The sequence below is a fragment of the Cryptomeria japonica genome, chromosome 5 (genome assembly GCF_030272615.1).
Source record: "Cryptomeria japonica chromosome 5, Sugi_1.0, whole genome shotgun sequence".
Lineage (NCBI taxonomy): Eukaryota > Viridiplantae > Streptophyta > Pinopsida > Cupressales > Cupressaceae > Cryptomeria > Cryptomeria japonica.
This window is the reverse complement of record NC_081409.1, coordinates 295702991-295847169: the sequence shown is the minus strand read 5'-3', so window position 1 is coordinate 295847169 and position 144179 is coordinate 295702991.

Sequence of the window (144179 nt, the reverse complement as noted above, 5' to 3'; positions counted from 1 at the left end):
TTGGCCAATAAGTGAATACTGTGGGTTACAAATCCCACTGAGGTTTTTCCCACACCGTGTTTCCTTGTTAAACTATTGTGTTATGGTGTGTTTTTCATGTGGTTGTTGTTATCTTTGTTTATTGCATTATTTCTTGTTTACCTATATATAGTATTAATATGCTTTACATGTTTTAAGTTAAGAAAATCTTATAACTGGTTAGATACTGATTCACCCCCCCTCTCAGTATCTGTGGGATTCCTAACACATTTTACCTTTATGTCTTTCAACATTTGCTTAAGCCATAGTACCTGTGTACAGTTAGTTGCTATTGCAACATATTCTGATTCTGCTGTTGATAAAGATGTACAACTTTGTTTCTTACTCAACCAAGAAACTATTCTGTTTCCAAGAAAGAATGCTCTGTCGGTGGTGCTTTTTCTATCATCCACATCTCCTGCCCAATTTGTATCTGTGTATGCACATAATTCAAAGTTTTCATCTCTAGGATACCATAGTCCAAGATTTATGGTGCCTTGTAAGTACCGGAAAATCCTTTTTACTGTTGATTCATGATTTTCTCTAGGATTACTCTAAAATCTTGAAACAATACATACTGCATTCATAATATCAGGTCTGGTTTGTGTCAAATACAGTAAACCTCCTATCATAGATTTTTATCTAGTTGGATTTACAGGTGTAGATTCATCCCTTAGTGATAGTTTGTCATTTGTAGTCATAGGTGTGCTTACTGGTTTAGAGTTCTCCATCCCAAATTTATTTAGTAACTCTTTTAAGTACTTGGATTGACCCAAGAATATACCTTTATTAGTCTATGAAATCTGCAATCCTAAAAAGAATTTTATTTCTCCAATCATAGATATTTCAAATTCTTGTTGCGTTTTAATAAAAAATTCTTTACATAATCCATCTTCTCCCCTAAAGATTATATCAACAAAAAATTCTATAACCAAGATGTCATCATTAGTCACTTTATAATATAGATTTTTGTCTGCATTACCATTAGAAAAACCAATCTTTAAAAGATACTTATCCAATCTTGCATACCAAGCTCTTGGAGCTTGCTTCAATCCATACAAAGCTTTTCTTAACCTGCAAACCATATCTTTGTTATGTGTCAAAGAAAATCCATCAGGTTGTTCAATGTAAACTTCTTCTTCAAGATCTCCATTCAAAAATGTACATTTAATATCCATTTGATATACTTTGTAGTTCTTATGTGCTGCAAAAGTCAAAAACAATCTAACTACCTCAATTCTTGCTACCAGTGCAAAGGTTTCATTGTTATCAATTCCTTCTTTCTAAGAATATCCCTTACACACTAGTCTTGCTTTATTTCTAATAACATTACCATCTTCATTAATTTTGTTTCTGAATACCCATTTGGTTCCAATTACATTTTTATCTTTAGGCTGGGGAACTAATGTCCAAGTGTTATTTTTCTCAATTTGTTCCAATTCTTCTTCCATAGCTTTAATCCAATATTTATCTTCACATGCCTCATTAATAGATGATGGTTCAATTTGAGAAATGAGACATACCTTTTCATTTGCCGATCTTCCTCATGTAATAACTCCTTTATACTTGTTTCCAATTATCTGATCTTTAGAATGATTCAGTCTTACATACCGGGGTGTCTTTATTTGCTGTTGTTCTTCAGTTACTATGTAATTTTCAGATGATACCGGTGTAACTGGATCTTCATTCTGTACTGGTGGATTCAGTGTAGGTTCATTTGTCAAAATTTCTGTTGCCGGTTCAGAGTCTATATACCTTGAAGTTCCTCTGAATTGTTCATCAATCTTTACATTTGTACTTTGAACAATTTTCTGCAATCTTTTGTTAAAACATCTATATGCCTTGCTCTTAGATGAATAACCAATAAATATTCCTTCATCACTTCTAGGATCAAATTTTCCAATATACTCATCTCTTCTGATATAACATTTACTTCAAAAAATTCTAAAATATTTAAGAGTAGGAGTAATACCAAATGATAGTTCATCAGGGGTCTTATCGGTTTCACTTTTGATGTGAACTTTGTTGAATGTATAGACCACTGTAATGACTACCTCTCTCCAATATACATGTGGTAGGTTTTCTTCGGATAACATACTTCTTGCTACATCCAAGATAGTTTTGTTTTTCCTTTCAACAAATCCTTTCTATTGTGGTGTCCAAGGTGATGATAGCTATCTTCTGATTCCATTTACTTCACATAATGTATTAAATTCCTTAGATGTGAATTCTCCTCCTTGATTTGATCTTAGACATTTGATTTTCTTACCAGTTTCATTTTCTACCATAGATTTAAACAGTTTGAACTTTCCAAGTGCTTCTAATTTTTCTCTGAGAAAAGTAACCCAACACATTCTAGAATAGTCATCAATGATTAACATGAAGTATCTATCACCTTATAATCTTTTAGTTCTAGCTGGACCACATAAATCAGTATGAATTAAATCAAGAGCATTATTGGATTTTTTTGGAATACTTTTGAAACTAGCTCTAACTTGTTTTCCAAATTGACATTCCTTACATACTATATTGTGAGGTTTAACAATTTTGGGTAAATCTCTAACTGCCTTAGTAGTACTGATTTTCGCCATGCAATCAAAGTTTACATGATAGAGTCTCTTATGCCATAGCCAACTTTCATCAATATGTGCAATCAAGCATGTCTTTTCACTATTATTCAAATGAAAGATATTAGCTCTAGTCTGATTACCGGTTGCAATTTTCAAACCAATTCTATTCATGATTTTGCATGTTCCATTTTTGAATTGTAGCTGAAATCCTTTCTCAACTAATTGATCAACACTCAAAAGATTATGCTTTAATCCTTCAACATAGTAAACATTTTCAGTGTTATGCTTACCATCAAGAGATAGTGTACCCTTACCTTTGATCAAACAAGCTTTATCATCTCCAAATCTTACTAAGCCTCCATTGTATTCTTGAAAGTTCAAGAATTTACCTTTATCCCCTATCATATGATGTGAGCATCCTGAATCAATGATCCATTCATCCTTTACTTCAACTTTAGCTGTCAAGGCCTATTCTACTAGTTGATCTTCTGTTATAGCAACAAAAACCCATCCATTGTCTGTCAGATCCTCATTAGAATTATCAGTCACTCCTTCATCAACAATGTAACAAGATTTGTATTTATTTTTCTTAAATCTGTATCTTTGATATTCAGGGTTAGGCTTGTATGTTCTTCTAGCTTCTTCTCATAGTCTAGCATGTCTATCAGGGCATCTTGAAGCTATATGACCAATCTTATTGCAGTTAAAACATTTAAAGTGTGCTTTACCTTCATACTTACTTCCAACTGAACCTTTAGGCATTTTCCCTACAAATAGTGCTTCAAGTTCTTCAAGTTCTTCATTTTCTTTCCTGCTTTCTTGAAGTTCTCTTGCATAAAAGGCTTTCCAATCTGATTTATCAAATGATGGTGCAGATGATGTTGATGCTTTAAAGGCTAAATCTATCTTTATAGTAGCAAAATGACCAAATTCTTCAATTTCAAAAGCTGAAAGTTTTCCAATCAATGTATCCCTAGTTACTGATGTATTAGGCATTGTTCTTAACTCATTTATAGCAGTGACTTTCATTTTATATGTTGGTGCCAATCCTCTTAAGACTTTTGAAAAAATTTCATCCTCACTTAAGGTTCCTCCACAACATTCAATACCCAAAACAATCTCATTTACTCTTTCCATAAAAGCAGAAATCCTTTCATCTTCTTCCATTTTCAGATGTTCATACCTGACCCAGAAGCTTTCAAGTTTTGCAATTTTGACTACGGAATCTCCTTTATTCAGTGTTTCCAAATGATCCCAAATAGCTTTAGCAGTGGACCTATCTGATAATCCCATTGATTTTTTGATCTAATAATGTGCTCAAAAGTGCTTCTCTTGCTTTGCAATCATTTTCTTCATCCTTTCCCAAGGTAGGTGGATTAGTTTGACCTAGAGTAGGAGTAGTATAACCATTCTTTGTAACATCCCAGATATCCTTTCCGATGCAATTTAAATGTGTCTCCATTCTGATCTTCAATATGCCATAGTTGGTTCCATCAAGTTTAGGACTGTCCTTCCTAAAATAGTTAGTAGACATTGGATCTCCTCAGGTTGTTAAACTTCTACAAAAGAGGACTAAGTTTTGATACCAATTGTTAGGTCCCAGAGACAACTGAGAGTGGGGGGGTGAATTAGTTGTCTAATAAATTTAAATAAAAAACAACTTAATCAACTTTCTTCTTAATACCGGTGAAATAGTCTGTTATACCGGTGGATAGTTTTATTAGATAATTGCAATACCGGTAAGATTAATGTAAGAAAAAAGGACAAAGTCATCCATAACACATAACACCAATATTTGTACATGGAAACCCTTTAAGGGGAAAAACCACGGAGGGAAACCTTACCCACAATCAGATGATACTACTGCAGATAGTAAGTGTATACAAATGGGGTCTGCACATGCAAAAAGGCCAAGCACCTAGAGCTCACTGCTCAATCACAAAATAGGAGTCACACTGACTACAATTAGATGGTTAAATCCAATAAGAATGTACTGTTCAAAATAGCATCTTCATATGCTAGATTCACCACCAGTGTAGTTCTGATTGTCTTCACAAAAAACCCTCCTTCAATCTTCAAATGATGTTTGTGTGTATAGCTCTTCTTATTCTTGCATATACCTTCACACAATCCTTTTTTCGCTTCCTCATTCGATCTTACAAATAAGATCTTACATTTATACCATAACCTAGGACCAATTTTAGTAGGCCAGCTCTACAAGATATATTACAATAAAATCATTTTATAAACAAAACAATATCTGATGCAATAACTAATTTAACATGTCGGCTCAATGCATTTACAACAATAATAAGTCATCTCCATAGCATGCCATGCTGATCTGGAGAAGATAAACCTATCAGTGTAACCTGGACCTATTTGCCAGTAATAGCAAATATGTAAATACGAATATGCCATTTGACAAAACTCCAAGATAAGGTGTCCACACAATGTCTTCAACATAACCAAGTGTTTTCCATATCATTCCAAGTGTCGTTGATCATTATATCCTATCAGTGTACCAGATATCGGTGACTGTGCATAAGTCACTTGCTTGCTGGTGAATGTTGCTGATAGTCCAAAGTGCCAGAGTTGATAAGTGTTTAGTAGGTGTTGACATCAATGACAAAACCATACCAAAATACCAACAAAAAGAATAAGGATCTGGTCAACTACTGAGAGGGGGGGGGTGAATCAGTAGATATAAAAACTGATAATAAATTCTCACCAATCTCAAAATCAACCTCTCAAAGTAACCTTAGAACTGACAAGTTAAACCATTGAACTATAAATGCAATATCACTATCAGAATAAACCGGTTGACTATTACGAAAGATTAATAGTAAACAACTTGAAACTCATAAACATCCAAATACTTTAACTGACATAAGTAAAACTTCATTTCATATTGTTGTCGGTTATCATGACTTATCAAAGTGGATTAAGTAGTTAAGAAAATCAACCATAGAAAAAATAACCATAAAAACATTTACCACTTGACACAATATTTTGACATGGAAACCCAAATGGGAAAAACCACGGTGAGATGAGACTCACAAGATAACTATCTAAACTCTTCTATAGTTCACCCTATTAGGAACCAAGCCTGTTAAAGCTTTACAAAAAGTCTTGTTAAGAACAGATCCTGTTAGGGACCACCTATTAAAGGGATTGACTATAATGCCTTGTTAGAAGCAATACCCTATGAGGAGTAACCTTGATAGAGGATTTAAAATTCAAGCTAATGGACCACCTAGTTAGAGGATTTAAATAACACCAAGCTTGTTAGAGCTTACCTAGTTAGGGGATTTCAAAAGCTATTGTAATTGTTAGAGAACAATAGGAGTTTATTGATCTGTTTGAATAGCACTACACTTGCTTGTTCAAATCCTTTTTATTCTCCTATCTGCCTCTACACAAATTGCAGATACATCATCCGGTTCGACAACCACACACTCAATGGAAACTTTGCCAACACTGAAACAAAACAACTCATCGACCTTATAAACAAATCAATTAGGTCAGTAACACAACAAAAACCTAATTCTCTCATAGAGATTACAAACAAGTCAGTTCAACTATGACCATTGGATTGCATAACAATCTCTGCACATCATTCAAGAAAGCCTCGATCGCTCCTTGATCATCGAACTCAATAACTCATCATGTGCTTTGCATTACATGTAGTATACTTTCTCATTCCCTAGACAAAAAAAATTACCTCAATGCTCCAAAAACACTTTGAAACTCTCTTCATACAATAAGCATACGTGTCATAATCATTACCACTCATCATTAGATCATAAACCAATACAACCAATTCATCAAACTTAATTGGTTAGGGTTTATCAAATCAATAGGTAGGGTTTACCGGTTGAACTCTCCAATACTTAGCAATACCGGTTCACTCCATAAACTTACATACTAGTTATAGTTACCTTCACTGGCTCTTCCTACCAGTTACAAAATAACATTATAACAATATCATTATCGATTAATTGACATCAATGACAACATAACATTTCATTAATACAATCTTCATACAAATTCCAATAATTGGTACCAACATGGTCTCGACTTTTTCTCCCCGAATTTCAGGATGAAAAAATATTTTGGCAGTATTTTAATATTTAAATCCAAGAGATTGGTAAAATTTATTATTTCTAAGTCAGCCTATGACTCAAAACAAAGCTAGGGTCTCCTACATAAAGCCTTCCTTTCTTCATTTGAATAATATAAGATCTAGCGATTGAAGGAGCCTCTTATAAAGTGAAAGTGCATCTTATTTAAAGTCTATAATAGCAAATCAAGTATTCACCAAGTCTACATCAATCATTTTCAACATCACTTAGGAGCTTTGAAGATATTGGATAATAATAGGAGATCATCGACTGATGATTGGCTTGTAGCTATCACTTAGGGTTTGGTATGGTTTCATGTTATTTTCATATCTTTGCATGAGATTCATTTTTTAGATTTAAATTCATTCTTTAGATATCTAGATCATTTGTAATTTGAAGCATTTTCATCTACATTTACAATCATTTAGGGTTTGCTCTCCAAAGCATAGGGTAGACCTCTAGATTCTTTATTACTCCCATTTAGGATCTTGCACACACATTTTCAATACATTATCAGCTATTTGTGGAGGTGTAAATCACCAAAACAAAGGGTTTGACTAAGGAAAAACCCTATATAGCCACCCAGACACCATTTTTCAAGTGGCGGGTGTAGGTACAAGAATCTGGTGAATGCATGAATTTCAAGACTGACGGGACACACAAGTGTAGACATAAGGACAGAGCTAGGTCTCAATTTTTTGAGACCAGGGCATGGAGCCCTAGTCCAGGACTAGGGTGTGGCACCCTGGTCTCCTTCATTTTTTAGTTTCTATTTATAGTCCAACATCTCAGACCTTTAGGACTTGATTCCCAGAAGCACAACGAGCTACAGTATCAAGGACCAAGGCACCCAACACCCTAGTCGTGCCCAGTCAGCTTCAAATTTTAGTCATAGGTGCACATTTAGATTTCCCTCCCTACTCTTTACTCAATCTCTTAGTTGCAGTTTAGTTAGATTCCTCATTTTCATTTTGTTAGGACCTGGAGGCAACTGAGAAGGGGGGTGAATCAGTTGTCAATTAATTTCAACCCAAATATAACTTAATCAAACTTGATACTCAATACCGGTAAACCAAACTTAATGCCAGTTGACATATTAGCAGTTAATATTAATACTAGTGAAACTTAATGCATATAACAGAAAGAGAAACAACATCCACAGCACATAACACAGAGATTTGTAAGTGGAAACCTTGTAAGAGGAAAAACCACGGTGGGAAACCTTACCCACAATCATATGATACTACTATAGATAGTATGTGTATAAGAATGGGGTCTGCACATGTAGAAAGGCCAACCGCCTAGAGCTCACTGCTCAATCACAAAATAGGAGTCATAATGACTACAATTGGATGATTAAATCCAATGATAATGTACTACTGAAAGTAGCATCTCCAATGCTGGATTCAGTACCAGTTAAGCTCTGATAATCTCCTTCAAATCTTCCTTGAACCTTCTCTATGGTCTGCTCATATGATCTTCAATATTCGCACATAATGTGGGTATTATGGATATGTTGCATTGGTTTTGTCATTGATGTCAACACTTATCAACACTTATCCTTCTGGAGATCTTTGGTTATATTCACCAGCAAGTTCAATGACTTATGTAAAATCACCAATATTTGGTTCACCAACAGGTTATATTGTTCACCAACACTGAGGATGGCTTGTTATCATCTAGAGATCACTTAGTTATGTCGAAGATATGGTTTGGACACTTGGTTTTGATGATTTGGTTATTGGTCTAAATAGGTTGACATATTTGTTGTTACCAACAAATTGTTCTAGGTTATGGACTGGCATACATTATCTATTCCAGATCAGCATGACACATTATGGAGATGATTTAATCAATTAGTATTATTGTTGAGCCGACATGATGCATCGCATCTTGACTTGTAATTGATTTTATTATAATATTCGTAGCGAGCCGACCTAAAAATTTGGTCTTAGGTTTTGGTATATATGTAAGATCTCAATTGTGAGATTAATGTAAAGGAATGTAATATGGTATGGTAAGGTTGTGATATTCGATATATGTGAATATAAGCAGAGCTACTCACATAGACATCATTCAAGATTCAAGGAAGGTTTGAAGGAGATAATTAGAGCTTAACCAGTATTGAATCTAGCACTGGAGATGCTACTTTGAGCAGTACATTATCATTGGATTTAATCATCCAATTGTAGTCAGTGAGACTCCCATTTTGTGATTGAGTAGTGAGCTCTAGGTAGCTGGCCTTTCTACATGTGCAGACCCCATTTGTACACACATACAATCTGTAGTAGTATCATCTGATTGTGGGTAAGGTTTCCCAACATGGTTTTTCCCTTTACAAGGTTTCCACATACAAATCTCTGTGTTATGTGTTGTGGATGTTATTTGTCTTTCGGTTTCATGCATTAAGTTTCACCAGCATTGATATTAACTGTTAATCTATTTACCAACATTAAGTTTGGTTTACCGGTACTAAGTATCAAGTTTGATTAAATTATATTTGGGTTGAAATTAATAGACAACTAATTCACCCCCTCTCAGTTGCTTCCAGGTCCTAATAATGGGTATCAGAGCCTAGTCCTCTTTTTGTAGAAGTTTAACAACTTGAGGAGATTCTATGGAAACTAACTATTTCAGGAAGGACAGTCCAAAACTTGATGGAACTAACTATGGTATATGGAATATCAGAATGGAGACACATCTGAATTGCATCAGAAAATACATATGGGATATTATATAGAATGGTTATGTTGTTCCTACACCAGGTCAACCTAATCCACCTACATTGGCTAAGGATCAAGAGAATGATTGCAAAGCAAGAGAAGCACTTTTGAGTGTCTTGTCAAATCAGCAAATCATGGGATTATCAGACCAATCTACTGCTAAAGCTATTTGGGATAAATTGGAGACATTGAATGAAGGTGATTCCACTGTCAAAATTGCAAAACTGGAATGCTTCTGGGTCAGGTATGAAAATTTGAAAATGGAAGAAGATGAAATAATTTTTTCTTTTATGGAAAGGGTTAATGAAATTGTTTTGGGAATACAATGCTGTTGAGGTTCCTTAAGTGAAGATGAAATTGTTTCTAAAGTTTTAAGAGCATTGCCACCAGCATTCAAAATTAAAGTAACTACTCTTAATGAGCTAAGAACTATGCCTAATACATCAGTATCTAGAGATACCTTGGTTGGAAAACTTTCAACATTTGAGCTTGAGGAATTTGGTCCTGATACTACAATTAAGATAGATTTAGCCTTCAAAGCATCATCATCTGCAACATCTTCATCATCAGCTAATAAATCTGATTGGAAAGCACTTTATGCAAGAGAACTTGAAGACATCAGGAAGGAAAATGAAGAACTGGAAGAACTCGAAGCACTATTTGCAAGGAAAATGCCTAAAGGTCCTATTGGAAGTAAGTATGAAGTAAAGCACCCTTTAAATGTTTTAACTGCAATAAAATTGGTCATATGGCATCTAAATGTCTGGACAGACATGCAAGATTAAGAGAAGAAGCTAAAAGAACATATAAGCCTAACCCTGAATATCAGAGATATAGATTTAAGAAGAATAGAGACAAATCTTGTTACTATGTTGATGAAGGAGTTACTGATGATTCTGATGAAGAACTAGGAGACAATGGATGGGATTTTGTTGCAATAACAAAAGATCAACTGACACCTACTGTTCCACCAGTAGAGCAGGCCCTGATAGCTAAAATTGAAGAAAAGGATGATTGGATTATAGATTTCAAATGTTCACATCATATGACTGGTGATAAAAGTAAATTTTTATCTTTTTAGGAATACAATGGAGGTCTTCCCAATCATAGACAGTTCAAATTCTTCTTGCATCTTATTAGCAAAGTCTTTACACAATCCATCTTCTCCTCCAAAAATGATGTCATCAACAAAAACTTCAATAACCAAGATGTCTTCATTAGTCACTTTGAAATATAAGTTACTATCAGCATTACCTTTAGTGTAACCAAGCTTTAAAAGATATTTGTCCAATCTAGCATACCAAGCTCTAGGAGCTTACTTCAATCCATATAAGGCTTTCCTTAATCTGTAAACCATATCTTTATCATTTGTTAATGAAAATCCATCAGGTTGTTCAATATAAACTTCCTCTTCAAGATCACCATTCAAAAATGCACATTTTACATCCATTTGATATACTTTATAGTTCTTGTGTGCTGCAAATGCAAGAAATAATCTAATTGCCTCAATTATAGCTAGTGGTGCAAAGGTTTCATTGTAGTCAATTCCCTCTTTCTATGACTATCCCTTACACACTAATCTTGCTTTGTTTATGATTACCTTACCATCTTCATTAAGTTTATTTCTGAATACCCATTTAGTTCCAATTACATTTTTGTCCTTAGGCTAGGGAACCAATGTCCATGTATTGTTCTTTTCAATTTGTTCTAATTCATCTTCCATAGCTTTAATCCAATGTTTATCTTCACATGCCTCTATAATAGATGTTGGTTCAATTTGAGAAATTAAACATACCTCTGCATGTTCTAGTCTTCCTCTTGTCATAACACCTTGATATTTATTTCCAATTATCTGACTTTCAAAGTGATTTAGTCTTACATACCTAGGTGTGTTCACTTGTTGTTGTTCTTTAGTCACTATGGAATTCTCTAATGATGCCGGTGTGACTGGATCTACATTTTGTACCGGTGCACTCTGTATAGTCATAGGGAGGATAGTGCTGGGTGGTTGTTAAGTGGCTAGTATGTTTGCTTGGCAAAAGTTCCTTACTATTTTCAAGGTTTAAACACCAAGGTTAGAGTGCAAATAGATCAAAGGTAGTCTAACAACTCACCTTGCTCCACCTCCCTATGTCAAACTCTTCTTGGCTACTCAAAAGCTCCAACTCCCTAGTTTGATGACATCCTTCCAAGGGCTCCAAAACCATCTTATGAAGCCAAACTCACCAAATAGGTTGAATTCATGTTAGATTGACCTATTTCAACTTGTTTTTTGGATTTCATGCTTTGTAACCTTCACTTGCTTACCCGATTTGACAAAAACCTTGGTTTTAGGCCTAAAACGGGCTACTAGGCAATTAGCCCTCTATTAGGGGTTTTGTGCTCACCCTGTTCAACCGATGGACTTCCAAAACAAAAGATTTACATTTTTAGATACCCTTTTGGTAATAATTGAAGATTCATAAAGTTTTAGGGTCTCTCAGGGCTTCTCCATGACTGTCCCAAAAATGGGTGAAAAAGGAGGGCTTTGAAGGGTTCTGATGGTGAAAAACCAAGATTCAACCTATAAACCTCCAATATGGACAAGAGACCTTAGTGCCATCATATTACTGAATATTTAAGCCACAAATAAGAATATTTACACTTCAAGTTTGAAGAACAAGATTTTTTCAAAAAGTTGCTTATGAGGAAAATGCAACATTTTACAACTTTTCCAATTTTGCCTCTTTCAAACACTTCATTTGCAAACAAAACCAATTACATTCAACATGTAAGCATGCCTATCATTTAGAAACAAAGGGAATCTTGTTATCCCTACATACAAGCATTAGGCAATTACAAAAAATGGTTTATTTCACTGTCAAGCTGACTGTTGCTGCCCCTTTGTCTTTCACTGTTTTTTTTGTAGTTCACTGTGACCTGCACTTTCACTTTTAGAACTCTTCACAAAAAGTCTATTTTTGTGTTCCTTAATAAGACTTAGTCTTCAATGGCTCTTTCCTTCATACCTATCATTTAGAAGGAGATTACAAATATAACTTCAAGAAAATGTAAAACTTAGTCCTAGTTGACTGGGACAGCAAATGGGCATTCCAAAATCTTGCCTCAAAGATCATTGATTGATCTTGGAAACTTCAAACTCATAGATGACATAAAGAACACTCCTTGTGCTTTTTTTCAAGCCATTAGAAGGACGTACAACAACCTTACAAGCTCCAATGCATGATGGAGAGTAGGCTAATGAAAGGAAATTGCCTCTAAAACAATGACTCACTATTTTTTACAATATTTTCCAAAACTAAACATGAAAACATTCTCCTCATGGCTTAGAAATCCTCTTTTCCTTGTCATACAAACTTCAACATCAAGGCAAGTCTGTACAAATTTTAAATGCACTTGCTATAGAAGAGCAAAGCATTAAATTTCTTGAAGACCCTAGCCAAATGACACACTTGCCTAGGGCTTAATGGCCACCAAAACTCTTTACACCTGCATTCTTGGAAACAAAACATGTATTTACATAGTCTAAAAGTTGACCAACTAGTTCTTGGGAAGACATGAGCATTTTAGGACTCCAAGTAGCCAAGTTGGTCAAGCATCCTTGCCAATTCCTAGACAAGGCAATGAAATTGTCAAATCAAACTAATTTTGCCACAAACTCAAAACTTGATAAAATCAAATGCCACCAAAGGGAAAATTTTAAGGAAACATATTAGAATCAGAAAATGAAAGAATAGTATGGCCAAGTATAGCTAGTGTAGGGACTGTTGTTCACATGGAGCCAAAAACTAGAGAAAACCAAAAAAAACTAGTGTAAATTTGCAAATTGCTTCTTCACTTCGAATGATCAACCCTTAAAATAGTTAAAATAGGAGATTAAATACCTCTCCAAGTTGGTTAACCTCTTGTATGGATAGGTACATGTCCAAGGGAACTTAATTTTGACATTTTGATGCATAAATGACAACTTTTGGTGCCTAGAAAATGCAAGATTGACCTCCAAAACCCACCATCACCTAAAAATACTTCTCAAACCTAAAACCCAAACAAGAAACATTTCTAAAACCTTTTCAAAACAAAAACCACAAAAAAAACTCATTTTTCCATCATTTTGCTAGGCAACACCAAACTGACAACTTTGAGCAAAAAGATGAAAACAAGAAACCAAAACCCTATAATGAGTTCAAAACTCATCAAAACAACCTAGAACAACTTCAAAAACATCCTAAACAACTTTCCAACTTAAAACAACAAAAATCAAACCTGAGATGAAAATGAAGTTGAGAATGAAGCTAGGTGCTCCTGCACCATACTCCCCTAGTGACAAAGAAGTCATGTGACTCCTTTGGGTAGAATAGAGAGAGGAATACCAGCCTTAGTGAAGTCACTTTCAGGTATCCAAGTGGCTTCAGAAGTTGGTTGATCTTTCCATTTGATCAAATTCTCAAGGTAGTCATGTCTTCTAGTCTTTTTGATGATCCTGGAATCAAGTACCTGTTTAGGAATGGGAGAAGAAGAAGAGGGGATAGATAGATCAGAAAGGGAAGTTGAAATGTTTGAAGTTCTCCGAGTCTCTTCTAGAGGCTGTTCCTTGAAAGGTACCAAATCTGCAACATTAAAGATAGGAGACAAAGAAACATCAGTAGGTAAATCAATTTTATAAGCATTTGGACCATACTTAGCCAAAATCCTACAAGGTCCAATTCTTCTCATTTGTAACTTGGTAGGAACTCCCTTTTGTAATCTAGACTTGTTGAGATGTACCATCACAAAATCTCCAATTGTGAATTGGACATCCCTCTTTGAAGCATCCACCCTTGCCTTGACTCTTGTTGTAGTGTCCTACAAAGACTGCTTAACCTGTTCATGTATCTCTTTGAGAGATTGTGCCATGTTTTCTACTATCCCACTGTCATTGTAGGCAAACTCTGCCTGTAGGATGAGCTGATCCCAACTTTGTCCATACTCCTTGGTCAGACATCTGAGTAGATTACCCAATGTTCTATTCACCACCTCTATTTGGCCATCTATATGTGGATGGTAAGCTGAGCCAAAAGATAAGTTAGCACCCAATTTCTTCCACAAAGTCTTCCAAAAATGACCCAAAAACTTAACATCTCTATCTAATACAATGCTAGATGGCAAACCATGTATTCTAACAACTTCTTTAAAGAAAAGAAAAGCAATATGACTAGCATCATTACTAGTTTTGCAAGGTATAAAGTGAGCCATTTTACTAAATCTATCCATAACCACAAAGATACTGTCATGCCCTATTTTTGTCCTTGGTAAACCTACAACAAAATCCATACTGATGCACTCCCATGGCCTAGAAGGAATGGGAAGTGGCGGATATAAACCAGCATTAGTGCTATGACCTTTTGCCTTCTGACATACCATGCACTGTTCAACATACCTCCGGACATCTCTCTACATCTTAGGCCAGTAATAAAAGCGTTGAACCAACTCTAAGGTCTTATTGAGACCAAAATGGCCACTCAAAAACCCATTATGTTTCTCTTGAATGAGATTTTCTCTCATGGAACCTTTAGGAACACATAGCTATCCTCCCCTGAATAACAAACCATTCTGCAATGTATAGTCAGCATCCTCACTATTAAAATGATTCTCAAAAGCAAGACAAACTTTATAAGTAGTAGCAAAATCATCATCATTAGGATATAAATCTTGAAAGCAATCAATCCCAATACTCTTTACTTGGATCTCCTGAATAGTCAACAATCTCCTACTTAAAGCATCAGCTACTTTGTTACATTGGCCTTTCTTGTGCTTAAGAGTAAATGTATATGCTTGTAGGTACTCTACCCATTTCACATGTCTATGGTTGAGTTTATCCTAAGAATTCAAGAAACTGACTGCTTGGTTGTTTGTATACACAACAAATTCCTTAGGAAGCAAATAATGCCTCCACTTCCTGAGTGCCTACACCAATGCATATAACTCTAAATCATAAGATGAATACTTTTTCTTTGCATCATTCAGTTTTTCACTAAAGAAAGGAACTGGTCTATTATCTTGACTCAAGACTGCACCTACTGCAAGATGACTGGCATCACATTCTATGGTAAAGAGTTTATCAAAACTAGGAAGGATTAGCACTGGCTGTGTAGCAACTCTAGTTTTGAGTAACTCAAACCCCTTATTGGCTACTTTCCATTGAAACTTGACTTTATGACCACCTTTTATTGTATCCAACATGGGTGCACAAATCTCACTAAAACCTCTGATAAACTTCCTATAAAATTGGGCTAGACCATGAAAACTCCTAACTTCACTGGCTGATTGTGGGGTTGGCCAAGTTGTTATGGCTGCAAATTTAGATTGATCCATCTTAAAATCTCCACTGGACACAACAAAACCAAGATAGACTAGCTCTTGCTGCATAAAATCACATTTTTCAAGATTTATGGTTAACTGCTCATTAGATAATCTTTGCAAAACAATAGCTAAGTGTTTCAAATTCTCCTCTTTAGTCTTACTAAAAATGAGAATATCATCTAAGTAGAATACCACAAACTTACTGAGAAAATCCTATAATACTTCATTCATTAACCTCATAAAGGTACTAGGAGCATTAGAGAGTCCAAAAGGCATAACCAACCATTCATAAAGACCCTCATTTGTTTTGAAAGCATTTTTCCACTCATCACCCTCTTTTATTCTTATCTGATGGTAACCACTTTTTAAGTCTATCTTGGAGAAATACCTCGCACCCCCTAAACATTCCATCAAATCTTCTATCCTAGGAATAGGGAATCTGTATCTTATTGTGATCTTGTTGATAGCTCTGGAGTCTGTGCATAGTCTCCATGTGCCCCCTTTCTTAGGTGCTAACACAGTGGGTACTGCACAAGGACTTATACTCTTTCTTATTAATCCTTGATCCAATAACTCTTGAATCTGTCTAGCTACCTCTTTGTTCTTCTTAGAAGTTATCTTGTATGCTACTTTGTTTGGAAAAGAAGCTCCTGGTATAAAGTCAATTTGATGACTAATGGCTCTAGGAGGAGGTAATGTTGCTGGTTGTCCATCACTGATGATGCCCTTAAAGTTATCAAGAAGTTGGTGCACTTCTTGTGGGATCTCAACTTGTTTTTCTTTCTTATCCTCCTTAGGTTTCACTACAAGTGCATAACCAATCCCATCTCCCTCTTTCATGGTTTGGATGAACTCTTTTTCATTGACTAATAGCACTTTAGGTGCTTGTGGTTTGCTATTCTCTGTCTCTCCACTAAGGGATTGAATTTTGTAGACAATGCCATTCTTTTGAAAGGAATATGTTTTTTTTTCACCATCATGGTGTGCCCTTTTGTCAAATTGCCAAGGTCTACCCAATAGTAGATGGAAAGCATCCATGGGAAGGATGTCACATAGTATCCTATCCTTGTATTCACCTATATTGAAGTCTACCCATGCTTGTTCATTCACTAGGACATGTTGCCCCTTGTTTAACAAGGTTACCTTGTAGGGTTCACTATGCTTCATTCTAGGTAGGTTCAATTTGCTAACTGCCTCCTCTGAGATAATATTATCTATGGAGCCTGAATCAATAATCACCTTACATACCTTGCCCAAGATTTTGCACTTGATCCTGAACAATGCTCTTCTCTGAGACACTTCACACTTATGAGGTTCTTGCATCAATACTCTCCTCATCATTAGACTTTCACCATCTTTGGATGCTAGGTGCATTGCTGGAGTTCTTGTACTACTCCCTTCCTCTTGAACATAGTTCACTTTTTTTTCACCTCCATGGGAAGAACTAGGCTTTTCAAGACACCTATAAGCAAGATGACCCAATTTCTGACAATTGTAGCACTTCATTGTGGAGAAATAAGACCCTCTACCTGGGCCACTAGACCTACCCCTTCTTGGGTTGCTTGATCCCCTTCCCCTATAATTAGGTTTGCTCTGAGAATCCCCGCTTTACTCTATAAGCTTAGATTCCCCCTGGGACCTTTGGTCTATGTGTCTTCCCCCAAAACTGCCTTGATGGCCTCGACCATCTCTGCCTCTTCCTCTACCTTGAGTACAAGTTGATAGCACTTCTGGACTATTGTAGGACACAACAAACTTAACTCTTCCTATATGTTCCATCTCAAACCATTGAGATACCTAGCACCCTTGACATTCTCATCCTCTTGGATCTTTGACCTAAGGCATAGCTTCTGAAACTCCTCGGTTTAGGTGTTGACATCTAATTCTTTTTGCCTAAGGTTTTGCCTTCTCCTATGGAGCCGTATTTCATAGTCCTTTGGAATGTAAGCCTCTCTGATCTTGGACAAAATTCCCTTCCAAGTTGCTATGGGCCTTTTGCCCTCTTTCTCATGTTCATCCTGAATGAACTTCCACCATGTTAAGGCAGCTCCTCTCAACCTGGACTTAGCCACCTTCACTTTTTGGGCCTCTATCACACCATCACACTCAAAATGGTTCTCAAGCCCCTCAATCCACTCCATGACAACTTCTAGGTCCATTTTACCACTGAATAGTGGGACTCCTTCTAGTGTTCTCCCACTCATATCCTTCAAGGCTTTCAAAAAGGGTTCATTCTCTATCACAGGGTCTATTATAGGGGTCTCATCCTCTGTAGCTAATAGCTTACCCTTACCTCCTATTCCCTCTATCTTATTGTTGGCTTCATCTGCCTTCACTTCTACTTCACCCAACTTCTACTCTAAGAGGTCTAGCTTCACTCTAAGTAACCTATTTTCTTCTTCCTAGTCTTCCACTTTCTTTGCTAATTCTGCATTTGTCACCATGGTTGCCAAATTGCTACTTCTTCCCAAGTGTAGTTGTGCTCTGATACCACTATGATAGGGAGGATAGTGTTAGGTGGTTGTTAAGCGGCTAGTATGTTTGCTTGGAAAAAGTTCCTTACTGTTTTCAAGGTTTAAACACCAAGGTCAGAGTGCAAATAGATCAAAGGCAGTCTAACAACTCACCTTGCTCCACCTCCCTATGTCAAACTCTTCTTGGTTACTCAAAAGCTCCAACTCCCTAGTTTGATGACATCCTTCCAAGGGCTCCAAAACCATCTTATGAAGCCAAACTCACCAAATAGGTTGAATTCATGTTATATTGACCTATTTCAACTTGTTTTATTGGATTTCATGCTTTGTAACCTTCACTTGCTTACCCGATTTGACAAAAACTTGGTTTTAGGCCTAAAACGGGCTACTAGGCAATTAGCCCCCCATTAGGGGTTTTGTTCTCACCCTGTTCAACCGATGGACTTCCAAAACAAAAGTTTTACATTTTCGGATACCCTTTTGGGAATACTTGAAGATTCATAAAGTTTTAGGGTCTCTCAGAGCTTCTCCATGACTGTCCCAAAAATGGGTGAAAAGGGAGGGCTTTGAAGGGTTTTGATGGTGAAAAACCAAGATTCAACCTATAAACCTCCAATATGGACAAGAGACCTTAGTTCCATCATAGTATTGACTATTTAAGCCACAAATAAGAAGATTTACACTTCAAGTTTGAAGAACAAGTTTTTTTCAAAAAGTTGCTTATGAGGAAAATGCAACATTTTACAACTTTTCCAATTTTGCCTCTTTCAAACACTTCATTTCCAAAAAAAACCAATTACATTCAACATGTAAGCATGCCTATCATTTAGAAACAAAGGGAATCTTGTTAGCCCTACATACAAGCATTAGGCAATTACAAAAAATGGTTTGTTTCACTGTCAAGCTGACTGTTGCTGCCCCTTTGTCTTTCACTGTTTTTTTTGTAGTTCACTGTGACCTGCACTTTCACTTTTAGAACTCTTCAAAAAAAGTTTGTTTTTGTGTTCCTTAATAATACTTAGTCTTCAATGGCTCTTTGTCCTTCATACCTGTCATTTAGAAGAAGGAGATTACAAATATAACTTCAAGAAAATGTAAAACTCAGTCCTAGTTGACTGGGACAACAAATGGGAATTCCAAAATCTTACCCCAAAGATCATTGATTGATCTTGGAAACTTCAAACTCATAGATGACATAAAGAACACTCCTTGTTCTTGTTTACAAGACATTAGAAGGAGGTACAACAACCTTACAAGATCCAATGCATGATGGAGAGTAGGCTAATGAAAGGAAATTGCCTCGAAAATAGTGACTCACTATTTTTTACAATATTTTCCAAAACTAAACATGAAAACATTCTCCTCATGGCTTAGAAAGCCTCTTTTCCTTGGAATACAAACTTCAACATCAAGGAAAGTCTGTACAAATTTTAAATGCACTTGTTATAGAAGAGCAAAGCATTAAATTTCTTCAAGACCTTAGCCAAATGGCACACTTGCCTAGGGCTTAATGGCCACCAAAACTCCTTACACCTACATTATTGAAAACAAAACATGTATTTACATAGTCTAAAAGTTGACCAACTAGTTCTTGGGAATACATGAGCATTTTAGGACTCCAAGAAGCCAAGTTGGTCAAGCATCCTTGCCAATTCCTAGACAAGGCAGTGAAACTGTCAAATCAAACTAATTTTGCCACAAACTCAAAACTTGATAATATCAAATTTCACCAAAGGGAAAAGTTTAATGAAACATATTAGAATCAGAAAATGCAAGAATAGTATGGCCAAGTATAGCTGGTGTACGGACTGCTGTTCACATGCAGCCAAAAACTAGAGAAAACCAAAAAAAACTAGTGTAAATTTGCAAATTGCTTCTTCATTTCGAATGATCAACCCTTACAATAGTTAAAATAGGAGATTAAATACCTCTCCAAGTTGGTTAACCTCCTATATGGATAGGTACATGTCCAAGGGCACTTAATTTTGACATTTTGATGCCTGAATGACAACTTTTGGTGCCTAGAAAATGGAAGATTGACCTCCAAAACTCACCATCACCTAAAAATACTTCTCAAACCTACAAAACCAAACAAGAAACATTTCTAAAACCTTTTCAAAACAAAAACCACAAAAAAAACTCATTTTCCCATCATTTTGCCAGGCAACACCAAACTTGCAACTTTGAGCAAAAGGATGAAAACAAGAAACCAAAACCCCATAATGAGTTCAAAACTCATTAAAACAACCTAGAACAACTTCAAAAACATACTAAACAACTTTCCAACTTAAAACAACAAAAATCAAACCTGAGATGAAAATGAAGCTGAGAATGAAGCTAGGTGCTCCTACACCATATAGGTTCATTTGTGATCATCTCAACTGTCAGTTCAAAATCCATAGACCTTGAATTTCCTCTAAAGTGTTCATCTATCTTCACATTTGCAGTCTCAATGATTTTCTACAATCTTTTATTAAAACATCTATATGATTTTCTCTTAGATGAATAACCAAGAAATATTCCTTCATCACTTCTAGTATCAAATTTACCAATATACTCATCTCTCCTAATGTAGCATTTGCTTCCAAATATTTTGAAGTATTTAAGAGTAGGAATATTACCAAACCATAATTTATAAGGTGTTTTAGTAGCTTTACCTTTGATGTGAACTCTATTAAAAGTGTAAACTGTTGCATTCACTGCTTCTCTCCAGTACACATGAGGTAGATTTGCTTCTGATATCATGCTTCTAGCTGCATCCATAATAGTTTTGTTCTTCCTTTCCATAACTCCATTTTGTTGAGTTGTTCTGGGTGCTGATAGTTGTCTTCTAATTCCATTCACTTCACAAAATGTATTAAACTCCTTAGATGTAAATTCACCTCCTTTATCTGATCTTAAACATTTGATTTTCTTACTAGTTTCATTCTCTACCAATGCCTTGAATAATTTGAATTTCCCAAAAGCTTTTGATTTCTCCCTAAGAAAAGTAACCCAACACATTCTAGAATAATCATCAATGATTAGCATAACGTATCTATCTCCCTATAGACTTCTTGTTCTTGTCGGATCACACAAGTCAATATCAATTAAATAAAGAACATTATTGGATTTCTTAGAAATACTCTTAAAAGTTGTTCTAACTTGCTTTCCCATTTGACATTACTTACATACTGGATTATGAGGTTTTACAATCTTAGGTAAATTCCTTACTACCTTAGATGAAATAATCTTTATAATGCAATCAAAATTCACATGACAGTCTTTTATGCCATAACCAACTTTCATCAATATGTGCAATCAAGCATGTCTTTTCATTGTTGTTCAAATGAAAGATATTACCTCTAGTCTGATTACCAGTTGCAATCTCCAAACTAGTTATATTCATGATTTTGCATTTACCATTCTTGAATTGTAACTCAAATCCCTTTTTCACTAATTGACCAACACTCAGAATATTATGCTTCAAACCTTCAACATAATAAACATTGTCAGTATTGAGCTTACCATCAAAAGATATAGTGCATTTTCCTCTTATCAAACAAGCTTTATCATCCCCAAATCTTACTAGACCTCCATTGTATTTTTGAAAAGATAAGAATTTACTTTTATCACCAGTCATATGATGTGAACATCCGGAGTCTATAATCCATTCATCCTTTTCTTCAATTTTAGCTATCAGGGCCTACTCTACTAGTGGAATAGTAGGTGCCGGTTGATCTTCTTCTATTGCAACAAAAGCCCATCCATTGTCTATCGGTTCTTCATCGGAACCATTAGTAACTCCTTCATTAGCATAGTAACATGATTTGTCTCTATTCTTCTTAAATTTGTATCTCTGATATTCAGAGTTAGGCTTATATGTTCTTTTATCTTCTTCTCTTAATCTTGCATGTCTATCAAGACATCTAGATGCCATATGACCAACTTTATTATAGTTAAAACATTTAAATGGTGTTTTACCCTCATATTTACTACAAATAGGACCTTTAGGTATTTTCCTTGCAAATAAAGCTTCAAGTTCTTCTAGTTCTTCATTTTCCCTCCCGATATCTTCAATTTCTCTTGCATAAAGTTCTTTCCAATCAGATTTTATCAGATGATGATGATGATGATGCAGATGATGATGCTTTGAAGGCCAAATCTGTCTTAATTGTAGCAACAAGACCAAATTCCTCAAGCTCAAATGCTGAAAGTTTTCCAACCAAGGTATCTATAGATACTGATGTATTAGGCATTGTTCTCAACTTATTAATAGCAGCTACTTTCATTTTGTATGCCAGTGGCAATGCTCTCAAAACTTTAGAAACAATTTCATCTTCACTTAAGGAACCTCCATAACATTGTATTCCCAAAACAATTTCATTAACCCTTTCCATAAAAGCAAAAATTCTTTCATATTCGTCCATTTTCAGATTTTCATACCTGACCCGGAAGCATTCCAATTTTGCAATTTTGATAGTGGTATCTCCTTCATTCGATGTCTCCAATTTATCCCAAATAGCTTTAGTAGTAGATCGGTCTAATAATCCCATGTTTTGCTGATCTGACAAGGCACTCAAGAGTGCTTCTCTTGCTTTGCAATCATTCTCTTGATCCTTACAAAATGTTGGTGGATTAGGTTGATTTGGTGTAGGACCAACATAGCCATTCTTTGTAACATCCCATAATGCAATTCAAATGTGTCTCCATTATGATCTTCCATAAACCATAGTTAGATCCATCAAGTTTCGGACTATCCTTCCTGAAAAAGTTAGTTGCCATAGAATCTCCTCAAGCTGTTAAACTCACACAAAAAGAGGACTTAGCTCTGATACCAATTGTTAGGACCCAGAGGCAACTAAGAGGGGGGGGGATGAATCAGTTGTCAATTAATTTCAACCCAATTATAACTTAATCAAACTTGATACTTAATATTGGTAAACCAAACTTAATGTCAGTTGAAACATTAGCAGTAAATATTAATACCGGTGAAACTTAATGCATATAACCGAAAGAGAAACAACATCCACAACACATAACATGAAGATTTGTATGTGGAAACCCTGTAAGGGGAAAAACCATGGTGGGAAACCTTACCCACAATCAGATGATATTACTGTAGATAGTATGTGTATACAAATGGGGTCTGCACATGTAGAAAGGCCAAACGCTTAGAGCTCACTGCTCAATCACAAAATAGGAGTCATACTAACTACAATTGGATGATTAAATCCAATGATAATGTACTGCTCAAAGTAGCATCTCCAATGCTAGATTCAATATCGGTTAAGCTCTGATAATCTCCTTCAAAACTTCCTTGAACCTTCTCTATGGCCTGCTCATATGATCTTCAATATTCACACATACCATGTTACAATACCATACAATATACCATCTCTCTGTTCTATTTCTTCCTTACTTTCATCATCTGACAAATGAGATCTTACATATATACCAAGACCTAAGACCAAATGTGTAGGTCGGCTAATTAAGAATATTACAATTAAAGCAATTACAGATAATTCAAGATGAGATGCATCATGTCGGCTCAATACATTTACAATAATATCCAATTGATTAAATCATCTCCATAACATGTCATGCTGATCTGGAATAGATAATGCATGTCGGTCCATAACCTAGACCAATTTGCCGGTAACAACAAATATGTCAACCCGATTAGACCAATAACCAAAATACCAAAACCAAGTGTCCAAACCATGTCTTCAACATAAACCAAGTGATCTCCAAATTATAACAAGTCATCCTTAGTGTTGGTGAACAGTATAACCTACCGATGAACGATATATCGGTGACTGTGCATAAGTCACTAAACTTGCCGGTGAACATAATGTGTCGGTTCAACATAATCAAAGATCTCTAGAAGGATAAGTGTTGATAAGTGTTGACATCAATGACAAAACCAATGCAACACATCCATAATACCAACACATTTTATACTTGCTTCCTTGTTCATCTCCTAACATAGTTGATTTTATCATCATATTTTGCACATCTCCTCTTCATTTACAACAAAGGAATACAAACACTAAGAGATATTTTGTGTCTCTCTCTTTCTCATAAGAAGTAGCCAAAGTGAACTATCTCCCTAGGCTCTTTCATATTCCATTGTATGTACATGAGAGTGGGATTAGGTCTTAGTCACCCGATTCCATTTTTATGCATCACATTTTGGCGAACCAAATGTAAATCCCCCTTTAATTCTAATTTTTGTTCTCAGATCTGAGTATTTATGCTATTTCAAATACAAATTTTTATTTACAAGTTTGATTGCCTTGCAAATTTAAAAAATTTAGAGGTTAATTTCACTAAAACCCTAATTTTTAGATTCAAAATTGGACTTGTGGATTGCTTAATTTGGATAAATAATATTAGATTTGATTTGGGAATACTTTTCACTTATAGATCTCACTTTCTAGTATTTGCAATGGTAAAAATTGAATATTTCTTTTTATTTTGCATATGCTATCATTTGAAAAAGGAAAATTGTTGTCATAATGCATTCATTTTATAGATGTGGTAATGGGTTGGCCTCCCTTGTTTCAATTTACCCCTCTTAAAGATCCTCCTATCCATAAGGATATTTTAGTGCAAGAAAGAGTTGTTACCAATTCCTTCAAGAATCTCCCATGTTCAGAAGATGAAGATTTGAAGAATAATGTTGATAATTCTCCTAAAATGTGCCTCTCCCATAAGGCTATCCTAACGGAAGAGGATGATATCATAAACACCTTTCTTAATGTCAACTTACCTTCCTTACATGATGCTTATCTTAGAGAAATAGTATTGATGGATATTGACTTATCTTCTCCTAAATTTAGTCTTACCAATGGGGGCACATTAGTACAATAAGAGGTTATGAACACTTATTTTATAGATCTCCTTCCTAAGTATGAATCTCTAAAGAGTGATATTTATTTTCCTCTGAAGAAGCACTTTCCTGATGAGGATCATTTAGTGCAAGAAGATGATAATATCTCTACTTTTCCTAGTGATATCAGACCCTCTTTTGATTTTAATAAAATTCCCACTAAAGATGAAGCATTAATGAGATATGATTGTCCTTCTCCTAAACCTTGTCTTACCCATAAAGATGCCTTAAAGAAAGAAAATGAAATTATAAGTGATTTTCTTGACGCTCTCCCTCCTAAAGATCCCATTGAAGACATTTTGAGGCAAGAGGATGATTTCAACAATAGATGTATTGATGCTCTCCCTTATAAGGATGGAGAATTAATAAATTATGTTATTCCCTCTCCTTAAATTGGACTTAACAATGGAGACATCATAGTGCAAAAAGAAATTTTTAACACCTCTCTCAATGATCTCCCTCTTTGGGGTAAACCTTTGGAGAATGATATGGTTAGAAAATCCATTAATATCACTTCACCTTCTTTTCATTTCAATAACCTTCCCTCCAAGGATGAATCATTAAAACATAATGCTCTCCCCTCTCCAAAACTTGGTTTTTCTCATGAGGATGCTCTAGTTCAAGAAGAGATTGTTAATATCTCTTTCAAGGATTTTCCTCTCAAGGATGAAACTGTGAAGAGTAATGTTAATCCTTCTCCTAGAGAGCCCTTGATGTAGTCAAGGTAGGGAGATCCAATGAAGGACAGTCCATCCTTGCATCCTAACATATACACAATGCACAATATACTAGTAATCGGTCAGACAATCCCAGAATTAACAGAAAGAACAACCCGTACAACACAAAATACATAACCAATGAATAATATAAATAATTCTTATAACAAATTGAATAATTACACATGCCACATGCTGGATTGTAGTCCAAGATACAAACAATGCTTACAAAATAATTATAAGATCCGCATATCATCTACACAACAAATCAGCCTCTAGAAATAATCTGTCGATTCAACCCTAATCCTGACCTCAACTCTTCCATCTTCAGTCCATCAGACCAGAATCTTTCCAGTTCTACATCTTTGCTCAATCTCTAAACTCTATCTTCTATATTATGTTTTCTATCCTCTAATGATTTGCAAACTTCTATTTATATCGTCCACAAATAATAATAACTTGATCAAGTCATCCCAAAGACCAACCGGTTCATGAAATGTGCTAATGGTAACATGTCAACTCAAATCACTAAGAACATCTCCAAAAAGTATAAAGCAATGTACGGTCCTCTGTGAACATTGGAAAAGACATAAGAAAAATAAATCAATGATCTGCAAGTCAGGAAGATAAACCGTAACCCGATCCAACTTCTCCCAACACACTACTAGACTAACTGGTAAGAACATATTAGTCGAGCCAATACCAGAACTAATATCTCACCGGAATTAAATCCAAATTCCATGAAACTCAAAAATGACAAAGTTAATGAACTCAAGGGAATAAATCCCAATCCACAATGCTAAACTCTCAAACAAGAAGAAATGCCACGATCTCCAAGCGATTCCAGTGCTAACTTCTCAACTGGTAATAACTACACCAATGTTCCTCCATCAGCCCCTTGTTAGTTCTAATACTTAATGTAAAGTACAGATGCCAATAGCTAACAAGATGAGAGGGGGGGTGAATCATACAAACTTAAACTTCCATAAAATCAACAAATTCAACCAAGGTAACTTATACTTCAACAACTTAACCAAAAACTATTAAACATGCAAACTTATGAACACAAAATCATAATAACACTCATAAGACCAGATTTAATGTGGAAACCCAAATAGGGAAAAACCACTATGGGATTTCAGACCCACTAAGAAATATACTCTTCTAGAGTATGCTCGGTTAAAACAAAATCCTATTAAAGATTACAAACACATTGCTAGATGTGACCCGGTTAAGGGATTTCCCTCAGATTTGTGTTAATCTACACTTTGTTAGAAGTGACCTTGTTAAAGGATTTCAAACACTCACTTAGAATGTTACCTTGCTAGAGGGTTTACATATAAGATTGTTAAGTCCACTCGGTTAAGAGATTTTTTGTCACTTACAAAATAACAGTAATAAAATCTATCTGCAACTTCACATCTAAAATGCTAAAGCAGATTCTTATTTGCTCAAAACAATCTAGTCATAAGACTTATCTTGTCCCTCTGTTGAGCTCTCTACTCTATTATTCAAACAGGTCTTCAAGCTTCTATGCTCGGTAATCACTATGTAGCATCCCTATGCATACACTTGCCTGCATACATTGTTTATTAACAATTCCTTATTTATAAACAATTGCTAACCGCTAAATCTCCTTTATCACATTTCCCATGATCAATCTTAGCCATCAGATCTTCAAACTTGACTAGGTTCAATGTATCCTTCTGATCTGAAAATGTTTTACCTTACCTCGGGACTTGCATTCCTATCTTGGAACTTGCATAAGGTTATTGCGGTTCAATCTGCATTGTAGATCTTCCCTCCGATTTTCCTTTGCCATAGATCCTTAACAAACTTCATACATGGCATACTAAACATTTATACATCTCTAGCTAATCATTGTCCTTCATTAAATAATGCTTTTATCCATCTCATGCACACTATCATAACTCGATTGCAACTCGGTAAATTTGAAACTTTACTCGGTAGACATTTCACCTTCATTAACCAATATCGATAACCTTAGGGTTTACCAACTAGGTTCATTACTCAATTGCATAGTATAGTATTAACCTTACAATCAACAACATATGTAGGATATCAAAACAATCTAAACATCATGATCTCATCATTGTCTAACTCGGTAATAGTTGCCCATTGAATAACTTATTCCTCCCTTTATTCATCACATTCTTTATGTGTCTTTTACCGACATCTTAATTCTCTTCTAATCAATCTTCTCAAGATATGGCAACATCATACTAAATCAGATAATCAATTTCTTGACATCAATGACAAAATAATGTTATAAAGATAGTTACCATCCTTCTTCAGTTATATCAATAATCTTCAACAACCTTCTCAATATCCTTATTGAATATCAACAATTTTTCTTACTATAATGCTAACAATCTCCCCCTTTGGCATTGATGGCAAAACCAATAATTAAATGGTAATACCAACAAGATATTCAAATTGATTCAGATTCAGATTGCTGTTAGACTTCTCCTGTTATCCTTGATCTGTTGTCTTCTAAAGTCTTCTCATTTTTCATTAGGCTTCTAAGTTGTTGACTTGCATTTAGTCTTCTCCATTTTTGCAATCTACTCCCCCTATCATTAGTCTTCTGTTATTTCCATCATTCAGGGCTTATCATGCAGTCAACCATTTAGTCTTCTCCCCCTTTGACAACAATGCCAAAAAGTAAAAGAACTAAATCATGATTTCTTCCTCTATGAAGTGATTTGCCTTGTTGTGTAACATCTCAATCTCGGTCAGATCAACTTGTCTCTATTCATTTTTCCTTGCACAACTTTAGGTGACCTCCTAAAGTGCATAAATTAGCATCAATCCACACATAATATTATGTAGATTCATTGAATTGATGCTTTCACCGAGCTCGGTCAGTGAGTAGAAGATAGGGGTAGGACCCCTAACTTGCTTCTGAGATACTCAAAATTGTCCCTTGGCAGTGGCTTTGTGAAGATGTCTACTAATTGCTCCTTTGAACTGACATATTCCAGCACAACTTTCTTCTCTTGAACTTATTCTCTGAGATAATGATACTTTATAGATATATGCTTTGTCTTAGAGTGCATCACTGGATTCTTTGAAATGTTAATGGCACTAGTATTATCATAGAATATAGTTACTAGCTCGGTAACTTTCTCATTTATACCTTCCAACAGTTGTTTGATCCATGCTATATTGGTACAATTCAATGTTGTAGCAACATATTCAGCTTCTGCTGTAGATTGAGAAATACATCCTTGTTTCTTGCTAAGCCAACTTACTAGTCTTTCTCCCAAAAAGAAAGCTCCACCACTTGTGCTTTTCCTATCATCTATGTTGCCTGCCCAATCAGCATCAGTATAAACTTTTAAATCAAAATTATTTCTCTTTTCATATACTAAGCCATAATCTTTAGTGCCTCTCAAGTATCTAAAAATTCTCTTGATTGCTATCATATGAGTTTCCTTGGGATCTGTAGAGAATCTTGCTACAATTCCTACTGCATGTGCTATATCCAGTCTACTATGCACAACATATTGCAATTTTCCAATCATAGATCAATAAAGTGTCTCATCAACAGATGCAGATTCATCATTCTTTGATAATTTACAGTTAGTAGTCATAGGAGTACTTACTGGTTTAGAATCCTCCATTCCAATTTTCTTCAAGATTTCCTTTATGTACTTGGATTGAGTAATGAAAATCTCATCTTTCATTTGCAATATCTGTAAACCTATAAAATACTTTATCTCACTGATAAGTGACATCTCAAATTCTTTTCACATTTCATTTCCAAAGTTCTTGCATAAGGATTCATTTCCACAAAATATAATGTCATCAACAAATATGGTTGAGATCAATATTCCATTGTCCTCATCTTTCTTCATGTACATATTGTTGTTTTCACTTGTCCTTATAAAACCAATCTTGATTAAATAAGAGTGCAATCTTTCATACCATGCTCTAGGTGCTTGTTTCAGACCATATAAGGCTTTGTTCAGTTTGCATACCTGATCTTTACTCTTGTCTTCAACAAATCCTTCAGGTTGTTCAATGAAAACTTCTTCTTCTAGTATACCATTCAAAAATGCAAATTTAACATCCATTTGATATACCTTGAAATTCTTGAAAGTAGCATATGCCAACAATGTTCTTACTCCCTCAAGTCTAGCCACAGGTGCAAAAGTCTCACCATAATCTATTCCTTCTTCTTGAGCATAACCTTTGCAAACTAGTCTTGCTTTGTTGTGAATGACCTCACCTTTTTCATTTATCTTTTTTCTAAAAATCCACTTAGTACCGATTACATTTTTGTCCTTTGGTCTTGGGATTAGTGTCCATGTGTCATTCTTCTTGATTTGATCAATTTCTTCTGTCATAGCATTTACCCAATCTTCACTATTAAATGCCTCTTTCACTATTCTCGGTTCAAATTCAGAAATCAGACATGTGTTCTGCCTTAGTTTGTTTCTTGTCATCACTGGATCATCTTTATCTCCTATAATCTGACTTGATGCATGATGTCTTCTGACATATTTGGCTAATATAGGCTTAGTAGGTTCTGTATGATCTTCATCATTACTCGGTAACTGGACATTATCTTCATTTTCTTCAGCTGCTTTCTCGGTAGGACTTCTTAGTTGAACATAAACAAATTCTTCATAATCTTGTAGTTCTTTGGAATTTCCTTCATCATTTCTTTCTGCAAATTCATCAATTTTCACATTTGCACTTTCCACTATTTTGTTAGATGATTTGATCAGACATTTAAATGCTTTACTTCTAGAAGAATAACCAAGAAATGTTGCTTCTTCACTTTTCTGATCAAACTTTCCATTTCTGTCATCTTTGTGAACATAGCACCTACTTCCAGAGATTTTAAAGTAACATTAGGTTTCTTGTCATACTAGATCTCATATGGTGTCTTCATAGTTCCTTTCTTCAGTTGAACTCGGTTCAGGGTGTAAACTATAGTGCTGATTGCTTCTCTCCAAAATGTTTGAGGTGCCCTCTTTTCTATCATCAGGGTTCTTGCACAATCCACAATTGATCTGTTCCTTCTCTCGGCTATCCAATTTTGCTGAGGTGTTCTTACTGCAGATACTTGCCTCTTTATACCATGATCATTGCAGTATAGGTTAAATTCATCAAAAGTGAATTCTCCTCCTCTATCAGATCTAAGACATTTCAGTTGTCTTCCTGTTTCATTTTCAACTCTTGCCTTGTACCATTTGAACATTTGAAAAGCTTCTGATTTTTCTTTTAAAAACATAACTTACATCATCCTTGAGTAATCATCCACAAATAATATGAAATATTTATCACCATAATAACTTTGAACTTTCATAGGACCACAAAGATCAGTGTGTACTAGATCTAAAATTGCTTTAGAAGTGTAGGACCTACTTGTAAAGCTTGATCTTGTCATCTTACCCATCTGGCATCCTTAGTACATAGCATTCTCAGGTTTTTCAAGACTCGGTAGACCTCTTACTCGGTGCTTCTTACTTATTATCAAAATTTACATGACAAAACCTTTTATGCCATAACCAGGTATCATCTATCTTTGCATAAAGACACTTGTCCCAAGTTGAGTCAAGATGAAATGTATTACCTTTTGTTTGTGTCCCGATAGCAGCTAACTTTCCATGTTTGTCATGAACTTTGACAATTCCTTTCTGAAATTCTATTCGGTATCCTATATTGTTTAGTTGTGCTATACTCAACAAATTGTATTTCAAACCTTCAACCCTGTATACATCATCACATTTAGCATTGTCAAGAAGTGTTATAGATCCTTTACCTTTTACCGGACATGGTGCATCATTACCAAATCTTACATAGCCTCCATCATAGTCTTCTAATTTAACAAACTTGTGTTTATCACCTATCATATTATGTGAGCATCCACTGTGTATGATCCAAGAATCATTATTATTTATGTGAGATATTAGGGCTTTTTCTTCATACCTTTCCTCATCAGATCCATCTTTAATAGCCACATAAACAACTTCCTCGGTATCAATTTCATCAGATTCGTCATCGTTGGATTCCTCATCTACTACTAGACATGTCTTTCTATCTCTCCTTCTAAAGTCTCAGTGTCCACTATATTAGTTATCTTTCTGCTTGTTATCTTAGTATTCTCTCTTTTCACTAGATTCTTTACCAGGGCAGTTAGAAGCCATATGTCCTATTTTATCACAATTGAAACATTTTAAAGGTAGCTTTCCTTTATACTTACCTTTTCCTCTCAGTAACCTTCTAGCTAATAATGCTTTAAATTCTTCTTGCTTCTTAATTTCCTCATACAGTTTGTGCACTTTTTCCATGTTCTTGCAAAATCTTTCACTTGCTCCACTATGATCTCCTTCAGAGTATTTACTCATTCTATCATTGTAATCATCAAATTCACCAATATGAAAAGAACTGAATGTAGATTCTACTTTATTTATCGAAGACCCACTGTTATCAAAATTACTTAACTCAAATACATGTAGCTTACCAATAGTAGCATCCAAAGAAACTGGCATGTTAGGTACAGATCTCAATTCATTTATTGCAGAGACTCAAATAGCATAAGCTGGTAGAAGGGTTCTCAACAACTTACTTGTTATATCCTTTTCTTCAATAGTTCCACCTGCTCCTTTAATTTGATTGACAATCTCCTTTAGTCTTGTACTATATTGGGATATGAGCTTAGTCCACATTGCTTTTGCATCATTGCAGCCTTCTAGATCATTAAACTCTGAGTCGATCAATGTTGATGTTATTTCAATCATAGCTTGAATATGTTCTTGCTTTTCTTTAATCTCTTCCAAGGTCATAGGGTTGGTGCTCGGTGCAATGCAATCATTCTCTAGATAATATGTTGCATATTCTCCAATTCCTGACAAATGTAGCTTCATAATTTTCTACCATGTGGAGAAACTTGACTTGTTCAGCTTCGGTGCATCCCTTTTATACATCTTTGGATCTTTGCCTCAAGTACCTTTAAAATTTTTCTTCTGGAGTCCTTAGCTCTGATACCAATTGTTATTTTTGATACTTAATGTAAAGTATAGATGCCAATAGCTAACAAGATGAGAGGGGGGGTGAATCATACAAACTTAAACTTTCATAAAATCAATAGATTGAACCTCGGTAACTTATACTTCAACAACTTAACCAAAAACTATTAAACATGCAAACTTATGAACATAAAATCATAATAACACTCATAACACCAGATTAACATGGAAAACCAAATAGGGAAAAACCACTGTGGGATTTCAGACCCACTAAGAAATATACTCTTCTAGAGTATGCTCGGCTAAAAGCAAACCATGTTAAAGATTACAAACACATTGCTAGATGTGACCCGGTTAAGGGATTTCCCTCAGATCTATTAAGATCTTCACTTTGTTAGAAGTGACCTTGTTAAAGGATTTCAAACACTCACTTAGAATGTTACCTTGCTAGAGGGTTTACATATAAGACTGTTAAGTCCACTCGGTTAAGAGATTTTCTGTCACTTACAAAATAACAGTAATAAAATCTATGTGCAACTTCACATCTAAAATGCTAAAGAAAATTCTTATTTACTCAAAACAATCTAGTCATAGGACTTATCTTGTCCCTCTCCTGGGCTCTCTACTCTATTATTCAAATAGGTCTTGAAGCTTTTGTGCTCGGTAATCACTATGTAGCATCCCTATGCATACACTTGCCTGCATACATTGTTTATTAACAATTCCTTATTTATAAACAATTGCTAACCTCTAAATCTCCTTTATCACATTTCCCATGATAAATCTTAGCCATCAGATCTTCAAACTTGACTAGGTCCAATGTATCCTTCCGATCTGAAAACATTTTACCTTACCTTGGGACTTGCATTCCTATCTTGGAACTTGCATGAGGTTATTGTGGTTCAATCTTTTCTGTAGTTCTTCCTGCCGATTTTCCTTTGCCATAGATCCTTAACAAACTTCATACACGACATACCAATCATCTATACATCTCCAGCTAATCATTGTCCTTCATTAAATAATTCTTTTATCCATCCCACATGCACTATCATAACGTGGTTGCAACTCGGTAAATACTAAACTTTACTCGGTAGACATTTTGCCTTCATTAACCGATATCGATAACCTTAGGGTTTACCGACTAGGTTCCCTAGGGTTTACTGACTAGGTTCATTGCTCGGTTGCATAGTATAGTATTAACCTTACAATCAACAACATATGTAGTATATTAAAACAATCTAAACATCATGATCTCATCATTTTCTAACTCTGTAATAGTTGCTCATTGAATAACTTATTCCTCCCTTTATTCATCACATTCTTTCTGTGTCTTTTATCAACATCTTAATTTTTTTCTAATCAATCTTCTCAAGATATGGCAACATCATACTGAATCAGATAATCAATTTCTTGACATCAATGACAAAATAATGTTATAAAGGTAGTTATCATCCTTCTTCTGTTATATCAATAATCTTCAACAACCTTCTCAATATCCTTATTGAATATCAACAATCTTTCTTACTATAATGCCAACACCCCTCTCACATATAAATCCTTTGGTGATAGAGGATGATATGATATTTCCTACTAACACTATACCCTCTTTCAATAACTTTACCTTTAGGGATGAAACATCAATGCCTACTTCTAGTCTATCTCCCAAAATTGATCCTATCCATGGTAACATTTTGGTGCAAGAAGAGACTATCAACACTTCTTTCAATAATCATATGAGTGATGTTCATCCTTCTTCTAAAATTCATAAGGACACCTTGGAGCAAGTGTATGATCTTAGGTCACAAGGGTTTGATATTCCTAAACCATCTTGAATTAATATAATACATGTGAATGGTTATGAAACACCTAACAAACCCCTCTTTACAGTTCAAGGTACTAGTCCTTCTCCAAATTCTCAACCTCTAAAAAATCCTCTCTTTGTGGTTCAAGGTGCTTATAGTAATTATTCCTTTCACACTCCTAACAAACTAGTTATTATTGTGCAAGGAGGTTATCCTACTAAGAGCCCTTATGAGTATGCTAAACAATTCACTCGAGAGAGTTACAATGTGATTGCTCACACATATAATACATAAAACAATAGGCAACCTAACTCTCCTCTGATTTTTTCTTCTTCACTTGCTCCCTCTCAACCTATTCTTCCACAAGCATCTCTTATATCACAAACTCTTAGTAAGGAGTATGATCTTATTGAACAACTTAAAGCTACTCATGTAAAGATATCTCTTTGGGATTCAATTCAAACTTCATCAACTCATCATGGAATGTTACAAGATGCTTTAAAGAATTTAGATGTCCCACCCGCAGTGACACCTAATAATATGGCTTCTTTGATTGATCCTATAAGAACTCCTAAAGCTCAAATTGTATTCACACAATATGATCTACCCTCCCATGAGATCCAACACCATTATGATCCTCTTATGATTTTTGTGATTATCAATGATAATGCTATAATAAGAACCCTTGTTGACAATGGATCTAGCCTTAATATTTGTAGCATGGATTTATTGCATAAGATCAATGTGGATACATCTCTCATTCAACCCAATTCTCTTACTATTCATGGCTTTGACAATATTGCTAAACAATATTTAGGTACTATAGCCTTTCCTAATAAGGTGGGACCTATTACTTTTCCTACACTTATACATGGCATGCCCGATAAGCTCACCTACACTCTTCTATTAGGACGACCTTGGCTTCATAATATGCAAGTTGTCCCTTCTACTCTTCATCATAGCATCAAGTTCATTTACAACAACAAGATGCATACTTTGTATGTTGATACTAATTTACATGTCCCATTACAAACCAAATCTTGTTTAACTACTTCTAATCCTTCTTCCAACTCTCCTACATCTTCAAATATATCTATTTCCTTGAATACCCTTGTTTCCTCTAGTGATTCTAAGACTCCTGAAAATGATTCTACTCAATCTGAATCTTCTCCCAAAGATATATTTTCTCCTAAAGGGGTACTCTCAGATGACGATTGGGAATCTCTAGACTTTAACCCTACTTTTATGGGAGAATATAGGCTCTCCTGGAAAGGATCTAAGATTGGGAAAGAGAAAACTAAGGAGGAACCTAAAAAGCAACCCACTTTGTGTAAAGAACTAAGAAACAATTTTGTGGTTACTTCTAATTCAAACAATTCCTTAGAATCTTCTTATAATTCATATAGCACTGAGACCTATGAGGCCCCACCATCTCTTTCTAATTTGGCATCCCTTTATGGTCCAAGTTTTCACATTTTAGCTAAGATTGGATATAATGGTAATGGTTATGGTGCAAATGAACAAGGGATTAAGGTTCCTTTATAAAATAACACACATGAAGCTCCATTTGGACTTGGATATAATCCTTCAAATCCCACCAAAGTGTCTAAAAGACCATCTCTCACTATGAATGCTATATTTAGTTGTGATGATGACCTCATCTCTATTAGATCATCCTCTATGTCTCTCAACACTCATCCCTCTCATAAGGAAATTTGGGTGATGAATAGATCTCTTTATGAATCTCCTCAAGAGATTTCCAATCCCGCTTATGAGGTTTTATTTTCTATTAACTTTAATATCCTCTTTTCTAGAAATAAGACCCTAATGAATATACCTATCCTTCTCCTAAGGTTTCTTGTGTGCAAGAGGAACAATAATTTGTGGCTTATTCTTGTTAGGATAACCGATGGATAACTGAGAGGGGGGGGTGAATTAGTTGTCAACAGATTATAAAACTTTAAGCTCACATAACCTTCTACCGAAATGCATAAACCAAATACCAGAATAGCAGATGTAACAGTTAAGCATAAATATAAATTACAGAATAATGAACCAACCATCCATAACATATGACACCAAGATAAGTACATGGAAAACCCGGTAAAGGAAAAGCCATGGTGGGAAGCCTGCCCACAATCAGATAATACTTCTGCAACAAGTATGTGATTACAATAATAGGGGCCTGCACATGCATGAAGTCACACTACCTAGAGCACACTGCTCATCACAAAAGGAGCCTCACTAACTACAAATAAATCCAGACTACAATCCAGAAATAAAAATGAACTGCAAGAATAGCATCTCCTATGCCTGAGTACAATTTTGGTTAAGCTCAATACGGGAGGTCTTAAACCTCTTTAACAAACCCAATTTGATCACCTATGATGAACCAAAACCTCTGCATATGATTATAACATTATTCACACACAGATAATCATATATCCCATAAAACCACAATCTACAAAGAGATCTTATATCATATTTATACCAACCCAAGACCTAAACAATTAGGTCGGCCACCTAAAAGATAATGCAATAGATTTGTTACATAATTTCGTAAATCAATGATAAACCAAGTCAGCCTAAGATCAAAATAACATAATCGAAACAATAAATCCAATCGGTAACGCATCAAGAGCATCAACCAACACATTACACAAACTGGTCCATAACCTAGCATAATAAGACCGAACCTATAATAGGTCACCATAAGCCAAATGAAACACCACTGATCAACTAGAATATGAACAACATAACCATTAGCATCCTAATAACCTTCTAGAAGCCACACAAAACCACTGATTAGATTCATCAAAAGATCTTCATTAAAGCGCTATTGGTAAAACCCTTACTGGTGATCAAAAGGCTTACTAGAACAAATGATAGCATCCAGATCATCGAATCCTGAACCAACTAAATGTGATATACATCAGGAACACATGAATAACCAATCCAAGCCAATATCATAAGCCTGACCAAATCAGAGAATACCAAAGAAGGTCTCTAGATCAATATTATAATCCAACCACTCTACTAGAAGTCGGTAGACAACAAAACAACTAGTGTTGACATCAATGACAGAACATCAATGTAGCACATAATCAATTCCTCCAAATTGCCAACAATCTCCCCCTTTGGCATTGATGGCAACACTAGATGTGAAAAACATCCAAGTGCCAATAAAATGCCAAGCAAGTCTCCCCTAATGGAAGATAACCAGCAAACTCTCCAAGAAGATATGCCAATTAAGTTCTGAATCAAAAACCAAACTCCACCTAAGAATGATATCAAAGTAAAGCTCTATTTTTCACATATATCTCTCCCCATTTGACATCAATTCTAGAAATCTAACATAAACATCAAAGAAAAATCATAAAACCTCTAAACCACATAGCTGACTACTCCCCCTGAGTAGTAGCATCAACACATCGATCCAGAATAAATGATAGCATTGATAAATGCATATCAGACTGATGCCAATCAACATCACTCAAGTCTCTATCGGAGGGGTAGAAACTCCCAATTTGTCTATGTAGTAATCAAATGATTCCTTAGGCAAAGGTTTAGTGAAAATATCTACAATCTTCTCTTTAGTATTCCCATGAACCAGTCTGACTTTATTCGCTTCCACCTTCTCCTTACAAAAATTATACTTGATAGAAATGTGCTTAGTCTTAGAATGAAATACCAGATTCTTTGATATATTAATAGCAACAGAGTTATCACAGTGCATAACTACCAATTCATTACAATCAACCCTTCTATCCTTCAACATTTTCTTCATCCATAAAACTTGTGTATAGTTAGTAGCAGCAACAACATACTCATATTTAACAGTAGATAAAGAAGTACATGATTGCTTCTTGTTGATCCATGAAACAAGTTTCTTTCCAAGAAAGAAATCTCTACCAGATGTGCTCTTCCAGTCATCAACATCTCCATCCCAATCAATATTTATATATACACATAGTGTAAAGTCATCATTATTAGGATACCACAAACCATACTTAGTTGTTCCTTGCAAATACCCGAAAATCCTTTTCATTGCACACTCATGATTCTCTCTAGGATCATTCTGATATCTTGATACAATATAAACAATGTTCATTATATCCGGTCTAGTCTGAGTTAGATATAACAAACCTCCAATCATATATTTGTACCTTGTAGGATTTACCGGAACTGATACATCTTTCTTTGTCAATTTCTCACTTGTAACCATAGCGGTACCGATCAGTTTAGAATTTTCCATACCAAATTTCTTCAACAACTCTCTAGCATACTTAGTTTGACAGATGAAAATACCTTTAACATTCTGAGTAATATGAAAACCTAAGAAAAATTTCATCTCCCCAATCATAGACATCTCAAATTCACTCTTCATATTTTCAGAGAATTCCATACATAATTTATCCTCACCTCCAAAAATGATATCATTAAAAAATACTTCAACAATCAACATGTCATCATTAGTGATCTTATAATATAAGTTATTGTTAGCATTACCTTTAGTGAAACCAAACTTCAAAAGATATTTATCCAATCTGGGATACCAAGCTCTAGGGGCTTGTTTCAATCCATATAATGCTTTCCTTAACCTGTAAACCGTATTTTTATCATCTGAAAGTGAAAACCCATCAGGTCGCTCAATATAAACTTTCTCTTCAATATCTCCATTAAAAAATGCACATTTAACATCCATCTGATAAACCTTGTATTTCTTATGGGTAGTATAAGAAAGAAATAATCTCACTTCAATCCTATCTACCAGAGCAAAAGTCTCATCATAATAAATTACTTCCTTCTAAGAATATCATTTACATACCAATCTAGCCTTATCCCTCACAACTTTTCCATTATCATTCAATTTGTTTCTAAAAACCCATTTAGTTCCAATAACATTCTTATTTTTAGGCTGGGGAACTAAAGTCCATGTGTTGTTCTATTCAATCTGATCTAATTCCTCTTCCATAGCTTTCATCCAACATTCATATTTATAGGCTTCAATAACTGATGTCGGTTCAACTTTAGAAATTAAACATACCTCATCAGTTGCCAACCTTCTTCTTGTCATTACTCCTTTATTCTTGTCTCCAATGATCTGATCTTCTGAATGATTTAACCTTACATACCAAGGAGTCTTTTGACTTTCTGTTTTCCTACTTTGATCTTCAGTCCCTTTTGAATTTTTTGATACTGTCAGAGTAATTGGTTCAACATTATGTTCTGGTACAGGTGCTACCAGTTCAGTTATGATCATCTCCACTTCCGGTTCTCTCTCATAAGTTTTGATTTGACCTTTGTACAACTCATCCACCTTGACATTAGCGCTCTTCACAATTCTTTGCAATCTCTTTTTATAACATCTATATGCTATTCTTTCATTAAAATAACCAATAAATGTCCCTTCATCACATCTAGGATCAAACTTTCCAATGGAATCATCTCTCTTGATATAGCATTTACTACCAAAGATTCTAAAATACTTAACTAAAGGTGTATGACCAAACCATAACTCATAAGGTGTCTTATTGATGTCTCCTCTAATATGAACCCTATTGAATGTTTATACCATCGTGCTCACATCTTCTCTGCAATAGATATAAGCCAGATTAGCTTCCATCATCATAGTTCTAGCCGACTCCAAGATAGTTCTGATCTTTCTTTCTACAACAACATTTTGCTGAGGTGTCTGGGGGGTAGACAACTGTCTCCTTATCTCATGCTTCTCACAATAACTATTAAATTCACCACCCTCATCTAACCTTAAGCATTTAATCTTCAACCTTGTCTTTGTCTCAACTTTAGCTTTAAAGATCTTAAATTTTTCAAAAGCTTCAGATTTCTCCCTTAGAAAAGTAACCCACATCATTCTAGAATAGTCATCAATGATTAGAATAAAATATCTATCACCCTAAAAATTCTTTATTCTAGCTGGACCACATAAATCAGTATGAATAAGATCAAGAACATCATTAGATTCATCTTGAATACTCTTGAAAGAAGTTCTAACCTACTTTCCCAATTGACATTCCTTACATACCATATTATAGGGCTTCACAATCTTAGGTATATCTCTAACAACCTTAGTCGAATTGATCTTTACAATGCAATCAAAATTCACATGACACAACCTCTTATACCATAGCCAACTCTCATCAATTTGTGCAATCAAACATGTCTTCTCACCGGATTTCAAATGAAAGATGTTGTTACCTTTAGTTTGTGTCCCGGTTGCAATCTCCAAACCAGATTTGTTAATGATTTTGCATTTTCCATCCTTGAACTATAATTGAAATCCCTTATCCATGAACTATCCTACACTCAAAAGATTATGCCTTAATCCCTCAACATAATAAACATTATCAGTATTATTCATACCATCCAATGATATAGTTCCTCTAACTCCGATCATGCATTCTTTATCATCTCCAAATCTAACTACTCCACCATCAAATTCTTGCAAAGATAAAAACTTACTTTTATCTCTAGTCATGATGTAAACAACCATTGTCTATCACCCATTCATCATTGTCTTCAATTTTAGCAGCAAGGGCCTTTTTCTCATTTTGAATAATAGGTACCCAAGCATTTTCCTTAATAGCCAAAAATACTCATTCCTTACCACTACCAAATTCACTAGCTGAATCTTGTGTCGATTCATCATTAGAATCACTTACACCTTCCTCATCTACATAGTAACATGATTTGTCTTTGTTTCTCCTATACTTATGCTTGTTCTGATAATCATGGTTAGGCCTAAAAGATCCGAAGAGGGGAAAAAGATAGAGAAGGGACAAAGGAGGTTAGATTGCAAAGAAATTAAACAAGACACAATACAAATATAAATAACCAAATTTATACCTTGTCTTTCACCTCTCTCTAGGATTGAGCTTGATGAAGTGAAAGCACCCCTTTGATGCTCCACTTGATGTGCTCCTTGCTTGATGTGGATATGGATTGCTCTCCTTTTCTCAACAAGATTAGGATTTGATAGGATTTGGCTTGATGGATTATTGATGGATGAGGATTGAGGATTTGATTTGAATGAAGTATTATGAGGGCACCTAATTTTCATTGGCACTCAATCCCCAATCGACTATAGTTTTGCGCTCAAAAGAGGATCGGGATCAAGGGTCCAATCTCAATGGACAAGGAAGAACTATAGTTGGGTCACATCCTTGTTATAGAGCGGTCAGTTGCGTATACCTATGTCTTTCTGATCTTGACTACACATGGAATAAGGAAAAATGTTCCCCTTCCTCTCTACTCTTCTTGAATTATTAATAGGAGATCGATCTGATCACATTGATCAGTTGTGGGAAAGGGTTATTAAAAAAACAAATGGGCGAGTGGACTTGATACTGCCAATCACCTATCCAATCTATATATGGGGCAGTCCCCTGCCCCTACCCCTATAGATCTTGGAGGGTGATATAACTTTGTTCGAAGGATCCTTCCGTCTACTGTATTGCCTAGCCTAGCCCAGCCTTCACAACTATATAGAGTAGAGTAATTTCAGTCATGCAACCCCTATATATCTTTAGGGATGGGCCTGATGGGACTATATGCTATGCCCAGTCCCTATATATGGGAAAGATAGAAGAGATATGGGTAGCATAAGGTTAGCAAAATGATAAAACCCTTTGTGAGGAAAAGAGGCTCCAATTTATAGCTTGGAGGAGGCCAATGGAGGACCAAGATTGATTTTCTTATGAAAGGCTAAGATTGATTCAAGATAGTGGACATGGATCAAGGATAAATTTGAGAAATAAGAAGGAATATAAAATTCCTTGAGAAGAGGGGGGAATGGAAATTTGAATTTCAAAATAAGGATGCATAGGGGGATTCAAAGAAATTTGAATTTCTTTGAGAGGTTCAAGATTGATGTGACATGAATGAGAATTTAAAATTGGAGAATAATGGTAAGTGGGTGTAAAGCAGAAAAATTGAACCCTAGTTGTTCTCCCCTCCCCAACTCCGAGGAGAGAGAAGGGAGAGTCACTAGGGTTGATGGTTTTCACTAGGAGGGACTTTACATTCAAAAGAGGGGTTGAAACCCACAAGATCCAATCCCACACAATGCAAGATTGGATTCTAAATGAGTTTCAAGGCTTAAGACATCAAGAATACCCTCTTTTGTAAAGAAATGTAGATAGAATGATTGAACTAGGAATGCATGTAAAGCAAGAAAGATTCATTTATAAATAGAGACAGGGATATGGGATGAAGCTGTGGACCTGGAATTAGCAGTAAAATGTCGAGACGATGTTGTTCTGCAAATTTGAGCGAAAGTTGACGGGACGATGGCGCCCGACGTGCACACGGTCCTCTGAAAAATCCGAGAAACGAAGGGGGATCTGTTCGTCTCTGCACAAGGATTCCAGATCTTCAATTACAGCCACGTACCTGCAACCTATACATAGAAAAGAGAGGACGATTGGGGGGTTAGGGATGAGGGGTTTGCCTTTAGGTCAAACCCCGGTTTTGGAATTAACCAAGAAATGAGAATGCTGTAAATGTAAATGTTTGTAATGTAAACAAGTACTGATACCTTGTTGTAAGAATGTTTGTATTCTTACATGCGAAGGTGTAATGTATTTTGTATGTAATGTGTTGTAAGTGATCTCCTCTTCAATGGTTGAATCCTTGTCTTGAATGCAACACTTAGCCTTGAATGGAGACTTAGAATGCTCAATTGCTTGAAGGAATGCTTGAATGCTTGAATGCTTGAATGTTTGAATGCTTGAGTATCGCTTCCGCGTCTTGTACACATCTATCCTTCCTCCCTTTCTAGGAGAGGAAAAGTAGTTTATATACTTGTCAATTAGGGTTGATAGACTGATTTTCCCGACCTTAGGCCGACCAGGAAACAATATTTTCCAATTTGCAAACTTAAAGACCCGAAGCCCCATAAGAGACCGGGCCCAAAATAGGGCCAGGGACCAGGGCGCTGGGCACCATGGTCCCACCTCCCGGGACAGCAAGGTGCAAGGAGGGATCAGGCCAGGGTGCTGAAAAATGCAGTTTTTGATGTCATGAACAAGTTTCGGGGTCTCCATTCAGGTTCTGTGTTGCATCGCCATCATGAAGACCCAAATGCAGTCGAAATTGCAAGTGTTGTAATTTTAGGATGCTACATTTAGCCCCCACTTTAGCGGGAGTATAAGCGTACGCTCATACTTCCGGTAAAGTACAAGGAAACAACATTGAAAAACTTTCACCACGTCAAGGAGGCAAGATACACCAAGCCCCCAGTGGACTAAGGATCTTACAACTTTGATTGACAAAGTAAAAGGGAAGATCATGAGAGAGAACCATGACTATCAGTAGTAAGGTTCCCTCACTATGAGTCATGCAAGAAAGATATCAAAAAATTTCAAGGCAAAGCTAAATTTGTCAAGAAATTTTCAAGTATCTTGAAAAGATATGAACGGGATGTATGCCCCCCTATGTTAAAGCGATTGCACACGCCTCACCGAGGGTGATTGCTTTAAGGTAGTTATACATATAAGAAATGAGAAAGGAGCACGTTATCACAAGGATTTAGCCCCCAAGTGTGAGATAAGCCCAAGGATAATAGACACAAAACACAAAGCACAAGGTGACTTCGCTTTCCTCGGGGTCAGTATGCTGTATGATAATTCATGTATATCATATGTATGTATGCATAATTGTTCTTCATTCCCCAATCAAGGAAGGTCACCTAGAAGAAGGGAACACATGTGTCTTTTGAGTCAACATGAGAGAGACCAAGAGATCTCAATGCTTTGCATCATCCTCAAGTAGAAAACACTAGGGACAACAAATAGAAGAATGAGAATAACACATAGAAGAAGTAACAAAAGAGATCAAGAGAGGAGGAGAGAGTCTGCTATGCTAATGAACTAGTCTAGCACGTCATCTACCCCCCAATCTTGCTGATCAATATTTTGGGAAGGTAGGAAACATGCTAGAGGAGGAACATCCAACACAGCAGATGGAGCTATCACAAGATCCAAACAAGGGCTATGTTCATGTTCCAAGCCACGTTGTTCTTGTCTAGGAGCTAGGATAAGTGCTTTAGAAAATTCGTTAGATAAATGGTTATCAACATCAACATATTCATATTCACTATCACAATGAACAGGAGTAACATTTTCATCATGAATAACATTTTCATCTATATCATCACCAAGATTTATAAAAATAGGATCTTTAACTCGCACAGGATCAAGACCATCATGCATCTTATGTTTAGGAGATTTTGGCTCAATCGTCGGCTGAGGAGAAAATGGAATAATACCGGCTGAAGATGTTTTTGGTGATTGCAAAGTTTGAGAAGCAGCTGCCTGAGCTCTAAGAAGACGCTTTCGTCGGCGTTCACGTGCAGAACGATTTCGTCTAGTCTTAGTAGGAAGTTGAGAAGATTGAGGAGGAGGAATATTCTCATCCTTATCACTTGGGTGTTTAGGTTGTGGTCTCTTAGGTTGAACAATAGGAGAAGAGGAAGGTCTCTTCTCTCCATAAGAGGAAGGAGGAGGAACTGCTCCATATAAGGGAGGGATATTTGGTTTAGGAAGGAGACCAAGTCCATTATGACGAGGAGGTATAGGTCTACTTTTAGGAAGTTTATTAGATATAGGCATAGTCACATTCATAGGGATGGGTTGGGAATCTTCTTGAGGAAAGACATTAGTTTTATCTTTCAAAGGAAGAACTTCCTTCTCAAGAACGATAGGAATGTCAAGTTTGGGTGTTCTAGGTTCACTTAGAGATAGGATCATATCTTTTTTCCACTTTTGATAGGATTTGAAAAGATGATCACTTCGTGGAGGAAGAGATTGGAATTGTTTAGGCCAAAAGTAATCAATAGGAACGCTAGAAGTTCTTTCAGCTGGTTTAAAGAGGCTATGATTGACAGTAACAACTTCACCATTATGGGGAAATTTCAAGCACTTGTGAATAGGAGAAGCAATAGCTTTCATGGAAGATAGACAAGGATAGCCTAGCTTCACACGAAATTGTTCGGATGATGGAATAATAGCAAAGTCCACATCAAGGGATTTGTTATGGACCTCAATAGGTAATGTAATAGAACCAATTGCAGGAGAAGAAAATGCATCAAATTGTTTCACAACCACATTTGTTTCATCATAGATCACTTGATTCAATTGCAAAGTAAAAAGAAATTCTTCAGTAATGATATTAACCATACAAGAAGGATCAATAAGCACTCCACAGAAAGGTGTATTCTTGACTTTTGCAACTATATATAAAGGACCATCAGGTGCCCTGATAGTTTCACTGGAATCAAATGTGATGGAAGGTTCTTTAGGGATTTTCTGCTGCTCTACAAAGTTAATCACATTTGGAGCCATAGAAACAAGATCATCAGGTGAGACAGATGAATCATTAGTATCAATGGCATTAGAGGTATGAGAAGGTAATGGATCAGTAAAAATATGAAGATTTTGGTTAGGAGGAGCTACAGATGTGTTGCCTTTATCATTCACACCAGAAACAGAGATAGTATTATTATCAATCAAATCTTGAATTTTACCCTTTAAAGCAAAACATTTTTTAGTATAATGCCCAGGATGACGATGAAATTGACAAAAAGATTTGTTATCAAAATAGGGTGAATTAATCTTTGCAAGATCTATTTGCCTTATAGGAGGAAGAGTAAGCACATTTTGTTCCAATAACTTATTCATAATACTATGCAATGATTCATTCAAAGGAGTGAACTTTCTGTTTTTCATGAAAAACTTAGAAATAGGAGGCACACCTGATGCCGCATTCACATTGTTGTTGATGATGTTTTCATTGAATTTAATGGACTCTCTGTTCGGTTTAAACTTCCCAAATGGTTGTTGACTACTATCACCCTTATCACTTGGAGCCATAGGATTTGCTTGTTCTATTTGACTCATAGTCAGTTGATAATTGTGAAGAGTTGTGCACAACTATTGGAAAGAAGTAAACTCAGAAAACAGAAGTTTTTCTCTAATATCTTTTTGTAAATTAGAAATAAAGATTCTTTGAATATCATTGTCAGGCACTGGAAAAGAAATTTGAGCATACAAATGCTTATATCTACCAATGAAATCAGTCACTTTTTCTTTAACACCTTGTTTACAATGCATTAAATCAATCAAAGTAACTTTAGGACTTATATTGTTTTGAAATTGTTGAATAAAAGCATTTGCAAGTTGTTCGAAAGAAGTAATAGAATAGGAAGGCAATGAGCAATACCATTGTAGGGCTTTGTCTCTTAATGTTCTAGTGAACAGTTTTGCAAGCAACCTTTGGTCATAAGCAAAATCAGTACATATGGTTTGAAAGGTCTTAACATGTGTTAGAGGGTCACCCTTACCATTATAAAGCTCCAAATGCGGGATTTCAACATGTTTAGGGGGAATAGCTCAAACAATGTCAAGAGAAAGTGGGCTTGCAACATCAAATGTGGGCACACTAAACTTAGATTGATTCATAGAGGCAATTTGCTGCTGTAAAGAAGAGACAGTTTGTGCAAGATTGTTAATGGTCGCTTCAGTCGAAGAGTTCGTATTAGACGTGTTAGATTGTGATGGATGTGTTATGTTATTGAAAGAAGGTAGAGAGTAAGGTGGTGGGACACTATGATAGTTAGTCATAGGAGATGATTGGAAAGGAGGAACACTACAAGGAGGAATGGAAGGGTTAAATGAATTGCCCCCTTGCGTCATGTTCATTTGTGGAGATGAAATAGGAACACTTATTGAAGGAATGAATGAAGAAGTTGGATTGAATGAAGGAAGAGGGTTGATTGAAGAAGAGGGATTGCCCCCATGACTGGTGATCATAGGAGGAATGTCTTGTATTGAAGTAGTCATTATGTTTGGTGTAAAAGTAGGTATACTAGCAATAGGAGTTGTCAAAGGAATAGAATGATTAACTTGAGTAGGAGGTTGTGTATAACCTAAGGTTTCGGCACAACTTTTTATCGGCATCACATTTGAATCTACAATGTGTGCAATACCACGCAAAATATTGATTCCATTCTTATCACTTTGAACCATACATTTTAGACCCTCAATTAATGAAAGAGCTTCACTATCGGGGTATTCTTGAGACATCCATTGTCGAAAATCATCAAATTGGTTATCCAATTTTGAAAGTTGTTCTACAGAAACCTCATGGAGAGCTTCTTCATCATTAAGAGGATTAGAGGAATTACCCATGTCCTCGTTAAAAAGGCCATTCAAATTAGGTTCCATCTCCTCAGTAATTAAACCTTTGAAAGACTTAATTCTAAGGCTTCGTCTAACGGGAATAGTGTAAGTAGGGCTTATTGTTGTAAAACTCATGCACTAAAGAGAGAGAGAAGATTTTGAATTTTAGAGGTAGCAAATTTCAATAAAACCAGCCAATCTCCTAGATTTAAGCTGTTACATGCAATCAGAACAATCTCCCAAAATTTCGAAAAAAATGTCCGGGACCGTGGCGAACGGAGTGCACACGGTCCTCACAACTTTTTTCAAAATTTTCAGGGATGAAAGTTATGATGATTTTAAAGCTAATCTGAAAAAATTGAGTGATTTTATGATCTGTAGATAGGCCAAATTAAAGTTGCAATCTCAAAATTGAACCCTACCAAGATTGTTGAAAAAATGTAAATTTTGAATCTTGAAAAAGAGGGGGAAACTGAAATTTTGAATTTTATGATTTTAGAGGGAATACTGAAAGCAATGCAGGCTTTGAAATTTTAAAAGTTGACTCCATTTCATGCAAAATTCAAATTTGAAAGTGGAAATCAAAGATGTTGCAATTAAACACTTAATTTCAAAAGTCACAAATTGTAAAAATTTGAATAAAGCACTGAAATTTTGAATGAATGCCAACACACTTTTCAGATTTAGGACTGTAAGGAACACAATTTTGATACAAATTTCAATTTCAATGATTTGTGAATGATTAGAAGCCTCAATCCAAGCAATCGCTAGACCAACTTTGACTGTAATTTTGAAAGTGTTAAAATTGATAAAATCAGCCAAAATTCTGGATTTTAGCAGAAAAATACAGTAAGATCTAGCTCCCGAAATTTCGGAAAAAATGTCGGGGACGATGGCGCTCGGGGTGCACACAGTCCTTGCAACTTTTTTCCAAATTTTCAGGGATGAAAGATATTGTGATTTTATTGCAGAATCCAAAGTTACAGCCGATTTGGAGGTGTTTTGATTAGTGAAATTATCAGTCAAAGGTTGAATCAAGAAGGTATTAAAAATTAGGGTTTTGACATTTAACCACTTAATTTTCAGAATTAAAACACAAATATGAATTGACAATTTGCAATAGAAGGGTAGATCTGAAACAAGCATTAACAATTAAACATTTCACAAGTTTAATTACTTAAAAAGAAAATTTTAGGGTTTTTATGCAATTAACCTCTAAAATTTGCAAAAGATCAAACATGGAAATGTAATTAGGGAAGCAAATTTTTCAGATCTAACCATGAATAATCAGAATGAGGATGTTCACGTCGGGTTCACCAAAATGTAAAGCGGAAAAATCGAACCCTAGTTGTTCTCCCCTCCCTAACTCCGAGGAGAGAGAAGGGAGAGTCACTAGGGTTGATGGTTTTCACTTAGTAGGGACTTTACATTCAAAAGAGGGGTTGAAACCCACAAGATCCAATCCAACACAATGCAAGATTGGATTCTAAATGAGTTTCAAGGGTTAAGACATCAAGGATACCCTCTTTTGTAAAGAAATGTAGATAGAATGATTGAACTAGGAATGCATGTAAAGTAGGAAAGATTTGTTTATAAATAGAGATAGGGATATGGGATGAAGCCGCGGACCTGGAATTAGCAGTAAAATGTCGAGACGGTGTTGTTCTGCAAATTATAGCGAAAGTTGACAGGACGATGGCGCCCGACGTGCACACGGTCCTCCGAAAAATCCGCGAAATGAAGGGGGATCTGTTTGTCTCTGCACAAGGATTCCAGATCTTCAATTACAGCCGCGTACCTGCAACCTACACACAGAAAAGAGAGGACAATTGGGGGGTTAGGGATGAGGGGTTTTCCTTTAGGTCAAACCCTGGTTTTGGAATTAACCAAGAAATGAGAATGTTGTAAATGTAAATGTTTGTAATGTAAACAAGTACTGATACCTTGTTGTAAGAATGTTTGTATTCTTACATGCGAAGGTGTAATGTATGTTGTATGTAATGTGTTGTAAGTGATCTCCTCTTCAATGGTTGAATCCTTGTCTTGAATGCAACACTTAGCCTTGAATGGAGACTTAGAATGCTCAATTGATTGAAGGAATGCTTGAATGCTTGAATGCTTGAATGTTTGAATGTTTGAATGCTTGAGTATCGCTTCCGCGTCTTGTACACATCTGTCCTTCCTCCCTTTCTAGGAGAGGAAAAGTAGTTTATATACTTGTCAATTAGGGTTGATAGATTGATTTTCCCGACCTTAGGCTGACTAGGAAATAATATTTTCCAATTTGCAAACTTAAAGACCCGAAGCCCCATAAGAGACCGGGCCCAAAATAGGGCCAGGGACCAGGGCGCTGGGCGCCATGGTCTTGGGGGACCAGGGCGCTGGGCACCCTAGTCCAAAAGGACCAGGGCACTGGGCGCCATGGTCCCACCTCCCGGGACAGCAAGGTGCAAGGAGGGATCAGGCCAGGGTGCTGAAAAATGTAGTTTTTAATGTCATGAACAAGTTTCGGGGTCTCCATTCAGGTTCCATGTTGCATCACCATCGTGAAGACCCAAATGCAGTCGAAATTGCAAGTGTCGCAATTTTAGGACGCTACAGTGGGATTATGAGAGATTCTAGAATAATTAATTAGGTTGAGTGGGGTTTAGGAAAAGTGATTTGTAGGAATCACTTTAGTTAGGTTAATTAATTAAAATTAATTAACTGAGCGGGTTTAGAGGAAATAATTATTGGAGGGACTTTAGAAGAATAGGGGAATAATTAATTTATTTGATAGATTAATTATTGGATAATAGTTATAGGATTAATTTAAATTGGACTTAATTAACACTGAGAGGACTAAGAATAACACAATTAAATCAATTAATTATGTTGATAGGCTTAAATTGATTAAATATTGATTTAATTAATTTTAGGTGTCTACATTTTGCTCCTCTTTGATATAGTGTCATGAAGTGATGTTATATCAAAGAAGAATAAAACATAGTGGATGAAGATGATAAGGACTAGTGGCATGATGCCCTAGTCTTGAGAAGAGGAAAAATGATAATGAGGAAGTAGTGGTTTTCCCCCTCGAGAGGACATGCAAGTTCAAAGAACATAGGTGTGCTCTCGAAATGGATTAGAAGACTATATAATGAAAAGGATGAAGATGATGAGAGAGGGAATAAATGAATTGGAGTCTCGTGAATGAAATGAAATAAAGGAATGATAAATGGATGGGATTTCTTGTTGAGAAAATATAAAGAAAAATTCTATGTTTGATATTGCCATGGATACTCTACACCACTGATTATAAGAACTAGGATGATATGCAGATCCGAGGCATGGATTGACGCTCAGACAAACATGAATCTCTTGCACACAACCATGCAAGTATTAATAAACAATAATGCAGGGTTGCTGGTTCGTACAAGAAATACCCTCAAACATACCATGCCATGAAAACTATGCCCCATTATACCCAAGCCGAGACATACCAAGATATAGGATGATCAAGGCAGTCTTGAACAAGTATAGTCCTGGGACACAAGATGGAAATCAAAGCAAAAAGCTCAAGCATGAAAACAACATGTAAATGACCAACTGACATCTCTTGCCAAGAGTAGGACATGGATTTGGATAAACTACTAGACTAGGGAAGGATTAATCCCAATGGGCAGGTGATGGATTTGGATGACCTGCCAGACATGGAAAAGATTCATCTTGATGGGTAGGGTGTGGATAGATTGATGGATGACAAAAGACAAGTTGGATGTGCAAGGTCTGTAGATGAGGGGATTGTTCTTTGGATTTGATTATCACTATATGGATTGGTGTTTGTATTAGGCACAAGTCATCATAATCTCAGGTAGATGGGAAAAGCTTAATTTGATGGATTGGATAAGATGGAAGAAGGATAAATGATTAGATATGATGAAAAGGGGGATGGATGATTCAGTAGGATTGGATTGGGGATGGGATTAATGATTGAATTGGAAGAGATGGAGAATATGATTGGATGAGATAAGATTAGATTAATAATATAATTGGATAGGATGGGGTTAATTGGTGGATAGGATTTGATTGAGTATAACCAATGACAAGGGAGAGCCAAGGATTGGTAAAAGGATGGATGGATGGATGGATGGAGGGACATATTGTTTGGATAGGAGACAAATGGATTGAGTGGATGGATATGGATAGGATATAGAGGAATAAAGGATGGAGGGGGGATGTTGATGGAGATCCAATGACTATGCTGCAAAGGAGGAAAATGCCCCACTAAGGGTAGTGGAATTAAGCATGTATGAGATGGAAGCATAATGTGTAATGGATATGGATCAATAGAGGTATTAAGGGTTTGTGTTCCAAAACATGCATGCATATACATTATTTTACCTCTATATGATCAAGACCAAAGATGAAAATGGAGGATTGCATTTGGATAGGATGAGGGATATGAGATGGAGGATATGGATAGGGTAGTCAAGATCAAAGATAGGAAAGGAGGATGGACTTAATAGGATGCAGATAGAATATAAGGAATGTGGATGGTAGGATTGCATGGATGAAGCTTTCCCCCAAGTGTAGAGTCCAAGAGGATGAGGGGATTACACATGATGCTTGTTTTCCAAGTTTTCATCATGGTACTTACCCAAGGCACCACAAGAAGTGGTTTTCACCATTGGATAAAATGATTTTTCTTTACTTTTGTTGATTTTTATATTTTGTTTTTCTTGATTTTTTTTTAATTTTTCTTGATTTTTTGAATTTTTTGAATAGTTTTGATGGATAAGGAATGACGATGAGTGGATATGGAAGATAGTGGATGTGTGAAGGAGAAAAGGAGGACTGAAGCATCTAGTTCCATGGATATTATCTCTTAGTATTTCTTTGAACTAGAGGTATGCTCATAGATGTTGGTAACAATAATTGGGGAGATGAAATGGATAGGGGATGGAAGATAAGGATTTGCAAAGGATTGGACTAACGGAATGGGATTGTGAAAAAGGGATGGTGGATAATGGATGGGGTTTTGAAGAATTTGTGGAAGATCAACATTAGCACAAAACTTGAAGGGTGGTGGAGTAGTGGAGGAGATGGTTTTGAATTAGGTGGAGGATAAAGTGTGGATTTTTGGAAATGTGGACCCAAAATAGAAGAGGGGGATTGTGGAGTTGGGATGGTGGATTTTGGGACATAAGGACCCAAAATAGACTTTGAAGATGGAGGAGTGTTAGATGGAGGATTGGAGTGTCGGCATCATGGTGAGCATGATGATGTTTGAGGTACTTAAAGGCTGTCATTGATGACAAATACCAGTTCTAATATCGTCACAACCAATCAAAAAAAGGGCTATAGTGGATTGGTAAGAAACAGGGGACTAAATACTTCCACTGGTAAGCAGAGACCGGTTTACAGGAAGCAACCGGTAACGGTGATTGATAAACATGCAAATTGAAAAGGATAAGAATCCATAGTCGTCAGCATGTTTGGCTTGCAAACATGTGGATCCAACAAATTTAGAAAGATCTAGTTGAAGCTGGAGTGCTTACTAGACAACCGATGAGATTTATGGCATGAATGGATAGTCTCACCGATACAATCAATGAGATTTTTGGAACGAACATATTGGCACATATAATGATTTTTTAAGTTCAAATTTTGGAGGGAAAGTTAGCGCCAAGATTGAATACAGCTATATACATGTTTTTCATATTGATTTTTGTGAGTGTGTCATGGGAGTTGTGAGTGAGCAGAGTTTGAAAATAGGAGTAAGGTGTAGAATGAGCTAAGGGCAGAAGGGTTCCTTAATGAATCAATGAAGTCATCATTGAGCATAGATTGAAGCAGATACAGAGTAGATCTATTTGATAGAAAAGTGTCATCATTAGATCAATGATATGTTTTTCTCTAATCATTACAATAGATTGAATCCCTTAATAGGGTGAACCTTAATTGGTTCCGTTTGTAAAATCCCCTAACAGGGTCGCTCCATGAAGGAAGTGTAAAATCCTTTTGCAAGGTGAATCCTAACAGACTCTAAGGTATTCTTAATAGGATACAGGTCACCTTTAACAGGGTGATGTTCTCAGAAGGAATAGGATTGTAAGCTCTTAGCTAGACACTCTTTTTACTGTAGTAAAAGAGATTATGGGTTATCCCCACCATGGTTTTCTCCCTCTAACCAAGGGTTTCCACATATAATTGTTTGTGTTATGTGATGTTTATTTGATGCATGCAAATCTCTTTCCTTCATTGTTCTTACCTTCATGATTAATGTAATGTTTTAAGTTAATTTAAAAAGGGTAGTTGCAGACTGGTCAGTTTGGAATATTATTCTTTATAAACTATTTTTACTGATTCACCCCCCCTCTCAGTCACTGGTTAATACCAACATGGAGGACTTATGAATGGATGGAGCTTTTGGATTAGCAAGTTTGGATGCCAATTTGGAGGCATTTTTGGTTTTTCTTTCTTTCAGATCATATTTTTCTTTTGAGCATGTCGTTTTGAGGGTAATGTTGATCCTTTGATTTTTGTGGATTTTGAGCTTTATGCTTTTTAGATTGGGCATCCAAATTGCTTCCAATGGTAATGGGACGGGTGCATGAGGATGAATGACTTAAGGATTTTATGGATGGTGGAATTATGGAAGGAGAGTGTTGGGAGGCATTCCATGATGTGTGCCTTTTTTGATCTTGCTTAGGGATTATTTGAGGTGATGGAGTGGAGGATGGAGGGGTGTAAGGATCCAAAATGGATTGAAGGAATGGAGGATTTAGCTTTGGATCATAGGATCCCAAAATGAATGTGGAAGATGAGGGATGGTTGGATTTTGATTTATATGAAGGGCCTTTGGATTTAGGAGGAATAGGAGATGCACCAACATCTTGAGGACCCTTATTACTTTGGAAATAAGATGTGAGTCCATTTTGAGGGGAATGGGTTGTGGAAGGAAGATTAGGATCTTTAGGTGGATTGGAATCATGACATGGAGATGAAGAGATACTTTTATCTTGAATAGGGAGGGTATCATGAGATGGAGTGGGAAGGGTGATTGGATCATGAGATGGAAGAGGATCATGCAATAGAGGGAGAGGGCTAGGTAGATGAATTATATGATCATGAGAGGAAGTGGAAGGGATGATATCATTAGATGGAGTGGAAGGAGATGTATCATGAGATGGAGAGGATTCTATGCTAGCACACTTTGGAACAATCTTTTGGCATGTTTGGAGTTGTGGAGATTGTGTGATGGAGGAGGATATAGAAGCTTCGATGTGAGTAGATGGAGGAATGGGGGTATCATGAACTACAAAGGATTGGGATTTATTTTGAGGTGGAGGTGATTGAGGTGGATGGAGGACTTGACGAGATGAGGCAACTTGATTTTGAGGTGGGGATTTTGTCTCCTTTGCCAGCATGTCTTGGATAAGATTATGGATGATGGACTTGGAGGATGTGGATAATATGGATTTTGGTGGATTAGGATTAGATGGAGGATTGGGATTAGATGGGGGATGAGGATTGGATGGAGGATTGGGGAATTAGTATTAATGCTTGGAGGACTATGGAGTAAATCATTTGGATGGGGAGCAGAGGTAATGAATGTGTTGTAAAAGGTTGGGGATTGGGATGTGGATGGGAGGGGAGATGAAGGTATACATATTGGATTAGAGGGGTATTCAGATGAGGGATAATATGGAGATACAAATGTGGAACAAGATGGATTTCCCTTGTCAAAGGTAGATGAAGGATATGAGATATGATATAGACTAGGATTGGATATAGTGTGTTGAGATGAAATGGATGGGGATATGATAGATGGATAGGAGGTTATGGGATTGAATTGGTATGTAGGTTGAGGTGGTTTGTGAACTTCCATGAGCATTTTCTCATACCAAGCCATGAAGTTCTGGGTAGCCATGTTGAGAATGAGGGATTAGATTGGAATTGGATGAATATGTTTTGGAGGAGAAAGATGATATGATGATGTTGAATGAAGATGGGGATTAAGACTTGACTTTGAATTATGATGGATTGGATTTGATTTGATTTCTATTGGATGTGATTTGATTGGATTGGTCGTTGGATTAGGACTTGATTTGATTGGATTGGTCCTTGGATTAGGAATTGATTGGATTGGATTGGATTGGATTGGATTGGATTGGATTGGATTGAATTGGATTGGATTTGATTAGGGACAGGATTGATTTACATTAGGATGAAACCTTAGCCTTTAGATTAGGACTTAGATGGGAATTGATGATGGATTGGATTTGATTGGATTAAAGGATTGGATGATTGATTAATCAGGGATTGGATAACTGGATTAGAAAGATGGATTGATTGATTGATTGGAATTTTGGAGGTTTGATTGGATTAGAAGGAGAATGATTATGGAAGAATGGATAGATAATAGGAAGGAGAAAGGGGAAGGCTACCCAAAGTCAGATGAATGATTTGGACAGAAATATTGGTTGTAGAAGAATGATTGTTTGGATGGATGAAAGTGGATTGGGGATTGGAGAATTTCTTGAATAGATATAAATAGATTAGGGATGTGATGATGTCAAGATGGAATTTGGAAAGAGGAAGGATTGATTTGTTGGAGGAAGGATGGACTTGGAAAGAGATATCAAGAAATGAATACATTTTGACCACATATTGCGCTATCCTAGGAAGTTGGATGAGGTGTAAAAACTTTTCTTGCTGACTCAGGTACACACCCAATAGCTAATCCAAATACGGTCGCTATCTCATGCAATGGATTCTCAACTCCATATTATCCTACTCCAAATAATAATGGGGGCATGATATGACAAGTCTATTGGGGGAGTTACTATCTCCCTTGCACAAATATTATCCACCTTTCGGAGGTGAACCAAGTAGTTTCTATTCCTAGGGCTATTACTAAGGATTTCTAGTCAAAGACTACCCCTTGTAGTCATGCAAGCACGATTGAGGCCTATAGCCCTACAAATTACAAAGAAAGATGTAGTCACACAAGCATGATTGAGACTTAAAGGCCCTACAAAATGCTCAATATGAGAGTGAAATCTCAAATAGCTCCGTCCTCCGAGATTTTCATCCCAAAAAGGCCAATTTACTATAGTGAGCTGGAATTCTTGGGTTTTAGCCATACTCATTGTTGGCAATTGACACTCAATTGGTTGGTTTCACTATGTTGTCATTGATGGCAACATGGTAATTTATTCTGGCTTCATATTTTGGGTTAGTTGTGTACCAGCATACACTTCACAGACACTACACCGGTACCGACAAGTTGGAAGGAATTCCTTGGTCACCGGCAATGCAGGCTGACATATTTTAGAATCAGGTTATCAGTATTGGAGACCGACATATTTTGGATCCGACATTGGCAATTTTTTTTTATATTCATGTATTTATGTTATCTAGATGACATGTATATTGATAGTGTAATTATCTTTGTAAGCCAACATAAGGCATGATGAATTGTAAAGGGTATATAGGTCAGTTGGTTAGATCATTTTGAAATATGGATGGATAAGAGAATATGATAATGTTATGTCAAGTGAAATATATGAGAGAGATCATGTATGTGAGGATATTTATGTAAGGGATATTCCAGTAAGGGTTTAGGGTTTCAAAGTGGAATAGACAAAGCTTAACCGCAACTATATTCAGGCATAGAAGATGCTATCTTTGCAGTTCAATAATTTCTCTGGATTGTAGTCTAGATTTGTATGTAGTAGTGAGTCTCCTTTTGTGATTGAGTAGTGTGCTCTAGGCTGTAAGCCTTCCTACAAGTGCAGGCCCCTATATTTTGTAATGTCTCTTCATATGGCCAGTGGATTGATATTGTGGGTCACAAATCCCACCGTGATTTTTCCTCTTTGAGGTTTTCCATGTAGAATTCTCCATGTTATGATATTCATTTATGTGATTGGCTTATTGGTTGCTTTACTTCTTTCAATTCTATATGTACTAGTTTACCAGTTGGTGTATGCATGTTTTAATAATGTTATAATCGATCAATTCAGTAGAACACTGATTCACCCCCCTGTCAGTGTTCTTGGGTTCCAACACTCACTTGGGTCGTTCCCCTCTCACCATTGCCTGTGCGAGTGTACCAGGTAGATTGAGAGGGCAGGACAACTAAAGGTAAAGATCATGCAACAAACTAGAAAAGTTTGAAGGGTCTGAATTTCTAATTGTCTATGTAGACAAGAGCATACTCTCCTACCTATATACTTCTACCAAACACATCAAACAAGTTGTTCTTTTACCCCTAATTAGGTCTACATGCCTAAGAAAATAATTAAAAAGACACAAGGTTTGGTTGGATCTCCTTAGGTAACCTAAAAAAATAGTGGATTAGTAGTCATGTTGTTTGAGCAAGACAGTCTTTGGCAGATAGGAACTTGGACTAATGTTCTACAAAAATAGTTGTTAAGTTGTCAAAAAGATCAGAAAAATAGAGGACAACAAGAGACTAAGATGAGCATTAACAAATTGATATCAAAAGACACCAAAAAACCCTCTTTGTTTCCGATATGACAAAACAGAAAGCAAAAACTTGTATGACAAACCCTAATTCACCATACAAAAAACTCTACATAGCCATACGATAAACCCTACATAGCCATATGATAAACCCTACATAGCCATACGATAGTTCTCAGAACAACAGAAGCTTGTATGATACCCAAAAGCAACTTGTATAGGCTGGAAATGTAACCTACAACAAAACTCACAAATCTTGCAAAAAAAAGGATGTCAAATTAGGGGCGTGTGTCCCACCGGGCATGCCAGAATGAAGAGGGGAAAAATATGGAGAAGGGACAAATGAGGTTAGAATGCAAATAAATCAAACAAGACACAATACAAATGCAAATAACCAAATTTATACCTTGTCTTTCACCTCTCCCTCAGATTGAGCTTGATGAAGTGAAGGCACCCCTTTGATGCTCCATTTGATGTGCTCCTTTCTTGATGTGGATGTGGATTTCTCTCCTTTGCTCAGCAAGATTAGGATTTGATAGGATTTCGATTGATGGATTATTGATGGATAAGGATTAAGGATTTGATTTGAATGAAGTATTATGAGCGCATTATGATGATATGATAGGAAGAAGATAGAAGGCAAATGGGCAACATAAGGTTAGAAGAATGATAGACCCCTTTTTGAGGAAAAGAGGCTCCAATTTATAGATTGGAGGAGACCAATGGAGGGCCAAGATTTATTTTCTTATGAAAGGCTAAGATTGATTCAAGATAGTGGACATGGATCAAGGATGAATTGGAGAAAAAAAAAGGAATATAAAATTCCTTGAGAAGAGGGGGGAAATGAAATTTGAATTTCAAGATGAGGATGCATAGGGGGATTCAAAGAAATTTGAATTTCTTTGAGAGGTTCAAGATTGATGTGACATCAGTGGGAATTTAAAATTAGAAAATAATGGTAAGTGGGATTATGAGATATTTTAGAAGAATTAATTAGGTTGAGTGGGGATTAGGAAAAGTGATTTGTAGGAATCACTTTAGTGAGGTTAATTAATTAAAATTAATTAACTGAGCGGGTTTAGAAGAAATAATTATTGGAGGGACTTTAGAAGAATAGGGGAATAATTTATTTATTTGATAAATTAATTATTGGGTAATAGTGACATGATTAATTTAAATTGGATTTAATTAACACTGAGAGGAATAAGAATAACACAACTGGATCAATTAATTATGTTGACGGGCTTAAATTGATTAAATATTGGTTTAATTAATTTTAGGTGTCTACAAGATCTTCTAGCTCTCTCTTCAAATCTTGAATTCCTCTCAGGACATCTAGATGCAAAATGACCTATCTTATTATATGCAAAACATTTAAAAGGTGTTTTTCCTTCATACTTACTTCCAGCAGGACCTTTAGGTACTCTTCTAGCAAATAGGGCTTCCAGTTGCTCAAACTCTTCATCTTCTTTCTTAATTTCATTTAGTTCCTTCACATATAAAGCTTTCCAATAACTCTTACCAGCTAATGATGTAGGTGCATGAAAAGAAGATTCAGTCTTTGCAGCTCCTTGAGGACTAAATTCTTCAAGCTCAAAAGTAGACGATTTTCCAACCAAAGTATCTCAGTTAACAAAAGTGTTAGCCATTGTTCTCAGCTCATTAATTGTAGTAGCCTTCATATTATAAGCCGGTGGCAAAGCTCTCAAAACTTTAGAAACAATCTGATCATCACTCAAAGATCCACCACAACATTGAATTTCCATAATAATTTCATTAACTCTTTCCATGAAAGCAATAACCCTTTCATCTTCTTCCATCTTCAGGTTCTTATACCTTACCCGATAACCATCAAGTTTAGCAATTTTCACAGTGGGATCACCTTCATTCAGAGCTTCCAACTTATCCCATATAGCCTTCGCATTAGATTGGTCAGTTAATCCTATAATTTTCTGATCAGATAGTGCTCTCAAGAGTGCTTCTCTAGCTCTACAATCATTTTCAATGTCCTTATCTAGGCTTGGCGGAGGAGGATTGCCAGATGTCAGATTATGAGGAGTATATCCTTTCTTTGTGATCTCCCAAATTTCTTTCGCAATACATCTCAAATGAGTCTCCATCTAAATCTTCCATACTCTATAATTTGTCAAATCAAGCTTAGGGGTTTCTCTCTGGAAAATAGATGTAGTTGAATTATTAGTTGCCATAGGGTCTTCCTCAAGCACTTAAGCTTCTGCAAAAGAGGACAAATCTCTAATAACAATTGTTAGGATAACCGGTGGAAAACTAAGACGGGGGGTGAATCAGTTGTCAACAGATTACAAAACTTTAAGCTCACATAACCTTCTACTGGAATGCATACACCAAATACTGGAATAGAAGATGTAAGAGTTAAGCATAAAAATAAATTACAGAAGAATTAACCAATCATCCATGAAACATGACACCAAGATTTGTATGTGGAAAACTCGATAAAGGAAAAACCATGATGGAAAGCCTACCCATAGTTAGATAATACTTCTACAGCAAGTATGTGATTACAATAAGAGGGGCCTACACATATAGGAAAGCACATTGCCTAGAGCACACTGCTCATCACAAAAGGAGCCTCACTGACTACAAAGAAATCCAGCCTACAATCCAAAAATAAGAATGAACTGTAAGAATAACATCTCCTATGCCTGAGTACAATTTCAGTTAAGCTCAATACCAGAGGTCTTAAACCTCTTTCACAAACCCAATTCAATCACCTATGATTGACCAAAACCTCTACATATGATTACAACATTATTCTCACACATATAATCCTATATCCCATAAAACCACATTCTACAAAGAGATCCTACATCATATTTATACCAACTCGGGACCTAAATAGTTAGGTTGGCCACCTAAAAGATAATACAATAGATCCATTACATAATCCTACAAACCAATGATAAAACAAGTCCACCTAAGACTAAAACAACATAATCCAAACAATAAATCCAACTGGTGACACATTGGGAGCATCAATAAACACATTACACAAACCGGTCCATAACCTAGAAAAATAAGACCAGGCCTATAATAGGTTGCCATAAGCCAAATGAAACACCACCGATCAAATGGAACATGAACAAGATAACCATCAACATCTTGATAACCTTCTACAAGCCGCACCAACACCACTTATCAAATTCATCAAAGTATTACCGGTAAAACCCTTACTGGTGACCAAAAAGCTTACTAGAACAAATGATAGCATCTAGATACTCAAATATCAAACCAACTGAATGTGATATTCATCAGGAACACATAAATAACCAATCCAAGCCAATACCAGAAGCCGGACCAAATCAGAGAATACCGAAGATGGTCTCCAGATCAATATCATAATCCAACTGCTCTACCGGAAGCCGGTAGATAGCAAAACAACTAATGTTGACGTCAATGATAGAATATAAATGCAACACCTAATCATTTCCTCCGAATTTCCAACAATTCTTCTCCTATAAACTACTCAATTAATCAAGACTTCTCAATATTTACCATCTTATACATGTTTTTAATTTCTTAGATGGTAGAGCATTTAACATGTCATATTCAAATTCTTCATCCAATTTGTCATATCTTCAAATAACATTAGTGGCTATTATGTTTCTCATCATTATATGACATTGGTAGCTCACTTACTGGGGGCTCATTTTCATTCATGATAATACAATTTCATGTGGAATCATACTTTGGAAGCAACATAATAGCCTGTTTTTGTCCTATCTCTTGTCTTTATGTGTGGGGGCAAGAGTGGTTTCAAACATCTCTCCTTCTTAAGGTTAAAACCTTCCCCTTTGTGAAGTAGTGTCTTCTATAAGGATCCCTCATTGATTGTAGAAGTGTATATTCCTATTAGGGATTTCCTCTCTCATATTGGAACAAGTATCCTTAATGAGGATCTTAAGTGCATATCCTTAATTGAGACCTCTTCCTTGGTGTTGGAAGTCTTTAATCATTCATCAGATTCTTTGCTTTATTGAGTAGTATCTTTTATAAGGAACCCTTATATATTGTGAACATGTGTATCCTTGATTAGGATCTCTTTCCTTCTTTTAGAAGAATGTTTCTTTTATAAATGATCTCTCTTTGATGTCCTTGCCTCTATGCTTGTGAGGAAAGGGTGATATTTCAATCTTGTATTCTCTCTCCAATGATTCACCTTTCCTTTGTGGAGTTTAATTTTTCATTTTATGTCATCTCTTGCATAGAATGTGGGTATTCCTTATTTAAGACATAATCTCTATAAAATGATGCATCTTTTATAAACAATCTTTCCTTAGTGAAAGTGTGCAATATTTTGCTAAGAATCCTCTTTTCCTATATATTAGAGAAGTTTTTGTTGGCATTATGGATGAATTTATTATGTTTTGCATTGATGTTTTGTCATTGATGTCAACACTAGCTGTTATGGTTGGCTATTGACAGACAAGTTTTGGTTACCGGTAGAAGATCTAGTGTTGTCGGTAGAAGAGACTATCTGTTGGACACTTCCAACATGTTTGGATCAATGGAGTATGTTTTATTTTAGGTGTTACATGCTTCTGGAGAATGTTCTGGTCAGTTGGTATTGACTTGGTAATCGGATGCTATCATACACTCTTATAAACCCACACCAACATTGGTTTAAGGTTTAACCGACAGAGCTTTCACTGAGGAATCTTGACAGGATGCATAAGTGGTGTTGGTACAGCTTCTAGATGGATTTCAAGATGTTGAAGATGTTCTTTGATCATGCCTCAACTAAGTGAATACATTGCTTTGGCATGGTGGACCTAGAATAGGTTTGGTACCTATCTAGGTTATGGACCGGTATCATGTTAACATGTACTCTATACATTACCAGGATATTTTGGGATGTTCTATGGATTGGTTATTGTTGTTTTGATCTTAAGCTGACATGGCATATCATTGTAATATGGATTTATGTAATAATCTTATTGTAATATCTTTTAGGTGGCCGACCTAATTGGTTTAGGCCTTAAGGTTGGTATAAAATGATGTAATATCTCATTATAAAAAATGTGTCATGGTATTGGAATGAAATATCATATGTGAAGGAGATTTGGTTGATCATAGGTGATCTAATTGGGGTTAAGGAAGAGGTTAAAGGACTCTGGTATTGAGCTTAATTGGGACTATAATCAGGCATGGTAGATGCTATCTCTGGCAGTTCATTATTATGGATTGTTGTCCATTTATCTTGAGGTGGTTATAATCTCTCTATAGTTAGTGAGACTCTTTTGTAAGGAGCAATACAATCTAGGCAGTGTGCCTTCCTGCATGTGCAGGCCCCTCATTATATCACATACTTTCTACAAAAGTATCATCTAACTGTGGGTAGTCTTCCCACCATGGTTTTCCCTTTCCGGGTTTTCCATGTAAAAATCATGGTGTTATGTGGTATGGTTGCATTGTCTTGATTATATTTTTCATTGTTAAGTTTTATTGCTTACCAGTATCTATTTCTACTATTCCGGTACTTAATGTTTATATGCTCCAGTTTAAGGTTATTAAGTCTATTAATTGATATAATCTTTTAACAACTGATTGACCCCCCCCCTTCTCAATTGTTCACCAGTTATCCTAACAATTGGTATCAGAGCTTTGGTCCTCTTTTGTAGAAGCTTAACCACTTGACGTAGATCCTATGGCAGTTAACACTTCAAATCCACTAGCAACTATTTTCAGAAGAGAAATCCCTAAGCTTGATGGAACAAATTATGGGATATGGAAAATTCGAATGGAGACTCATCTTAGATGTCTTGGCAAGGATATTTGGGAGATCACTAAGAAAGGATACACACCTTATGATCCTACATCTGGTAATCCTTCTCCTGCAGACCTGGACAAGAATATTGAAAATGATTGCAGAGCTAGAGAAGCCCTCTTGTGTGCACTTACTGATTAGAAAATCATGGGATTGACTAATATATCATCAGAAAAGGTTATGTGGGATAAATTGCAAACTTTGAATGAAGGTGATCCTACTGTCAAAATTGATAAACTTGATGGTTACTGTGTAAGGTATGAAAACTTGAAGATGGAAGATAATCAAAGAATTGCTTTGTTTATGGAAAGAGTAAATGAGATTGTTATGGGAGTTCAATGTTGTGGATGATATCTGAGTGAAGATGAAATAGTTTCCAAAGTCTTGAGAGACCTTCCACCAGCTTACAAAGATGAAGGCAGCTGCAATTAATGAGTTGAGAACAATGGCAAACATTTCAATTACAAAGACATTTTGATTGGGAAATTATCTACTTTTGAGCTTGAAGAATTTGGATCATCTGGAGCTGTAAAGTCTGAAACTACTTTCATGCATCATCATCACCTACTGGAAAAAGTGATTGGAAAGCCTTATATGCAAAAGAATTGGAAGATAGGAGGAAAGAAGATGAAGAATTTGAGCAACTTGAAGCCTTATTTTCTAGAAGAGTCCCTAAAGGACCGATAGGAAGTCAGTATGAAAGAAAAGCACCTTTTAAATGTTTTGGATGTAATAAGATTGGTCATTTTGCATCTAGATGTCTTGAAAGGAATGTAAGATTTGAGGAAAGAGTTAAGAAATTATTTAAGCCTAACCAGAATAGATATAGATTTAAGAAAAGTAAACAATGCTACATAGCGGATGAGGAAGGAGTAAGTGATGACTCTGAGGATGAACTGGCAACAGACTTTGCTAGTGGGTCTAGAAATGGAAAGGAATGGGTGTTCTATGCTTTAAAGGAAGATGAACCGGAACTAGCTATCATGAATAAAGAAAAGGCCTTAGCAGTATAAATTGAAGATAAGTATGAATGGGTAATTGATAGTGGATGCTCACATCATATGACTAGAGATAAAAGAAAAATTTTGTCCCTGCAAGAATACAATGGTGGTCAAGTCAAATTTGGAGATGACAAAGCATGTATGATCAAAGGTAGAGGTATTATTTCTCTCGATGGCAAGCATAATACTGATAATCTCTATTATGTAGAAATTTTAAAGAATAATCTTTTGAGTGTTGTTCAATTGGTGGACAAGGGTTTCGAACATTAGTTTAAAGATAGAAAAATGCAAAATCATTAACAAAATTGGTTTGGAGATTGCAACCGGTATTCAGACTGGAGGCAACATCTTTCACTTGAACATTGGTAATAAGACATGTTTGATTGCTCATATTGATGAGAGTTGGTTATGGCATAAGAGGCTGTGTCATGTTAATTTTGATTGTATTGTTAAGATCAGTTCAACTAACGCAGTTAGAGATATACCTAATATTATGAAGCCTCATAATCCGGTATGTAAGGAATGTCAATTGGGAAAGCAAGTTAGAACTTCGTTTAATAGCATACATGATAAATCTAATGATGTACTTGATTTGATTCACACTTACTTATGTGGACTAGCAAGGACTAGAAGCTTTCAAGGTGATAGGTATTTCATGTTGATTATTGATGACTATTCTAGAATGATGTGGGTGACTTTTCTAAGGGAGAAGTCTGAAGACTTTGAGAAATTCAAGATCTTTGAAGAAAAGGTTGAAATAGAAATTGGATTGAAAATCAAACGTCTAAGATCAGATCAAGGTGGTGAGTTCACTTCTCATGAATTTAACAGTTATTGTGAGACAAATGGAATTAAGAGACAGTTATCTACACCTTGGTCTCCTTAGTAGAATGAAGTTGTGGAAAGAAAGAAAAAAACCATTTTAGATGCAGCAAGATCTATGATGATGGAAGCCAAATTGCCTCACATCTACAGGAGAGAAGTAGACAGTACAACAGTCTACACATTCAACAGAGTTCACATCAAAGGTGAAATTGGTAAGACCCCATATGAATTATGGTTTGGACATACACCTACTGTTAAATATTTTAGAATTTTTGGAAGTAAATTGTATATCAAAAGAGATGATTCAATTGGAAATTTTGATCCTAGATGTGATGAAGGGATATTTCTTGGTTATTCAATTCAAAGCAAATCATATAGACATTATAACAAAATATTGTAGAAAATTGTAGAGAGCGCTAATGTGAAAGTTGATGAGAAATACATAAATCAATCTATATCATATGATAGGGAATCGATAGTGGAAATGATCATAACTAAACCGAAAATGCCTCAACCGGTAGAGGAAACTAAGACAGTTACACTGACACAATCAGAAAATTCAACTGTGACTGATGATCAGAGCAGTGAACCTGAAGTTCAGAAGACAACAAGGTATGTAAGATTAAATCATTCTGAAGATTAAATCATTGGAGATAGGAACAGGAGAGTTATGACAAGAAGAAGACTGGCAAATGAAGAGGTATGCCTTATTTCTCAAATTGAACTGGCATTTGTTATTGAAGCTTGTAAAGATAAACATTGGTTAAAGGCTATGGAAGATGAATTAGATTAGATGGAGAAAAATGAAACTTGGGCCTTAGTTCCCCGACCTAAAAATACGAATGTTATTGGATCTAAATGGGTTTTTAGGAATAAACTGAATGAGGATGGTCAAGTTATAAGAAACAAGGCTATATTGGTTTGTAGAGGATATTCTCAAATGGAAGGAATTGATTATGGTGAGACATTTGCACCTGTAACTAGAATTGAAGCTATTAGACTATTTCTTGCCTATGTAGCTTATAAGAACTATAAGGTTTATCAAATGGATGTTAAATGTGCATTTTTTAATGGTGAACTTGAAGAAGAAGTATACATTAAGAAACCTGATGGATTTTCACTAATAGATGATAAAGATATGGTTTGCAGATTGAAGAAAGATTTATATGGATTGAAACAAGCTCCTAGAGCTTGGTATGCAAGGTTGGATAAATATCTTTTGAAGCTTGGTTTTACTAAAGGCAGTGCTAATAGTAATTTATATTATAAGATCACTGATGATGATATTCTTATTATTGAAGTATTTGTTGATGATATCATTTTTGGAGGAGAAGATAAATTGTGCATGGAATTCTCTAATAATATGAAGAATGAGTTTGAAAAGTCCATGATTGGTGAAAGGAGATTTTTCTTAGGTTTGCAGATTACTCAAACTAACAAACACATTTTTATCTGTCAAACTAAGTATCTGAGGGAATGTTTGAAAAAAGTTTGGTATGGATAATTCCAAACCGGTAAGTACTCCTATGGTGACAAGTGAGAAAATATCTATCAAGGGTACTTCTACATTGGTAAATTTGACAAGGTATAAGTGTATGATTGGTGGTTTGTTATATCTAACTCAGACTAGACCAGATATTATGAATTTCATAAGTATTGTTTCATGATATCAAATTAATCCTAAAGAAAATCATGAATGTGCAGTAAAGAGGATATTCTGGTATTTGCAAGGAACAACAAAATATGGCTTATGGTATTCTAGAGATGATGATTTCACTTTATGTGCATATATTGATTCAGATTGGGTAGGAGATACTGATGACAGGGAGAGCACTTCTGGTGGAGCTTTGTTTCTTGGAAAGAAACTGGTTTCATGGATCAGCAATAAAAAGTCATGCATTTCTTTATCTACTATAGAAGATGAGTATGTTGCAGCAACAACTAATTGTACTCAAGTATTGTGGATGAAGAAAATGTTGAAGGATGTTAAGGTAAATTGTAGTGAACCGGTAGTTATCTACCGTGATAACTCTACAACTATTGACATGTCTAAGCATCCAGTATTTCACTCTAAGACTAAGCATATATCAATAAAGTATAACATTTTGAAAGACAAGGTAGAAGGAAACGAAGTCGAATTTGTTTATGTGAACACTAAAGAATAGATTGTAGATATATTCACTAAATCGTTGTCTAAGGAATCATTTGAGTATTTGAGAGATAGGTTAGGATTGTTTTCCCCTTCGATAGAGACATGATTGATGCAGTTTGTCATCAATCCGACATGCATTATCAAAGATATTATTCATTCTAGCACTGATGAGTGGTGCTACTACTCAGGGGGAGTAGTCAGCTTTGAGATTCAGAGGTTTATATTCTTGCTTTGATATTTTTGTCAAATTTCTAGCATTGATGTCAAAGGGGGAGAGATAGCGATGTAAAAAATAAATGATATCATTCACAGGGGGAGAGTTATTGATATTCAGGAGATTGTTGGTCATCTTCCATGGGGGAGACTTGTTTGGCATTTTTTTGGTACTTAGATGTTTTTCAAATCTAGTGTTGCCATCAATGCCAAAGGGGTAGATTGTTGGCATTATGGATGAATTGATTATGTGTTGCATTTATGTTTTGTCATTGATGTCAACACTAGCTATTATGGTTGGTTATCAGCAGACAGGTTTTGGTTACGTGTAGAAGATCTAGTGTTATCAGCAGAAGAGACTATCTGTTGGACACTTCCGACATGTTTGGATCAATGGAGTATGTTTAACGTTAGGTGTTACATGCTTCTGGAGCATGTTTTGGTCAATTGGTATTGACTTGGTAATTGTATGCTATCATACACTCTTGTAAACCCATACCGACATTGGTTTAAGGTTTAATCAACAGAGTTTTCACTAAGGAATCTTGACAAGATGCATAAGTGGTGTTGGTGCAACTTCTAGATGGATTTCAGGATGCTAAAGATGTTCTTTGATCATGCCTCAACTAAGTGAAGACATTGCTTTGGCGTGGTGGACCCATAATAGGTCTGGTACCTATTTAGGTTATAGACCAGTATCATGTTAAGGTGTACTCTACGCATTACCGTGATGTTTCAGGATGTTATATGGATTGGTTATTGTTATTTTTATCTTAATCCGACATGGCATATCCTTGTAATATGGATTTATGTAATGATCTTATTGTAATATCTTTTAGGTGGCCGACCTAATTGCTTTAAGCCTTAGGGCTGGTATAAAATTATGTAAGATCTCATTATATAAAATGTGTCGTGGTCTTGGAATGCAATATCACATGCAAAGGAGATTTGGTCAATCATAGGTGATCAAATTAGGATTAAGGAAGAGGTTAAAGGCCTCTAGTATTGAGCTTAATCAGGACTATAATCAGGCATGGTAGATGCTATCTCTGGCAGTTCATTATTTTGGATTGTTGTTCATTTATCTTGAGGTGGTTATAACCTCTCTGTAGTTAGTGAGACTCTTTTTTAATGATCAGTACACTCTAGGCAGTGTGCCTTTCTGCATGTGCAGGCCCCTCATTGTATCACATACTTTCTGTAGAAGTATCATCTAACTATGGGTAGGCTTCCCATCGTGGTTTTTCCCTTTCTGGGTTTTCCACATACAAATCATGGTGTTATGTGGCATGGTTGCATTGTGTTGATTATTTGTTTCATTGTTAAGTTTTATTGCTTACCAGTATCTGTTTCTTCTATTCCGATACTTAATATTTATATGCTCCGGTTTAAGGTTATTAAGTATTCTTCTTCTTAATCTTTATTCATGTGTTAGAGATCTCCAATCCTCACACTCTTCATTGTGTTGGAATTGTGGTTTATTTCTCTTTCTTACCAAATGGTCCATGATGAGCTTTGATCTTGTATCAAGATTCATTGTGAGCATCTATCATCACCTCTTTTCACAATTCGTTGTGGTAAACATGATACCGTGTTTCACCTCACTAATTAGAAAGCCAAAATAGGGGGGCATATAGCTACCTGCAAATTTCATCACTTCCCTAGTAAGAATTTAGGTGATTTTGTGATTTTATGTAACAATGTGGTTTTGTAGGGTGCTATTCCTAATAGTGTACTGTAAATACCACTGGAGGCTTCGTTCGACACCTTATGGATATATCCTTTTTCATGAAATGTTTACTTTTCTATACTTTAGCTTGCATATGCATGTAGTGTAATGTGACCTCTAAAGTGGGGGATAAATGTAGCATCGTAAATTGTACACCCCTAATTGTGTGGTACAATTCCATGCTTAGTCTAGCACCCTCCTTAGCGTCTTTGCATCTTGCATTTAAAATTCCTTTTAAGAATTTCATTAATTAATTTAATTAAATCTAAATTCTTCTTTCATCCCTCTACACATCATAAAATAGGGCCATTTACCCTAAGTGTGCCCCATTTTATTTTATTCTCCCAATTAATCATTTCACCAGATACCCTAATTATGTCTTATTTCGGCCTTCAAGACCCGATTTCACATATCTAAACATCACAAATTCCCACATACTCCTAGAATTTTCTTTAAAATCACAATATCTTGCTTCCTTGAAAACTTGGTGAAAGTTGGTCTGATCATGTGTTCGGACCATGTTGGTACCAACATGGTCCTGACTTTTTCTCCCCAAATTTTGGGAGCATGTTTTGGTAGTATTTTAATATTCAAATCCAAGAGATTGGTAAAATTTATTATTTCTAAGTCGGCCTATGATTCAAAACAAAGTTAGGGTCTCCTACATAAAGCCTTCTTTTTCTTATTTGAAGAATCTAAGATCTAGAGATTGAAGGAAACTCTTATGAAGTGAAAGTGTAGGTTATGTGAAGTCTATAATAGAAAATCAAGAATTCACCAAGTCTAAATCAAGTATTTTCAACATCACTTAGAAGCTTTGAAGACATTGAATAATAATAGGAGATCATCGACTAATGATTGGCTTGTACCTCTCCCTTAGGGTTTGGTATGGTTTCATGTTATTTTCATGTCTTTGCATGAGCTTCATTTTCAGATTTACATTGATTCTTTAGATATCTAGATCATTTGTGATTTGAAAAGTTTACATCTACATTTACAATCATTTAGGGTTTTCTCTCCAAAGCGTAGGGTAGAACTCTAGATTGTTTATTACTCTCATTTAGGATCTTGCATACACACAAGATTCTTGCACACACATTTTCAAAATATTATCGGCTATTTGTGGAAGTGGAAATCACCAAAACAAGGGGTTTGACTAAGGAAAAACCCTATATAGCCACCCAAACACCATTTTTCAAGTTGCGGGTGTAGGTACAGGAATCCAGCGAACGCATGAATTTCAAGACAAACAGACCCCTTCATTTTTTATTTTTTGTTGATAGTCCAACAACTCAGACCTTCAAGACCTTATTCCCAGAAGCACAACAAGTTGCAGTATTAGGGACCAAGGCACCCAGCACCCTGGTCCTGCCCAGTCAGCTTCAAATTTCAGTCATAGGTGCACATTTGGATTTCCCTCCTGCTCTGTACTCAGTCTCTATTTCAATTCAGTCAGATTCTGCATTTTTAGTTTATACTTGCTTCCTTGTTGATCTCCTAACATAGTTGATTGCATCATATATTTTTCACATCTCTTCATTTATATCAAATGAATAGAAACCCTAAGAGATATTTTTTGGCTCTCTCTTCCTCATTTTGCATCACAATCACAAATGTTGAATGTAATGGCATGACCAACACATGAATATGAAACTTCTAATCACACATACATGATTTCATGAAGAATGATGTAACTTTTCTCCACAATGCTTGAATGATGAATATTCAAATTTGAATCTCTAAAGATGCTTGATGATGAATGTTTCATGAATGTACAAATACTTATAGGATGGATTCTTAGATCTAAAATGGATTGATAGGATGTCTTTATATTGGGTTCCCTAGGTATTTACTAATTAGGCCAACCTCCAATAATCATGAGTAGCCACGAGGACTAGAAGCCATCGAGGAAATAGAGAATCTACCCCATTTCAAATTTGGGCCTATTTGAGGGGGACCAAGGTGTTTTTGGGTGCTCTGGTCCTCCTACAAACAAGACCAATAAAAAGAGAAATGGGAGAGTCACCTCTAAGATGGGACCCATAAAATGTTGTTTATAACATCAAAGTTGGAGAATAGGGTCAAATTAGACCTAGAGAGGGGTTGGAGATAGGACATGCTAAAGTAGGAGCACAAACATGAGGTGTAAATTGGACAAGTTACAATTTATGATAATACACATGTATATGTCATGGTACATTTGTTTATCAATTTTCTTAGCCTTTCTATATTTACACAACAATTGCATCAGAACCCTCATATGTCTCATCCATAGAATCTTAGTAGCCAGGATAACCTCTTTGTTAATGTTTTTTATGTACAAAGTCAGTGACCTTTTAGTTTATCATGACATCCTAGATTCTATCACATGTCAAAATGATGAACACATCATCCTCACATAGATCCATAATATTTATATATAGATCAGTAGTTACAATTTACTTGTTTGCATAGAGAAATTTATTTTTTTTGAATTCCATGTCTCCAATAGCTATTTCAAAATTTAAATTTCTATTGACACAACCTACATGAATAAATGCTCCTACCTAAAGAATTATCTCCCTTTCATTTTCAAGCTTTGTCTTGTGGTCGGTAAGAATATGACAAGTAATAAAGGGTGTTGACATAGGAAGCATAAGGAGTTCAAGGTGCTCCATGAAGGTGCCAAAGTCTTCCATCCTTTTCTTCATATTTCTTGAACTAGAATCACCCAATGGATCACTAAGCTTTCCCTTAGGACATTGAAATTTCTCCTCTTTGTCATTTTTAGTCTTCTCACCAAATGCTCATAGACAGTTTAGGATGGGATTAGATAGAACCTTGTTTTCCATTTTGCATACTCCGAAATTAGTTTTGGAATCAATATTATTGGCATCCCTTGTCATCTTTGAAAATTATGTAGATTCAAAGAAAGTTGGGGCCTCTTGGACCAATCGCCATAACCCAAGTTGCCCCTATCACTATAGTATCTAGTCTCATTTGTAGACTTTCTTCCACCATAGTCATCATCACACGCAATCTTGAATGTCCTCTCTATCTTAGCCTTAACATGTTTTGTCTCAGCCAAAAGAACCATCCTCCTAGTAGTCTTTCCATAAGGATTAAGTTTCAAGAGCTCCACAAAATTCTTCAATAGGTCCTTCTTGAGTAGCTTGTGTTTAACTTTTGTTTTAATCGGCCTCACAACACTTTACACCTTATTAGAGTTCAAAATTCTAGCAAGATTAGAGTTGACCATCTTCAACCTAGATATCAAGTACCACTTCTTTGGTACCTCTACAAGCCCATCAATCATGAAAACACTAACATTCTTCTTGGTTGATAGTGTAACCTTTTTATTAGACAGTGTTCTTAAGCTATTAGAGTTTCTAAAGATCTATTATGAAATAGTAATATGATAGGTATTCAAAAAGTATGCATCCTTTTCAAATACATAAACTCCATTACTTGGAGAGACTTTACCATTTACAATTCATAGTGAATTTTATAATCATGAGCATTAAACAAGGCTTCCATCTCACCAAGAGTTTGATGCCTACCAAATCTTGTCTCCCAAACTTCAACATCATTTGTATGTTCTTTCTCTTTCCTCTACTCCTTCATAGAAGTTGATATTTCATCATGTTGTGGGTTCTCTTATTCTCCTTCATAAACTAGAACTTCTTGTTTATATTCCCCTCTTTTCTTAGCATCAACTTTTGGTCTCACAAAGCCAAATATTGTTCTTCATTTTGCACTAATGAATATTCTTTGTCACCTCTGCACTTGTCTCATCGAACATAAGTATTCTTATTTTCTTCATCCCACCAATGGACATGATGCCTTGTTTCAACTTCCATAGAGGTGGATCACCAAATATGTTTCCTATCATTTAACAATTTCTCCAAGGAATCCTGATTCTCAGTCTCTACTAAAATATACAAATCCTCATTCTTTGAAGGATTTGGTTTCAAGTCTTGCTTATGTTGTAGATAATCCTGTTGGCATTGTGTTGCCATTGATGTCAATCAGTATGAGAGATTGTTGGTATAGCTTTCATTGTTGTCAACCAGTAATGGTGTAATTGATGTCAACCAGTATAGAAGATTACCGGTATAGCCTGTCACCGGTAAGGAAGAGAATTCCATCTAACATAATGATCATTGGAGTCACCAGTAAACAAGTTAGTGTTGGACTATGTTGAATACATAAGGACTGGAGACAGGTATTAGATAACAACTGGTAAGTGATATGTTGGCAATGCATTGTTGGCAACCCATAAGTGACCAAGTAGGGTGAGCTAATGAAGAAGTGGCAATAAGTATGATGTTGGATATTTGGATGTGGAATAGCAGGACTCCCACCGGATAAAGATGTAGTCACCAGATGATGAGAAGACTCATAGGGAGTGTCCCCAACTAGATCATATGTGCATGTTTGAAGATATGCCTTCTCAAATAGGGAGGCCATATTGGTGCAATGTCTGATGCAATTGAGAAGGATCCACTCTCACCAGTAAGTGGAACTTATCCCCTAACATGCATGAAATGCATAACATCTCTCCAGGATAGGTTGCCAAGAGTTAAAGGCAAGTGATTGAAAGATCACACTAGATGAACTAGTGAAGCACCAAGTTGCCTTAGGTGCATGAAATTAGAGATGTGCATCAGATCAACAAGTGTAAACATGATGAGTTTCTAGTACTAAGAAGGAAGGATGGGATTGTCACTTTGACAAACCAGTTGATAGGATATCTGGTCCATTGCTGAACAAGGCAAAGTTGAAACATTTGTAGATAGAGAGTGCAACCAGATTGAAGATGGAGAAAGGTGTTGACATAGATGTATAACAGTTGGAGATGGATGGCATGAAGACATTATGCACATTACCAGTATGAAAGCAGAAACATGTCAATTGGTAAATAAGGTGTTGGAATTTTCATGAAGATTACATTGATGAACTATAGTGTTGTCATTGATGTCAATTGTAACCGATAATAGAGTTGTATTGCAACTAGTAGTGATGTTGTAATACAACTGGTAGTTGAGAAAGTGAAGGAAACCAGTATTACTATTGAAGCAGTGAGATCAAATGGTAACCCTACCTATGGATATGCCAAACCCTAACTAATGGAGCTTGGTGAATCGGTTGTATTGATCTTTGATCAAATGGTGATAGGAGATGATTATGCCACGTATGCATGATGAACGTGATAAGTTTCAAAGTTGTTTTGGAATGTAGAGATAACTATTTTATTTTGGGAATGAGAAAGTGCATTGCATGAAGTGGAAACCACGTGATGAGTTACAGGATCCTATGTGTGATGATCCAGGAGTAGTCGAGGTTGTCTTAGATAATGTGGAGTGATTTCTATGTAATCTAATAGTCATGTTTGAACCGATTTGTTTGTAATATCTATGAGATCTTAGGTTCTGTGATGTGTTACTGACCTATTATTTTTCTTATAAGGTCGATGAGTTGTTTTGTAATAGTGTTGGCAATTTTGGTTAAGTGTCAGTGTGATTGATTGTCGAACCAGAAGGAGTATCTGCAATATGTTTGAAGGAATATAGGAGCATGAAAAGTATCTGATCAAGCATAGTAGTTATATTACCAAATCAACAAACACCCCATTGTTCTCTAAGAATTACAATAGTTAAATCCCTTAATTGGGTAAGCCTTAATAGGATTAGTGTTTCCTAAATCCTCTAACCAAGTGATCCATTAGCTTGGATTTCAAATCCTCTATCGAGGTTACTCCTAATAGGGTATTTCCTTTAACAGGGTATTGTAGTCAATCCCTTAACCAGGTTGTCCTTAACCGTATCTATTCCTAACATGACATTTTTGTAAAGCTTCTAAAAAGGCTTGGTTCCTAACAGTTCAAACTTCAGAAGAGTTCATAATACTTGTGAGCATTCATCCCCACCATGGTTTTTCCCATTTGGGTTTCCACATCAAAAAACATTGTGTCAAGTGGTGAATGGTTTTTGTGGTTATGTTTTGATATGGTTAATTTGTTTAACTAGTAAAGCCACTTAGATATGTTAAGATGACCAGAAGTGATCTGAAATGTGATTTTACTAATGTTAGTAAAATGGTTTTATATTTTCGTTAAATGGTTTGAGATTTTTAGATCTGTTATACTATTATTTTGGTATGCTAGTCAACTAGTAAACTTGATAGTGTAGTTGCAGTTTGTAGTTCAATGATTGATTTATGAGTTGGGTTTTGAGTTTTGTGAAAGTTTAGTTTGTTTTCTATCTACTGATTCACCCCCCCCCCTCTTAGTAGTTGATTGGATCATTATTGATTCATCATATCATCAATTGATATCAGAGCATTTCAGGTCCTCTAATGTCTAAGCCTAATAGCTTGAGGTAAAGATCTAGAAGAACATGATGAAGAAAGAAGGTTTGAAGTTCAATAGGGAAAACTATAGAATATGGAGTGATAGGATGAAGATCTATATCAAAATCTTAGGAAGTCAATATTGGGAACATGTTGTTACCAAACATACCTTGCCTAGTGGGATTTTGTCTGATGATCGAAAGAAGGAGCAAGAGGAGAATAATCAAGCATTGGAGGCTATTATCAATTCCTTGTCTGATTCAAAGTATGTTGATGTTCATGGTTTGGAGACTTCTTATGATGTGTGGAAGAAACTTGAGGATATCTATAGTGGTGATGAGCATGTGAAGATTGCCAAAGAGGAGAGTCTGAGATGTAAATTTGATGACATGTAGATGGCTGAAGGTGAGAATATTCAATAGTATGGTCAGAGGATCAAGGAGATAGTTGGTGAGATCAAAAGTGTTGGTGGTAAAGTGGAGGATACCACACTGGTTAGCAAGGTGTTGAGAAATGTTCTACCGGTCTATCCTCTTCAAGTTGCAGCCATTCAGGAAGTCAAGTCTATTGATAAAACAAAGGTAACTATTGACTCCATCATTGGTAAACTAGCTGCATTTGAGTTAAATAGTTTAGATGAAAGTGTTTAGAAATAGGAATCTGCATTTACAACTTCAGTTTCTAATCCACCAATAAGAAAAAGAAGAGAAGCTAGTCATAGTCATGAGTCAAGATCTAGCAGAGAAGTCGATGATGAAGACAGACTGACTGAGCTTGAAGCATTGTTGGCGAAGTGGTTAGCTAGAGGTACATGTAAGTACAGAGGTAAATTACCTTTGAAGTGTTTTGCATGTAACTGGATTGGACATATTGCAGCTAGCTATCCAAATGGAGACAATGAGCATAAACGTGAGAAGTATAAGAATTCCAAAGGCAAAGGCAAAACAGATTGCCTCATTACTGTAGATGGAGGAATCATAGATGAGAAATCCGAGGGAGATGAAAATAAGGACATTTTCTTTGTTTCCATTAAAAAAGAGACATCAAATTATAAGGCATTAATTTCTCACATGGATAGTTTTGATGATTCGATTATAGATAGTGGTTGTTCTCACCACATGACTGGTGACTAGAGTAAGTTTCTTACTTTGAAGGAATTTGATGGAGGTGTTGTGAGATTTGGAAATGATTCACCCTGCATGGTAAAAGGAAAAGGAACCATTTCTCTTAATGGAAAGAGCAGTGCAGATGATGTCTACTAGGTTGAAGGATTGAAACACAATCTTTTGAGTGTTGCTCAACTGAATGACGAAGGTTATCCACTAGAATTCAAGAATAGAATGTGAAAAATATATAGAATAAAAGGTTAGCTGATTGCAACCAGCGAATAGACAAAAGGTAACTTGTTTCACATGAATCCTAAAGTCAACAATTGTTTAATTTCTAAAGTACAAGATAGTTGGCTTTGGCATCGGAGATTTTGTCATGCAAATTTTGATAACATTGTCAAAGTTAATAAGTCCAAGTCTATAATAGGGTTTCCTCGGTTGGACAAACCAGTGAATGCTCTGTGTAAGGAATGAAAGTTATGAAAGATTACATCCTCAACTTTTAGGAGCAAATCTTTCTTAGCTGAACATTTGCTAGATTTGGTTCATACAGACCTTTGTGGACCAATAAAGACTAGAAGTATTCAAGATGATCGATATTTTATGATCTTCACTGATGATTTCTCAAGAATGATGTGGGTCAAATTCTTGAAGGACAAAACAAAATCCTTTAACAAGTTTAAGGCATTTAGGGCCTTAGCTAAAAAGGAAAGTGGAAAGAAGATAAAGTGCCTAAGAACTGATCAAGGTGGTGAATTTACTTAAGAGGAATTCACTAGATATTGTGAAGACAATGGAATTAAGAGGTAACTTTCTGTACCTAGGACACCATAGTAAAAAGCTATTGTAGAGAGGAACAACCAGTTAGTTGTTGAATCTGCTAGAACTATGCTAATACAAGGAGGTGTAGAAAAGATATTCTGGAGAGAAGCTGTCAGCATAGCTATCTACACTATGATCCAGATATTGGTTAAAAGAGGTAAGGATAAAACTTCTTATGAATACTGGTATGGTAGATCACCTAATGTTAGTTACTTTAATATTTTTGGCAGTAAATGTTTTATCAAGAGAGGTGACTATGTTGGTAAGTTTGATGCTAAGAGTGATGAAAGCATATTTCTTGGTTACTCCACCAAGAGAAAATCCTACAAATGTTACAACAATTGAATGTCCTGAAGATACGGGAGAAACTAGTGAGGAGAAGAAGGAAGATGAACCTTACATTATGATTTTGGAGCCAGAACCAATGAAGCTAGACGTTGGTGTAATTAATACTCTAGCACCAGTTCAACCAGAATAGGTAGATTTTGTAGAAGATGAATATAGTAAGGAAGAAAAACTTGAAGATCATGATTAGGTTATTCCAAGGTATGTAAGACTCAATCATAATCCTGATCAGATTATTGGAGATAAAGATGTTAGTGTGTTAACAAGAAGAAGAATATGAGAGAGTTTGTGTTTGATCTCCTCTATTGAGCCTAGAAGAATAAAGGAAGCCTTTGGAGATGATAACTATATCTAGGCTATGGAAGAAGAGCTTGACCAGATTGAGAAGAACAATACATGGACCCTAGTACCCAGACCGGTGAACAAAAATGTAATAGGTACTAAATGGGTATTCAAAAATAAACTGAATGAAGATGGAGTAGTAATAAAAAACAAAGCCAGATTGGTATGCAAAGGTTATGCACAGGAAGAAGGAGAAGACTATGGCAAGACATTTTCAGCATATAAGGCATTCAAAGTATATCAAATGGATGTGAAGTCAACATTTCTAAATGGAATACTAGAAGAGAAAGTCTACATTGAACAACCAGATGGTTATTCTTTGACTGATGCAAAAGATATGGTGTGTAAACTACACAAGGCACTATACGGTTTGAAGAAAGCACCAAGAGCATGGTATGAAAGACTACATTCACACTTGGTGAAGATAGGTTTTTTAGAGAACTAGTGAATACATCAATATATATCTCAAGACTAAAGGAGATAAGATATTGGTTAGTGAGGTATTTGTGGCTGATATCATTTTTGTAGGCAATGATGACATGAGTGATGACTTTGCCAATGAGATGAAAAGTTTATTTGAGATGTCTCTGGTAAGAGAGATAAAATTCTTCATAGGTTTGCAAATTCAACAGATGAAGAATGGTATTTTTATCACACAGTCCAAATATGTTAAAGAGGTATTTAAGACATTTGGAATGGGAGACTATAAACTAGTTGGGACACCAATGGTTATAGGTTGTAAACTGTCTAAGGAGGATGATGTTGCATCCGTTGATGAAAAGGAGTATAGGTCTATGATAGGGAGAGTGCATTATATTGTTCACAGTAGATCAGATATTGCTCATGCAGTTGGATTAGTTGCCAGATTTAAAAAAACCCAAAGGAGACACACATGATAGCAACTAAAAGGATATTGATATATCTAAAAGGTACTATCGATTTTGGATTATGGTATCCATATGCAGATAAATTTGATTTGAAAGTCTATATAGATGTAGACTAAGTAGGAAATGTTGATGATAGGAAGAGTACAACCAGAGGTGCATTCTTTCTTGGAGGAAGGCTTGTATCTTGGAGGAGCAAGAAGAAAAGTTGTATATCACATTCAACTGTTGAAGCTGAATATGTTGCAGCGTATATGAATTGTACACAGGCAATTTGGATGAAACACATTTTGGAAGGTTTTAAGTTAAAGATTACAGAACTGGCAAGGATTTTTTGTGATAACACCAGTGCAATAAATATTTCAAATAACCCAATGTTGCATGCTAGAACCAAGCATATAGAGCTGAAATATCATTTCTTGAGAGAGAAAGTGCAGAGTAAAGATGTGTTACTAGAGGATGTATCTACTAAGGAACAATTAGAGGATATCTTCACTAAACCTCTGCCTAAGGTTACTTTTGAGTATCTTAGATGTCAGCTAGGGGTTGTTCCCCTACATGAGGTCAGTTGAACAGATGTGGAAGACATTAGTCCTAGAGCTAATTGAAGAATCTTGTAGTTGGTGTAGAGTGAAGCTACTCCATAGGGGGAGCAACTTGTTGCAGAATAGTGAAGTATGACACTGAATGTTTTACTTTGACTTTGGCATTGTTGTCAAAGGGGGAGAAAAAATATATGATTGATAGGGAGATGAACTATAGCCAGTTACCAGCTAAAGACATGGAGACTCAGTTGAAGGAGAGTACATGGTAAAATGTAAACTAGGATTCCTATACCTATGTATGTGTATTACTCTCAATCATCACAATCAAAAGGTATTGATATTTGTATTGCCATCAATGCCAAAGGGTGATATTGTTGGCATTTTCATGAAGATTGCATTGATGAATTTTAGTGTTGTCATTGATGTCAATTATAATCAGTAATGGAGTTGTATTGCAACCAGTAGTGATGCAGTAATGCAAGCGGTAGTTGAGAAAGTGAAGGAAACCATTATTACTATTGAAGCAGTGAGATCAACCAGTAACCCTACCTATTGATATGCCAAACCCTAACCTATGGAGATTGGTGAATTGGTTATGTTGATCTATGATCAAATGGTGATCAGAGATGATTATGCCACGTATGCATAATCATCTCCGATCACAAAAATGTTGGCATTTACATGAAGATTGCATTGATGAACTATAGTGTTGTCATTGATGTCAATTATAATCAGTAATGGAGTTGTATTACAACCAGTAGTGATGCAGTACTGCAACTGGTAGTTGAGAAAGTGAAGAAAACCATTATTACTATTAAAGCAGTGAGATCAACTGGTAACCCTACCTATTGATAAGTTGAACCCTAACCGATGGAGATTGGTGAATTGATTGTGTTGAACTGTGATCAAATGGTGATCGGAGATGATTATGCCACGTATGCATAATCATCCCCACCCTGGTTTTTCCCATTTACGTTTCCACATAAAAAATCATTATGTCAAGTGGTGAATGTTTTTTGTGGTTATGTTTTGATATGGTTAATTTGATTAACTTGTAAAGCCGCATAGATGTGTTAAGATGAAAAAAAGTGATCTGAAATTTGCTTTTACTAATGTTAGTAAAATGGTTTGAGAGTTTCAGATCTATTACACTATTATTTTGGTATGCTAGCCAACCGATAAACTTGGCAGTGCAATTGCAGTTTGTAGTTCAACATTGAACTAGTTAGTTTTAGTGATTGATTTATAAGTTGGGTTTTGAGTTTATTGAAAGTTAAGTTTGTTTTCTATCTAGTGACTCACCCCCCCTCTCAGTAGTTGACCAGATCATTATTGATTCATCATATCATCACAAAGTGGTTATCGATATACAACAAAGAGACAAGAGGCAAAGTGGAGTGCTCCTAATCAGGTGGTAAGGTACATGACAACTCACCATGGATATTTACTGCTAGTTAGTGAAGTTGATGACCAATAAATGTGATACACCGGCAAGATAGAGAAGGTTATGGTAAGAAGGTCAACCTGTAAGGTGAGATGTACCGGTAGTGTCAGATGACTGGTAGGTATGCACGGGTTAAGTGTTTGGTCGATGATCCTATCTGAAGTGACACAGAGCTCTAAGCTAATGAATACTGATAGAGATGCCATGTGGAGTTGAAGTGTAAATCATGCAAAGGTTGGTGGAGTTCCTATCGGTGCGGTAGGTGGTGACTGGTTGACATTAATGTCGATTGCATGAGTCACGAGTCAAGAGAAGAAGGGTGTTGCTTGAGATGGGTTTGAGCTCAGAGATCAGATTCATTGGCATCAGGATTGATGTAGTTTGTCCAAGTGCTGATCAGGGTAGGTGAAGCTATCTGCATGATTACTACATGGTGTTTGACAAGTGCAGGTTGTCATGTTTGCCAAATATGGCAAACGTGTTCTAGATGTAGCGGGATTGGCAGAGTTTGATTGATCCATTACAGGTGGTTGATCTCTGGAAGGAGATCTGATTAGATTTGGTTTACCTCAAGGTTGATGAAGTAACCCTAGCATGCCAAAAGTTTGAATGTCAGTCATGGTAGGAAAACTCAAGTTTAAATATGCCAATTCAAGACCGAAGGGGATTGATGATGCTGCCAAAAGATTAAATACCAAATGTTGAAGAGTGGAGTTTGAAAGAGTAATAGAGAGCCAACGGGTCAAAAAATTCATTGAAGATCATATAGACTATGTGTTGGAGATTCAACTGGTGAGAGGGTTTAGTAGAGGCTTAACCGACAAGGTCAGAGAAACCAGTTAAACTGCAAGAGTGCATTAGTGAAGACAACCGGTGGTGGTAAAACTAGGAGGAAGATTGTTGAGAGTGAAGTGGTGAAGAGTGAGTGTGAGAAGAGAGATAAAAGACCATAAGTAGAGAAAAAGGACAAGAGACAAAGAGAATAGGCAACCGATGACCAGTTGCAGAGACAGACAACCGATAGAGTCTGAACCGGTGTATTCACAACAGTAGATGAATGTAAGCAGATAGATAAAGTGAGAAGAAGAAAGGAGAGGATGAAAAACTAGTTGAGAACACAACAAAGGTAGAGTGACAGAAGGAAGAGGAGAAGTCAACTAGTAAGGTAGAGGAGAAGTGAAACTGACAAGGTGAAGTGTATGCAGTGGTTACAAGATTTACTTGTAATCAGATTATTACTTTTGTATTTGATAATGTTCATTATAGATCACTAAGTTTGAGCTTGGTGTAGGGGTTGGTGCCCTAAATCAGGGGTTGGTGCTCCTTGGGTTGGTTCCCTAAAAGAAGGGGTAGTACTCCTTGGTTTGGTGCCCTAAATGTTGTAACCAGTGTGTTTAATGTGAGGCTAGATTTGAGCAGTAGACTCCAGCAGCATTTCTCACCGAGGTTTTTTCCATCTTGGGTTTTGCTCGTATATATCAATGTTATGTAATGTGCTGCTTGTGTGGTTGAATTGTGTTTTCTTGTTTTATCTTACCGATAGGTTTACTTGGTCCTTAGGTTGGTATCTAGTAATATCTCTTGGAGTTAAAAGGATTAAGAATTTAGAAACCAATGATTCACCCCCCTCTCAATAGCATCTTGTGTTTAACAATTGGTATCAGAGCATAGGTTATTAGTTTATAAGATTTCTCCAACTTGGATAGATTCTCGTATTTGAACACAATGGTTTGTTTAGTGTCAATCCTTACTCTGTAATTGATGGTTCAAACTATTCTATTTGGAGTTGTAGGATGGAAGTCTACATGTCCTCCCTTGGGTTTGATGTATGGATTTCAGTAGTAAATGGCTGCCCTAGTAAAGTCAGTCCTCCCATCGATTTGGATGCAGAAAGAAGACATCGGTTTAATGATGTAGCAATGAAGGTTATACTCTATGGGTTATCATATGATGTTTCCTCATAGGTGGATAGATGCAAATCGACAACAAGCTTATGGGACAGATTAAAGAAGCTCTATGGTAATAAGCCTAGCACTACAAAACCAGTTTGTGGAAGGAAGAAGGAAAATGTAACACATGAGTTTGTAGATGAAGGTAGATCTATTTGCAGCAACAACAATGATGAAGAAGGAACCCACCTCTTCATGGCTCAAGAGTCAGAGAATGACAGACACACATCTGAAAGTGATCATGCAGATCAATCCTACCGATAAGATGTGTTTGGAAGTGATAGTGAAGATGAAGAAGAAGATGAAGTAGAAGTTGATCTTGAAGTAGAACTTGTAAGTGCACTCGAAGAACTTAGTAGAGTGAGGAATAAGTACAATTTGTTCAAGAATGTTGCAGTTGTGGAATAAAATTGGTTAATCAAATGCCTTGAAGAATTTGAGAAATGTATCTCAAAGTTGAAGAATCAACAAGAAGACACCAAGGAATGTAGGTGTAAAGATCTAGCATCTGAGCTAGAGGAAAAGGATAAAGAGTCTCAGCAGCTAGAAGGAGAAATGGAGAATCTCTGAAATGACCTTGAAAAATGTCAAGATGAGCTCAAGGTAAGAATCCAGTTTGATGGAAGCAGTGATGCCTTAGAGAAAATGTTGAAGAAGAAAAATCATTCCAAGGATACCAAAGGATTAGGAAGTGGTGTCGGTGAATGCTCCACCAGCAAGATTATCCCCCACAAAGACATTTTGTTTGTCTCCTCCAATGGAAATAACAAGGGATAGACCTTCACTATCAAAAATACTCCCAAGAAGAAGGTTGATCTAACCACAATCGATGAAGACATGAAGCTAAGGATGAAGATCGGTGCTGAAAGGAGGAGAAACAATACAAATCCCAAAGGAAAAGGAAAGATGGGAGAAGGCATCTTCACTGGAAGAAATAACTTGAGAAGAAGAAGACAACAAAGAAGACCTCCTACCAGTAGAAGACAAAGAAATATTTCTACCCACAAGACAAAGAAAGTGTGAGAAAAGAAGGGATCAGATGCTAGAAATGCAAAGCATGGACAATCTAAAATCCATCCTCAGAGAAGTGGAAATGGAGATACTAAACAGGTAAGATCTCCTCATGCATGGCTAAATAAATTTAAAAGTCATATGCCATCCTTTACTAGTTATTGCTTCTCTTGCAAAGATTATGGTCATATAGAAGATGAATGCATAAAGAGTTCTAGAAATAAGAATGTAGTATGTCCAAGAAGTAATGCTTATGGCCATAGTATGTAAATTTGTAGAAACATGCATAGATGCCCTCCTATGCATAATAGGAAGAGTCCATTTGCTGCCTCAAGAAATGAAAATTATATATGTTATAACTACAGTGGATTTGGGCATAGAAGTCATGAATGCAGGAATAGGAAAGTTCAGTCACATGACAATCAGTGTAGCAGATATTCTCAATATGAAAATGGGTATAGAGCATATGAGAGACAAAGTGTTGCATGGAACAAAAGAATGAGAGGTTTTGTTCCTACAAGATCGAGTGCTCCACCAGTTCCGGTAGCTAGTTGTAATAGCATGAGCAGAAGAAGATGGTCAAACTGATTTGATAGAAGGTCCCCTAGTCATGTGTTTGGTTTGAAAATTGTTTTCTTCTACAACAATGCTTCTGGTCATGAGGCAGAATTCGGTAGAGAAAGGACCAATCGACGGAAGAAGGTAAGACATACTCCCAAGATTGAAAATGGGAAGAAGAATGAGACCAAGCAGGTATGGAAGAAGAACAAAAAGAGTAGGACCATGGACTAACACTGTGCATTCAATGCATATGTGATATCTCCTAAGACCTAAAGGAGATGTAGAATCTTAGGGGGAGTACACATTGACCATATCATTCACCCCCTTAGTAGACAAGGACAAGTGGAAGGACATGCTACTATCAGGATAAAGGAAGGAAATGAGATGGCAAGTGTGTGTAGTTGTTATCTTGGCTACACATCTACAGATAGATAGATTGTCATTGCATGTGTCAATAGGATGGCTAAATTTTATTTGGAATTAGAAGAAATTGATAGAAGAAGATCGGAGTTAGAGAAAGATGCTTCGATGGTGATAATGGACCGGTGTAGGAAACTCATATGTACAGTATGCTACCGGTATGGATATTGATCAGTATTGGTAGCATGGTTTGAGGTGACTATGTATTAAGTGATATTGGAAAAGATCTAAATGACACATGTTGGCCCGATAGTAGATCTTATATGCATGCATCTTTATGGACTAGTCAGTTTGATTTTGGCACGATAGAGATGTAGTATGGCATTGCGTACATCTAAGATCATGTCATAAGTTGTGGTGGATATGATGGAGCTGAAAGATCATTAGTTGATCACACATTCACAACTCAACTAGTATAAGATGTAGACTGGAGAACTAGTTTAGAAATGACAGGAAAAAATGACTTGAGATCTATAACTCGGTGGGAGTTCACAACCATATTTTCTTATTTGTATCAGACATTTTGGACACAGGGGGAGTGAATGTGTCTATGGTTGTACTAGTATGATTGAGTCTTTGGAAGTTCTCAACGGTCCAAGGTTGTGAGGTATTTCAATGTCTATCCAATTTGTACTTTATTGAAATCACAACTGCACCACCGGGAGTGTTGCCTGTAGTAAGGGAGAGTTACCTGCATAGGAGGAGAACATACAATTGTTATCGGAGAAGATACAATTGGTATCAGTGTCAACTTAAACACTTGGTATCAACAACTGGGGGTCAAAATAACTTATGCATATCAAGGGGAGATGATGCAATTTGACTGACAGGTAAGCTATATTCACTAACACATGTTCCTTCAATTGGTATCAGACTTGTATATGCAATAGTTATCCAATTTGTATATACATTTGGTTGCTGAGCAATTGGTGTCAGTTGGTGTTTGTAGCCTCCCTCTTAAATGCTGCTAGTTGAGAGGTTGCAAAGCATAGTGGTCAAAATAAAAGAATCAACCAATAGAAAGGGGGATATATAAATTCTCCAGTACCAATAGAAAAGGGGGGAGAGAGAGATTGTAGTATACTAGATGTCAAGGCCCTTTGCCATTATTGTCAAAGGGGGAGAAAGAATTTGTAGTATAACAGATACTACATGTGTTGAGATCAATGCCAAAGGGGGAGATTGTTGGCATTGTTTTGTCATTGATGTCAACCGATATATAATGGCAACCGGCATGAGATATGTTGTTAAAGTTGTCATTGATGTCAACCAGTATAGAAGGTTATCAGTATAGCCTATCACCAGTAAGAAAGAGAATGTCATCTTAAATAATGATTATTGGAGTCATTGGTACACAAGTTAGTGTTGGCATGTGTTGAAGACATAAGGACTGGAGACCAGTATTGGATAAAAATTGGTAAGTGATATGTTGGCAATGCATTGTTGCCAACCAACAAGTGAGCAAGTAGGTTGAGCTAATGAAGAAGTGGAAAATGGTATGTTGTTGGATGTTTGGATGTGGAATGGTAGGACTTCCACTAGATAAAGATGCAGTCACTAGATGATGAGAAGACTCACAGAGAGTGTGCCCGATTAGATCATATGTGCCTATTTGAAGATATGCCTTCTCAAAAAGGAAAGCCATATTGGTGCAATGTCAGATGCAATTGACAAGGATCCACTCCCACTAGTAAGTGGAACTTATCCCCTAACATGAATGAAATGCATTACATCTCTCTGGGATAGGTTGCCAAGAGTTAAAGGTAGGTGATTGAAGGCTCACACCAGATGAATCGGTAAAAACCCAAGTTGCCTTAGGTGCATGAAACTAGAGATGTGCACTAGATCAACAAGGGTAGACATGATGAGTTACTGATACTGAGAAGGAAGGATAGGTTTATCACTTTGACAAACCAGTTGATAGGAGAACTGGTCTATTGCTGAAGAAGGCAAAGTTGAAGCAGTTGCAGACAGAGAGTGCGACCGGATTGAAGATGGAGAAAGGTGCTGCCACAGATGCATAATAGTTGGAGATGGATGGCATGAAGACATTAAGAAAATTACCAGTATGAAAGCAGAAACATGTAAACCGGTAAACAAGGTGGTTACCGGTATACAACAAAGAGCCAAGAGGCAAAGTGGAGTGCTCCTAATCAGGTGGTAAGGTACATGACCGCTCACCATGGATATCTACTACTATTTAGTGAGGTTGATGATTGGTAAATGTGATACACTAACAAGATAGAGAAGGTGATGGCAAGAACGTCAACCTGTAAGGTGAGATGTATCGGTAGGGTCGGATGATTGGTAGGTATGCACTGGTTAAGTATTTTCTTGGTGATCCTATCTGAACCGACACAGAGGTCTAAGTTGATGAATATTAACAAAGATGCCACATGGAGTTGAAGTGGCAAGCATGTAGAGGTTAGTGGAGTGCTTGTCAGTGAGGTAGGTGGTAACTAGTCGACATTAATATCGATTGCGTGAATCACATGTCAAGAGAAAAAGGGTGCAGCTCGAGATAGATCTGAGTTCAGAGATTAGATTCCTTGGCATCATGATCGATGCAGTCTGTCCAGGCACTGATCAGGGTAGGTGAAGCTATCTACATGATTGCTTCATAGTGTTTGACAAGTGCAAGTTGTCGTGTAAATATGGTAAATGTGTTATGGACGCAGTGGGATTGGTAGAGTTTGATTGATCCATTGCAAGTGGCTGATCTCTGGAAGAAGATCTGATTGGATTTGGTTTTCCTCAAGGTCAATGAAGGAACCCTAGCATGCCAGAAGTTTGAATGTCAGTCATGGTGGAAAAACTCAGGTATAAATATGCCAATTCAAGACTGATGGGGATTGATGATGCTACCAGAAGATTAAGCATTGTATGTTGAAGAGTGGAGTTTGAAAGAGAAAGAGAGAGCCCACTGGTCAGACTTAATCGAAGATCATATATACTATGTGTCAGAGGTGCAACTGGTGAGAGGGTTTAGCACAGGCTTAACTGGCAAGGTCAGAGAAATCAGTTAAACTACAAGAGTGCATCAGTGAAGACAATCGGTCATGGTAGAACTAGCAGGAAGATTGCTAAGAGTGAAGTGGTGGAGAGTGAGTATTGGAAGAGAGAATAGGCAATCAGTGACTAGTTGCAGAGACGGACAACCAGTAGAGTGTGAACTGGTGTATTCGTTGTAGTAGATGATTGTAAGTAGATAGAGAAATTGAGAAGAAGAAAGGAGAGGATAGAAAACTAACTGAGAACACAACAAAGGCAGAGTGATAGAAGGAAGAGGAGAAGTGAAAACGGTAAGGTGAAGTGTATGCATTGTTTATAAGATTCACTTGTAATCAGATTATTACTTTTGTATTTGATAATGTTCATTATAGATCACTGAGTTGGAGCTCGATGCAAGGGTTGGTGCTCCTTGGATTGGTGCCCTAAAAGAAGGGGTGGTGCTCCTTGGGTTGGTGCCCTAAAAGAAGGGGTGGTGCTCCTTGGATTGGTGCCCTAAATGTTGTAACCAGTGTGTTTATTGTGAGGCTAAATTGGAGCAGTAGATTCCAACAACATTTCTCACTGAGGTTTTTCCCATCTTGGGTTTTCCTCGTATATATCAGTTTTATGTGAATTTCCCCTTGTGTGGTTGAATTGTGTTGTCTTGTTTTATCTTACAGGTAGGTTTGCTTGGTCGTTAGGTTGGTAACTGGTAATCTCTCTTGGAGTTAAAAGGGTTAAGAATTTAGAAACCACTGATTCACCCCCCCCCCTCTTAGTGGTATCTTGTGTTAAACAACTCCATATCATAGCCATAAGCTATTAGAATTTTATTAGTTTCCAACATGCCAAGAAAATATTCAATGAATGAATTAACTTTGTCATCTAATTGATCCAACAACCCCTTCTAAGAAGCCTAAATCTCAAACAAAGGCAAATCTATAGTAGGATGATCAAATCCCACTTCAACATGATTCTTTACTGCATAAAAATATCTAGCTTCGAGATCCAACACCCAAACATCTTCCATTTTTGCTCCATTTCTTCACAACTTTTCTTTGGCTCTTACCAATCTCTAATACAAATTTTCAATTAAATAAGATAAAATAAATGAAGACAAAATCAGATATGAAAAAACATAAACAAGATCAAGACACAAAACACAAATTATAGTGGTTCACCATTAAAGCTACATCCACTCTAAAGAAATGTGATATATTATTATTTTTTTCTAGACACATTGCATAAAGAAATATACACTCATTCTTATATATGAATTTTTAACTCTTTGAATATGAAGAGACATGGAGAAGAAGAAAGGAATAGTCATGACTATTGTCCAGATTTCACATCTTCAACATTGATTGTTGTCATTTTGTACTCAAGATTTTTGAGCACATGTAGGTGCAATAGAGGGAGTCTTGAGATTATTCAATTCACCCAAATTATTAAGGATATCATTTCCTTTATAGATGGATTGATAAAATAAGTAAATGTGAAGAAAGTAATTTACAATCAATTTGATAGTGCAATGAGTGCATAGGTAATAGACTTTCCACATTATCAATTTTTCTTGACCTCTACAATAAATATATTTATAAATAGCTAACAAGAGTGTCTTCCCCATGATTTCAGACTTATGACTCTCTCAATGTAATGCCCCTACCCTAGTCGGACTTGTAAAACCTCTTTGACCTTGGTTGACTTCCTATGTGGCATTCTTGAATGGTAGGTTAACCGTGATGCAAGGTGTAGTTTAGATAATATAAATGATTGTGCATACCTATTATTGTGCTCTTGCATCGATTCTTGTGTAAATGTAATTGTTTCCTAACTCTTGTGATAAATCTTGAGCTAACGCATTCATTGAATATGTATATGTATATGTATGCTTGCGTGATTCATGGGTGCAGGAGATTGTAGGTACAACACTGCCTAGGGTGAGGTTCATCTCCTTTGGGATTTGTAGGTTTGAGTAAACCTCCTCCATCCTGAGAATTCAGATTTTGGGGTCATAAAACTCTCGTCTCGCCTTAGCCATGGTCAGGTGAGTGTTGTGTGTGGTTCGTGGGGCTTTCTTTTTGTTGGGTTGTGTGTCGAGTGATTTGGTGGACTTCCTCAGTTTGCGTGCCATGCGCGGGGTAAGTGGAGTTTGTTATCCTAAGTATTCAATTCAATTTAATGTGTGGATGTACACATTAGTAATGTAGAGAATTTAAAATAGGTAGTTTCTTTTATATGATTAATCTTTAATTTAAAGAGATCGCTTTAATTAGATTTGTAGCAAGCTTAAAGTATTTAACTTGGATTAATGTGCTCATTTACGCATTTGTAGTTGAGAAAATTAGAATAAATAGGTTTCTTTCAAGAGATTAGTCATTTATTAAAAGGGTCACTTTATTATGTTGTAGCGAGTTAATTTAATAGTTAATTTTAAAGAATTCAATTAGTTATGCATTTTTAGAAAGGAAAGATTTAAAGTCATTGGGAAATAGAAATAAATTTATCATTTTCGCATTTTGGAAAAGAAAGGGTAAATTTTATTATTTAAAGGAAATTATTCTTTTTACTTGTAAAGTTGATATTGTATAAAGGATTGATTTTTGGAAATTTAAATTAACCTAAATACCTTACCCTTGTTAATAGTTCAAAATATAAATGTTGGCTAATGTAATATGGAGAAATTAAAATTAGGATTAAATAAGAAATAGAAGCATTTTAATTTTAATAAGAAAAAAAAAACGGATAAGATGTATTGAATAGTGGAAAGGAATGATTTCCATTCTCATTTTCTTTTATTTTAAAAATAAATGTGTAAATTCAAAATTGAAAATTAGGTCAAAAAAAAAGGGGGTTTCTCATTTAACCTAATGTTTGGAAATATTTTGGGAGGTTCTCTTTTTGGGATCTTTTGAAAATGGAGATGGGGAAATTTTTTTGGAGAAAATGGAGTTTTTGCTTTGAGTTGCAGGTGGAGCTCTCCTTCAAGTCTTGCCCAGAATGTGTTATGAGGTAGGATTCCAACCTACCCTTTTATTTATTTGTTGAATCAAAAACAAATTGGTGTTTGAATGTTCTCCATGAAATGCTAGAAAAACAGAAATGATACTACCCATGAATGTTCTTAAGATTTAGTTTTCAATTTTTTTTTGAAAGCTTGGTTGTTCTTGGATTCAAGATTTGACATGGTTTCTTAGACATTTTGAAAGGAGAAAATCTTCCCCATTCTATTGCTTAAACATACTGAAAAGAAAAAAAAGGGGATAAAAATAAAAAAATAAAAATATCAAATAATTGGCTATGGCTGTGACTGTGTATGGTTTTTCTTTCAGTATCCTCATTCAAAAAAAAATTGTCTTAGTTTTAAACTGTGAATCTTCCATATATATATAAAAAAAATGTTTATAAAAAAAAATAATAATCAAAAAAAAAATTTAGCGGCTAGGGTTGGAGGGCGGAGGAGCCAAGCGCTCTACCCGCGCCCTCCTCCCCACAGGCCACAGGGACCTGCAGCCACTAAGTGGGCCGCAGGGATCCTTGCGTTCACTGTGGCCGCAGGGAAACCCTACATCCATAGTGGTTGTGGGGGGAGTCCCAATGCCCACCGTTTGGCAGCGAGGGAGCTAGGGTTCCCGCCTCTTCCGCGTTGGAAGGTGGGCCCTGCAGTGTCCCTCTTTTTTTTTAATTTTATTTTTAGTTTTTTTTTGTTTTATTTATTTTTATCATTAAAAAAAAATATAATAGTACAATAAAATGAAAAAAAAGAAAATTGATTTTAATGACAGTGTTTGTTTTTAATATAGTTTTTTAGTTAATAATTAATTTGTTTAATTAATGCATATATTTAACGTGAAGGTTAATTTTTGTATCAATAAATAATTAATTCGAAATCGTACGTTATTGAACCATACTATTAATATATATATTTTTAAAGAGATTTATATATATTTATATGTTGAATAGTATTTTATAATTAGTGATTTTAAAAATAAAAAAAATACAGTATTCAGGAAACACATAGTGATTCTATCTAAGCATTCTGTGAACTTAGAAATAGGAATAAAAAATGTTAAAGTATTTTAAGTTCGTCATGGAAATTTTGAAAACTCAAATAATATGCTAACAAGATCATCAGAATCTTAATAATGTGTCGATTGGAAGTTTGGAAGAAAATGATACCTCCTTTTAGTAAAATAAATAGTTTAGTTATTTCTTCCCCGATGATGTGAAATAGAAAATGGAAAAGATGGCAAGTTTATTTTATGTTTTTGCTTGTGTTAAGTACTGGCAAGGCTTTGCTAGGTTTGTTTGGACCCTATCATCTGGTTACTGGTGTTGGTCATAGCCGGTTACGTCCCTAGTCAGAGTATCGATAGTCATTAGAACCTGTAACTACTTTGAAGTGTTCAATTGGATCTGCTTCAAAAGGGATCATTATGTAAATTTCGACCGAGGTGTCTATTGTATATTGGTTGTGTTCGCCCAAGTGGCAAAGATGTAAAAGACTTATAAATTATGTATTCTTAATGATATTAATACCAAAGGGGTCTTGCAATTGAGCAGACCCGGAGATGTAGCCCTTTAGGGGTGAACTTCAATATCATATCCGTGTTATGTGATGCCTTGTTCCTTTATTTCATATTATAAGTTATCATGTATGGTTGCTTTTCATAAGTGTATGGTGAGAATTTAATGAAGCTAAATCAAAGTGCATAAAATTATTCATCTTGATAAATGTAGTAATCAGGTTCATAAAACATTGTAAGTATGATTATGGAAAAGTATTTGGTTATGTTAATTAAAAGTAGTAATAGTGGAAAGAATCTCGCTAGGTTACCATTATTGTTTTAGCTTGATATAAGTTGGTAAATTGAACAAATGTGAATGGGCAACAAAGTTAGAATTAATGTTGGAATTTCTAAGTTGAAATCTAAAGGATGAACATCATATAGATATCTACCTTTTTATCTTAGTAAATGAGTAACGGCATGTTAATTATGTTTCACTATATGGGATGAATTTGTTTAGTTATTTCATGTTTTAATCTCAACAAATAATCCTTACCAAAATTAACTCGAAAATTGGGTGAACTCAACTATTTATCCATAATTATAACCCTAATAAAAGAATCTCTTTATGATTGCTAAATTGAACTGAAAAGGGAAGTAATCGTATAGTCATTTACATCTTCATCTTAGTAAAAGTATCTCTTCATATTAACTACATTTAACTAAAAAGAGTGACATGCAACAAGATAGTTATATTTTAATCCTAATGGAAGAACGTCACAATGAACTTATATTTTAATCCTATAATAATGAATATCATCTTGCTAACTATATCTTAACTAAAGAGATGAACTCATGTGTTCCTATTACATTTTCACCTTAATGAATTGAGCTCCTTCTATTAGCATTATTAAAACTTCAATGAATGAACCCTATGGCTAATTAGATTTTATCCTCCATAAAAGAACTACCACTCATTAGTTGGTTATGCTTGAATTCAAATGAAGGGACCTCACTCTGTTAATGGTAGTTTATTCCTTAATGAATGAATCACATCTTATTAACCATACTTTTAATTATAAAGGATGATAACAATTGTGGGTGGTTACCTTAAATCCAAATGAATGAACTTCGTGATATTAGTCGTATTGAACCTTATGGGTGGCCTCTTAGTTTAATTATGTTTTAAAGTGCATTGAGTAAATAACCTCACGATGGCCTCCTAACCACCCAAAGTAAATGAGCGTTTCCTAAAATTCTAAGACGTCAATTTATTGAACATAAATATATGTCCATGTCTTATGCACTATCTCGTAATTAAGATATCCAGCTTATTGGATCATTTGACGCGAGTTGAGTCAGGTGTAAGGATATGTAATCGCGTTGGGAAACTCCTTAGGATCGTTTAGTCTTCCGTTGTGTTATCTAAGTTTTAGATAACTCCAAAGTATCTTAATGTTGTAACTTATTATTTACACTCTATTTGAGTGTTTTTAACTTAAACCCTTAGGGGTTTCCTGGTAGGGCATTGCACTTGGTATCAGAGCCCATGTTGCAACACTGGGATCTCTGGTTTCGCTTGTGCCCATAGTTGGTGTGTGTGTGTCTACCTTATGTTGTATGCTTGTCCACCTTGATGTGAGGGTATGATTTAACAACCCCTACTTGTGTGTAACGTGTGTGTTCACACCTTGTTTTCACTTTATTGATGTGGGTGTTTTGGAAATAATTATAGGTGTTTTGTCTGCTTATTGAGGTCTTGGTCTACGATTTCTCTTACTTTGAAAGGGAGTTGTATGTACCTTTGATCTTGACTTGTTTTACTCTTTTGACTAATCCATCTGGGCTGGTTGTTAATATCTTGAATCTAAAAGTACGGTATGTGCTTGTTTATGGTATTGATCGATTTTAATGATTGTCCACTTGAAAGACTAGTATGGCAAATGTTAATGCTTATTATGTAGTACATTGAGTGATTATTACTCTTCTTCTTCTCTCTCTCTCTAGTAAAATTAAAAGGAATTGATATGTGTAGTTATCTCTTATTTAAGTTTTCTTATTGCAAGAGAAAGGATGATATTTCTTGAGCCTTGTGTGAGCCTTATAATGTTTTTGTGTTTTAGATTGTGAATGGGTTTTAATTTGGGAGTTAATTTTTGGTTAATGATAGAAAATGGTATGTTTGCATTAAAGGGTTCTCCATGTGTTTGGTAGGGGTGATATATTTAAATTCCATCTTAAGTAAGGTGCATTAAAATGCGCATAGTTGATTTTGTGAAAATTGCTTGTTGTGAAAGGAATACCAAAAGAGGACATGTTGTAGTAGCTTCACGAGTGTATTAATGTGCTCCTCAAAAGATTGTTTTATGTTCTTATTCAACTAGTGTGATTTAGGACCTATTAAGTGATGCACCATTTGACTTGCTTTGGATATGGGTAATTGTCTTATTATGTTTCAAAAAGAGTAAATGAACGACTTGTTAATTTGTATGCATTAAATGTGTAATATCTAGTAGATAGCTCTTCATTTACCTCCTTGTCATATTATGAATTTTCAATGTTAGATTTGATGTATTATTGTATTGTATTGTATTACGAATAGTGATTGTTCTCAAGAAGACTTGTATTACAAAAGAAAATTTGGTTGTCTTGAATTCTTGTTCAGAAAACTAGGACATTATAGTGCAACAATAATGATTAGAAATGTCATGTTAGGATGCTTTGGCACCTTCCTAAAAGATAGCGAAATGAAAACTATGCAACTAAAATGATAGACTTATATCCGAGCATATGGTGTGATCTTGAAGTTCTTGTGTAATCGTAGGAAATAGATGATTTTCCAACTCTTTTCCTCCTCTTGCCTAAATTATAGGATTTGTTGTTTTGAAATACTATTTAGAATGCAGTGATTTAAGAAAAAGAATTCTTATAACGCACATGAAATTGTATGTTGCTTTGGGCTTCTAATTGAAAGGGGAAAGTTTTTTGCCTTGGAAAAAGAAATTGCATAGTTAGTAATGTGAATGAAAATGCTTAGGGGAAATTGAGAAAGATATCAGAATGATGTTAATTCTTTGTGTAAATTTGAATTGTTGAGAATTTCAGTACGTGTATCTAGAGTAAACTTTATTTAGTGATTCATGTGTAAAGCATAATTAAAACTTCCCTTAAGTATATGTTAGCATAATGTAAAGTACTCCCCATAAATGTGACTAAACCAGTAATGGTGCTATTCTGTGTGTGTTGTAAGAAACCCGTACTTGCTAGGTTGCCCATGGGATGGTGAAGTAATCAACCATGGGGAATATGTTTGCTTATGAGTATGGGAAACCATACCTATCTATGTGATGTTTCTTATTCATTTCCTTACTGAGTGCCAACCCACGGGTTGTTGATAAGTCAGTATGTGAAGGGGTAGTAGATGAAGTCACCATTCCTTGAATAGTATGAATAGCGTACGAGTAATGTCGACGCGAAGCGACTTTAGCTTCCCTATTTTGAGGAAAAATATAGTTTTGTAATGAAACTGTAACATAGGTGTACTCAATACTTCCCCTTGTGATGAACAGATCTATGAGGTTCATGTGTGCCAGCCTATTCCCATCCCTTATTTTGAGCATATAGATGACAGTTCTTGAGCATAATGATGGATTTTATTGCAGCATCTTTTGCCTTGTCTTCATGAGAGGTGTGTTATTTTTCTTACATGAGTTGCCAATTGACTAGTGTTGGTAGACTTGTGGGTAGACCTTAGCCATGTATACCTCTGGCTTACGGCGAGTATCCTGAGAGGAACATAGCTATGTGGGGTGTGACCAGCATGTGCCTTATCTGCAGGGTACACTGCCATGCGGGATACGTCCATTGTGTGCCCTGCTCGCTTGGAGTATTGCCATGCCATGCTGAGACATGATGCGGGATGTAGTAGACATTTCCATGCGGCCTACTGATAGGTACAGGGTAGAGCCATGCCGCGTGATGATGTGATATGGGGTGATGTCGAGGTGCACACTACCATGCCATGCGGATGTGTGACTTGACCACACCACATGATGAGCTACTAGGATAGCTAGATGATTGTCCCTTCCTTCCTCGTTGGTGGCTAGCTGCTAGTCACGTAGTGATGTAATGTGCACTTATGATTTTCTTTTATTTATTTATTTATTTCCTTGTGGGCTAGGAATTTATTTTACTTTGACCTTGACAGTTTAGCCACGATCTTGCAATCTTGATCTTACTTGATTTGATGTTGCAAATCTGGAAATTATTTTCTTGTCTTATTGTTGGAATTGACAATTATTATCTTTATTCTTTTGTACTTTGGTGGCTAAACCAGTTTATCCTTGTTGTTTTCGTATGTTGGTCTTGTGTTGCAATGTGAATTCCTCTCCAAGAACGTAGGAGACGGTCTTGGATGAGTGTATACGAGGAAGTAGACGTAGGGAACCTTGAGGATGGAGGTATGTGAGGCTGTGAGACAGCTAGGATCCACTATCTGCCTATGAGTGGTGACTATCTCTTGGAGGCTAAACACCTTACACAACAAGGGATATTCATGAGGGACTTGTATGGAAGGTAGCACCGCTATAGTGTACCCTAGCACTATCAAGCCCTTGAGTGAGATGTTGGATATTTGTTGATCATGTATTTGTTCTGAGAGCAGGCATAGAGGTGTGGATCGTATATATTACCTTTGACCGAGCATTAGACATGCTCACATGTGGCCTTTTGTGTTGTGCAAACCAGTCTTGTGAATGGATATTTTGTGTTATCATGGATTAAATGGTATTAACTTGTCACTATGTTATGGGGCATAGTCATTGGAAAGGTTCTTGTATGTATGAAAAGTGTAAACAAATGAGTTCTTACGTTGCTCTTATTTGTCAAAAGTTAACTTGGTTGTAGAAATTGATATTTGAAGCTAGTTCTATGCAATAAAGTTTTGTGAAAGAGATGAATTGGTGAAAGAAATTGACCTTGAGGGCATATTTCCTTGTCATGTTTGATAAATGGGTATGATAACTGTGTCTATATATTTTAATTGCTTTAATTTGGTGTAATAAAAAAGGAAAATTCTCGTTTCTCTACTATGATTGTGTGTAAATTCCAGGATATTTTAAGAAGTGTATGATTTTAGATGCATTCTATTAATGGATAATGACATTCGTAGAGGATTTATAAATAATGTTTTAAATTGTTGACAAAATATTTATTTGTGCAAATTGATAATTGTAATTGAGTTTCAGGGCTAATACGTGTTGTATGATTTCCACTTAGCCTTGCGACTTCCAGGAGTAAGTTGGAGCCTAGGGGGGGAGAATGTAATGCCCCTACCCTGGTCGGACTTGTAAAACCCATTTGACCTTGGTTGACTTCCTATGTGCCATTCTTTAATGGTAGGTTAACCGTGATGCAAGGTGTAGTTTAGATAATATAAATGATTGTGCGTACTTATTATTGTGCTCTTGCATCGATTCTTGTGTAAATGTAATTGTTTCCTAACTCTTGTGATAAATCTTGAGCTAACGCCTTCATTGAATATGTATATGTATATGTATGCTTGCATGATTCATGGGTGCAAGAGATTGCAGGTACAACACCGCCTAGGGTGAGGTTCATCTCCTTCGGGATTCGTAGGTTTGAGTAAACCTCCTCCATCCTGAGAATTTGGATTTGGGGGTCATAAAACTCTCATCTTTCCTTAGCCATGGTCAGGTGAGTGTCGTGTGTGGTTCATGGGGCTTTTTTTTCGTTGGGTTGTGTGTTGAGTGATTTGGTGGACTTCCTCGATTTGCGTGCCATGCGCGGGGTAAGTGGAGTTTGTTATCCTAAGTATTCAATTCAATTTAATGTGTGGATGTACACATTAGTAATGTAGAGAATTTAAAATAGGTAGTTTCTTTTATATGATTAATCATTAATTTAAAGAGATCGCTTTAATTAGATTTGTAGCAAGCTTAAAGTATTTAACTTGGATTAATGTGCTCATTTACGCATTTGTAGTTGAGAAAATTAGAATAAATAGGTTTCTTTCAAGAGATTAGTCATTTATTAAAAAGGTCGATTTATTATGTTGTAGCGAGTTAATTTAATAGTTAATTTTAAAAATAATGAATTCAATTAGTTATGCGTTTTTAGAAAGGAAAGATTTAAAGTCATTGGGAAATAGAAATAAATTTATCATTTTTGCATTTTGGAAAAGAAAGGGTAAATTTTATTATTTAAAGGAAATTATTATTTTTACTTGTAAAGTTGATATAGAATAAAGGATTGATTTTTGGAAATTTAAATTAACCTAAATACCTTACCCTTGTTAATAGTTCAAAATATAAATGTTGGCTAATGTAATATGGAGAAATTAAAATTAGGATTAAATAAGAAATAGAAGCATTTTAATTTTAATAAGAAAAAAAAAACGGATAAGATGTATTGAATAGTGGAAAGGAATGATTTCCATTCTCATTTTCTTTTATTTTAAAAATAAATGCCTAAATTCGAAATTGAAAATTAGGTCAAAAAAAAGGGGGGTTTCTCATTTAACCTAGTGTTTGGAAATATTTTGGGGGGTTCTCTTTTTGGGATCTTTTGAAAATGGAGATGGGGAAATTTTTTTGGAGAAAATGGAGTTTTTGCTTTGAGTTGCAGGTGGAGCTCTCCTTCAAGTCTTGCCCAGAATGCGTTATGAGGTAGGATTCCAACCTACCCTTTTATTTATTTATTGAATCAAAAACAAATTGTTGTTTGAATGTTCTCCATGAAATGCTGGAAAAACAAAAATGATACTACCCATGAATGTTCTTAAGATTTAGTTTTCAGTTTTTTTTTGAAAGCTTGGTTGTTCTTGGATTCAAGATTTGACATGGTTTCTTAGACATTTTGAAAGGAGAAAATCTTCCCCATTCTATTGCTTAAACATTCTAAAAAGAAAAAAAAGGGGATAAAAATAAAAAAATAAAAATATCAAATAAATGGCTATGGCTGTGACTGTGTATGGTTTTTCTTTCAGTATCCTCATTCAAAAAAAATTGTCTTAGTTTTAAACTGTGAATCTTCCATATATATAAAAAAAAAAATGTTTATAAAAAAAAATAATAATCAAAAAAATATTTTAGCGGCTAGGGTTGGAGGGCGGAGGAGCCGAGGGCTCTACCCACACCCTTCTCCCCACAGGCCGTAGGGACCTGCAGCCACTAAGTGGGCCGCAGGGATCCCTGTGTTCACTGTGGCCGCAGGGTAAAACCTGCGACCATAGTGGCCGCAAGGAAACCCTACGTCCACAATGGCCGTGGGGAGAGTCCATGTGCCCACCGTTTGGCAGCGAGGGAGCTAGGGTTCCCGCCTCTTCCATGTTGGAAGGTGGGCCCTGCAGTGTCCCCTCTTTTTTTTAATTTTATTTTTAGTTTTTTTTTTGTTTTAGTTTTTTTTTATCATAAAAAAAATAAATAAATAAAATATAATAGTACAATAAAATGAAAAAAAAGAAAATTGATTTTAATGACAATGTTTGTTTTTAATATAGTTTTTTAGTTAATAATTAATTTGTTTTATTGATGCATATATTTAACGTAAAGGTTAATTTTTGTATCAATAAATAATTAATTCGAAATTGTACGTTATTGAACCATACTATTAATATATATATATTTTTAAAGAGATTTATATATATTTATATGTTGAATAGTATTTTATAATTAGTGATTTTAAAAAAAAAAATAATACAGTATTCAGGAAACACATAGTGATTCTATCTAAGCATTCTGTGAACTTAGAAATAGGAATCGAAAAATATTAAAGTATTTTAAGTTCGTCATGGAAATTTTGAAAACTCAAATAATATGCTAACAAGATCATCAGAATCTTAATAATGTGTCAATTGGAAGTTTGGAAGAAAATGAGACCTCCTTTTAGTAAAATAAATAGTTTAGTTATTTCTTCCCCGATGATGTGAAATTGAAAATGGAAAAGATGGCAAGTTTATTTTATGTTTTCGCTTGTGTTAAGTACTGGCAAGGCTTTGCTAGGTTTGTTTGGACCCTGTCATCTGGTTACTGGTGTTGGTCATAGCCGGTTACGTCCCTAGTCAGAGTATCGATAGTCATTAGAACCTATAATTGCTTTGAAGTGTTCAGTTGGATCTACTTCAAAAGGGATCATTATGTAAATTCTGACCGAGGTGTCTATTGTATATTGGTTGTGTTCGCCCAAGTGGCAAAGATGTAAAAGACTTATAAATTATGTATTCTTAATGATATTAATACCAAAGGGGTCTTGCAGTTGAGCAGACTCGGAGATGAAGCCCTTTAGGGGTGAACTTCGATATCATATCTATGTTATGCGATGCCTTGTTCCTTTATTTCATATTATAAGTTATCATGTATGGTTGCTTTTCATAAGTGTATGGTGAGAATTTAATGAAGCTAAATCAAAGTGCATAAAATTATTCATCTTGATAAATGTAGTAATCAGGTTCATAAAACATTGTAAGTATGATTATGGAAAAGTATTTGGTTATGTTAATTAAAAGTAGTAATAGTGGAAAGAATCTCGCTAGGTTACCATTATTGTTTTATCTTGATATAAGTTGGTAAATTCAACGAATGTGAATGGGCAACAAAGTTAGAATTAATGTTGTAATTTCTAAGTTGAAATCTAAAGGATGAACATCATATAGATATCTACCTTTTTATCTTAGTAAATGAGTAATGCCATGTTAATTATGTTTCACTATATGGGATGAATTTGTTTAGTTATTTCATGTTTTAATCTCAACAAATAATCCTTACCAAAATTAACTCGAAAATTGGGTGAACTCAACTATTTATCCATAATTATAACCCTAATAAAAGAATCTCTTTATGATTGCTAAATTGAACTGAAAAGGGAAGTAATCGTATAGTCATTTACATCTTCATCTTAGTAAAAGTATCTCTTCATATTAACTACATTTAACTAAAAAGAGTGACATGCAACAAGATAGTTATATTTTAATCCTAATGGAAGAACATCACAATGAACTTATATTTTAATCCTGTAATAATGAATATCATCTTGCTAACTATATCTTAACTAAAGAGATGAACTCATGTGTTCCTATTACATTTTCACCTTAATGAATTGAGCTCCTTCTATTAGCATTATTAAAACTTCAATGAATGAACCCTATGGCTAATTACATTTTATCCTCCATAAAAGAACTACGACTCATTAGTTGGTTATGCTTGAATTAAAATGAAGGGACCTCACTCTGTTAATGGTAGTTTATTCCTTAATGAATGAATCACATCTTATTAACCATACTTTTAATTATAAAGGATGATAACAATTGTGGGTGGTTACCTTAAACCCAAATGAATGAACTTCATGATATTAGTCGTGTTGAACCTTATGGGTGGCCTCTTAGTTTAATTATGTTTTAAAGTGCATTGAGTAAATAACCTCACGATGGCCTCCTAACCACCCAAAGCAAATGAGCGTTTCCTAAAATTCTAAGACGTCAATTTATCAAACATAAATATATGTCCATGTCTTATGCATTATCTCGTAATTAAGATATCCAGCTTATTGGATCATTTGACGTGAGTTGAGTCAGGTGTAAGGATATGTAATCGCATTGGGAAACTCCTTAGGTTCGTTTAGTCTTTCGCTGTGTTATCTAAGTTTCAGATAACTCCGAAGTATCTTAATGTTGTAACTTATTATTTACACTCTATTTGAGTGTTTTTAACTTAAACCCTTAGGGGTTTCCTAGCGGGGCATTGCACTCAATGCTTGTACCTCATTTGACTCTTAGACCTCATTTTCCATCAATAGAATGTTGGAATCAATGCACATTGAGAGGGGGGGGGCTGAATCAGTGTTCTGCAATTTATTAGTTTATTAAAATGATTCTTAAACCACCAGATGCATAAGAAGAAAAGTAAAATGCAAAAACTCAAAACAAATAACCACACAACTATAACACCATAATTTTTATGTGGAAAAATGGACAAGGAAAAACCACGGTGGGATTTGAACCCATAATACTATTATACTATGGCGAGTAGTACAACAATATTATAGAAGGGGAATGCACTTGCATTGAGGCACACTACCTAGAGCTCACTACTCAATTACAAAACAGGGCTCCAACCCTGGAGGATCCACTATCCTACAAATGAGATATAAAATAAAATACAATGTCTAAACTAGATTACAACATATACAAATGCCAAGAATCAGTTATGGTTAAGCTCAAAATGATCCACTACCACTGATCTGAGAAACTGATCTGTTTTGCTCTACTGCCAAATACTAGATCACCAAAACTCAAGATGCACATGTGAAACTGCACTCAAATGCTCCCAAAATAATTTCACACATACATGATCTATCAAAATGATCATCCAAGTCGATCTTATATATCCACATTGCCAAAATATATCTCCAACAAGTTGACCTCACAAAACTGCAAAATATGAAATGTTTAGTTTCATGTCGGCTCAATCCATTACAAATCCATATATCGGACCTTAAACATATGATCACAAGCTTCACACACAATGGCACAAATTCCTTGAATACAACACCAATCACTAAAATCATCCCGATAATTCTGCAACACACGTTACCCAACTTGTCCACACAATAGCTCTGCTCTTCCAAAATCACCAGATACTGGACCAAGAATCATACACTAGAATCAACATCGGAGGCTAAAATCCAAAGCAAGTTTCCTCGAATTATGAATAAACTACCTAAATCACTGCAACAAAAATTACATCACCAGTAACAAGATATTCATAATGATCTCATATTTTGTCAGTGACTTAGTTTCACCTTCTAGACTTATGCCTAATGAACAATGTGATTTCCAGTAGATCAAATCTACATATGCCAGATAGATTTTATTGATTGAATTTTCATCAATGACAACCCCTAAGAAATATCCATGCATATAACATCACCAAAATAGTGTCTCTTGCCAACAATCTCCCCCTTTGGCATTGATGGCAACAATGTGAAAAATAAACTCAACCCAAAATTGCCAAACTCTAAAAAATCCAAAACATGTACAATTAGCTCCCCCTAAAAGTATGCACCATTTTTCACTGCCTTCTCTCCCCCTTTAACATCAATGGTAAAGGTAGGAATCCACCAAAACATATGTAAAAAAGAATATATACAGTAATTTACATGAATTTAAAAATATCAGCATAGGTTATCTTCAAGGATTTTAGATATTCATTCCATCCTCTCATAAAATAATCCAAAACATTTATCAAGATGCTAAACATGTAGAAATTTATTTCTACACCCTTAAGGTCTAAGGGGACAACCTTCACCAAAGCACTCACTACATCCTGTTGGATTCCAAGCAAAGTGTCTAACTAGGGAGTGATCAGACTCCTAAATTCACCTACTCTGCTCATAATCCAATCCTTCTCTGCACTCAAGCTCTTGATTTTATCTGTTAGATTCATAATTTGAGCTTCAATACTGCTAGAAAAAATTAAAACAGGGGCAAAAGATTGTGAAATTATAGATAACTTCCCTTCATAATCCTTAATCTTCTTGTCAATGTCTAAGGTAAGCTTCGACAAAATGAGACATGACTTATAGATCTTACCACTGTCATCCAAAGCACTCTCAATACTCTTTACCGTAGATTGAAAAAATGCCCTATCATTTTTAATCACTTTCAAAAAGGTTTGCAATCTCATTTCATTAAACTTGTTCAAAACTTTTATATCCACTACTTTCTCCAATGACACAAAATGAGAATCAACTTCTTGTAGCATATTTCTAAGCTTATCAGAGGATGAGTCACCAAAATCCTCCTTAAAAGAAGGAAAATTTTTCTCTAAAAAATTGGTGGCCAAAGATATAACCTCCTTGTCTTCTAATTGAGGCTTTCATAAGTGCCCACATGCTTTAATAGGGTGGCCAACTTTATTGCTTGTATGGGAAATAGTGTCCTCAAATCAATTGGTCCATGGGAAAAGGCATCTTCATCTATAGCAACCTACTTACCTTTTTCAGGTATAGTGGCTCTTGCCCTGGTTACCAGTACCTCATCAACCTTCTCTTCTCCTTTTTCTTTTTTCGCACTAGCACTAGCACCTATATCACCCTTTGTTGTATCAGCTTCTTCTTCTATATATTTCTCATCTACTCCCTTTTATCTTTGTCATCTGAATTTTTATTATTTATAGGTAGATTTTTTAAGTTTCCTTCTTTCACACTTTCATCTATTATTTCATTTACTGATTTCAGAGGCACAATAGTGTAAGAACCTTCAATCTTACTCGATATAAGTGCTTCACCAAATTCTGATTTCTGCTTTTTGCTTGGTCCGGCCTTATCAGATGGATCACCTTGAGTTTTAGGCTTCTTTAATAGTTGTGCTTCACTAGATGGGGGCTTCCTCACCACTCGGGAATAAGTGGCTATCTTCTTTACTTCTCTAAAAACTTCATTTGATTTGGTTTCCTCTTCAGTGGTAACACATGTTCTAGCTGGCTTCTCCTTCTTGATGAATAATGATGAACATCAGATACCCCAACCAATACTAAGGAGGGGGTGGGGGGGGGGGGGGGGTGAATCAATACAGATAAAAACTCTCCCAACAACTTATCTAGCTAAAGCAATACCAAATGGTTAACACCATTACTAAACTTAACCATGGCAACATCGGTTAAACATAGTAAGACATCAAACACCATAAACTGATAAGTCTGAACACTTCAAATATGATCAATACTTGACATCAACTTCACCCATAAACATATGCATGTGGTATACTAGAAATACCATAACCTATTAACTCTGCATGCATAATCTTTCAACCAAATACTTCATAAACATCACATAAAAAATGCATAACACATAACACATAGATTTTTCACATGGAAACCCAAATGAGAAAAACCACGGTGGGGATGAATACCCACAAGCTTGTTTTTGAACTCTTTTGAGGCTTGCCCTGTTAGGAGCTTAGTCTGGTTGAAGACTTTACAATAAGGTTCTACTAGGAACCGATCATGTTAGAGATCACCCGGTTAAGGGATGGCTCTATACCCTGTTAAAGGTTGAAACCCTATTAAAAGTTACCTCACTAGAGGATTTGAAGAACTCAATGATCTTGAGTCACCTGGTTACAGGTTTTACAATAAGCCTGTTAAAGCTACCCGATAAAGGGATTTCCAACTGTTGAAATGGTTAGAAGACAATAGGTAAAACTCTGATCTGATAACAACACTACATGCCAAGGCAGATCCTTTTTATTTACTCTACTCTGCAATCACACTTTGTAGTTTTCCACTCATTAGTCTGGCACATATCTCATCACTCGGATACACATAATCATTTGCCAACAACTTTACAATAACAAACATCATCGACCTTATAGACAACAAATAGATCGGTAGCATAAACCCTAAACCCTAAGCATCTTAGGTTTACAACATAGGTGGCCCAATCCTGACCATCCAAACACATTGCATAGAGTATTACAAATTCAAACAAATCACAAGACAATCTGCATCGTTTATTCTTCACCGCACATGGTAATTAGTAACCCATCATGCTTTCTTCTCATACCACTAAGAAGAGTGATCATTCTTGAGGTAGACTTCAAACGCGGTTGATCTTCTCATACCTCAATCCTTCACATGCACAAGGATGACATGGCACCTCGATCTCATTCACATCTCTTAGCTAACTCATCATGGAGTATCATCAGTTGCATCGCACAAGCTGGATCACCAAATCGATAACCATAGAGCCGAGAAGTTACCAACCGATAGTCACACTTAGTGAAACCCTGACACCGGTTCACTACATCTCTTCAAGCCTCTTCATACCAGTTCACCAACTTCTTTAAATCTTCATAGGGGTTCACCTACACTCATTAACATCAATGACAACATGCATTATCATCATATCAACATATCGGTTCGTCATATGCCAATGATATCCAACAATCTCCCCCTTTGGCATTGATGGCAATACTTAGTGTAGCATTGCAACTGAAAAATCATAGATCAGTGTATCTAGATTATCAGATATCTTCACCCCATACATCAAATATCTTATCCCCCTACATCAGATATCTTCTTCCCATACATCAGATATCTTCTCCCCCTTTGACAACAATGCCAAAGTGGAGGCACAAGCTTCCAAAATCTATTATGTTGCTCCCCCTAAGGAGTAGCATCCTTCAATACATCAATCCTGAAGAATTTGTCACTGTAATACCTGAGTGATGCGGAGCACACAACTTTAGTTGACTTCATGAAGGGGCAGAACCCCTAATTCACCTCTCAAATAGGTAAATGTAGTCTTCGGTAAGGGCTTAGTGAATATATCTGCTAGCTGCTCCTTACTGGAAACATGTTGTAATACAAACTCCTTATTCTAAACTTTCTCTCTCAAGAAGTGATATTTACATTCTATGTGCTTAGTTCTAGCATGAAATGTCGGGTTCTTGAATAAATATTTATTACACTTGTATTATCACAAAATATATTCACCGGTTCAGATACAGGTACCTTGAAACCTTCCAATACATGCTTCATCCAAATTGCTTGAGTGCAGTTCATAAATGCTGCCACATATTCTGCTTCAGCTGTAGATTGGGAAATACAACTCTGCTTCTTACTTTTCCATGATACTAATCTTCCTCTGAGAAAGTACGCTCCACTGGTTGTGCTTTTCTGGTCATCCACATTACCTCTCCAATCGACATCAATATATACCTTGAGATTATAGTCACCATTATATGGATACCACAATCCATAATCAACTGTTCCTTTTAGATATCTAAGAATCCTTTTGACAAATACCAAGTGGGATTCTCTTGGACATTTCTAAAAACAAGTTACTATGCCTACTACATGAGCAATATCTGGTCTGCTATGCACCACATAGTGCAGTTTATTAATCATTGACTGGTACTTTTTTTCATTCACTAGTGCTGAATCATCTTCCTTGGTTAGTTTACAGCCAGTCACCATCGGTGTACGAACCAATTTGCTTTCCTCCATGCCAAAATTCTTTAATACCTCTTTGACATACTTGGACTGGGTAATAAAGATACCCTCTTTCATTTGTTGAATCTGTAAACCAATGAAGAACTTTGTTTCTCCTATCAAAGATATTTCAAACTCTTTCTTCATTTCATTTGCAAACACATGACTCATTTTATCATCTCCTCCAAAGATTATGTCATCCACAAACACTTCACAGATCAGAATTTGATCACCTTCTGATTTTAAAAAGATGTTGCTATCTTCACTTGTTCTCTGAAATCCATTTTTCACAAGATGAGAGTGTAGTCTTTCATACCATGCCCTAGGTGCCTATTTCAGTCCATACATGGCTTTGTGTAATCTTCACACCATGTCACTGTCTTCTAATAAGGCAAACCCTTTTGGTTGCTCTATATACACTTCCTCTTCTAGGATTTCATTTAGAAAAGCAGACTTCACATCCATCTAATAAACCTTAAATCCCTTAAATGTTGCAAATGCAAGTAGCATACCTTCTAGTCTATCCAGAGGAGAAAAGGTTTCTCCATAGTCTTCTCCCTCCTCCTGAGCATATCCCTTACATACAAACCTAGCCTTGTTCCTTATAACTATGTCTTCTTCATTCAACTTGTTCCTGAAGACCCATTTGGTACCTATGACATTTTTATGTTACGGTCTGGGCACCAAAGACCATGTCACATTCTTTTCTATCTGGTCTAGCTCTTCTTCCATTGCTTTAATCCAGTCTTCATCCGTAAGGGCTTCCCTAGAAGTCTTGGGTTCTAATTCAGAAATCATGCAAGAGTTCTCCTTCACTTTTCTTCTTGTGAGTATCCCTGCATCTTTATCTCCTATAATTTGCTTTGGATCATGATGCAGCTTCACATATTTAGGAATAATTCTAGCCTGATCTACTAGCTTTTCTTCTTCTTCTTCACTAACTTCTTCTTCTCTCAGTGCAGCTTCTACCGGTACAAGAACACTGAGATCTTTACAAGTTTCTTTCTTAACTGGTTCCTAGAAGGCTATACCCAGTTCATCTTCCACTTCTTCACTCCATGTTTCCTCAAGTTCCTCAAGGGATTCATCAACCCTGACATTGATACTTTCAATAATTCTTTGAGTTCTAGTGTTGTAGCACTTGAGAGCTTTGCTCTTAGTGGAATATCCCAAAAATATTCCTTCATCATATTTTGCATCAAATTTGCTCAAATGCTCACCTCTCTTGATATAGCACTTACTACCAAACACTTTAAAGTAACTCACAATGGGAGTTTTCTCGGTCCAATACTCATAAGGGTTTTTATCTTTATCTTTCTTGATGAGTACCCGGTTCATAGTATAGACTGTAGTGCTCACTGCTTCTCTCCAAAAAGTGTGAGCAACTTTTCCTTGGATCAGCATTGTTCTAGCCGCTTCAACTACAGTCCTGTTATATCTTTCTACTATGCCATTTTGTTGAGGTGTCCTTAGGGAAAAAAACTACCTCTTGATATCGTTATCTTCACAGTACTTATTGAATTCATCGGAAGTGAATTCTCCTCGATCAGTTCTCAGGTATTTTATCTTTTTACCACTTTCTTTCTCTACTAATGCTCTGAAAGATTTGAACTTTCCAAATGCTTCAGACTTGTCTTTCAAGAATGTGACCCACATCATTCTTGAGAAGTCATCAATAAGAATCATAAAATACCTATCTCCCTGAATATTTCTAGTTTTCATAGGACCACACAAATCAGTATGCACAAGATTAAGTAAATTTTCTGTTGAGAAAGACTTACCTTTAAAAGTTGAGGAAGACATCTTTCCAAGTTGACATTCTCTACATAAAGAATTCTCAGGTTTGTTCAGCAAAGGTAATCCTCTTACCACCTTCATCTTATCAGCTTTAACAATGTTGTCAAAGTTCATATGACAGAGTCTCCTATGCCATATCCAACTATCATCAAACTTAGCCATTAGACACCTTCTCAGGTTCGTTCAGAAAAGGTAATCCTCTTACCGCCTTCATCTTATCGGCTTTAACAATGTTGTCAGATTTCATATGATAGAGTCTCCTATGCCATATCCAACTATCATCAATCTTAGCCATTAGACACTGACTTATCTTGGCATTAAACTAAAATAGGTTACCTCTGGTCTTCTTACCAGTCACAATAAGTTCACCACTCTTCCCAATTATACTGCAAATTATTCCTTTGAATTCTAGAACTAATCCTTTGTCATTCAGCTGAGCAACACTCAACAGGTTATGCTTAAGACCTTCTACCTAGTAGACATCATCTTCACTATTCTTTCCACTCAATGAGATGGATCCCTTACCTTTCACCAAGAATGGTGCATCGTTGCCAAATCTGAAAACACCTCCATCATATTCCTCCAGAGACAAAAACTTTCTCCAGTCACCAGTAATGTGGTGAGAACAACCACTATCAATTATCCACCCATTGGAGTTGTCAATGCGAGAGACAAGAGCTTTCTTGTCAGGCATTTCTTCCTTTATTGCTAAAAACACTATGTCTTCATTTTCTTCATCTTCTGATTCTTCATCAATGACACCTTCATCCACAACAACTAGACAATTTCTTTTGTTTCCTCCTTTATATTTTCTAAACCTCTTTGGTTTATCCTTATTGTCATTGTTAGGACAATTAACAACTATATGTCCTATCTTGTTGTAGGAAAAATATTTCAAAGGAAGTTTTCCTCTATACTTTCCAGATCCCTTCGGAGGTCTTTTAGTAAGAAGATATTCAAACTCCATTAGAATCTCTTCATCATCCATATCTCTGCATTGTCTAGATTCATAACTGGTACTAGTTTCTTTTCCTTTTATGGATGGTATAGTAGATTCTTTAAAGGCTGACTCAGTCTTTTGAACACTGCCATCATAGCTATTCAACTCAAATGTAGTTAACTTTGCAATGATAGAATCTAAGGATACCTTGGTTTTATCAATAAACCTTAGTTCCTAGATAGTAACAACTCTGATTGCATAGATTGGTAACAATGATCTAAGGACTTTACTAACAACAGTGCTATCATAAATAGTTCCACCAGTGCTTTTGATATCACCAACCATAGTCTTAATCCTAATGCCATATTGCTGAATGGTTTCACCTTCAACCATCCTCATATCCTCAAATTTACTTCTAAGGCTTTCTTTCTTGGATTTCTTTACATGCTAATCACCACCATAGATTTTTTCCAGTGCTTCTCATACATCCTTAGGTGTTTCCTTGTCTTGTACATCAATAAAATCAATATCTGATAGGTTGTTGATAAGGGCTTCCATGACTTGCCCATTTTCCTAGATCTCTCTCTTCTGTTCATCAGTTAGAGTGCCAGTGGGAGTCACATAGGCATTTTCAACTTAGATCCAGTGTTGAGCACCCATACTCTTGATGTAAATCTTCATTCTTTCCTTCCATATCTTAAAGTTATCTCTATTGAACTTACGACCTTCCCTCTTCATCATTACAACAGGATCTTTTACCTCAAGCGGTTAAGCTTATATCACCGAGGACCTAGAGGCACTCTGATACCAGTTGATGAATAATGATGAACATCGCATACCCCAACCAGTATTGAGAGGGGGGGAGGGGTGAATCAGTATAGATAAAAACTCTCCCAACAACTTATCTAGCTAAAGCAATTCCAACTAGTTATCAACATTACTAAACTTAACCATGGCAATACTGGTTAAACATAGTAAGACATCAGACACCATAAACCGATAAGTCTAAACACTTCAAATATGATCAATACTTGACATCAACTTCACCCATAAACATATGCATGTGGTATACTAGAAATACCATAACCTATTAACTCCGCATGCATAATCTTTCAATCAAATACTTCATAAACATCACATGAAAAATGCATAACACATAACACACAGATTTTTCACGTGGAAACCCAAATGGGAAAAACCACGGTGGGGATGAATACCCACAAGCTTGTTTTTGAACTCTTTTGAAGCTCACCCTATTAGGAGCTTAGTCTAATTAAAGAATTTACAATAAGGTTCTACTAGGAACTGATCCTGTTAGAGATCACTCAGTTAAGGGATGGCTATATACCCTTTTAAAGGTTGAAACTCTATTAAAGGTTACCTTGCTAGAGGATTTGAATAACTCAATGATCTTGAGTCACTTGGTTATAGGTTTTACAACAAGCCTATTAAAGCTACTCGGTAAAGGGATTTTTCAACTATTGAAATGGTTAGAATAAAATAGGTAAAACTCTGATCTGATAACAACACTACATGCCAAGGCAGATCCTTTTCATTTCCTCTACTTTGCAATCACACTCTGTAGTTTTCCACTCATTGGTCTGGCAAGTATCTCATCACTCAAATACACACAATCATTTTCCAACAACTTTACAATAACAAACATCATCCACCTTATAGACAACAAATAGGTCGGTAGCATAAACCCTAAACCCTAAGAATCTTAGGTTTACAACATAGGCGGTCCTATCCTGACTATCCAAACACATTGCATAGAGTATTACAAATTCAAACAAATCACAAGACAATCTATATCGTTCATTCTTCACCGCACATGGGAATCAGTAACCCATCAGGCTTTCTTCTCATACTACTAAGAAGAATGATCATTCCTAAGGTAGACTTCAAATGTTGTGGGTCTTCTTATATCTCAATCCTTCATGTGCACAAGGCTGACATGGCACCTCGATCTCATTCACATCTCTTAGCTAAATTATCACAGAGTATCATCAGTTGCATCGCACAAGCTGGATCACCAAACTGATAACCATAGAGCTGATACTACCAACTGGTAGTCACACTTAGTGAAACCCTGACACCGGTTCACTACATCTCTTCATGCCTCTTCATACCGATACACCAACTTCTTTCAATTTGAATACTAGTTCACTTACACTTATTGACATCAATGACATCATACATTATCATCATATCAACATACCCATTCATCATATGCCAATGATATCCAACACTTCTTTCTCTTCTCTGCTCCATCGGTTGATGATGATTGTGGCTTAGGTGGAGGGACTGTCTTCTGCACACCGGAGGTAGGTACCGACTTGCTTTCTTTAGCCTTGGCCTACTTGGGAGGAGTAGAGACCGATTTAGCCTTAGCCTTCATCATGTCTTCTTCCTTCGATATGTTCTTCTCTTGGGCCCTCTACATAACTTCCTTAGTTATGCCCATCTGCTCTGCAAGTTGTTCAACTTCCTTTCTAACCTTTCTCTTCTTGCTGGACTCAATAAATTGCTTATGCACGCTCATGTTTTTTTCTTTAAAAGTACCAAATCTTTCCTTCTTCTCATCCACTTGCTTACTGAGGAGGTGTTGTGCATATGTATCAAGAGTTATTTCATCCACCTCATATCTCATTGGCGAGATCTGAATAGTCCTAGGCTCAACTGCGTCCATGTGGCGTTAGTCCTTGTCCACCATGAAATAGATTGTATTTTCATACTTTTCAACAATAGCCTTTGGAATTCTTTCTCTTCCTTGCATCAACTCTTGAAATGTCTTGAAGTAACCCCATAAGGCTGATTTATGAGCAGCTAAATCACCCAAACCCTACAAACCTTCTTTAATTTCAGCTGCAATTGGTTTATCATATGCCCATTGAACTTGTTGAGCATCGAATTTGAATTAAGTAAAATATCTTGATTTGAGAAATTTAATCATAAAAGCCCCCTATTGTTAGAAGAAAACATCATTTTCATTAATACCATGATAGCCCACAAGTCATCAAGTGGGTATAATAACATCCTATAAAGATATCCAAATTCAAATAGTATTGATGAGACCCAACGATGTCTCATCGATATAGAAGGGCCATCGAAGAAAGGAAACGCTGATGAACTTCAGAAAGGACTCATCGAAGATAGTAATTCCATTGACAAAAGATATCAAGGAAAGAGGAGATGGTTTTGATCAACAGGAAAAGGTCTTCGAGGAGATAATACCATCGGTACAAAGGAACTCATTGAAAGAATAAGATCGATCAGACAGAAGGAAGTTAAATCGATAAAAGATATAGATAAGGATATGAGTTTTGAGGAGGCTAAAAGGCATGTTATCGATATGTGTGGTTTTACCGATGCAACTTTATCGAGGAAGATTACTAATGAGCTCATCGATGAAAGATGATAGTGGAAGCAAATCATCAAAAGAAAGATGGCCTCGATGAAACAATAGACCCATTCATCAAAGGAGTGTAGTGATGTCGATAGAAAATGTGTTTTGATGGAAGGATAAAGGAAGTTACCAAAGCCCAAGGTTTCTTCGACATGAAACTCAATGGACATCAGATATATATCGATGAGGAAATAGGTTTCGAGGAGGCTAAAAGGCATGTCTCTGATATGCATGGTTTTGCCGATACAACTTTATTGGTTGAAGTTGACAAGGGAGGATAAAGAAAGGCTTTGGTGAGACAATAGATCCATTCATCGACGGGGCATAGTGATACTAATGGAAGAAGTATTTCGGTGGAAAAATAAAGGTCACCGAAGCCCAAGGTTTCTTCGACATAAAAACCTGATGGATATCAGATAGGTAGTGGTGAGGAGACAACCATAGTGATCTAATACAATATTTTGTTGAATGAAGGAAATACTTGATCGAAGTGATATTCGAAACAAAGGTGTTAGTTAACAGTTATATGTTGAAAAGCCACAATGCTTGGTGATAATGTATACTCTCATATAAAGGAGGGAGCTTTTGTAATATGAAGGATAATAATTATAAAAAGAAGTAGATTATAGCCTTAGGCTTACCATTGTATGATTTTGGCAAATATATATAATATAATCAGTTGTTTTTCCTTTGCATATGTGTTGCGGATTACTACATTTTTCTGTAGGTAGTTGCTTATGATATTATATAAAGGAGATGAGGTTATTTGTGTTCTTCTAGTAAAATTTTGTGTTTCATATTGTAGATTTGGATCAAAAAGATTTACTTGTGAATTGTAATTGTTCCTTGTATTTCTTCCTTGGATGGTCTCTTAAGGTTAGAGTTAAATTCATTTAGGCAATTTACAATATAGACATTGAAGTAGAGCTCATAAGAAACAGTAACTGACAGACTCATCGAGAGGGGGTGAGTTTAAAAAATGTCTCATAAGTTTACACAATAAGTCCTAAAGAGATATAAAGACTTTGTAGCCCAAACAATAAAGAAAGTCACTGCTCATCTACAAAATACAACTCATCAATTCATACTTTTATATTAAAAGTAATAGGAGTAGCTGAGTAGGAATTCTAGAATAAATTAGCAATAGTGTATATATGTATATTTCAAGCACAAAGATCAAATAGCTTCTACAACAACAATCTTGAACTCACCTACTATATCTCCATCCTAGGAGCTTATGCCATTCTGAGATAGGAGGAAGTCAGATCAAGACACTAAGTCTGCTATAAAAAGCATTAGTTGAAGGAACAACTAGTGAGTAGGTACACCTGCCTAAGTCCTGTAGAGCCTAAAGTGAGAGAGTTAGTAACCAAATAGGTTCACTCTATAAGTTGGCCAAGTCAATTGGAGGGTTTGAGCATAGGAGTTGGCATTTCCTTAGAACCTATCCAATCTGTTGATTTGAGACCCAACAAATTGGCTACTCTGCTGGGGAGATTCATTTAAAATGTACTCTACTATGGGAAGAAACTCATATATGAAATACAAATTCCTTTCGAGAAGAAAGGTGGCGACTCTGAAATAAGAAATTTTATGTACAGAAGGAGGTCAATAACACAAGGCCACCTTATAGTCCAATTAAACTCTGATCAAAAGAGAAGTAAAATAAATCCAAAGGAGAAATCAATAGATAGTCTGATGGAACCTAAAAAATAACTTTATGAATGGGAAGTATAATCAACACTATTATGAAAACCACTCACATCCAGCCTTGAGTAAACAGAATTATACAGTTCCCACATACCCCAAGGATGAGGATTTGGTAGCTATGGATAGAGTGTGAAAAGGGAAATACCCTCTTGGCTTTGAGAATCATCATCCAAATTCAAGGGCAGGGGCTTCGAGCTTCTTAGGCTCAAGCAAGGTGGATGCATCAAACTGTATGGTAGACTTGATGAAACAAATGATGGAAGTAGCCATTGAAATGAAAGATGATGGAAGAGTATGAGAATGTATAGAATCATGTGATAGATGGGTATAAATATCAATGAAGATGATATTGATCATGACTCGAAGAGATATAGGGCGAGGTGTGAACAGATAGCCCAAGGATCAAATAGAGGGAGAAGTAATACAGATAAAGCCAATGCAAAAAACAATACTTACAAGGTGTCTGAAAACCCTCTATATGATCCTAGGCCAAATGACTTTCCACATAATAATATACCTCCTGAACACCAACACAACCACCCCAACAACTTCCCATACCCCAATTTACCTCCTAAGTATCAGCATAACTAGTTCAATGCCTTTACATATCAAAACAAATTTCAACCACAAAACCAATTTCCTCTTGGTAGTAACAATGTGAGACCAAACTATGGAAACTTTTTCCAAGGTGGATACGGGCTAATGAATACAGAATGCATCAGGTAGTTTGACTTTTCAGGGATGATGGTGTATCCTCATCCTATCCCTAATGAAATTATGACTGCAATACCAAAGTTCACTGGGAGTAATGCCATCTCAGGGGAAGCACATTGCAAAGCTTTTGACATAGTTATGGAGGATTTTTGTCTCCCATATGAGGATGTCAAGATGAAGTTGTTCATGTAGTCATTGACAAAGGACACCCAAGATTGGTTCAGAGCACTGCCAGATTTTTCAGTAAACAACCTTACAAAATTCAAAAGACTTTTTCTTGAACAATATGGAGACCACAATAGCCCAGAATTTGCCTTACATGAGATCATAAGCAACAAGAAGGATATAAATGAAGTAGTAGCCAATTTCAATAAGAGATTTAATAGAGTTATGAATAAAATCCCTAATAGAATAAAACCAGTTCCTAAAGTTAGCATTTTGTACTACATGAATGCTTTTGACGTAAAACAAACTATGACCTCAGGATAAAGAATCCTACAACCCTTCAAGGAGTCATGAAAGTGGCCATAACTATAGAGAATAATAGAAAAGCAGCTAGAACTATAGGAAGAAGGGAGGATGCAAGGTTGTTCAATCCAAAGGCCCCTGAACAAACAAAGGACGATGACAAGTTGGACAAGGTGTTGAATGTTCTCAAGGATTTGTCTGTCAGAGTGAATAAAATAGAGAAATAATAGTTTTATCGCCATGATAAGCCCAAATTGCATGATATGCCTTATAATACCACATGGAAAGATGGAAAACCAGTAGAAAAGAACCCGAAAGAAGGTAGCCAAATACCATATCCTTTGAGAAGAGTGGTGAACCAGGTGGTTGATGAAGATATATGGTGCTTAGCATGTGATATGCCTCATTGTTCTTACCAGTGTGTGGTGGCAATGAAGTTGCAAGGAAGAGAGGAAGAATGTGAAGAATATGCAGATGATCATGTGATAAACTTGCTATCCTTTGAGGACTATGACTCATCTGAGGAGAGTGAAGGAAATGATGTAAATTCTAGGTGGTTTAATTAGCAGTGCTGTATGCAACAAGTATTCTCAGATGAGGAAAATGAAGTCAGGCTGAGGATCCCTACTAAAGAAGAATGATAGAGGATTACTACAGCTGCTATTGAACAACCCAAAATGACTTATATGCTAAGAAACAGAACTATAAACCCTAAACAAGGCAAACCATCAGGCATGTTTATGAAGGAGATTAATAAAACATCTAAACTGATAACTAAGCTGAATAGAACCCAGGGAGAAAACACAAAGTTAATTAAGGAAAAGGAGTTGCAAGTTTTTGGGATGCAAAAGGGTGATAAGGACGGGATGATGGACACTTTAGTACTGCCTACTACAACATCATTTGATATTGCCAACACCTTGACACAGATGAAGGTCTCTATCCCACTACTTGAGATGATGAAGTTCCCAGAGTATTAAGAAAAAAATTTGAAAGTGATCAATGGTGTATCTAAGGCAGAGACCAAAGAACATAAGAAAAATAGCCAAAATAATGATAACCTTGTTCCAACCATATATTTGGGGTCAACAATAACAAAAAATCCCTCTCAAGTAGACCCATTCTATGTAACCCTGATGATCAATAACAAGATGATAAAAAATTGCATGATTGAATCAGGAGCTGCTATAAATGTCATGCCAATAGGAGTCATGAGGGAACTTGGAATGTCAGTAGACACAAATTTTGGTAAATGCTACGCCATGGATAACCGTTCCGTCCCAGTAGTTGGTGTCATGAAGGATGTTGAATTCAAATTGGCAGCATGTCCAGAAGCTTCTTATAAAATGGGCATCACTGTGGTTGATGTCCCTCCTAACTATGGTATGTTATTGTCAAGACAATGGTCGAACCTGATAGGAGGCCATGTCCAGCTAGACTTATCATATGCTACTATACTAGTAAATGGAAAAGAGGTAAGGATTGAGAGAGAACCTCGCTCTGAATACATCATTGAGGAGGCGGAACCTGTTGATTCGGTATGTTTCATCTAGTCAGATATGGACAACTTCAAAGTAGAATTGACGAAAACAAAATTGAGAGGATTGACCCCAATAGAGTCTACAGTCAAGGAGAGTAAAGATCAAGTATGGAAGATGTACTTTGATGGATCATGCAACAAGGAAGGAAGTGGGGCTGGTATTGTATTTATTTCACTAGATGGAGAGATGTTCAAATATTCTTTTAAACTGATGTTTGAGTGTACAAATAATATTGCAGAATACGAAGCTTTACTCACTGGACTAAATGTGGCTACCAAGCATGGAATCAAATTGCTCAGTGTCTCTAGAGACTCAGAACTAGTAATATCTCAAATCAAACAAAAATATGCCTCCAAACATCCCAGGTTGAAACAATACAGGGATGCTATATGTGATACCATAGAACTATTTGATGCTTTCCAAATAAAATGGATTGACAGATCAAAGAACATCATGGCTGACTTCTTGGCCAATGTTGCTTTGAAGGAGAATGATATAACACTAAATGGAGTCTTAGAAATGGAAATAAAAGTCAGGCCTTCTATTCCAGATAATTTGTACAACTGGCATTTTTTCCATGATGACATCGATTTGTTAAAGTTTTTGCACTGTGTGGATCACTACCAAGCACAAGCTATCAATTTTAATAACTTTGAAGAGATGACAAATGGGAAGGAGACTTTGTTGGGACAAGAAATCATATAGTTAAAATCTAATAAGATACCTAGAGGATTAGTCACATTAGAAAGAGCTTTCAACATACAGGACAAAGTCAAGATCAAAGGAGCCTCAGTCAAAGAGACTGATGTTGAGCAGCAGATTGATTTGGGAAGCAAAGAATCATCAAGGCATGTTTTTATTGGTAATAAATTGACCCCTGAAATGAAGCAGCAGTTAGTAAGATTACTCAAAAAACATAAGCATGTATTTGCATGGTCTTATGATGACCTCAAAGCATACAATGAAGATCTTTTCCAACATGAGATACCTCTCAAACCTGATGCTAAACCATTCAGACAAAAACAAAGACCTATAAATCTGACTTTACTACCTAAAATGAAAGAGGAAATAATAAAGATGAAAGATGCAAGGATAATCAAACCTTGTAGATATTCTACCTGGGTTTCAAACCTAGTGCCTGTCAAAAAGAAAAATGGGGACATAAGACTATGTGTGGACTTCAGAAATCTGAACATATCATCATTAAAAGATAATTATCCTTTGCCAAACATGAATAATATGCTACAGAAAATAACTAGATGTGATTTATTTTCCATGATGGATGGATTCTCGGGGTATAATCAGTTGAAAGTTAAAGAAGTTGAACAATATAAGACAACTTTCACAACACCATGGGGCACATAAGTGTATGCAAGAATGCCATTTGGATTAACAAATGCAGGAGCAACATTTCAGAGGGCACTAGATGTAGTGTTTGCAAAACTTATTGATATAATAATGGTAGTGTATCAAGATGATTTAACAACCTATTCAAAAAGGGCTGAAGACCATTGCGGTCACCTTGAGAAGATATTCAAGAAGGCCTTGGAATATGGTATTTCCCTCAATCTGAAGAAATTTCACTTCGTAGTTAAAGAAGGGAAGCTCCTAGGACACATAGTATCCAAGGGGTGAAAATTGACCCCGAAAGAGTAGCTACAATAAATGAAGTGCCTATCCCAAAGACTGTCAAAGCTATTCAATCATTTTTGGGACAAATCAATTTTGTTAGGAGGTTCATCCTTAATTTTGTAGATATCATAAAACCTATAGTGAGGATGTTGAAAAAGGAATCTAGAATTGATTGGGATGTAGAGGCATTAGATGCATTTATAAACATAAAGAGGGCAATATCTGAGGCACCAATATTGATATCCCTAGATTTTAATAATCCCTTCTTGGTTTTTTGATTTGCATCATGCCATACAGTAGCGGCAGTCTTTCTACAAAAGAACCAGGATAATTATGAACAACCTATTGCATATTTCAGTAAGTCACTGAATTCATCCAAAATTAAATACGACCTAAATGAAAAGCAAGCTTATGCCCTGGTAAAAGAAATAAAACAATTCAAACCATATTTGGTAGGTGCAGAAGTCATATCATATGTTCCTAATGCAGTGGTAAAAGACATATTTAGGCAGACTGAGGTCATAGGGAAAAGGTGCAAATGGATCAATCAGATTCAAGAATTCAATATTGAGCTCAAAATTTCCCAAGTTATCAAATGTCGGGGACTAGCTAAACTTATGGCAGGAGCAGAGGTTGAAGAATTTCAGGTAAATGAGGTTGGCATGGATGAAGCTAGCTTCAGTATTGAAAATACAGCCTGGTATACAGACATCATGTACTATCTCAAACACATAAAATGTCTAGATGATATGACTAATAATCCAAAGAGAACACTAAAATTAAAATCTGCAAGATATGTGATCATCAATGGAGATTTGTATTGGAAGAATAGGGATGGGATATTATTGTTATGCCTAGATGAACATCAAGCAGAGAAAATCCTACAAGAGATGCATGAAGGGGTTTGTGGTGGTCATTTCTTAGCCAAAACTACCGCACACAAGATATTGAGAGCTGGCTATTTTTGGCCATGAGTTTTCAATGATTCCTATGCTTATGTTAGGAAGTGTGAGGCCTGTCAGAAATTTTCAAGCAAAATGAAATATCAAGGATCACTCCCACTAAGACCAATGCAAGTAGAAGAACCATTTCAACAGTGGGGAATAGACTTTATAGGAGAAATATCAAAGAAATCAAGTGGGGGACATAGATCGATCTTGGTCACCATAGATTACTTTACCAAATGGGTGGAAGCAATACCTACTAAATAGGTTACTGGTAAGGTGGTGATAAGATTCATACTGGAAAATATCATCACTAGATTCGGTGTTCCTACAAGGATCATCTCTGATAACGGCATGACCTTTAGGTCTGAAGAATACAATGCTTTATGCAGGGATTATGGCATTATAATATCTCATTCATCCCCATATCACCCTCAAGGTAATGGGCGGGCTGAGTCAAGCAACAAAAACATCCTAAAAATCATCAAAAGGGTGCTAGGACAGAATAAAAAGGCATGGGACTCAAAGCTGAATTTAGCATTATGGGTAGATAGAGTGACAATAAAAAAATCTACAGGGAAGTCTCCATATGAACTGGTTTATGGAAAAAGGGCAAGACTCCCTTTGGATAACCTCCTACATGTACATAAATTCATAGCATAAGAAGGCATAGAGATTGATGACCCTTTACAAGAGAGGTTGATGCAGTTGGTAGAGCTTGATGAAGTCAGGGTAGAAGCTCAAGAACAAAGCATTAAAATCCAGATTCAGATGAAAAGGTTATATGGCAAAAGAACAATAGACAGAAAATTTAAAATTGGTGATTTGGTTTTGATGTGGAATGCTAGGAGTCAAGATAAGGGTAAACATGGCAAGTTTGAAGCTTTATGGCTTGGATCGTATGTGATTATGGATAAAGAAGGAGAAGATTCTTATTTTCTCCAAAATACTACAAGAGAAATTCAAGAATTGCCAGTACATGGATAGTTCTTGAAAAACTTCTTTTCTTAAAAGGGGCCTTCTTCATGTACAATAGTTTAGGTTTCACTGCCATTGTAAAAACCACATTTCCTTTAAATCTTATTTTCTTATACATAAACCAAAGAGTCTAGATTCTTGAAGGTATCCGTAGCATACCCCCATCCCCAGTCAGAGCCACTATTGAGCATCAAATCTGAATTAAGTAAAATATCTTGATTTGAGAAATTTAATCATAAAAGTCCCCTATTGCTAGTAGAAATCATCATTTTCATTAATACCATGATAGTCCACAAGTCATCAAGTGGGTATAATAGCGTCCTATAAAGATATCCAGATTCAACTAGTATCGATGAGACCTAACAATGTCTCATCAATATAGAAGGGCCATCGAAGAAAGGAAACACTGATGAACTTCAGAAAGGACTCATCAAAGACAGTAATTCCATCGACAAAAGATATCAAGGAAAGTGGAGATGGTTTTCATCGATGGGAAAAGGTCTTCGAGGAGATAATACCATCAGTGCAAAGGGACTCACCAAAAGAAACATTCTCATTAAAAGAATAAGGTCGATCAGACAGAAGGAAGCTACATCGATAAAAGATATCGATAAGGATATGAGTTTCGAGGAGGCTAAAAGGCATGTTACCGATATGTGTGGTTTTACCGATGCAACTTTATCGAGGAAGATTACTAATGATCTCATCGATGAAAGATGATAGTGGAAGCAAATCATCAAAAGAAAGATGGCCTCGATGAAACAATAGACCCATTCATCGAAGGAGTGTAATGATGTCAATAGAAAATGTGTTTCGATGGAAGGATAAAGGAAGTTACCAAAGCCCAAGGTTTCTTCGACATGAAACCCGATGGACATTAGATATATATCAATGAGGAAATAGGTTTCAAGGAAGCTAAAAGGCATGTCTCCGATACACGTGGTTTGTTTGATACAAATTTATTAGTGGAAGACGACAAGGGAGGATAAAGAATGGCTTTGGTGAGACAATAGATACATTCATCGACGGGGCATAGTGATATCGATGGAAGAAGTATTTCAATGGAAAAATAAAGGAGGTCATCGAAGCCCAAGGTTTCTTCGACACAAAAACCCGAGGGATATCAGATAGGTAGCAGTGAGGAGACAGCCATAGCAACCGAATATAGTATTTCGATGAATGAAGGAAATACTTGATCGAAGTGATATTCGAAACAAAGGTGTTAGTTAACGGTTATATGTTGAAAAGCCACAACACTTGGTGATAATGTATACTCTCATATAAAGGAGGGAGCTTTTGTAATATGGAGGATAATAATTAGAACAAGAAGTAGATTATAGCCTCAGGCTTACCATTGTACTATTTTGGTGAATATATATAATATAATCAGTTGTTTTTCTTTTGCATATGTGTTGCGGATTACTGCATTTTTCTGCAAGCAGTTGTTTATGATATTATCTAAAGGAGATAAGATTATTTGTGTTCTAGTAAAATTTTGTGTTTCATATTGTAGATTTGGATCAAAAAGATTTACTTGCAAATTGTAATTGTTCCTTGTATTTCTTCCTTGGATGGTCTCTTAAGGTTAGAGTTAAATTCATTTAGGCAGTTTATAGTAGAGACATTGAAGTAGAGCTCATAAGAAACAATAACTGACAGACTCATCGAGAGGGGGTGGGTTTAAAAAATGTCTCATAAGTTTACACAATAAGTCCTAAAGAGATATAAAGACTCTGTAGCCCAAACAACAAAGAAAGGCACTGGTCATCTATAAAATAAAACTCATCAATTCATACTTTTACATTAAAAGTAATAGGAGTAGCTGAGTAGGAATTCTAGAATAAATTAGTAATAGTGTATATATATATATTTCAAGCACAAAGATCAAATAGCTTCTACAACAACAATCTTGAACTCATCTGCTATATCTCCATCCTAGGAGCTTATGCCATTCTGAGATAGGAGGAAGTCAGATCAAGACACTAAATCTGCTATAAAAAGCATTAGTTGAAGGAACAACTAGTGAGTAGGTACACCCGCCTAGGTCCTGCAGAGCCTAAAGTGAGAGAGTTAGTAACCAGATAGGTTCACTCTATAAGTTGGCCAAGTCAATTGGAGGGTTTGAGCATAGGAGTGTGCATTTCCTTAGAACCTATCCAATCTGTTGATTTGAGACCCAACAAAACCTTACCAATACCAGGGATCTCTTTTAGGAAATACAGTGTTGAGCAAATGATCAAGGAACAAGATTTGAACACATTCTTCTTGTCTTGTTTGATCTTCTTTATATTTCTCATTAGCTCACTAAGGAGCAATATACACAAGTCATACTTCTTGTTTTCTTTGAGCATCTGATAAGATGCATAAATTGCAGTACCAAATACTGAATTTTGTCTGCTTTACTAATAAACCTTGTAACTAGTAACTATCAAATAAAATCTTACATCAAATTCCACAATATCACTAATGGCCATTGATCGATTGCCATTCTTGGAACCGGTTACCTCCATTACTGTGGTGTCCTTCACATTTCAGAGTGCAGGAACTTCACCGGTAGTATTTAGATAGGTTACTACTTGAATAGCTTGCTTTGTGATCTTGTGGGTTTGTCCAACCATAGAAATTCATCATGAATTAGTCTTGGTACATACCTCACCCATTTGGGTTTGTCAAATATCAGGAAGTGTACAAACTGAATAAAACCCTTTTCCTCCAAATTCTTGAAATCTAATATCAAATTCCCAAAATCATCAACCATGTGCTTAGCATACAAGGATAGCATGTATGAATTACCTAATTCATCGATTTTGCAATGTATGTATGCCCTAATGTCTTCATTTTTTAGTACTCTATATGGTACAGTGGAAAACATTCCATTCAGATCATCTTCAACTGACTTAAATGGATGTTTCTTGAAAATGGGCCTAGCTCTTTTAGTAATTTCAACAACAAGTGGAGTTGCAATGACATAAGATGATGCCATTTAAAATTTAGGGTATGAATTGATAGCTTTGGAAATGGATAAATACCTTTTCAATCACAACTGGATGCAAGAAATCTCTATTAGATAGCTACAAGCTTGAATTTTCTTCTATATCACTTTTGCCCTACTGCTATTCTCTTTTCTCTTTGTTTGCAATGGGAAGAATGAATAAAGAAATGTCTTTTTATCCTCAGAAAACCTAATTTTTAGTTCCAATAAATGCATAACCCTAAAAGCTTCCAAATACCTTGTTTTTCATGAAATCTTCCACCAGAATCTCAAATGGCCATGAATTCTTCCAGATAATATTTGGACATGTAATCTAGATCTTCTTCAATCTCCCAAAACTGGTTACAGATCTCCGCAAGGGGGTTCTATGGATCTGCATGATAATCTTCCCCCTAAGGAAAAAATGCCTTAGTTATCGGATGAGGTTCCAACACCAGATTTAGGCGTGGATCTATTTTGCACATTTGAATCTTTCTTCTTCACCAAAAACTTCTTATGCCAATCTCTAATCTCTTCCACTTTACCTTTTCCCTTTTCAGCTGAATTGTTCTTATTCACCACAGCATTCTTGCTTTTGCAATATCTTGTAATATGATCGGGTTTACAACATGCATGACAAACAACATTTCTCTGCACAAGCCTGAAGTTCATCTAATTTGGTCTCATCCTGCATTGGTTAGAAATGTGCCCAAAACATCCCACAAGCATAGCATCTCTTATTCTAAAAATCATTTATCACTGTTGTCCACATGTTTGACTTATGGACAAAATTGTTGCATATGAAACATTCACCGATTTAGGTAGAACCATTGTTCATCATCCCATTATTCATCCTACTTCTGCATTGACTTGCCATGTGACCAAATTTACCACAAACAAAACATTTCCCATTAAATTTATATGCATTAGGCTATCTTACTGGAGGTTTCTTGTTCTTCTATTGATTTCTCTAACCAGAACTAGAGTATTCTCCTTTCTCAAATCGAAGTCCTCACATGTCTTTTCTATGTCGCTGACTTTCTAGCATCTCATCCAACTAGGCTGAACTAGATTTGAATTTTTTGTTGTACTCATTAGTACTAGAAAGATCATCTCTCAAAATTATAATCTGCCTTTCAATCTCTTGTCCATCATTCTTTATTTGCACCAAATCAAGCTTCAACTGATCATTCTCATATGTCAATCTACAACATTCATCTAATCTATCCTTCAATGATGAGGTCAGAGTTTCTTCATTCTTCTTTCGGTCTTCAATCTCCTTGGTCAACTTCATTACAATGGATTGCATTTCATTGTTCAAGACTGCATTCTCTCTATCCAGCTTCTCAAATTCATCTGTCTTGTCTTGTAGGGTCTGATTGTCAATGCTTTGTTCTTCTTTCTCCTTCAATTTATCCATCAACTCCTTTCTCTTTTCTCTAGATGTGCTCACCTGATCTTTCAGTGTCTCAATGAAGTCCTCAGCTGCATTTAGGTTTCTTTTCAGTTAACTTACTTATTTTCTTGCTACATCAAGATCTTCAAGTGCCACACTAAGCTATTTCTGCAAATCGGAGTCCATTGATTCAATCTTCTAGATCTTCCTCAAGCTATTAGGCTTCCTCAGAGGAACAAGGCTCTAATATGAGTTGTTGAAATCGATGAATATTGAGAGGGGGGTGAATTAGTGTTCTTCAATTTATTAGTTTATTAAATTGATTCTTAAACCATCAAATGCATAAGAAGAAAAGAAAAATGCAAAAACTCAAAGCAAATGACCACACAACCATAACACCAAAAATTTTACGTTGAAACCCAGAAAGGAAAAAAGCATGGCGGGATTTGAACCCACAATATTATTATACTATGGGAAGTAATAGACCAATATTACAAAAGGGGAATGAACTTGCATTCAGGAACACTGCCTAGAGCTCACTACTTAAATACAAAACAAGGTTGTAACCTCAGAGGACACACTATCCTACAAATGGGATAAAAAGAAAATATAATGTATGAACTATAATACAACATCTATAAATGCCAAGAATTAGTTCTGGTTAAGCTCAAAATGATCCGATGCCACTGATCTGAGAAACTGCTCTATTCTACTCTACTGCCAAACACTGAATCACCAAAACTCAAGATGCACATGTGAAACTATGCTCAAACACTCCAAAAACAATTTTGTACATACATGATCTGTCAAAATGATCATCTAAGTCGATCTTATATATCCGCACTTCCAAAATAGATCTCCAACAAGTTGGCTTCATAAAACTACAAAATATGAAACATGTAGTTTCATGTTGGCTCAATCCATCATAAATCTATATATTGGACCTACAACACAAGATCACAAGATTTACACACAATGACACAAACTCCTAGAACACAACATCGATCACCAAAATCATCCCTATGATTCTGCAAAACATGTTACTCAACTTGTCCACACAATAGCTCTGCTCTTCTAGAATCTCCAAATACCGGACCAAGAATCATGCCCTAGAATCAATATCGAAGGCTGAAAATGCAAAGTAAGATGCCTCGAATCACGAATCAACTTCCTAAATCACCACAAATAAAATTACATCACTAGTAACAAGATATGCATAATCATCTCATATTTTGTCGGTGACTGAGTTCCACCTTCCAGACTTGTGATTGATGAACAATGTGACTTCGAGTAGATCAAATCTGCATATGCTTGATATAGTTTATTGACTAAGTTTCCATCAATGATAACCCCTAAGCAATCTCCATGCATCTAACATCACTAGAACAGTCTCTTGCCAACATAGAATGCTTGGTACCTACAATATTAATGTCAAAATTATCTCAGTAACGACATGGTATGATCATCAGTAGAGACTATGCCAAGCATAGTGTAAACCTACTAATCAGTATTTTTTTATTGGTTCATCTAGATTTCAATATAGATGTTTAATGCAAACATAGGTGATGGTCAATGCCATTCCACATGTAGGAGGGGAATGATGTATACTTCTCTATGCTTGGTACCTTTTCTCGTAACAATCCTAACTTGTAAACCAATTATTTAATGCAACACAACTATCTCTATATTCCCTTTGTTGCGCAAGTAACCAAGATAAAATTGTGTCATGAATTGAGTTTTACAATAATGGTAGAAGAAAAACATTATCAATAATATCGATAGCAATGTCACTAGTGATTAATGTGTTGGTATTAAAACTTGCAAGAACACTTTTTGTTATAGTAAAAAGATAAAATAACATTGATAAGAATGGTGATGCATTAAAATGCGACATTGAAATTAATGATAGGGCTAATGGGATCAATACATGTACTAATGATATCATATAAATTGTTGGCATATTAATATTCAAATTAATATTAAAACTAGTATTTGCACCAAAACAAGGTGTAAGGGTTACATAGATAGTAGAATAATAAAAGAATCATTAAATTTTCTAAAAAGAAATTAGAATATTAGAAAATTGAGATTTAAAAAAAAATAAACCAATATTATTGAGGTGATGGATCTAGACCTACTTCCATTTGTAGGCAACAATACTTGTAAAATTAATCAAATATTATGCCTATTTTGACAAATAATATATATTAAGAAAAAACACCGGTTGAATATTTCACTTTCACAGTGCCTAGATGACAAGAGTATTTACAATTTTGGTATAGGTAGGAGGATGCTTGTAACGGTTGTACAATTCAAGTTCACACCTACCAATTGCATTTGATTGAAAGTTTCTAAAGCCTTTTCATTAAACCAAGACTCTAATGTTAGATAAATTCTAACTGTAATTGAACCCCAACCTTTATCTTATTTGAAAGACAAACCTAATCATAACTCTTCCTATAGTAAGTTCATTAGCTCTAACATTCATTTATTACTACAACATCAATCACATGATATTATTCAGTGTTACTCAAATTATTACTATATAAGTAATGTTATTACCTATCATATTGAATAAGATGGTACTTAAGCATATCAATATATTAATAACTAAGAAAATAACAACATTCATTTTGAACTAAATAACCACTTGGTACTATTGATTATCAAATAAATTTCTAGGCAATAATAGGCCATTTTCTATTTCATGCTAATAGTTATATAAGATCACACATAATAAGTTTGTTTAGAAAAATAAGGTCAAAATATAATATAATATCATAAATAGACTCTAAAAATACTCAACCACATAATGCATATTCATAACAATACTAATACAATCAATGAATATGAACTACCAACAAAAAAAAATAGATACACACAAAGTAAGAAGATATTTTGACATAATGTCTCATGGATCATTCAACATGATTGAACAAGTTCATTATGGTCTTATAAAATTATTATATCTTAAGAAGATTTGGCATACAAAGTAGGCTAATAACAAGAAATATCGATGGGCATCTTACACAGTCAAGGTAGGGAGATCCAATGAAGGACATCCTCGCCTTGCAGCCTATAACACAAAACACCATAAAAGATATCGACAATTAATAACAAATTACAAGATATAACTAATAAGCAACCCTAACTGGTATAAGCAACACAAGATATAACCAGTAACATACAAATCCATCATTACAACCATTTAAAGAATTACATAAGCCTTCAGGAGCTACACATGCTAGACCACAGCCCCAGGATTACAAAATAATCCATACAACACAAATCTAAGATCCACAGATCTTCTGCTTGACAAATAGGCCTCCGGTAATAGTCTGCACTATTCTGCGCTGACCTGGACCTTAGTCCTTCTGGACATCAGTCCCCCCAGACCAAAATCTCTCTAGAAACTACATCTTCATTCGATCTCTTCTTCCTCTAATCTCTATCCTACAAAATGAATCTCTAAACTTTCCCTTTATACCATCCGCAAGCAATAACAACTCGATCAAGTCGGCCAAAGACCAATTGGTTCATGAAAAATGTGTAAATGATAACATGTCGGCCCAAATCACCAAGAACATATTCAAATGCATAAAAATTCATGCAGTCCTCCAAAAACATTGGACAAGTCCCAAAACAACATCACTCAATGATCCACAAGTTACAGAAACTACCCGCAACACGATCCATCTTCGCTCCATACACTGCAAAACCATCCAGTAAGAACATAACAATATCGGGCCAATAGTGGAATCGATGTCACACTGGGATCAAATCCAAGTGCCAGTTTGAACTACTCTAGTTCTCCTACATCAGACACTCGGGGTTAATTGAAAAGTGAGTCCTATCACTTGATCTGGTTTGGTGATCTATCAGTAGGTACTTGCAACTACCTCAGGGGTTCGGTGGTCTGACTACAAATTCTAGTTGCCTCTCCTTGGTGATCTACCAGTCCACCCTATAACCTGCCTCATTTCAGCGATGTGTTCAAGTTTCCACCCATTAACTACCTCAAGATCAAGCTCTAGGTTTGGCGGTTTGCTTGCAATCCTTGTATTGCCTCACATTCGGCGATCTGAACAAGTCTACAAGATGCCTCAACTTCCTTTCCAACCAACTGATACATAACCAGGTCTTTTTTGATCAACAAGTTCACAAACCAGCTTTGATACCACTTTACGCAGTCAAGGTAGGGAGATCCAATGAAGGACATCTCCACCTTGTATCCTATAACACAAAACACCATGCAAGATACCAGCAACTGGTAACAGATTACAAGATATAACTAGTAAGCAACCCTAACTAGTAGAAGCAACACAAGATATAACCGGTAATAGATAAATCCATCATTACAACTATTTAAAGAATTACATAAGCCTTCAGTGGCTACACATGTTGGACCGTAGCCCAGGATTACCAAATAATCCATATAACACAAATCTAAGATCCATAGATCTTCTGCTTGACAAATAAGCCTCTGGTAACAGACTGCACTATTCTGCATAGACTTGGACCTCAATCCTTCTGGACTTCAGTCCCCCTAGACCAAAATCTCTCTGGAAACTACATCTTCGCTCGATCTCTTCTTCCTCTGATCTATGTCCTACAAAATGAATCTCTAAAATTTCCCTTTATACCATCAGCAAGCAATAACAACTCGATCAAGTCGGCCAATGACCAATCGGTTCATGATGAAACATGTAAATGATAACGTGCTGGCCCAAATCACCAAGAACATATTCAAATGCATAAAACTTCACGGGGTCCTCCCAAAACATCAAACAAGGCCCAAAACAACATCGCTCAATGATTTGCAAGTTATGGAAACCACCTGCAACCCAATTCATCTTCACTCCATACACTGCAAAACCAATTGGTAAGAACATACCAATACCTGGCCAATACCAAAATCGATGTCTCAGTGATATCAAATCCAAGTGTCAATTTGAACTACTTTGGTGCTCCTGCATCAGTATCCCCACCCAATAATGCTTTAAATTTATGTTGTGTACTTTTATGTTTTAAGTTTAACTTATACAAAGTTGAGTACATGTTACCGAAGTTATTAAGATTATAATATGGTTTAATTTATATAATGTTAACAACCCTAAAAGCCAAGTGGAAAAATATATCTCATTTTTTTAGATCATTAAAATAATAAAGGAATAATCTCAAACCTAAATTAAACTTTCATATGCTATGAAGCAACTTAAGAGACTATATTGTATGTTTCCAAATAAGAAACACATTGTTCATGATGTTTCAATTTAACATGGTGCAAGGTGTACAAAAATGCACTATAGTATGGAGCACATTAAAACTAATTTCTTAAAAAGGATTAGTGTTGTGATAGAATGATGTTTTGGTTCATGACGACATAACTAAGGTGTCAATTAATGGTGACATAATCTATCCTGGTGTATTTGACAAAACTTTTGATTTTTATATTTAACAAAATTACTTGGCCATGAATTAAAAACATGAGTATTTGGTTGATCCTTAATAGCAGTTTAAAGATAACATCTTTTGCAGTTAAATAATCTACATGGTTAAGAGTAAAAAAATGGAATATTTTGTAGTAGAATGGTTTGCATGTGATATTTAATAGAGCATATGTTAATAGGGTGGCTTTAATGTTTTTTAAATTAATATTTTTTGTAGAGTATGTGTCTATGGTTCAATCAAATGATATCAAAAAGAACTGGTGTAGTGCCCCTCCCTGATTCATCTCTTCTTTTGGTTCTATGATAGACCTAATTAGACTTATTGGTGGTATTTTGATCGATACTTATTGATTATGTTAGACACTTCATAGCACATATGGTACTTGATAATTTATATGGATGATTGATACATTTTTAGACTATAATGATGATGGATCTATATTTGATGGTTTATATGTTCTCATTATTCATGATGGATCATATTGCTTATGGGATTTCAATGATAGTTTGGTCATGCTAACCCTATTCTATGATGATGATGATGATTGATTTGATGATATGGTGAATTTGATTGTCTTCTAGTGCATTCATGATTAGAGACAATGTCATACCACTCATTATGAGCATGATATGATGTTGTGATTCTCTATCACTTGCTTCATCATTTATGATGTATATGTATCATATATATATATATGTTGTATTGTGTTTAGTGGTGGATGCAGGATTGTAGGTACTAGACATCGACTCCACCTAGTCTCACAGGTTTGAGCGTGTCCTATCCCAATGGAAAGTTGTTGGAGATGGCATGTGTTTCCCTCTTATACTCTAGGCTTAGTTGTTCACCTTGTCAGTTTTTTTGTGGCGTATGTTGGTGATTAGAGTCTTGTGTCAGTTTTTGACCCTATGTCAAGTTGCTTGAGGTGTTGTGAGCATGTGGTTCTTATTTAGTTAATAGTTGGATTAATATAATTTATTAATATTTAAATTAATTTATCTTATAGCATGGCTATTTATTTATTTGGTTAATTTATTATTTAATTGATCATTTGTTAATTATTTATTGTTGAGATTTATATTTATTTTAATGAGTTTAATTTATTGATTTATTGATTTAATGCTTTATTTATTATATATTGTTTAATGTTTTATTAATGGCTTGATTTTATTATTTATTATTTGGCTTTGATTTTATATTTAATTATTAGTTTCTATTTATATAAGCTTTTGCTTATTTATTATTGGGATTTGATTTATTATTATCCCATTCATGTTTATATTATTACTTTATTATTAATTGCATAATTGGCTATATTATAAAGTTTACCTACCCTCTATTCTGATTGGTTGTTTTCTATGAGGGTAAGTAAATGATATAACATTATATTATCTACCTTGTATTCAAGCATGGTAGGTATAATATATAGTTTTATGGAATTTTCTAATTGGCTGGTGGATTTTTGTAGTTTGAGTTTTATTTTCTATTTAATGGATTTTTTTGTGCCTTGTCAGGGTTGGCATCTCTGCAAAAATTTTGATTTGAAAGCTTGGGATTTTTTTTGAACTTGGATTTGTATTTCTGGAGTTTTGGATTGAAGATTGGGATTGGAGTTGGTGGGTTGGTTTCTCTGCATCAGTGTTCTTGCCTTGAATTTTGATTTCCAGGTTGGAACTTTGCTTCTCTTTGCAATTTATTTTTGAAAAGATTGTCTTGTTTGTGTTTGTGGAAAGACTATTTGAGGAATGGAATTTTATGTTTAATGATTTCCTTTTTGGTTTTTGGGAAAAATTTGTAAGTATTGATAAAGTATTATGATTATAGTGAAATCGGGGAATGGAGTGTTGTCAAAAATGAATAATCTGCACTTTTCCTCTTTGAATCTTTGATTTAATTTTTCCTAATATTTTTTGGAGTTTCTCCAAGATTTGGGATTTATGTTTTTATCCTCATATGTTTTTCCACATTACCTTGTGTCCTATGTGCATTTGCAAGTTCGGATTTTTTGTGGCATTACCAGGAGTTGTTTCTGGATGTTTTGTGAAGTTGCATTTTGTCATATCCTATCTTGTATATGGATTATGTATTTTATGGGAATTATAATGGCTTAGAAATTTATATTGAACCTATATTTGCATTTTTGTATTTTCCTGATTTGTTGTGCAAATTTGGTGAAGTTCTGTGGACTTTTGAGTACAGTTGTGGATAGAGATTGATGATGAATCCTCTTGGGTATGATCATAATATTTATTCTAAGTGTTTCCTTTGTGATATTTTTTCCTCTTTCACCTTTTGGGAGCTTTACTTATTTCTTTTTGTGAGCCCACATTCAAAACTAGGCATTTTCGTCATCAATTTTCTTTGTTTTTGCTCTCAGAAACCAAAATGCTAGAGAATGACCCCAAAACGACAAAGTATGGCACCCAAACACTAAAGGATAACCCCAAAATGCTATATAATATCATGAGAATACTAAAATGTCTCTCGGGAATGTGAGTTTGGGTTTTTATTGTGCTATTCTACCTAGAGTTGCTAGTTTTGATGATTTTGCCTAGTTTGGTCTTTTTTCAGATCTTGTGTATTTACCAGAGGATTTTAATGATTGAATTGAGTTCCTCAGTGGTGTGTATTATTTCATCTTGATCATTTCATGTTTATTTTTTGCTCTAGTAAGAGAATTTGTGCCTTACCATTGAAGGGTTTGCATATATGTTGGTTTGCTCCAGCGAGAGGGAGAATGCCTCGTTGTCAAGGAATGATTATTAGAGCTCCAGTGGGATGTTTATTTCCTCACTATTGAGGATTGTAATTTTTGTTGGATTAGCCTTTGAATCATGTTTATGATTTGTTTCATTATTTGCATTGCTTTGGTGAAGGATCTTGCCTTGTATATGGCCATATGTCTCCTATTATACTCAATATATTCTTAGTGATCTTATGACTGGATTTATATTAGTTGTGAGCCTTCATGATGTTTTAATGATGTTATTTGGATGTATGTTTCACCCTAAGGCCTAGGATCATGGTTAGGAAGAGTGGGCTTCCATGAGCCTGCAAAGGTCATGAGGAATGGACTGCTAAGATTCCTTGTGTTGTGGAGCCGATGTCTATACTATTTGGATAGCTCATTGGAGGTTATTTGTAATGATTAAGTGATAACATAATAAATTAATCATAGGTGGGTTGCGTAGTAGTAATTTATCTTAATAAGATAAGAAAAGTGTATGTGGTTTCCCATCTCATGGCTGGATTGCCAGTGCAACCAGAGTGAGGTAGCATATCTAGTAACCACTTAAACCAAACTCCCTTGATTTTCTCAAAGATTGAGATGGTTCTACATGTGTATAAAATATGTCGGGACAGAGTTCTAGGATATCCTCTGATAGCATGTGATGACATTCTTCCCTACATGTAGATCCTAGCTCCTTGTGTCTTTCTTGATGGTGCACCTTTGGAAGTTTATTGTGTTATTATTAGCCTTGTGATGTGATTTGATTTGTTGTTCTTGGTTTTTTCCTTGTAGCTGTCATGTTGAGTCCCTTGGTTGTTAGGTGCCAGCCTAGGTCTAGAGTGTGAGTTGGAACCCCATGTCATCTCCTATCACAGGGGGTGGTTCCTATTTGGTTCCACATGGTCAGGTAGTTTGATGTCTTCTTCCATTTGGATGTTCTTTATTGGATGCTAGTGTGCATGGATATGGATTCTATGATTATTCTTTATGGGGATGATCTATGGAGCTGATTTCTGATAATATGATGAAACAATAAGGGTCCAGTCAACTACTAAGAGGTGGGGTGAATTAGTAGATAGAAAACAAACTAAACTTCCACCAAACTTAATCCCAACTCAGAAACAACTTTCTAAACTAACTGGTTTAGTCATTGTATCAAAAGCTACAACTGGACTATCAAACTTTACCGGTTGACCAGAACATCAATGATACAATGTAACAGATCTAAAACTCAAATACAATTTAACCAAAACATTAAACCACTTTACTAAAATCAATAATAGCTCATTTCAGATCACTTTCAATCATCTAAACATATCTAAGTGGATTTACCAATTAATCATATCAACCATATCAAAACACATCCACAAAATCATTCACCACTTGAAACAATGATTTTTCACGTGGAAACCCAAATGGGAAAAACAATGATGGGAATGAATACCCATAAGTATTTTGAACTCTTTTGAAGTTTGCCCTATTAGGAGCCAAGCCCTGTTAGAAGCTTATATAATAATATCCTATTAAGAATAGATCCGATTAAGGACCACTCGGTTAAGGGATTGATTATAATACCCTGTTAAAGGCAATACCCTATTAAAGGCAACCTCGGTGGAGGATTTTAAATCCAAGTTAATGGATCTCCTAGTTAGAGGATTTTAACAACACCAAGCCTGTTAAAGCTTACTCGGTTAAGGGACTTAACGGTTGTAATGGTTAGAGAACAACAGGTTCTTTGCTGATCTAGAAATAGAACTTCCTTGCTTAGTCAAATCATTTTCTGCTCCTATCTGCCTTCACATCATTCTACAGACACTCCTTTTGGTTTGGCAACAATCACACTACCACACTTTAACCAAATTGCCAACACAATTACAAACAACTCGTTGACCTTAAATATAAATACAATAGGTCGGTAACACATCAGAAAAACTACAAATCTCATAGAGATTACAAACATATCGGTTCAATCATAATCATTGAATTACATAGAAATCAACTACACATTGTTCTAGACAACTTCAACCCCTCCTGGATCACTGCACATTGGATCCTTTAGCTCATCAGGTGTTTTTCACTTCATGCTATGAATTTTCTCATTCCCAAGATAAATGGTTATATTCACATGCCAAAACCACTTTCAAACTCATCACATGCATCATGATTACATGGCATCTCCATCCCCGATCACCATTTGGTCATAGATGATCACAATTGATTCACCAAGCTTGACCGGTTAGGCTTCTACTTATCAATTGGTTAGGGTTAGCAGTTGATCATTCTCTTCAATAACAATACCAATACCAATTTCCTTCACTACTTTACTACCGGTTGCATTATTGCATCACTATCAATTGCAATACAACTCCATTACCGGTTGGTATTGACATCAATGCAATATCCATGCAATGCCAACAATCTCCCCCTTTGGCATTGATAGAAATACAAATATCAATACCCTTTGATTGTGATGATTGAGAGTAAAGCATATACATAGGTATAAGAATCTTGGTTTACATTTTTCCCATATACTCTCCTTCAACAATATTACCTGTCTTCAATTGGTAACTAGCTATTCAATCATATACAGTTCTTCTCCCCCTTTGACAACAATGTCAAAATGAAGGTTAACCATTCCATGCTTCACTGATTTGCAACTAGCTGCTGCCCCTGTGGAGTAACTCCACTCTACACCAATCTTTCTTCAATATTTTCAATAAGCTCTAGGAATGATGTCTTCCACATCTTCTTAATTGACTTCATGAAGGGGTACAATCCCTAGCTTACCTCTAAGATACTCAAATGTAGCCTTAGGTAGAGGTTTAGTAAAGATATCCGCTAGCTATTCCTTAGTAGATACATGCTCCAGTGACACATCTTTACTTTGCACTTTTTCTCTCAGAAAAGGATACTTCATCTCAATATGCTTTGTCCTAGCATGCAACACCGAATTCTTAGAAATATTAATCATACTAGTGCTATCACAAAAAATCCTTACTGGTTTTAATAACTTCAACTTGAAACCTTCTAAAATGTGTTTCATCCAAATTTCTTAGGTACAATTCATATATGTTGTGACATATTTAGCTTCTCTAGTTGATTGAGAGATACAACTTTGTTTCTTGCTGCTCCAAGACACTAGTCTTCCTCCAAGAAAAAATGCTCCTCCGGTTGTACTCTTCCTATCATCAACATTGCCTGCACAGTCTACATCTGTATAGACTTTTAAATCAAAGTCTCTTGCATATGGATACCATAATCCATAATCAATTATGCCTTTCAGATAAATAAAAATTCTTTTAGTTGCTACCATGTGTGAATCCTTAGGGCTTTTCTGAAATCTGGCAACCAATCCTACTGCATGAGCAATGTTCGGTCTGCTGTGGACAACATAATGTAGTTTAGCTATCATTGACATGTACTCCTTTTCATCAACTGATGTAGAATCATCTTCCTTAGATAGTTTACAACATGTAGCCATTGGTGTTCCAACTGGTTTACAGTCTCCCATTCCAAGTCTTTAATACTTCTTTCACATATTTGAACTGTGTGATGAAAATACCTTCATCTATTGGATTTGGAGACCTATGAAATATTTTATCTCACCTACTAGTGACATCTCAAACTCATTCTTCATCTCATTAGAAAATTCATGCCACATATCATCATTACCTTCAAAAATGATATCATCAACAAATACATCACTTACCAATATCTTATCTCCTTCTAACTTGAGATATATGTTACTGTTATCACTGGCTCTTTGAAAACCTATCTTCACCAAGTGAGAGTAATCTTTCATACCATGGTCTTGGTGCTTGCTTCAATCCATATAATGCCTTATGTAATTTGCACACCATGTCCTTTTCTACAGTTAAAACATAACCATCTGGTTGTTCAATGTAGACTTCCTCTTCCAATATTCCATTTAGAAATCTTGAATTCACATCCATCTAATATACTTTGAATCCTTTGTATACTGCAAATGCAAGTAGTTCCTTACTCATTCAAATCTTGCAACTGGTGCAAATATCTCACCATAGTCTTCACCTTCTTCTTGTGCATATCCTTTACATACCAGTCTGGCTTTATTTTTTACCACTACTCCATCTTCATTCAGTTTATTCCTGAATACCCATTTTGTACCTATTACATTCTTGTTCTCCAGTCTGGGTACCAATGACCAAGTATTATTCTTCTCTATCTAGTCAAGTTCTTCTTCCATTTCCTTGATCCAGTCTTCATCTGCAAACGCTTCTTTTGCTATTCTAGGCTCAATGGTGGAAATCATACAAGAGTTCTCTCTAAGCCTTGTTCTAGTTAGAACACCTTCATTCTTATCTCCAATAACCTAATCGGGGCTATGATTGAGTCTAACATACCTTGGAATAACATGATCTTGTTTTTTCAGGTTCTTCTTCACTTTCTTCTTCTTCTATTGGACCTTCCTATTCTGGTTGAATTGTGGCTTCTCTAATCTATTCTCCATCTTCTGGCTTCACCAATTCAAGTTCCAAAAATAGTGTGTAAAGTTTTTCTTATTCCTTCTCTTCACTAGTTTCTCCCGATTTCTCAAGAAACTCATCAACTCAGACATTTACACTTTCAATGATCTTCTTAGTTCGGTTGTTGTAACACTTGTAAGCTTTTCTCTTAGTGGAGTAACCAAGAAATATTCCTTCATCACTCTTGGCATCAAACTTACCAACATAATCACCTCTTTTGATAAAACATCTGCTACAAAAAATATTAAAGTAACTAACATTCGGTGATATACCATACCAGTACTCATAGGGAATTTTGTCTTTGCCTCTTTTAACCAGTATCTGGTTCATTGTGTAAACAGTTGTGCTAACAACTTCTCTCCATAATGTCTTAGCTACACCTCCTTGAATTATCATAGTCCTAGCAGCTTCAACAACTGACCGGTTGTTCCTTTCTACAATATCATTCTGCTATGGTATCCTAGGTGTAGAAAGATGCCTCTTAATTCCATTGTCTTCATAGTATCTAGTGAATTCCTCTGAAGTAAATTCACCACCTTGATTAGTTCTTAAGAACTTTAACTTCTTTCCACTTTCATTTTCAACTAAGGCTCTGAATGACTTAAACTTGCTAAATGCTTTTGCCTTATCTTTGAATAATGTGACCTGCATCATCCTTGAGCAATCATCGGTAAATACCATGAAATACCGATCACCTTGAATACTCCTAGTCCTCTTTGGTCCACAAAGGTTGGTATGAACCAAATCTAGCAAATGTTCTGCTAAGAAATATGTTCTCTTGAAGGTTGAGAATGTCATTTTCCCTAAATAACATTCCTTGCACAAAGCATTCACCGGTTTGTCCAACTATGGCAAACCTCTTACTGATTTGGACTTACTAACTTTTACAATGTTATCAAAATTTACATGACGACATCGAAGAAGCCAACTATCTTCTACCTTTGCAATTAAACAATTGTTGACTTTATAGCTTAAATGAAATAAGTTACCTCTGGTCTATTTGTCAGTTACAATCAGTTCACCTTTGCTTCCATAAATATTGCAGACTATATTCTTGAATTCTAGTGGGTAATCTTTGTCATTGAGTTGAGCAACACTCAAAAGATTGTGTTTCAGTCCTTCAACCCAGTAGACATCATCTACACTACTTTTACCATTCAAAGAGATGGATCCTTTCCCTTTAGCCATGCAGGGTGAGTCATTTCCAAATCTCACAACACCTTCATTAAATTCTCTCAGAGTAAGAAACTTACTCTGGTCACTGGTCATGTGGTATGCGTTGACATTCCCAAACATGAACCACCAAAGTTGCATAAGGTTCTAGATACTAAGATTGCAAAGAGAACTAGGAGAAAAGTTTACATGGAGTATTTGGTGGCTTGGAAAGGACAACCTAATTCTAAAGCAGTCTGGATGACAGAGCAACAAATCAAAGATCATGGTGCAGACCTACAGACTCTCATCTCAAGTGAATTTGAGATTTCTTCTTCTGGGGAGTATGGTGCAAGAGAACCTAATCAAACCCTTCAATATGACAAGTCAGACTCTGAGAAGGTAGAATAAGGCATTAAATATGTCTTTAGAATGTTTTGTATAGGTTTTCAATCATGCATTATCTGTTTGTAATAATGAGCTCCATCTTGTGAGCCAAACTCCTATTTTGGCATTTCTATGAGCCAATTAGGAATTTTGGACAATAGGGGATCAAATGTGTTGGTTTTAGTGTTTTAAGATGTTTTAGGAGGGGTTAAAGTTGATCCAAGGCATTAGGAGGTGAAAGATGACATTTTGACAACTTTTGCAAAAGTTGTCAAAAGTTGTCATGAGCAACTTTTATGTACTTTTTGCATTTTGTTAATTTGAAACTCCTCCAATGGCTCTAACCTCTTGATTTTTGGTTGAGAGAAATTGTGGAATAATTTATACACCTTGTGGATCCAATTCCCAAGGTGTGATTGTACGAAGAAGAGTTTTGATGCCAACAAACTAATAGAATTATGAGTTTTTCCTACAATTCTGGAGTTTTGGTCCGTGGTACGGTTCTGTATGGATTGGGATCCATTCCCAATAATGTAAATTGGTTGGAGAGGAGAGTTAAATCTTTTTTTGTTGTGATATTAAGTCTTTATTGTGTGTGTTTCTCCTGATATTCAAGTTTTACTGTAGGTACCCGGAAAACTAGGGTTTACCTTGGGTATTTCCTCCTTCATGGCCATATCTTGCACTTTACCAATCTGAGGCTCATGGGATTAGTTGAAAGGAAAGTATGGTCGATGTATTATAGGATTCCAAGAGTGTTTTTCAGGAGGAGCAAGGGAGAGAAGTGTTTGGAGCGACCCTAGGTAAATATCTCTATGTGGCTACCTAGACTTTGAACAAACAAAAGTACCTTGTGTGCAAATGGCGATGATTCCAGGCATGTAACCCTAGAATCCCTATTGATTTATGTTTCCAAACATGCCCATGGGATTGTAATTGGCCAGCTCATTCATCTGAGCATAGTTTCTTAACAAAAGAGGCCTAATCAGCCCTTTTAGGATAGTCAACATCCTACCGGCAAAGGCCTTTATTTTCTAGACCCTGACCGTTCCTTTTGGGGACTTGTATAACTTCCAAAAGGGTGTTTTAATCCATAATTGTTTTACCAAGGTGTTTGGGAAAATTTGAAATTAAGGTCCCTTTACCTGCTAAATAGGGCTACAAGCAACTAGGCCTAATTAGGTGAGTTTCTTAAGGAATTGGCATGTATCCTTGCAACTGGTGCTTTGTCTGACCTTAGGGAGTCTTGTATGACCCAAAACCAGTATGCAAATAATTTTTAACCCTTGGAGGTATCATGGAGTATTTTGTAGCAAGATACCCCTAATTGAGTAGGCAAGAGTGTTGGAGATGGCAAGAAGATTGAACTAAAGTTGTAGAGCCTTACCGTGATAGGATCCCATTCTTTTTTTAGGGGGTCAGTGTCATACATTTTGAGGTATTTGGCAGATTACAAGGAGGGATTTGCATCAAGATGAATCCAGATTCGGGGGTGCAAGAAAGTCATTTCAAATTCAAATTTTCAGGTAAGTTCCTGAGAGAAATACATAATGAACTCAACAATGTAAACAGATAGAGATGAATTCAGAATAATATTATAACACTTCAAAAATATGATCACTTATCTTTAGGTCACTAGCAATCGCTAATGCAGTTAGCAACAATGGTTGTTCTTGGTCTGAAACTTCGCTAGTGATTTGAATCGAGAGCTCAAAAACAACCAAATTGTGTAGAGATAAATCTAATCTTTGACTGTATCTATACCAATCCTTATTTGGTGATTTTGGTGGGAATTTTATATGGTATACAAATATTTGGTGAATCACACTTAACTATAACACGTCTTATGTAATTTTCAATGCGATTATGGGTCGTCCAATTAATTGGCAATTATAATAGAGTTGGCAAAAATTAGGGTGAATTGAGACACGCTTCAACAAAATTCCAGGCGAATTGGGTCCTCCTGGCCAAGAAATATTTATATGGCTATTGGTATATTATGATCATCTATTAAGACAACCTCAAAAAGTGTAGGCAAAAATATTGAATTTAGCGTGTGGAAAATGTAGATTCTATTAGCGAAATATTGATAAAGATACAATTAATTACATAAAAAATGGGTGATTGGGTCATGATTCGATGGATATTTATAAAGTTCGGGCAACATGGCCATCCCCGATCGATACAATATATTCACCATTTTCCAGGTCGTCGACGTGAAATATTCGCCATTGGCGAATATTCACCACTAAAGTAAACCCTGATGTACATTGTATTTGCTCTTGTTTGTTTTCCTTGATATTAGGTACATGTTGAAATGCAATGAAATAAAGCTTGTTATCTTTGATTCCTATAAAATAAAATATGCTCAAAATTCAATAGTGTGATATCAAACGTATTATATTCTTTCTTTGTCAAATTATACACAAAAACTCATATTGTTTGCATATATACATAACTACATCATCCTATGCAAACATAATATGGGTACATATGTATACATATGTGTACACATTGATGCATACATGTGGCAGTGTAGGCACGCCTATACGTGTCATTACAAATAACTATTATGGCTTACTTTGTTATGCCTCTTATTAACTTGGAGACCGATTTATTATGAAAAGTAAATCTTGCACATATATTGTGAGATCATAAGCATTCCAAAAAATAATAATAACATTTCAAATCCAACATTACATTACATAGAAAATAATTACCAGCTATTGAACCATTCTAAAAAATAGAGGCTGACCAAATCAAATGCAACAAGGGCTACAGGGCAGCTTAGTTCCTACCCCGTGCTGCAAAGGTGGGTGTGAACTATAAATGTTTATAATAATTGACAGGGTACAGACTTCAGCAAAAGAGACCTATTATATTTTTTCTCAATTGTTGTGTATGTGAACAATTTGATTGACATGTATGCAAACTGTGAACACAGATAACATATACACTTTAGTATGGGTGGTATAGTAACACTTATGTGATACGCAGAGGCATAGCCAGATTGTTATAGCAGATAATATACATCGGTGTCAAGCACAAGAACATGGTTCCACTTGTTGGTGAGAAAGGCAGAGACAGCCAAATGAATGGTGAGAATGTCTCAGTGAAGCTCCACGCTTAGAAATTGTATGCACTTAGT